Below are 141,500 nucleotides of genomic sequence, written 5' to 3'. Positions count from 1 at the left end.
ACATTTGTGTGCAGGAGTTTGTAAGATGATGTTGTGAAAATGCTGATTAGTAAAATGAGCTGCTCTTTTCCCCACACTGGTGAGATCCAACATCAAACAGACTTGTACTGGAGAGCTGGCAGGTGAAAGAGTCTCTAAGCTTCGATCTGACTGCGCCTGACATTTGCATTCTCAGACAGAAGCCGTGACTATTATTGGCTTCGTACGGTGAATAACAATCCAAACAAGTGCCTAAAACTTCGGCGCAGTTCTGCACACGAGTCCACGCAGAGGCACTCGTAAATTCTCCCACACGTGTATCCCTCGCTCTCGCTTTTATAATATCTATGAGGCTATCTCGCCTCAGATTCGATTCCGAGCCAACGCTTCAGTGCTCAGACTCATCCTCTCCCTCCTCCATCAGCCTCCAGCTTCAGATCCGAGGAATAACTCACTGCCCGCCGGCCCACGGTAATATCGGGCTGCCTATCGATTACACAGCCGGCCACAGACAGATGGACTTCTTCAACAACAGGCAGACACAGAGGAGGCAGAGCGACACTGCAGCGTGAAGCAAACGAAGCACAGAAATGATGTGAACACAGTCCTGCCTCCGTGCTGCAGTGTTAAACATGCAGGATCACCTGGAAGCTTGTTCGCATGTCATCTCTGAGCTCCTGAGGCTTCGTCGACCTCAGTGGGCGAACAAAGACAAATCAATGGAGGCTGTCATCATTTGCATCACATGACCCAGAAATTAGAACCAGAGTCAAGCGATTGCTTTCAGGGTGGAAGCGCATTCACACTTCAGGCGTCCTCCACGTGCCACTTCACCTTGTTTCCATTTGATCCTGCGACACCACAAAGGCAAAATTAATTCAATTAAGCCCGAGATGTCCTGATGGATCAGCGACCTCCACTTTGTCTTTGTGCACACATAAATATATACACACTCCTCACATTCATTACAAACACACACACCCTCTCTGTGAATTAAATCAAGCTCCACTCCGATCATTAGCCTAACCGGCTGAAACCGGAGTGACGGGAATAGCAACAGGCTGTTTTTCACGAACCGTCGAACTCGCTAGCTGCTTGTTAGCCTTCAGCTGTATTTACTCTGAGCTGTGTGAGGTCTGCTGTTGCTGGTGAGAAAATGAGACGGGGGGGAAATCAATCTTTCCATCGTGGCGTGACTTTTGATCGAAAGTCGAGAAACATGAAAAAGGATGCTGCAATAACCGGCGTCCTACATCGAGAGGAGTGCGTGATGAATTTAAAGTTTAGGCCTCTAAACAACTCGAGAAGCGTAACAGAAAAGTTAAATATTTGTAAAAGCACATAGAAATAAAGATACAATAACAATTTGTTTTTTCAGTCTAATGACGTCCTGCTTCACTTACATCGAAATCTATTTGGACCTCAGACTCAGAGCTCCAGGAAAGATGCAAATAAGCCTCAACTCCTCATCTTTAATGTGCTTAATCAGAGAATAATGAGGGAACAGACCTCACCCGACCATTAGACAGTCTGCTGTCTGTGAACAGAACCACTGTGCATGGAAATGGCTGTACATCCTAAACAGACAGTCTAATGCTTTTGTTAAATCCCTTAAATTGAAGCTGAAAATCTGAACTTCAGTCACATCTCGAGTCTTTGATCTAAAGTCTCCTGTGGTGGTGTACAGAGACAAAGTTAGAAAATATATACATCACCATCCAAACTCTGTAAATAACTTCTGTGTTGGTTTGGGTCCAATGCAATAAACGCAGCTCATTTCCACGTCCTGCAGAAACATCATTAATTTGCAGGCTTGTTTGCTTCCACGTAAAGAATTAGTGTCATTTTCACCCTTTCTCTGTTTTTGGATTCTGCCCAAACTCCTGAGGGAAATATTCAGCTCTTTAGCTGTTAAATGATCTCCCATGTTCACCTGCTCATTTCTCTGTCTTCAGTTTGCTGCTAAGCAGGGAGTGAACAGAAGCCCTTTAGAAGCTTTTCTTTGAAAACAGCTGCCTGCTGCCAGAGTGAGACATTTAAATTAACCCCATAAGGCCTTTTCTTTTCTTCCACCTGAAAAATATCCTTAAATCTGGTCAGAAACACCTCCGTGGCTGTTGGGCTGAATTTGATAACCTTGGGCTCTATATGGATAAAAGACTTTTGATGTAAAGGAGCGGTCCCCAACCCCTGGGGCTCGTGAGTCGTTTGGTACCGGGCAGCGAGAGTTGAGGCTCAGGTGTGAAATGTATAGTTTTCAGGGTTTTTATCGGTTTTCAGTGTTATTTTGTTATCGTTATTTTGTTATTTATTGTTAACTCAGTTTTCCTGGGTCTTTTCACGTGTGTCATGAATAAATCTTCTTTTTTTTTGGTACCGGTACTAGTTTTATTTTGTTGTATTTATCCGCGACACCTTAAAGGCCGGTCCATGAAAATATTGTCGGGCATAAACCGGTCCATGGCGCAAAAAAGGTTGGAGACCGCTGATGTAAAGTAACTGATGTAACAACAGAGGAACATTTAGCACGTTAAAGAATCATAGCTAGTGATTCACAGCTCACCCATTATTCCAATGCTTCCTTATTTCCTGTCATGTTTCTCCTGTTTCTGTGGTTGATGGTCGTAATAAACATGACCATCCATTCAAATATTGAGGTCAGTGTAAAGCTCACACTTCAAACTGCTCTGAAGACTTTCACAAAGTTATTTCTACTATGGGTTGCTTACGATTAGAATAGAATTTCCCTATAATGGTTATTTTAGGCACAGAAGCCCCGCCCACCTTACGCTTAGTTGGCTAAAGTGGGAGGAGCTAAAAGGCAGACAGTATGAACTGAGGGGTTCTACCAATGCCCTGTACAAGACAAAGATGGATTATGTTGAGCTGTAAAGTGTCAGGATCTGGAGACTCGACTGGAAAATTCCATCAGGCACCATCAGTTCCTTGGTCTCCGCCCCTGGGCGGAGCCATCATCCCTGCTGCAGTCCTGCACACCTGAGACTGATTCAGGACAATCAGGTTGAGGATTTAAGGCCCCCTCAGACTCTCCTTCACCGCCAGTTCATCAACGACCTCACGTTGGTATTGACTCTATGGCTTTTTACGCTCTTGCCACTTTTTCCTTGTAAACTTTGGTTTCATGCGCTTCAGATTCCCTGGACCTTCTTTGCTATCACCCTCAACCTCAGCTCTCCGTGGATCATCTTCATATCCAGGAAAAATACAAGGACCCTCACCTGCCTGCCCTCCAGCCTCACTCACCACCTTGGACACAGCGGGACTCAGGTCTGCCAGCCTCTCCACTCCTCCCCTGGACTATCGCTGCCTCTCCCTCAAAGCGAGGTTCACGCTGGTCACCAGTAAGCGCTATCAGTCAGTTTCACCTCTGCGTGGATACCCTGCACCTGCCGCCTTCTTAACCCTGTTCTCTTTTCTTCCCAGACGCAACCGCTCCGTTCCCGTCACAACCTGCTAGACCCCCGTTCACCCCCGCTGTCACACGGTTACATCATTAGCGACACCCTGCCACATATTCACTTGTTGACTAAATAATAAACTCTGCAAAACGTTGAGCCGTCTCTGTTGTGGTTATCTGCAATCGAGTCCGATCTAGCTATCAGCCCGTGGCCATTGTGACAGTAAAGCATGCAAAGCTACTTTAATAGAGTCCCAGAATAAAATGATGGAGCTGGAAACGATCAGAATGAGAAACTTTCCTGGAAATCACGACTGAATTACGAGCAGGGCTGCTAACAGGAGAACCAATCTGATTTCAGCAAGTCAACAAGTGATGAACAAAGACAGATTCTCACATAGAGGAACCAAGGAGAGGCCGACAGGATTCAGAGAGTAAAGAAGGAAAGTCATTAAAGGATCTGAGGTAGTGATTGTGTGTTTGTGCCTTTTCTTACATCCAAACATTTGTGCTCCGTAAGCTGTTGAGCTGTAAGCTTTACAGCCTCCAACGCACATTACTGGAGTATCTGAAAAACAAAAGATTACAGCTGACAGCAGTGAAAGTGTCCCAGAGAGGCTGCTTTACACCAGTCACTACGTTTAAATAAACACACAAAAAAGCATAAATGCTGACAGTTTAACACTTCTTAGCGCTTTAAAAGAAACAGAAGAAGACGGGCGAAGGCTGTAAACGTGAGACCATCATCACAGGTTCATCCTCTCAGGAGCAGGAAGGTGATCAGTAGATTCAGTATCCCCACAGAAACCCTTATGATCTGGCCATCAGGTGCCCACTCCCAGGACTGTCCCTGGGTGGGGCCACATTAACCTGGGTATAGGTCTTTTGATTGGTCCTCACTAACATGCCTTTGGAGACCCTACCGAGGGCAGATTGACAAATGCCTACATCAAAAAAAGATGAAGGTGATCAGTCGATGTTCCCACCCTGCACTAAGCTGTGGACAGAGACCAAAGGAATAAAACCATTAATGCAAGTCGTGGGAATGATCTTCCTCTGCAGGGTTTCCGGGCTCAGCATTATTTACGCTCACCTTTCTCTGCACTTCAGATTTTTTCAGCTCATCGTGCACTTTTCTGTTTTCATAACCTGAGTCAGGGCTTTGCTGTCATTTCAACGATATATCATACAAAGATACAGACATACAGGAGTAGAAAACTTTGAACAAATAAAAAGAACAAAACTTTCTGTTTCTTTGCTTCCTGGTTTGACTTTGTTATAACTTCAGGATAACGATGCTCAGAAACTAAGAGCCTTAATCAGGACGTTTAATGACTACTTCATGAGACGTCAACAGTTAACCACAACATGTACATGTGCTGTTTTCCACACAACACTCCCCGAAAAACCTCTGAAGGTTTCAGGGTGCAACACCCCAAACACACATGAGCACTAGCACTCTCTACAACAGACTCCACCTGTTCACATTACAAAACTGATCAAGTCATTTTGTCTGGTTAGCTGTTGTTTAGAGTCCTCAACCTCAGGTGTCAGTGTACAGTGGTGTGTAAAAGTGCTTCCCTCTTCCTTATTTTATATAATTTTCTATGTTTGTCACACTTAAACGTTTCAAATCATCAAACAAATTTAAATATTAGACAAAAAATAAGACAAGTAAACACAAAATACATTTCTAAATGAAGGTGTTTATTATTAAGAGGAAAAAATCCAAACCTACAAACCCTGTGTGAATTTAGAGCTTTAGAGATTGGGTGGGGGGGGGGGGGGGGGGGGGGACTCAGTCATCTGGGGGGATCTGCAGCTGACCGTCCACATCAAACGGATTCAAATGAGGTGGTTCAGCATCCGACCAAAATGCCTCGTGGATGGCTCCTTGGTGAGGTGTCTCCCATTACTGTACGATCACTTTAGTCTAGTTTATTATAGATGATGTTCATGTTTTTTCAAGTCCAGCTAAAAAATAAGCCCGTCAATCCTCAAAAATGGTAAATGGCCTGTATTTGTATAGCGCTTTACTCGTCCCTAAGGACCCTAAAGCGCTTTATACATCCAGTCATCCACCCATTCACACACTGGTGATGGCAGCTACATTGTAGCCACAGCCATCCTGGGGCGCACTGACAGAGGCGAGGCTGCCGGACACTGGCGCCACCGGGCGCTCTGACCACCACCAGTAGGAAACGGGTGAAGTGTCTTGCCCAATGACACAACGACCGAGACTGTCCAAGCCGGGGCTCGAACCAGCAACCTTCCGATTCAACACGTTCTCACTCCCAAAACGTAACATTTTACGCTAGGTGACAAATCGTCAACATATTACGTTTTCGGCTACCCACCACGTTCCTAAATGACGACCTTGGAAAAATGAGGAAATATGAGAACCGTATGGATTCAATCTACACGTTCACTCTTTTTCTTCAAATCGCTTAGAAACACGCTATTTAACATCATTAAAGTCTTGGTTAAGCTCAGGGATAAGGTTATGGTTAGGGCTGGAACGTCTATGACCGCGGGAGCATCATTGCACTGGATTTCGGCCATAACCCGCTGCGTACCATAAGAACGCCGAAGGTCTCCTTTCGTGTTCCTCAGGAACGCCACGGGACGTGACAAAACGTCGGCATGTTACGCCTCGGGAGTGAGAACGGGCTCTCCGATTACAAGGCGAACTCCCAACTCTTGAGCCACGATCGCCCCAAAAGGCATGTGACTTTTATAATCGAACTCTCTACCAACATTTCCAGCTTATTTTTTGGTTAACTTCACAGATCGAAGATGAACAGTTACTCCTGTTTTATTTTTCTGACACATCTAAATGTTGATTTGATAAATGCATTATCCTGGAGCTTGTATGAGACGTACTAATGTAAATTTGTGTATCATCAGGATAGTTTAGGGAATCAGAAATGCTGAACATATGTTCATGTACATAAATGTACTTTCCTGACCTGATTCAGATTCACAGAACAGTAAAAGTGATCTGTGGGGAATGAAGCAGCAGGAGACGAGATTTCACTGGAGCAGAACGGGAGGGTGTCGTGACCCAGCGAGGGGTCACAGCAGGGAAAGGTCGACAACCTCCATCAAAGCCTTCATGACTGACACGAATCCCAGCATCTCTGACGTCCACGTGGGAACCCGTCACCACGGCGTGACTCAAGCAGACACGTAACCACCTGCTGGGTGTCTGATTTCCATAAGGTGACAGTCCACACGCTGCTCCTGTGACACCTGAGGAGATTAAAGAAGTGTGTGTAACCATGACAAATATTCTCATTTTTAAGAAGTTTATCTTACAGTGTGTAACAAGGATGTGAAATATGTGATGCTGCAGCAGCCACGTTTTACAGTTGACTTCTTTATGCACCATGACGGGAGGAACGATCTTCAGTATCTGTGTTTTCATGCTGCAACCCTCATAAAGTCCGACTTTACAAGCTGCTGTCATTAATTAAGTAGCTAAAATAGTATCAACCTCTAACGAGAGATAATATGTTGTTGTGACAGCTCAGACTCATGAGTGATTTAGACTTCTGTAGTGAATCCTTGAAAAAACACTTCATAGGTAAGACGCATAATTTTAAAACACAATATGGTGCAACCCCACATCTCTGTTATTATATTTCTTTTGGTCATCTAGCTTCATTTGGACAGCCTGACGGTCAGATTATGTTGCTGCCTCAGATAAAAAAAAAATTGTGTGTGTGTGTGTGTAAAACCATAGGAAGCATCACTGTAGGACCTCTTTCAAGACAAAAGTGTCTGATTCTGTGTTTGCTTTTGAAATGGACATGTACAGGGTCGGGGACTCCAACTAGCTGAGGTGAAGCAGACAGCTAGCAGCTTTAGCCGCCTGTGTCACCATCAGTGTTGGTCAAGTTACTTGAAAAAAGTAATCAGTAACTAATTACTGATTACTTCCCCAAAAAAGTAATCCCATTACTTTACTGATTACTTATTTTCAAAAGTAATTAATTACTTAGTTACTTTTTAAAAGCACGATTTACAACCTGAATAGGTGATAAAGCGATAGATCTTTCAGCCCAATTCTACTTTTTCTGCATAATCATCATACAAAATGTAATCAAATGGAAAAGTCTCTTTTTAAAACTTGTTTTATTAGTTTTAATCTTTTAACTTTATGCATCAAGCAAACATTTAATTATCTGCAACATTCTCTGACTGGAAGAAATTTGTTTAATATTTAAACCTATTTTCTGCACATTCCAGCACATAAAGTAAAATATTTTTTGTGTTTACTCTCAGTCTTTCAAATAGATGCAAGTAAAACACAGCAGAAAATAAATAAAGTCAAAGACTAGCGGTCCTGTTGCTCTATTTTCACCTGTAAAGCAGGAGTGGGGTAGGCGGAGGTTTACCCTGGTGCAGGTGTGCAGCGGTCAGTGGAAGAATCCGCGAGTTTCTCTGTGAGTTTCCCATTACGTCGTAGCTACTCGGTGCTTGTTTGGAAGTTTAGGGTTTTTTTCGCTGTAAAAAGAAGTTTTCTTCCCACGCACAACGGACACTAATGTTTTTGTCACTTTTTATGGAATCAAACTCAAAGTAAGGTCAGTACTTCCACGCTTTAAACGCTGCACGCTCATACTCTCTCTGAACTCGATATATGATCCATTGTTGATCTGCACACAGCTGTTGTCACGAACGTCGCACTCGCTTACGTCACTGTCATGAGACATTCTCGCAAAAAATCACGGTTTTAGTAACGCAGTAACGCAGCGTTCCTACGGGAAAGTAACGGTAATCTAATTACCGTTTTTGCAATAGTAATCCCTTACTTTACTCGTTACTTGAAAAAAGTAATCAGATTACAGTGACGCATTACAAGTAAAGCGTTACTGCCCATCTCTGGTCACCATCCACCTGTCAGTCAAAGAGGCCACGCCTACACAGATATATAATATCACATCAGATGATTGATGACTAATAACAAGACACAGCTGGAGCCTCAAGTGGATTTTAGAGGAACTGCAGGTTCATTTTTTTGCCCATGGAGGTTTCTACTTGGCCTTCACTTCAAGAACCTGAGAGCTATAGCATGAAATCAACATTTTTTCATTGTTGTCCTCTGAATACATGTGATGGTGGAAGCTTTAAGGTGAATTCTTCACCGGGCAGATTAAGCGGATCTGCCTATAAAGTTTCAAAGAACCTGGCTCTTGCATTGGAAGTGTTCTGTGTACAGGTTTGTGCTCTTGTTCTGCTTTTTAGAGGCAACCAGAAAATGTATTCTTCACATGCAGCTGCACCACGTTCACCATGGCTCAGCTCCATGTTGTGCCACAGCAAGCCAGTATGCACAGCCCAAAGACCCTGGAACAGCTCACCTAAAGAGTGCCGCATGGATGGTTTCTTCAGCTAGATCGTCTGCACAATTCAACACAACTACACAACATTCATCCAACAAGTTATAAACAAAGTAGAAAAAACAACAGTTCAAAAAACAGAAGACTTTAGTTCATTTAAAGAAATCAGTGGGTGGCTCCACATGTTGGATTTGGTGTTTGACATGAGTGACCTTTGACTGGAGGCACAGCTCCAACAGAGCAGACGGACACTTTGTCGCACCAAAGAAATAACAAAATAAATAAATAGAAATAAAAATCAACAACCACAGAATAATAAAAGTGGGTGCAGTCGCCCGTTTTATCAGAACTGCCCAGCATGTGATCTGCTTTGACTGATCTCCTGTTTTGGCTTCCCTTCATTGGCTTCCTGTTAAATCCAGAATTGAATTCAAAATCCTGCTCCTCACATACAAGGTCTTAAATAATCAGGCCCCATCTTATCTTAATGACCTTGTAGTACCATATCACCCTATTAGAGCACTTCGCTCCCGCTCTGCAGGCCTACTTGTTGTTCCTAGAGTATTTAAAAGTAGAATGGGAGGGAGAGCCTTCAGTTTTCAGGCCCCTCTTCTGTGGAACCAGCTTCCAGTTTGGATTCAGGAGACAGACACTATCTCTACTTTTAAGATTAGGCTTAAAACTTTCCTTTTTGCTAAAGCATATAGTTAGGGCTGGACCAGGTGACCCTGAATCCTCCCTTAGTTATGCTGCAATAGACGTAGGCTGCCGGGGGATTCCCATGATGCATTGAGTTTTTCCTTTCCAGTCACCTTTCTCACTCACTATGTATTAACAGACCTCTCTGCATTGAATCGTATCTGTTATTAACCTCTGTCTCTCTTCCACAGCATGTCTTTATCCTGTCTTCCTTCTCTCACCCCAACCGGTCGCAGCAGATGGCCGCCCCTCCCTGAGCCTGGTTCTGCCGGAGGTTTCTTCCTGTTAAAAGGGAGTTTTTCCTTCCCACTGTCGCCAAAGTGCTTGCTCATAGGGGGTCATATGATTGTTGGGCTTTTCTCTGTATCTATGAAGCGCCTTGAGGCGACATTTGTTGTGATTTGGCGCTATATAAATAAAATTGAATTGAATTGAATTGAATTGAATCTGGGATCCTGAGTCTTAACTTTTTTGCACTTCTCGTTTCTTATTACATGTTTTGTTTGATTTATGGTTTGTTTAGTTTCATTTCCTTATTTTGTATCTTGACCCTTTGGCTCTGTTTCCTGTATTTCCTACTTTAATGTGGTGGTCCTTATCTCCTGTGCTTGATTTTAGCTTTACTCCCATTGTCCTGGAGTATTTCACCTGTTATTTGTTACCCAGCTGTTTCCACTCCCCTCATCAGCCCTCAGTGTGTATAAACAGCCATGTTTTCATTGTGTTATGTTGCTATGCAACGCCTTTTTGAAATTTTGGTACTTTTTTTTGGGACCTACAGTAAAATAAACTGCTCAGTGAAGCTCGCCTGCGTTTGTGTCCTACCTGTTACCTGTTACGCTCCAGAACACGCCTCGATCTCCTACACAGGATAAACTGGTCCTTTGGTTTTACAGTCTGACCTCTCACCCAGGACCTTGTTGACCTCTGCCACAAAGAGTTGGTGATTCCCCGTCACGCCTCACAGAATCATTCGTCTAACAACTTTTTTGGGGGGTGACTTTGAGATGAGAGAAAAGGCGTAAAACTCATTTCTGTTTTTAAGGACTTATTTGTGCTGCATGCTTTATTTTACCAGCAGGAGGATTTCTGTGACGCTGCAGCTATCTGCCATCACCGATAACGCAGCGCCGTTTTAAACGTTTTATGACACAACAGGGACTTCCTGAACGCACCATTAATTTTACTTCTTGTTTGAATTTCTGCTGACCTGCACGTCCTTGAGCGGTAAGAAATTCAGACACTGAAAGGAGACCGGCGACATTCTCGTTACCGTTGTCGGGTTTCTGCGGCTCGGCGCGGCGTTTCAGCTGATCCTCTGTAATGAAACACCTCCTACTGTCTGGAGATGACGGGCACACACATGCTTCCACACCTCATGGGGAGGGTAATAAAAGGAGATGATTTCTAGGTGAGAGCTCAGGCTGTCCCACACACACACACACACACACACACACACACACACACACACACACACACACACGCACACACACTTGCAGCAGGGAAGCATCTGGTCTCAGTGATGATACAGGTGGTGGAGTGTGTCACTGGCCACCTGTCTCTCTTTAAGTATCCTTTTATAGGTGAAATGAATGACATTATGTCTCCGTGTGTTTGTGTGTTTGTGTGATTTCATCAAAGTCTCACCCTGTGGAGCTTCTTTATTAAAACACCTGTGTGCTTTTGTGAGGAGGATCATGCTTGTCCATCAGTGAAGACACTGATCAAAGCTGCCCGGCTGCAACTGTGGATTCCTCATGGATCTGGTGTGTGTGCGCATGCATGTGTGTACTAAAACTGCATTTATGTTACCTTTTATGAGCACTATGTATTGAGCAATAAGCAGTATACGTGCATTTAGTGATCACCACCTGGAACCCATCATCTCCTCAGTTTGTTCAGTAAATCTCTTTGTGGTTTGAAATTTATGCATAAAATGGACAAAAACAACAGAACACAATTGAAAAACATCAAAAGTTACTCTAGTTACACTAGGATGTTGTTTTATTTAAAAACTGGAAATCGGCCCGGAGGCAGAGAGCGTGTCCAGATTTTGCAAATTGGATGAGATGAAGAAACTGAGGGACAGTGCATTATTCTAAACTTTGTGCTTTAGCATTAGTCATCAGGAAGCCCTGACCTGAAGCATACCCGATTCAAACTTTAATACATTCCCAAATAAACATCATGCTGTGTTCACTAGATTTGGGCACTGTAATCGGATTACTTTTTTCAGGTAACGAGTAAAGTAAGGGATTACTATTGCAAAATCGTAATTAGATTACCGTTACTTTCCCGTAGGAACGCTGCGTTACTGCGTTACTAAAACCGTGATTTTTTTTTTGCGAGAATGTCTCATGACAGTGACGTAAGCGAGTGCGACGTTCGTGACAACAGCTGTGTGCAGATCAACAATGGATCATATATCGAGTTCAGAGAGAGTATGAGCGTGCAGCGTTTAAAGCGTGGAAGTACTGACCTTACTTTGAGTTTGATTCCATAAAAAGTGACAAAAACATTAGTGTCCGTTGTGCGTGGGAAGAAAACTTCTTTTTACAGCGAAAAAACTCCTAAACTTCCAAACAAGCACCGAGTAGCTACGACGTAATGGGAAACTCACAGAGAAACTCGCGGATTCTTCCACTGACCGCTGCACACCTGCACCAGGGTAACCCTCCGCCTACCCCACTCCTGCTTTACAGGTGAAAATAGAGCAACAGGACCGCTAGTCTTTGACTTTATTTATTTTCTGCTGTGTTTTACTTGCATCTATTTGAAAGACTGAGTGTAAACACAAAAAATATTTTATTTTATGTGCTGGAATGTGCAGAAAATAGGTTTAAATGTTAAACTAATTTCTTCCAGTCAGAGAATGTTGCAGATAATTAAATGTTTGCTTGATGCATAAAGTTAAAAGATTAAAACTAATAAAACAAGTTTTAAAAAGAGACTTTTCCATTTGATTACATTTTGTATGATGATTATGTAGAAAAAGTAGAATTGGGCTGAAAGATCTATCGCTTTATCACCTATTCAGGTTGTAAATCGTGTTTTTAAAAAGTAACTAAGTAACTAAGTAATTAATTACTTTTGAAAATAAGTAATCAGTAAAGTAACGGGATTACTTTTTTGGGGAAGTAATCAGTAATTAGTTACTGATTACTTTTTTCAAGTAACTTGACCAACACTGGTGTTCACTGAGGCATTTTTCACCCTGGTCATTGTGGGTCGCTGTTTTACACACGACCAAGAAAGGAAAAGGTAAAACAAATATGTTTTACCTTTATTATGCTCAAATGCTCATTTTTATTTGCAATGCTCCTTTCAAAACACTGCAAATTGTCACGTTTATGAACAAGTAGATTGGGTGAAATTTTGCTAATAAGCATTTGCTTATTACGCCAACCCTTTTGTTAAAAGGGTTGGCGTAATAAGCAAATGCTTCAGCCAATACCTTTTGATTAGCCTTGTCTCATGCTTTCTTGCTTTGTGGTAAATCTTTGTTCTGTCTTCACTGAGATATTTGAATGCTAATCAATAAAAAACATATCAATAAAAAAAAAAAAAATATGTGAGCTAGCAACATGACAGCAATATAGCAACAGGAACTGAAAACATACTGCACAGAGTATATGAACAATAAGAAGCTGATATATAATGAATGCTGGAGCGTCCTCTTTGGCTGTACCAGCCGAGAAAAAGACAAACAAAGCTGCTGCTGGTGTTTATTCCCAGTTAAACCGACATATTTTATTATTTCCATAAGCTAATGTTCAAATTAAAGTCAGTTAGCTAAGCTTTGGCTTTGTGGTTTGCTGGCCTGTCCATTTTTAGTATGACCAGCTGTGTGATGTTGTGTTGGTCCCACATTGATGATAAAACAGCCCTGACCCGTCGAGGCGTGGACTCCACTCAAAGCTGCGCTGTGGTATCTGCACCGAGATGCTGAACACCTCTCACAGCTGCTCAGATTGGCTGCTTCACCCAGATTTGAATAGCAGGATCAGCACGGCCGACCAAACATTTATCTGTGACATCACACAGAGCTAAGAGTAGAAAACAGGAGCTATTGCTGCTAACACTTCCCTCTGTGAGTGTCTGCTGAAGCTCTGATGGAGACAGTTGCAAACTGCTGGACTGCTGCCACGACTGTCGCCCTACATGACTCATCGCGTGCATTTTTAAACCATATGTCTCGGCGCTGGTGGCGCTCTGCGTCAGCGCGCTGTGGCTCGCGGGGCACCCAGGGGTGCTGCTCGTCGGCAGGATAAATGGGTTGTTTTTTTGGAGAGCTGGAGGGTCCAGATGGAGCTCAGAAATGTGGAGAGAAGCCACAAAGTTTTGATTGTGATGATGATGAGGGCAGTGGACCAAAGACGAACACCTGCACGAGTAAACAGCCCAACACGGCCAATCAGATTTAATGAACTCCCAGTTAAAAGGTAAATATTTATCAGTTTAGCAGGAAGTTGCACACATAGTAAGCAAAATGTGTTATGAGGTCTTTTTTTTTTTTTATTGAACACAGGCTGGTCGCACAAATGGTTCAATAGGAGTCAAGAGTCTTTAGCAAGGATGTGTCTCCATGGGAACGATGGAAAATTTGTCTTTTACCCAAGCCACAAAACTTTTCTAAACTTAATGATAATTAATATAAAGATGTAACTAATGCTAACCCTCCAACATCCAAATGTTCATTTTGTGCACAAAGACACCGATCGGCACATGTGAGACCGCTCTGATGGAAAATAGTGTTCAGGACATAAAACAGGATCCTGAGCTGCTGTAAACTGTGTGTGTGTGTTGTTTCACTGATTTCGGTTCATTGTGTGATGTGATGTTGGTGAAACACATTTACAAAATCTTACAGATCCAGACATGAAGACAGGCCTGTGGATGGGCTGCAGTCCCACCGTCTGTGGGTCCCACATGGCCTTCAGGCCGGGGCCAAACACAAAACTCAACGCCACTGCCAACCTCCACCGTCTGCTACGTGTCCGTGACCAGCTTATGAATGTGTGTGTGTGTCTGTGTGTGTTATTGTGTCAATCTTTTTGTGTCTTTTCCTGTGGAGCGATACAATAGTGTTCAGCATGAATTACAGGTGTGTGTGTGTGTGTGTGCGTTTGCATCTGTTATGGTTGGCATCATTGACAGTGGAGGCTCCTCTGTGGGGAGGGAAGAGTTCGTCTCTGAAGTCTCAAATAAAACCAAACTCACTGATGTCTGAGGAAAATCTAACTTTAACAAAATCTTTGGACACATTCGTTTGAAATTAATCGATTTAGTTTCTGATTTTCTGAAGCCGTTCCTGCACAGTGGTGAGGATGCTCAGCTACAAATACTTTGGTCAGCACTGAGGTGATGATTATTTAATGAACCGTCGTACCAGGAGAAACCTCTTTTTAACTGAGAGGAGTTACTTGAACAATTCAGATGGAACAAAAAGACAAATCAGCGTGCACTCAACTAAACCTGACCTGGCCTTGAATCATTGTTTACATTTTACAGTGTTGGGATATTACCAAGATAATTGGGGGGGAAAGCCGTCTTTATTAGCTGATAAAGTCCCAAATTAGGAGAAAACAACCAGGAGTAACTCAAGGCAGGACACAAGGGAACGTCCACAGGAGCGTCGCAACGTGATAAAGAGGAAGGACAGACTATCTAAGGACTGCAGGGAGCAAAGGAGGCACAGGTGCAAGAAATTACCAGAGGTGAGAGCAATCAGGTAATCTAACGCTGTGTCCCAATTCAGGGTCTGCACGCTTGAAGTACGCATTTTAAGTGTGATTACGTCACCGCCAGGCGACGACGGCTGTCCCAATTCGAAGTGTACTCCAAATGCGCCGTCGATTTCCCCAAATATCAAGCGTGGTCCGGTGCACGCTTCGTGGTCCCATATATCCCACAATTTATAGCGCGGCGGTGGGTGTGGATAATTTTGCCGCAAAATACGGCAGAAGGGAGCGGCCGAACTGTCAAAGGTAAGTACTGAATATTATGTCACTTATTTATGTGCAAGTGTTTAATAACGAAGAACATTAAAACATTACTATTGGCCACATGTCGGCAAAGTTATGTGACATTAGTGATGTTCGTACTTTCAGCGTTAACTTGGTTGTATATATATGTGTATGTATGTATGTGTATATATATATATATATATATATATCATAATAATCTGACAATACTATAATATTGGCCATATTATATTTACATTACCACAGTGAGATGATTTTATTCTCGTGACCAACATTAACTAATTATTATTTACTAGCTAATCTTAAATGACTGTTCAGTACAGAAATGAAGCCCAACAATCATGTTTTACAGTCCTGTGGTCTCAGCCTCAGATACTCAACTAATCACAGTGGTGTCATGACAAAAATGATTGACCAACAAAACATTTTTCTCCTTCATTTCTGTCACACAAAGCTGTTGTAACGTGTCTCGCGGTTAGTATCATGGTTGCTAGGCAACCTGAACAGCGCGACGAAGGCTAGACCGTCCCATTTCACAAGCCTCTCACTTCCGCACTTCTCGTTCTCGTACGCACCGTACGTAGTACGCGTAGTGCGCGTACTTCAAGCGTGCGCAAATCTTACGTCACTTCCTCTCTTTGCCAAAATTGCGACATGTGGGGCCTTTCTCAATATGCGTACTTGTGCGTACTTGCGTTCTCGTGTACTCGTGATACGTCATCAGTCGGAGACCAAGTACTGTTCCAATTCGAAGTACGCATCAAGCCGAGAACGCGAAAAAGTCCCGGATGTGTTCTCGCTCCGCCCGTTTTATCGAGCATGCATCGGTGGTGACTTGTGTGGACTTGGTACAGCTAAATATCCCAGAATGCATTTCGTCCAAAACTCAAACGCGGCAATGGCGGACGAGCGGGTCTAAAAACTTTTAAACATTACTCTTTCTGGGTCACAAAATGAACTTTTAAGTTCTTTTCAAGCGAGAATGTAGCTGTGTAAACTTCAAATATCTGCTCAGTTTATCAAGATATCATATATTTCCAAACGAGGTCCGACGTTTTCGGAGACGTCTGTGACCCGCCAGCTCCATAGCAGACAGCGAGGTCGAGGATTATTACAGCCGGCGAGAACAGCCGACTCCCGGCAGATCGTTTTCAACCCCCCCGCGGTCTTTTCGCTACTCAGGTTAAACAAACCCCAAACCCCAGTAGTTGTCTATTGTATTGAGTGTCCACTAAAATAAAAATAAAAGCGTTCTAACATCTCACCTGCTTGTTTTTATTAAGGTATGTACATGTACACTATTTTTATTAATAGAGATTTCACTACTGAGGTTAAACATGATATATAAGTCACTTAGATCACTTCTAAATGTTAATGTTTGGTTTATTTCAGTGTTTTATTTGTTCCTGAGTAGACCGGTTTGGCTGTGATTAAAGTTAAGCTTCATAACATATTACTCACAGTTAAATTAAGAGGGGACGGCAGTAAAAACTCCGGACCTGTGACATCATCAAGTACGCTGGTGTTCCAATTGTACAAATCGCGAGTAAGTGCTCGCGTTCTCGGCGAGTCCGTACTCCCGTGTGTTCTCGGCGAGTACGTACTCACCGAGAACGCGAGTACGTACTCGCGTACTTGAGAATTGAGAAAGGGCCTCAATATATTTGAATGATACGGTTAGCGCCCAGTTAGCTCCTAGCATTTCTCAACAGCCCTGCCTCCTTTTCGACTACCGGGACATTTAAACAATGGATAATCCGTTTACAAACAAATTCATGCTTTTCTCCTCAACAGAGAGCGCCCCCCGATTGAACAACAGCGCCGTAAAATAAGAAGAATGGCGCCTAATTACAGAGTTAATAATACAGACTTTGTAATATCTCACGTGTAGATTCAGCAGCCAGATTAAGTGTTTACTGACAATTGACAGTGTAAACGGACATCACCATCATTATTCCAATCAATCTTCTCCACACAGACAAGCATAAACACACTCGACTATCACTAAATCAAATTTAACACATGTTTGTAATGACGCCAATTCAGTTTACAATTGACTATGTGCACGTTAGCATATGCTACTTCCGGTGCGGAAACTCCTGTGGGGAGCTTTGTTTCCGGTGTCCTATTCGTGCCCTGTTTACGGTCCAAAACAAGTTAAGCAAATGAATGAATCAAGCGGCGATTTACATTTCTATAGATGTCTTGGGCATTTACCCAATATATTTGTAAATGATGTTCATCGACTTGCCGATATTTTTCCCCTGCGCCTCAGAGCAAAAGAGAAAAGGGATTCAAATGTTATATTTCTCAGCTGTCCCTCGTTTATCACGGGTGTTATGTTCTAAAAATAACCAGCGATAGGTGAAATCAAGTAGCCAATTTTATTTTTTGAAGGTGCAAAACGTTTCGTGGACATACAGTACTGCACTTCAGAGTAACACTGCTAACTATCGATGCAGCGATTCTGTACTGTACAGGAGAGACGTCACGGAGGAGATTGTCTGCAGCGATCAGGACGCAGGACACAATGTGATGTAAAAAAAAAAAGCATGCAAACTTGCACTGAAAAATCTGCGAAACAGCGAGGTGAAAGGTGAACCGTGTTATAGTGAGGGACCGCTGTAATTTTGAAGGTAAGTCACAACATACCCTTCGTAAATACTAATGTATAGAAACCCTTACCAGCAATCATTCATTTTTTGTGTGGCTTTTTTCACAGGTTTGTTAACATGCTGTGTAGGTGTGTACTTGACTATACAGAGATGTGCTTCTGAATGTGGACGATGCTGCAGTGATGCAGTTCTGCTTGTGTTGAGTGATGTAAACAACTGATCGATCTAAACTCTTTAAACGTCAAAATTGATCATTAGATTTTTTATGACACAACAGTGGTGAGTGTTCCCACCTCCTGCTCTTTGTAACTTAACGCGATCTTTCCGTTTTCGAGTTTTGGACATGATTTTGGAGTATATCTTCGCAGTAGCGATTGACCGCAAAGTAAAGCTACCGGAAATGTACAACCCCACATCCAGTCTCAAACCAGGAAGTTAGCATTTTCTCGTGCACAGGGTCAATAGGGTTCATTCGCTCAGTCAGCAGGTGGCAGTATCCTCGTACACTTGGGAGTAAACTGCTATTAAACGAACAGAAGAAGAAGAAAACCCCTGCACATGCGCGGTACGGATCGGGTAGACCCGATTTGTACGGTCCGACTTTGCACATGCGCAGTAAGGATCGGGGAGTCCTGATCCGTAACTATCTTTTTATTTTTTGTTTTTGTCTACATTATATTGAAATGCTTCATTATTGGAAACATGTTAAGAGATACTTATTATTCTTAACATCTTAACAGATACTCTGACCCGTAACTATCGTAAAACGCTTCGACCGGAAGAAGACACCTTTCGCGCATGCGGGGTACCGATCGGGTTTCCGGTACGGATCAGGTAGTGACTGTCGCTACCCGATCCGTACCGGAAACCCGATCGGTACCCCGCATGCGCAAATCTTACGTCACTTCCTCTCTTTGCCAACATTGCGACATTCAATATATTTGAATGACACGGTTAGCGGCCAGTTAGCTCTTAGCATTTCTCAACAGCTCTGCCTCCTTTTCGACTACCTGGACATTTAAACTATGGATAATCCGTATACAAACAAATTCATGCTTTTCTCCTCAACAGAGAGCGTTCCCCGATTGAACAACAGCGCTGTAAAATAAGAAGAATGGCGCCTAATTACAGACTTAATTATATTGACTCAGCAATGTGTCACATGAAGATTCAGCAGCCAGATTAAGTGTTTACTGACAATTGACAGTGATAGCGGACATCACCATCACTATTCCAATCAATCCTCTCCACACAGACAAGCATAAACACACTCGACTATCACTAAATCAAATTTAACACACGTTTGTAATGACGCCAATTCAGTTTACAATAGGGTTCATTCGCTCGGTCAGCAGGTGGCAGTATCCTCGTACACTGGGGAGTAAACTGCCATTAAACGAACAGAAGAAGAAGAAAACATCTGCACATGCGCGGTACGGATTGGGTAGACCCGATTTGTACGGTCCGACTTTGCACATGTGCAGTAAGGATCGGGGAGTCCTGATCCGTAACTATCTTTTTATTTTTTGTTTTTGTCTACATTATATTGAAATGCTTCATTATTGGAAACATGTTAAGAGATACTTATTATTCTTAACATCTTAACAGATACTCTGACCCGTAACTATCGTAAAACGCTTCGACCGGAAGAAGACACCTTTCGCGCATGCGGGGTACCGATCGGGTTTCCGGTACGGATCGGGTAGTGACAGTACGTGTCACTGTTTTTTTTTTTTGTTTTTTTTTTAAGCTTTATTTAACAAACAATGAGTATACAACATACAAACAGATGAAGTATACAAAACAGAACATGAACACAAAAAGCCAGGGGTAAAAGAAAAAGGTATGTACGTGTCACGACAGTCTCTTAATTGGGATACAGCCTAAGCTAGCACAAGCTATAGACGGAAACTGAACCTTCAAAGTAAAACAGGAAGTGCCTGAAAGACAAATAATAAAATAGAAGAGGGGTACTATAGAAAGATGAGAGAGAAACACTGAGGGAACTTATCTATAGCTATTTATAATAAAATAATAAAGTCAAGAGTTGAAGAAAAATTGATCAAAAGAATAAAATAAAAACAAGAATTAATTTATGACCACAAATAAAATCAAATCTACTAGATTAGCAAAGAAATCAGACCAGCAGAAAATCCTATAAAGCAAAGAACCCGACAACAACATGAGACCTTAAGACGATGACATAAAGAGACAAAACTGAGCCAACGGGACGAAGGGTGAAAATGGACAAATGGATCGTCACATCAGGTCACCAAAGATTAAGAAAATCCAAGAGTCGGTATTTAGAACAAACCGCAGTGTTAGCATGTTTCCATCACTCAGGTTAGCGTGAAATATTTTTAATTGGATCCATTTTTGCACAAAAATCACTTTTTACTGGAAATCAGTGCCTCCTCCTTCCAGCTAAAAGAAAACACAGTTTGTAAGAATCTTTTAAAATGAAACAGCCATCACCCGCTGAGACTTTATTCAAATTTGTGTCCTTGATTTACTGAAAGGAGCTTTATGGACCTCAGACTGGGATTTCGACTGTTCCCAGTCCACCCAATTTGACGCTGGAAGGGCTCAGCTGCTTCCGTTTGGACTGATTGGACTGAGATAAACCCGACTCTGCAGAAAAGCTCCAAACAAAGCTAACAGGATCACAGGCAGACACATGTCCCTGGAGATGCCGCTCTCTTTAAACTCTCCCACACTCAGACTTCACTGGCAGAGTCAGACGGCTCTGGCTGCAGAATCAGTCACAATGGCACACGAGTCGCAGTCAATCATCCTCATGGCGGCCTCTCTGTATCAACTACAGCATTTTCTCATTAACAAATCATCCTGTAGCTGCTGGAGTGGTGGCGTCTGAGCCTGTGGACCCACACAGACACTGGAAACATGCTTTCAGGTATTTTTTTACAAAGACTGGAAAGAAGAGTGACCGGACCCACAGCTGGGGGAGAATTCACAATGAGGTGAAGAGAAGCAGGCGAGTGCTTCCCAGAGTCGTGTTTTGGTGGTGAGAGGGGTGACAGTGAGCGTGCACGCTGGCGAGTCCTCCTCCTTCTTTCCAGAAATGATTTGCAAAGATTTTTGCATTTAAAGAAGATGCAGAGGAGCTGAGATGAAGGATGAGAAGCCTGACTGGTCACTGCCACTGGGTCTGCATCAGTGTGATGAAGAGTGGATGACTGAGCTGGCACTTCAACACAGGTGATCCAGCAGGAAGTGGTAGGAGGACATGATGGCAGTAAATCTGCCACTCAGAGGGAAAAGAGCCTCTGGAGAGAGAATAAAGCTTGATGTAAGACCTGTGGGGGAAATCTACGTCCTGATTTACGACGTAACCGGAAATCCGTCTCAATCCCACACCACCACCTTCCACTGCGGGCTGCACCGACCCGACGTGTAGTCGTGTCTCTCAGGAGGTCCACAAAGGAGTTTCTGGTTACGTCATAAGATGCGATGTAGATTTTCTAAATCGCACATAACACACCAGCACATACATATAACTATATTAACCTTTTATAGGGGACTCATCAAAATACATGATGTCAGAGGTTTAAGCCCAGTCCTGTCCAGCTGCAGGTGACTGCTTCAGTGTTTATAATCTCCAGTGTAGCTACACATTTATACTTTTCTTTAAAGATTGACGTTCATTAAGTTTGTTTTTACTGAGTTGGTACTTGATGGGCTGAGTGATGGACCAAGCAGTGAAGGAAACTCAGGCACAGGTTAAAGTCCAAAAAAAGTTTTTTTTATTTAACCCCAAAACAAATTTGGTTAAATTATACAAAAAAAATCTAAATCTAAATCTTGGGCCCATAAAAGACGTCAAAGTAAAAGAACTCTACTCAAAAGTTACCAGCAAGCAATACTGATAACTCAAACAAACTGACCTATCCAAACGAGACAAAGAGGAAACTTAAATAGTGGCAGAACGCACAAAAAGAAGATACAGAGGAGCGGAGATGAAGGATAAGATCCAGAGTTACGGTGTGAGCCAATTTGCAGTTCTCCATCTAGGCTTGCTCCGCCCCTTTCCCCACCTCTTATCCCATCAACCAGGGACCGGAGCAGCTGCAACTGAGGTGACTCAGGAAACAAAGAGATTAAATCACACCTAACAGTGCAAACCAAAATGTGCGCACTTGTTTTAAAATGCAGTATGTAAATGAATTCTAACCCAAAACCAGTTATTTATTATCCTGTAAATGAAATCCTATATTTAAAGAAAGAAAATTGTGAGTGTAGTGTCATGTGTAGGCCTCTAAACTAATATTAGGTGGATGTTACCACTGTGTGGCTGCAACTGCAGCCGTTACAGAGACGTGCAGACAGCTGCAGGAGAAATGAGATCACACTTTTAGTCAACATTGAGCCACTTTAAAGGAAACGGCAACAATAGTGTAAAAGTGTATTTGTACTCAAAATAAACTGACATAGAAATGATAAATACGTATATGTAACTATTGGTCGGTACCCTTAAATATGATTCAACCAAAATTAAATAAATGACAAATATTGGAATACTAAATCAATTTTATGAGTAATAAGAAAGATAAGCTGGAATATATGCAGCGTAACCTCCTGAGGTCAAAGCCGTCATGTTGCTAAGCTAACACTAGCCTGAACTCTGCGCTGAACGACTCTACAATCCTACAAATCTAATATTTAAGATGTTTGCATCCATGTTACTGTGCTGTGTTTAAAATGATAAATGCTGTGAGGTCTTTTTGCAGATCTTTGTTTGCCTTTATTGTGGAATTTGGGTCCTCGTTGTTGTCGTCGATGTTTTATGTTTCCATTGTCGGGGGTTTCATCCCCGCAGCAGCAGCAGCAGCGTTATTTACTTTCTTCTCTGTATCCCGGCGCAGGGATACGTGCTGCATATCAGGACCGTCTTAAATCAAAGACAGCGAATCCCTGGCAGGTCAATTACTGTCTGACCTTGTGAGTTCAAATTTAACACAGAGTGAATCACAACACAAAGTCTGCGCTCACAGCTGACACTACGGGCTCACTGCCACCGCTTTAATTTATTAAGCCTGACATTATGCTGTGGCCCCAGCAGCACCGTTCAAATACATTTACCTGTGCAGTGTATTTCCACTGTCTAAGCTCTCGATTCAAAGGTTCAGCTAAATGACATTTAAAAATGAGACTTTCATCGGACACAGAGTGTTTGTGGCTTGCTTCTGTCAGCCGCTGAGAAACGAAAGATTATTTCACTGCCTCCGTTCTGCCGTCTGTCAGCGGCCGAGAGATGCCAGGCTTCCCGTGTTTGTTCAGACTTCGTTATCATTTCAATAAAAACTATTTGTTTAACGGTTTCTGTGCTGTTATCTCTTTCATGAAAAGTTGCAGGAGTACACTGACAAATTCCTGATTAAAACTATAATGACAACACATGTAAAAACAGAGCCATGGGCATAATTGACTCCATTTGCTCGCTTGAACTTCAAAGCGTCTTAAACTTAATTTAGATTTGTCAGCATCAGATCTGGTTTGGGGCTGTTTTTAGGCTGCCAAAGAGCCTCTGTCTCCTGATTTAATCTCAAACTGACTGTACAACGTTGGCATTCAGCTCAGTTCCATTTTAGGATGTTTTCACACCTTAAATCCTTAAAAATCTTCAGTCGAACTCTGATTCATTTTTGCCCTTGGTGCAGTTCACTTCAGTTTTATTTATATAATGTGAAATCATATCAACAGTCGCCTCAAGGCACTTAGATGGGAGCACTAATCGTACTCAGGTGCAGACTCAAACAATGGTACCAACACCGTTTGGTCTTGGTCCGGTTTCAAGGCAAGGCAAGTTTATTTGTATAGGACAAATTCAAAGTGATTCAAAGTGCTTTACAGAGACATTAGAAACAAAAACAAATAAAAAGCATGATTTAAAATTGATTAAAACAAGCAAACAAACTAACTAACTAATTAACAAACAAACAAACAAACAAAACAGTATATAAAATCAAAACAGATAAAATCAAAACAGATAAAATCAAAACAGATAAAATCAAAACAGATCAAATCTGTAGTTAAAATGTAAGTTTTGAAATTTAAGCTTAAGTGCGGATTTGGTGCTTTATTTAAATGCAGCTGAGAACAGGTGAGTCTTCAACCTGGATTTAAATAAACTCAAACACAGAGCCGTTTGTTAATGTTGTGAACGAGAACCAAACCAACTATCAGTATGTAAGTTTAAGCTAAGCACCTTCCTGTAGCCGATACGCAGTGCAAGGCAGCAACTAGCCGTAAAATGAATGTAAAGTCTCCGTGTTATCCACAACACAGCTTCCTATATTTGTTTTTGCATCTGACCAATAAACAGACTAAATGTTCTCACATGGTTAGACGGCCCAAACAGCAGCACATATCCCTGTACTCGGATATCAAAAACCAATTTTGGACTTTTCCCTGTACTTTACAGATTTGCCTGCTCCCACACACCATTCATACTACAAAGTAATTGATAGATAAATACTGGAATGACACGTTGCTGTTTTTACACCACTTACTGTGATTCTTCCTGGATTCTTTTGTTACAATAGTTGCAGTTCACAAAAGGATTTCTTTACAAAGTAACAAAAACTTTGGGTTCTATGGTTACAGGACAGTCTGGACAACGAGCTACCAGAATCATTTCTTATTGCTGATTATTTCTTAGCAGCTTTTCTGTATTGAATATAAAACCAACGCACTTTCTCATTTAAGTCATGACTGCTCTTCTTAAGATATCTCTGGGATTAAAGCTTCTGTGCACTGACAGAGAGGAGAGTTTCACTCATTCAGCCAGCATGAGATTAAAACGGGCTGTATGACTTCCCTGCTCTGGAGCTTCCTCACATTTCCGTGCTCTTCCTGGACATATCATCTGTTCTTTATGTGTAGGATGGTTTTTAAGAGAAAGCACCCCAACAATCACACGATCCCCTACGAACAAGATCTGGTGACACTGGGAAGGAAGAACGCCCTTTTAACAGGAAAGAACCTCCAGCTGAACAGGATCAGGGAGGGGCGGTGGTCTGTCTGACCAGTTGGTGGGTAAGGAGAAAGAGAGCATGGAGAGGCAGGACTAAATATTAAAATAATGATATGACAGCAGTTTGTCTTTACAGGCTCTTCGGGTACGTTAAACACTAAACCTTTGACTGTGGCATTCCAGCAAACGATGATCCCCTGTGTGCAAGCATTTGGCAACTGTGGGACAGAAAAACTCCCTTTTTTCAGCAGGAAGATGGCAAGTGATGCACCAGCAGGGAAGCAATCTGCTGCTGGTGGTCTCATTAGCTTGAAAAGAAGGCGACTCCTTAGCTATGAAAGGCAGGCGGTGTGAATGTGATGACTCGAACAAGAGGATGTAGAGGTTTGTAAATGATACCACAGGTGTCTCTCGTCAGCTGAAGGAAGCTTCTTCAGGTGTTCTGAAAAACTTAAAGAAGTCGAGTCGCCTTCAAAGGCTACGATGACCTGATTAACTGAGAACCTGCACAGACATCTGCTGCTGGTTGGTTCACAAAGATGGCGGGGGGAGTGAACACAAACAGGACAAAACAGAGGCTGCACGGGCTGGTTTAATGTGATGCGTGACATTTTTGTAATGGAAAGTTTGACATTTGCTTTGAGACTAAAGACAAACGTATTTGATAAATGTTGGAGAGGATGGGTCGGGTTTATCAAACTTTAAAGAGCAGATTTTTGGGTTAAAATGTGACGAGTTTCACTGCAACGACCCCGGTTCTCTGATACAGTCAGATATGTTGTGTCTTTTTATATGTTTTCTATTCCTAAACAATAAAACATAAAAAATAAGCTTTGAAGATTTCTATCAAGTCATATTTTCTGGATTAAAAAGGGTTTGAAGCGAGATTTCATGGAGTTTATCTCCAGCCTGACCACAGATGGTCTGTGGCAGGCAGGTAAAGGTGGATGAGGTTATTATGGTGCGGTCACGGCACAATGCCTTCTATCAGGAGCACAGTTAAGGCATTATTAGAAGGAGATGACAAGCCTGTGTGTGTGTGTGAGGCTGCTTAGATGAGAGAATCAAATTGACAAGGGAAATTTTCCGCTTCAGGTGTCTCCTACTTGTTTATCAAAGTGTCTGTAATCAAACTGCCTCCTCGAGAAAATGGAGCCGCCACCGTCTCGGGCTCCTAATCAACCTAACCAGCCTGTCTCTGTGGCCAATTTGGCTTCTGAAGGGTCTCCGCATCCTGCGCATTGTTGTCCTCCAGATTTCCTGCGACAGATACGACATCCCGCTGAAAGACAGCCCGCGACCTGCTGTCACCGAGGCCACTGTAAATGTCAGCACAGCCGTCAAGGGCCAAAGATCCCAGTGGGAAACACATGACATACGCCTTTTCTATTCCCCCTCCTCTCTTTTTTTTTGGCTAGCATTTTAAGGTGTCTGCCGTTGAAAAGAGCCTCCTCGGTGCTCTTGGCCTTCACCGCTCTCATCTGACATTTCTCCTGAGTGTCCTGTGAAAGGCGTCCTGTGTGTTTAGCATTTAGAGACCAGCCTGTCAATTCATAAAACGCTTTGAGGGGAAATTAAAACTGTGAAATCCATGATTACAATCCCAGATTCATCCAGGGTAAGTTTTTCTCAGAGCACTCAGAGAGCCCCAGAGGGCAAAGGCTACACTAACCTTAAAGCATTACAGACTGAAATGGTGATGGTGTTATATCTTTGGCTTCTATAAGCTGCAAAACTTTACATTTTGTGACGACGTATTGAAAAGATAAAGTGTGTTGTACAGCTCCCTCCATGATAAGTTTGTTGATGTGGTTTCTTTTTTCTAGGTCAACTTTGACCTTGGGCGCTAAAAATGACAGTAAAGGTCAAACGCTTAGCCAATAGGCACTCATGTCCCTGAAGGCCTGGCATGTTGTGAGGTTTTAAGAAGAAAATCAATAAAATATTGCCGGTAATAGTGTCACCTTGACCTGATTCCCACCTAAATTAAACCTGTTATCAACCTGCGGAAGCTCAACTTTGCTTCTTTGAAACCTGTAGCTTCAATAATCTGACCTTTTAGTTTTTTCAGCTTCAATTTCCAATAAAAATTAATCTTTTAGTCCTTTAAAGAGCATTTCTTTTTTAAAAAGTCTTTATACTGTTACGTTCTTCGTCTAGGCGTGTATTGAACGCAACAAGAAATTGGCCCCACTCACGCACCACCCAAGAAAGAACACAAACAGTCGTATCTTTTAAAGTGCTAAGCAGCCATTTATTTGCTTCAGCAGTGAGCAGTGCCAAAAGTAACAAACAAAACTCCCTAATGGTCCCTACGCTTTCCTACACAAAATGAAAACCAAACAAAAGACAATTCACTTACCAAACTTTCTAAATGAAAAACAGGAGAAAACTTAATCAACAAAAATGGCTTCTCACGCCTACAACGCTGCTGCAGTGAAGAATATATACAAGGTGAACAAAATACACAATTGCTACTTTATAAATCTTTTTACAGCTATTTACAAAATTAAGATACTAACACCAGACACACACACAGGGTTATACTTGCAAATCACTGGGCACAGACACTCTACACAGCAACGAATCAAAAACACATGCTCTTTGTTGGATGGTGGAGGTTAGTAGAGAGGGGACCAGGTGGCTTTCATCCGGTAGTTAAGTACTGGAGGTGATTAGCCAATTATCCAATCCAAGGACAGGAAGAGACTCCACCCAACTACTCAGCAGGGACGCCCAGGTGTCCACCTCCTAAGAGAGAGAGGAAAAAACCCACAGCCATCCTCCACCTTCTTGAGATCAGCTATCTATTGGTTGTAAAGACATAATGATTTAAGGACTGAAGAAGAATGTTCCATGGAGACCAAACTGGTTTTGTATCAGGATGTAAAATGTTTATTTCTGCTGTAAAGTTTGACATTATAACTTGAGAGTCTATGAAGACTCCCAAGTTAAAGTGAAGCTCACTTTAGGAGCCAGCATCGAGTGGACGTGGAACAAAGTTTTTGGTCATTTTTGGCACCGGCTTTGTTTTTCAGCAGCTTGAGGAACACAAACAATACGATTGTTTAGTTGGAGGACAACAGCAACAGTTTTCAAGCAAAGATACTTAAACTGTAAGATAAACAAAAACATCTGAATATGGATAATAAGGCACAAGTAACTCAATCAAGACAAAAATCAAGTGTCTGAAAAGGAAACGGGGATGAAAGTGAGGACCGAATGCTACATGAGGACCTAACCTGTTTGTTTTGATCCCTTTTAGTTTACTTCCTCTTTTATTTACGTTAGTTTTCTTATATATAGACTGAATGCATATGAGGATTAATAAGGCACAGGTGAAGTCAGTCATGACACGGGAGAGCTGAAGGGTGATTGAAACAAAAAGACTGAGGGGGAACACAAAGTTGCAGTAAAGCAGTAATGTGGCCAACAGGACCCAGGTAAGGTAAAAACACAGATAGCTACATGAAATAAACTGTAAATATTGAACACAGACAGGAAAACATGACTGGCTGCTTCTATATTACCCAGTTGGAGTCATTTAATCAGGTGGAAAAGGTTGGCTAAGGATGAACCGAGCCGACGTGTACAGCATCTCTCACACTCTCGTCTGCTTGTTTTTCACCACTACGATTTATTTGGCCTGGTGGTGAGCCAGCTCCTTTACCAGTTTAAAAATGAAAGTGAGCCATTAGGAAGTCTGATGTGCTGCAACACCTTCTGCTGTTTGTGACTCACATCAGAAAAGTCTGCAGTCTCCAAACAAATTAACAAGATGCTGCCTGATTCCAGCTGTTTCCTGCTTTGTTTCCAAACAAAATCCGTCTTTGTGTTTGTGTGAGTGCAGCGACCTAACGCACACAAACACACACACACACACACACACACACACTAGTTGGCTGAGGAGCCTGGGGCATCTGGGACTTGGATTAGAAGCCATGACAGGGAGATGGAGGAGGGATTACACTGCCTGCCTCATTTCAGCTTTCCTGCCTCCGTTTGTTTGCGTTAGCGTGAAGAAGAAGAAGAAAAAAGATGTAATGAGTCTGAGTGTGCTGGTCTGAGTGGCTGCTCTGCTATTAGAAGAAGACAAGCAAAAAAAGAGAGAAGTGTGTACGATCAGCCAGGGAAACAGCACAGTCTCTGAAGCTCCTGACAGCTGTTGGAAAGTGTTCACAAACCAGAAAGTTTGGATATTGTGTTTTAATTATTCCCTTTATTAGGACACCTTGGAAGTCCCAAGTCAGACCCCCTTTTGAGTCGCCTTAATTATCCGTGGCTCAGATTCAATAAGGTGCTGGAAATGTTCCTCAGAGATTTCGTCCATATTGACATGACAGCATCACTCAGATGGTACAGATCCTTTGATCCTAGAAATGGATGGATGGATGGACGAATGGATGGATGAATGGATGAATGGATGAATGGATGGACGGATGGATGGATGGATGGATGGATGGACGGATGGATGAATGGATGGATGAATGGATGGACGGATGAATGGATGAATGGATGGACGGATGAATGGATGGATGGATGGATGGATGATTGGATGGATGGATGGATGATTGGATGGATGGAAGGATGAATGGACGGACGGATGGATGGATGGATGGATGGATGGACGGATGGATGGATGGCTGGACGGATGGATGGATGGACGGACGGATGGATGGATTGACGGACGGATGGATGGATGGATGGACGAATGGATGGATGAATGGATAGACGGATGGACGGATGGATGGATGGACGGATGGATGGATGGACGGATGGATGGATGGATGGATGGACGGATGGATGGATGGACGAATGGATGGACGGATGGATGGATGGATGGATGGATGGATGGACGGATGGATGGATGGACGGACGGACGGACGGATGGATGGATGGACGGACGGATGGATGGATGGATGGATGGACGAATGGATGGATGGATGGATGGACGGACGGATGGATGGATGGATGGATGGATGGATGGATGGATGGATGGACGGACGGATGGATGGAAGGACGGATGGATGGATGGATGGACGAATGGATGGATGGATGGATGGATGGATGGATGGATGGATGGACGGACGGACGGACGGATGGATGGATGGATGGATGGATGGATGGATGGACGGACGGATGGATGGACGGACGGATGGATGGACGAATGGATGGGTGGATGGATGGACGGATGGACGGATGGACGGATGGATGGATGGACATGATCTCATCCGTCCTTCAGTCAAATGAGCGGATAAAAACAAGAGAAATTGAAAAATACTGTTTTTTGGCCTTGTACTTGGAAATAAAAAATGAGTTAAGGGATCGCCGTTTTGACACGCTGGTTGAGATTTTGTGATTTTACAAGTACAACAGGACACAACAGGTCCATAGACAAGAATCTTAAATTGGAGATAACTCAAATTTAAATAAAGTAAGATATTAGATTTGTTTTCTTCCTGTGGACCTGTTCTCTCAACTTTTTGATCAGACCTTGTATGATACTCTGTGCACATTCAGACAGTTCACTGTAATCCTGAGCTTAACCATCTTACTTCAGTGTGGCGGGAAACTGATTGGGTCTTAATAAGTGAGAAGACTGAAAACTGGCAGATTTCAGATTTCTGACTCCGATGAAACTAAAGTTGTGTGAAAAAACGTTTCACTGGACTTTTTCCAGACAGTCGGCTTGGGGTCTGGACTCCTTGACTCTCTAGATTTTCTGCTGAGCTCAGGATCTTTGTCTTGTTGATGAATCGGTTTGGTTTAAGCTTAAGCTGTAGGACAGACGGCCTGACTGTAGAGCAGTTTGGTATAAAAACAAGTTCAGTGACTCAAGGTGCCCAAATCATTATCCCTCCACCACCGTGCCCACGGCTGGTCTGAGGTGTTTGTGCTGACATGCTGTATTCAGTTTTGTGTGTTATGGACAAACATCTGCACTTTGGTCTCGTCTGTCCAAAGAACAATGTTCAACAAGTCTTGTGCTTTGTTCAGCTTTTTAAACCTGGGTCATGGTGCCATGTTCTTTTTACACGGAAGAGACTTTCTCCTGCAACTCTTCCAAAAAAAACAACCTGCAGTCTTTTTCTAACAGCGCTGTCATGAACTTTAACCGTTAACCTGCTAACTGAGGCCTGTAGAGTCTGAGGCGGAGCGCTCGGCTTCTGCCGTTTTTGCACGCTCTGACCTTGGGCTGAATTTCCTGGGACTCCCGCTCCTGGGAAGACTGTGGGATTGAGTTAACACCTGACAAACTGACAAAATGCCTGCTTTTATAGAGGTGCTCACACTTGTTAAAGGTCACTTGATCATCTGCACAGAGTCGTTCTGTTTTAATTAAACTGTAACAGTTTCTACAAACTCACCTTTGTTTCACCATATTCTCTCATTCCTGCAACTTTCCGACTTTACAAAGTCCTCGACCTGAATCGTTCCCTGCATCATTTTTAACAGCTTAAAATTATTATTTTCAACTATCAGTGGTTTATTCAGAGTCTGATAATCCTTTCTGCTTTGTAGGTTATCTTATTGATCTATTCCATTACTCGGTACGGCATCATCAGGAGGTCAGAAAACATTATAATGTCTGCAGAATCTTTGCACACATTTTTTAAAAATCTCATCTTCAAAAATGCATTTTCACTTTCAGTCTCCTTTCAGCAAATATCGAATGAATCTCATTTCACTCACTTTGTTAGGTTTAATAAAGCCGGCTGTTATTACTGTGTTTCACTGTTTAATCAAGCAGCAGAGATTTCTCTTTTTTTCCTCTAAGAAAACATGAAAGTTAATATTTGCAAATGTTTCATTATAACAGCTACAGTCCTTTAGGATACTTCAGTTCTGCAATTTTGTGAATAATAAATAAAAAAAAGAGGGTGAGGCTGTTTGAATCAGGCTCCTGTTCATCATTTAATTACTTTCCAGTCTGGTGAATAAATATTTTGCCCAGTGCCTACGGGGCGTGAGCGGCTGGGGATGCGTTTCCTGATCAGGAAAGTAGTCATTGTTTTGGAGAACTTGGATTTAGGTTCTTTCTGCAGTTGCTAACATTTCACTTTTATAAATGTTGCTCCAAATATGCCACTTTATTTCACAGGCAGCACATCGAGTCCCTCTGAGTTACCTTTCAGACCAAAATAAAATCAATCAGTTCTTTTATTTTTTATTACAAAAACTGAGGTTGTTCATGTTTCACTGTGGGTTTCATTGTTCAGATGTTATTGCGTCTTTTTGGTGAGAGCTTCCCAGCATAGTAATGTAAAGAAAGCCTGTGAGGGAACACATCGGACGCTTGTATCTGTGAATTCAGACACTGAAGATAACTGTAGATCTGCACCTGCTAAATAATGAAATCAGAGCAGGATTTCTGTGTCTGCAGATGAGACTGGGGAGGCTCTACAAGCAGCAGTAGTAATGGATATGCGGCGTCCTTTCATTTGACACATCTCGTTCAAAATGTTTTACATGACAAGGAACACAAAACTAATACGTGAACGAGTGAATATTTAAATGAATATCTGTTAAAAGAGGGAAAAGAACACCAAAGTGACTTAAACTACAGTGTTTATTAAAATAGTAATAACTGACCACATTTTTAGGGTTAAATGAAACTAGTGGACAGTAACGCGGTGCTGGCCGGACAGTCGGTAGAGTCTTTCATTCGTTTATTGAGCGAAAGCTGTTTCGGTTTGATTCTCACCGAGTGCAGTGAATTTAAATGAACCCTCCTCTGCTGCCTTTGATGCTGTGCAGCGTCTGCTTCTAAAGTGAAAAGACAGCAGAGCGAGAAAGTTCAGGGAAAGAGAAAGACACTCCGGCTCTCAATGGAAGCAGCCTGATTAGAAAAGATCAGAGAAAGGAGTCACTGACATGTAAATGATTAGAGTGGGTGTGGTAGCTCACAAAGTTCAGCTGTTTCAGCAGCGAAGTTTAGAGATCAGCAGAGATGGTTAAGCAGCTGTACCACATTCAGTTTCAACCTAGCATGATTAAAAGCAGGAGCGTGGGTAAAAGCTGGGGTTGAGTGGAGACACTCAACCCCTCTGACATCTAAAGGGTGGCTCTAAAAAGTGTGTTTGCTATCAATGCGATTACGAAATGAAAGTGAGGGACACAGGGTCTGGGCTTTTTGAGGGAAAGTCTGTGACGTGTTATAATATAAATAATGTTGAATTAAACAACAAAATTCAGTTTAAGCTTTTGTGCTAATTATTACAAGGATTATATTGGATAGCCATAGTTTGTCTTTATGTGACATCAGAGCTACTGGGACACTCCCACCTGGAGGGCAAAGCCAGTACTGCTGTCCTTTCCCCTCCAGTCATCCTTTGAACATCTTTTAACTTATTAAAAGGTAAAACCATCACTGCCTGAACATCCTCTGTTTAAACTAAATATGGTGTCCCTCAGGGGCCCGTTCTAGGTCCTCTTTTATTTTCATTGCACTGTTGCTTCACAGCAAGAAGGTCCTGAGTTCAATTCCACCACCCCGTGTTTGCGTGGGTTCCCTCCCGTACTCTGGCTTCCTCCCACAGGGATTGTTACGGTTCAACGTGGGGGACTCAAGCGCAGGACTCCAGAATCAGCTGTACACAAGAATTTATTTACAGAATCCACCAGGTGTATATACAGGAAGTGCAGGGCAGTGCATCAGGGACAACATGAGGGACAGGGCTCCAGGGAAATCCAAAGGGGTAATCACTCGTTCTCCAAACTCACGACCGCAGTTCCACTCTCCACACTTGACACAATGATTCACAGGGAAGGTATCCAGGAGGTCTGTAAGCGTGGAAACGAGAATAAATTACAACGTTCACAATAGACTCTTGACTTAACTTGAGCTGTAGCTTTAACGCGTGGTAGGCAACAATCCAGCGAAGACCAACAGACTCCTCCTGGCTTAAATGCCGATCGCCTTGATGGGCATCAGGTGTGTTCCCCTTCTGTGGGCGTGAACCCACAATGAGTTCCACCTCAGCGACAGAGAGGAGGAGAGAGAGAGAAAGGTAGAAAGGGCCGATCAATGTCCTGCTGATTCCCCAGGCTGTGACAGGCAGAGATGGGCAGTAACGCGTTACGCAGTAGATTACCGTTACTTTCCTGTAGGAACGCTGCGTTACTGCGTTACTAAAACCGTGATTTTTTTGCGAGAATGTCTCATGACAGTGACGTAAGCGAGTGCGACGTTTGTGACAACAGCTGTGTGCAGATCAACAATGGATCATATATCGAGTGCAGAGAGAGTATGAGCGTGCAGCGTTTAAAGCGTGGAAGTACTGACCTTACTTTGAGTTTGATTCCATAAAAAGTGACAAAAACATTAGTGTCCGTTGTGCGTGGGAAGAAAACTTCTTTTTACAGCGAAAAAACCCTAAACTTCCGAGCAAGCACCGAGTAGCTACGACGTAATGGGAAACTCACAGAGAAACTCGCGGATTCTTCCACTGACCGCTGCACACCTGCACCAGGGTAACCCTCCGCCTACCCCACTCCTGCTTTACAGGTGAAAATAGAGCAACAGGACCGCTAGTCTTTGACTTTATTTATTTTCTGCTGTGTTTTACTTGCATCTATTTGAAAGACTGAGTGTAAACACACAAAAATATTTTATTTTATGTGCTGGAATGTGCAGAAAATAGTTTTAAATGTTAAACTAATTTCTTCCAGTCAGAGAATGTTGCAGATAATTAAATTTTTGCTTGATGCATAAAGTTAAAAGATTAAAACTAATAAAACAAGTTTTAAAAAGAGACTTTTCCATTTGATTACATTTTGTATGATGATTATGCAGAAAAAGTAGAATTGGGCTGAAAGATCTATCACTTTATCACCTATTCAGGTTGTAAATCATGTTTTTAAAAAGTAACTAAGTAACTAAGTAATTAATTAATTTGAAAATAAGTAATCAGTACAGTAAAGCGATTACTATTTTGGGTAAGTAATCAGTAATTAGTTACTGATTACTTTTTTCAAGTAACTTGACCAACAGTGATGGTGACACAAGTGGAAGCGAATGAATGGATGTATTATATATTATATTCTACATATTATAGTTTCCTTGGTCAGTCTGACTGTTTTTGATGTCTTGTGATGATGTTTTGCTGCACATGATTCACATATTTGTGTTTATTTGCCCGTACTCTGCTATATTTTTCTTTATTCGTTAGGTCTGTTGTGATTTCTGCTGCTCCCTCTGTGCAGACGACACTCAGCTATTCTAAGTCCCAACATGTGTCTAAATTATAGATATAATGGAAACACGTCTGTCAAAGTGTCCACATCCCCAATTTTAAGCCTCAGCATAATCCAAATTGATGTCTTGTAAAGAAATTCAAACCCCTACAGTTTTAATGAAGGACAAAAAGTAGCAATAGAGACCAAAAATGTTTTCGCGTCAGGTTGTAAACGTGTTTATTCCTGATGTAAATCTGGCATTTTAACATGGGAGTCCATGGGAATGACTCACTGCTGGAGCCTTAAGTGGACATTAGAGGAACTGCAGTTTTCTTGCTTACCAGGGGAACAAAAATCTTAATAAAAAAGATGGTTGTGCGTTTTCTTAACTGTTGATTAGTGACTGACGTGAGGCCGGACTCTAGTCATGAACTTGAAGAGCATCTGATGAGCTGATAATTCAAAAGAAAGCAGAATCAGGGTTACCCAGTTTATTATCCTTCTTCCATTCAGATTTTGCATACACACACGAGGGAGTTGGTAAAGTAACTCATACAGATTAATATCTTCAAATTAAGGGGAGGAGACAGCTCATCACATCCTTCACCCTCAGGGGCCTTGAGAGGTTTACCCTCTAATTTGAATGTTGTCTAAAGCTGCAGACTCTCAGTCTGATGCCTCTGTGGAGGGCGAAGCATCAGAACGGTCACTGCAGAAATAAAACAAAGTGGCAGCCGCCCTTTTTCCTGACTTTAATTTATTCATGCAACGCTTCGCTTGAATTGAACCTTTCAGAAACCCAGCGCACTTTAGGAAAAATGACATCTGTGTCTAATATTACATCCCGCTGCATGGCGTAGACGGCCCTCGCTGCTGACTAATCGACCTCCGGTGCAATGTTCCCGCGCCAGAGTTTATGAGCGTTCATTCTCATCTTTCACTTGCTTTTTTCAGTTAAGTCACACCACGAGCTGTTGAGAAAATTCACCATTGAGCTATATGTAATAAAAGTCTGTTTACTTTATTGGCTAAGGGATCTCTTCTTAAATCCAGAAAATGATGTAAACGGCCCCAGGAGGTCACGTCACCGGGGAAAAATGATGCAATCATCCCGTCTCTTGCAGGACAGGTAAGACTGAAAGCATGCTGGTGTTTTACAGCCAGCCGTTCAAATGCTGCATATATCACCAGTGCACCTCTGAAAAAGCATGTACGACTACACAAACAGGTTTTTGAAGTGCAGATTTTTAGTTTTAATTTTTTATGAAAGAAGAAATTTTGAGTGCGTCATTGAAGCCGATGCAGTTTGAGATACGAGAGACCAACAAGAGCTAACGGGGTATGAAGAGCCAGCACAAGCAGAAGCAGCTGCGTGGGTATGGTGAAAGTTTTATTTGTAGAATTATGAAAATGCTGTTCATATGATCAAAAACAGCTTTGTTGTTATGCTGTGAGGCCACCGGGTTAATGGTAAAGATATGAGAGGACGCAGAAAGGCTAACATCACCGTAGTGCACCTCGACACTGTGAAAGCTACGAGTCCTTTGGAAAACATTTTCCTGAGAGAAGCAGCAACATTTACTGGAAAAAACATCACGCTGAGATTTTTAGGTGGATTTCGTCTTAAAAAGCATCTCTATGGAAGTTATGATGTTGCAGTGCTCATCACTCTGGGGCAGGTTGTCTCAAAATCCACCTGTCCTGTTACAACCGTAAGGTAATCAGGTAAATCAGGTCATATATATAAATGCCCTTCTCGCCCCTGCAGTCTTTATCCTTCAAGCTCGGTCCTCTACCAGAGGCCTGGGAGCTTGAGGGTCCTGCGCAGTATCTCTGCTGTTCCTAGGACTGCGCTCTTCTGGACAGAGATCTCCGATGTTGTTCCCGGGATCTGCTGGATCCACTCGCCTAGCTTGGAAGTCACTGCATAGTGCTCCGATTACCACTGGGACACTGTTACCTTCACCCTCCACATCTTCTCCAGCTTCTCATGTTCCTTCTTCCTGATGTTGCTGTCATTCAGTATGGCTACATATATCACTACGGCCGGCTTCCTCTGCTTGACCATCTGTATCTGGAAGTCCCACAGGATCTTAGCTCGGTCATTCTCCACCACCCTCGGGGGCGTCTCCTATTTTGACCTCGGGGCTTCCAGGCCATGTTCGGCACAGATGTTTCTGGACACTATGCTGGACTTCTTATGGCGTTCCATGTTTGCTAACATCGTGCACTCTGCTGTTACATGCTGGATTGTCTCAGGGGCATCTTTACCATGCATACCATGCAGGGGCCTGTCCTCCCATGATGGTTCCTCCTCTTGCTCCTCCTCATTCTTGGGTTTCTGCTGCCTGAAGTATTCACCGAGCACATGGTCAGCAGGTGCCATCTTCCTGATGCACTCGTATGTTTGTTGTCTCAACCTGGACCATGGTTGTGACACTGGCTACTCCTCTGCCTCCTTCCTTCTGCCTAGCGTACACCCTCAGGGTGCTCTGCTCTACTAAATCCTTTCATTTTCTCCTTTTTTTAAAGCTATGGTAGTTTTTACACTGATACAACCTGCTGGTGTGTAATTGCAGCTTAAAAGCACAAAAAAATCAGAGGGGAGGTTTCCCCCGAGCAAAATCCTTCATGTTCCTGAGTCTTGATTGTTGTTTTCTGCTGTTTTGGATTTCTTTGTTGTTGAACGTTGTTGCTGGTTTTTGTAGTCTCTCCCTTTTCTGAGGATTGTTTTTAATGTCATGTTTCACCGAGTAATTAAAGTACCTTTTTATCCCTTTACCGCCCTGCCAGTCCTTCTGTGTTTCATCTGCACCTGGGTCCACTTTATTTGTTTCACTGCACACGTGACAAAAGCACTAGCATGCCGAGTAAAACGACTGTAACATAATGAAAATGACTACAAAGAGAAACAAAAATACCACAAACGGATGCAAAAGACATATTTGGTCAGGATGCAGAGATGACACGCTCTGCTGCTCGCGTTCAGGTGAGGACTGAAGGCTCGTGGCTGATTTAAGAGGATGCACTCTCCTCAGATGGAGGTGATGCCTCACTCTGACCTCAACATTAAGTCAAGGCCGGCCTGAGAGATGAGCTGTAAAATCAATAGTCACATCGGATTCAGAGAGATTTGTGACGCACGGTAAAATGTGACTGCCTTTCAAATGAGGTGTCAAAGGTCAAAGTGCATTTGCAGCAGCAGAGAGGAAAAGGATAAAGAGGATTTCCTGCTCTGAGCTGGATGAAAATAAGAAGAAGAAAAACAAAAATCACGTTTTATCCTTGCAGATGTCTCAGGAGAAGGTTTCAGTGAGAGCGGTGATTTTCCTTCAGCCACACTGACACCAGTGCAGTGTGTCGCTGACACCATAAGGCATGAAATGTGGTATTGATCTGCAGCTTCTTTGACACTGAATTATATGTAGGACAGCTGAAGAGCTGCAGCCAGTCAATCCACTCATGAACTGATCAAGTGAAGCAAAGCAATAACTCTGTGTGACCACGAATTACAGCATGAAAGTGAGCGCCGGGCTGGAGTTTTTCTTTCCAGCACCTGCTCTCATGTTGTATTCATCAGGTGATTCACTCGCTTCAGCCAGCTGTCAGCGAAGCGAGTGAATCTGGAGTTCACGGCTTTTCTTTGGAGCAAAACAGGAAATCCCAGCTTGTTTGTCTGTTTGATATCGAAACAAACATAAAATCGTTTCAATTAATGCACAATTACGGTGAGCTTAATTATTTCTACAGGTTATTCCTGTGAGATGATTTGGAAATTCTGAACACATTTTAATGACCACCACATAAATCACTGATTTCTGCTTTCCACAATAAGCAGTAAACGCTCCTTTCTGCTCTTTATCGATTTTGAATTTGGGGTTTTTAGAGACCTGGAATCTAAATGTGCGTCTCTTAAAGACACTTTGGGTCAGCTCATGTTTTAAATGTGTTAAATGATAAAACAGTAGAGAATAATATTAACTGGTGGTTCTAAGTTTACTGTGTGCAGGGTCGTCTGTCTCTGTGTTGACCTCTCGCCCTGTGGCAGCTGTAGAGTGTTGGGAAGGTTACTTTTAACATGTATTCCATTACAGATTACAGATTACATGCCCCAAAATGTATTCTGTAACGTATTCCGTTACGTTACTCAATGAGAGTAACGTATTCTGAATACTTTGGATTACTTAATATATTATCATGCTGTTTACAACTACATGAATGTACTATTGCTGTGATTTATTACTGTTACTGAAGGTCCGCGGCTCCGAACCGTAGTAAAGGGACCTCTGGCTAATACGGTGGGTTCTGTGTCGGGCTCGTAGCTGAAAACTAGCTTTACTTTGTTGTCTGGGTCAACTTTGCTAGCAGAGACAGAGAGAGGCGTTGAAAGGCTGCTCCAACGGAACTTATTGTTTCAGAGGAAAACACGAACACGGTGTACAGTCGAGTCTTAATAGCTTACTTACAGCTGGGCTCGTCAGGCTCTCTTCTTGGCTGCAGTGGTTATTATTATATTTACATGCTTCCAGCTCCCGTTTTTGCTCGATGACAGCTCGTACTTTTCCTTTTTCTCCCTCCCTCGCTCACAGACACATAACGTGTATGGCAGTCCATTCTCCCTGCAGCACGGACTACACTGCCCATGATGCTACATTCTTTAGAGCTATACCTGTAGCATTCTGCCTGTTAGCTTAGCACAACAACAACAGGCGCTCTCTCACCCAGGAAACACGCAGAGAGAGAGAGCGTCACCCTGTAACCATGGCAACAGTAACGCTGCCACCTGGAACAACAGAACGTAGCTGTCAAACAAAACCCAAACAGTCCTGACCCGCCACAATATGAAACAGGGAAGTACCGCCGTGTAATCCATTTATTTCAACAAAGTAACTGTATTCTAAATACCACCTTTTTAAACGGTAACTGTAACGGAACACAGTTACTCATATTTTGTATTTTAAATGCGTAACGGCGGTACACGTATTCTGGCTGTACACCAGTCATGACCAGTGTTGGTCAAGTTACTTAAAAATAGTAATTAGTTACTAATTACTGATTACCTCTGCAAGAAAGTAATCCAGTTACTTTACTGATAACATTTAAACCTATTTCCAGCATATAAAATAAAATAATGTTTTGTGTTTACACACTTTCAAATAGATTAAAGTCAAACACAGCAAAAACTAAATAAAACCAAAGATTGAGCAGCACCGAGTCCTGTCAGTCTTAAGTCTATTGTCACCTGTTTAGCAGGAGGAGGTTTTCCCGGTGCTGCAGCGGTCGTGTCAGTGGGGAGATCCGGGGGTTTCTCTGTGAATGTCAAATGTCACGGGAAAGTAATGGTAATCTAATTACTTTTTTTGCAATCTTAATCCCTTACTTTACTCGTTACTTGAAAAAAGTATTTGGATTACATTAACCCATCTGTGGTCATGACTGAAACATTACTGTCATCGGTATATGAGCTACCTGTATGAAAGGACTGTGACCTCTGACCTCTGTGCTGGGTCTGGGGGATTTCCTTCCTCTTGTCTTTGTTTCTTTTGCTGCTCGTTTTTGGTTTCCTGTCGTTATATAAGTTGGCGATGTTGCCACAGCAGAGCATCTCCTTCCAAAACTCATCACTGCTTGTAGTGTTTTCATCTACAGATTTGAGCACCTCGATGCTGCCACGTCATGAGCTCATCAGTGTCTTGGCCGGACGAGATAACAAGTACTCGGTTAAATTTAAGCAGTTTAATGTTTTCTCACTCTGGGACATCAAACCCTGTGTGTCATAACTGCACACAAAGCTCTGAGCTAAGACTTCAGTGTTTACAGCTACACAGTAAACAGAAATACAGAAACTTTAAATGACATTTGGCTATTTAACCAAAAGGCTTTCTGCAGGTTCTTATTTATCTTCTGCTAGAACGGAGAATTTCAGCTACTTTCATAAGCAGCAAAGAGGACACGGAGTCAAAGGAAGTATTATAAGAGCGCTAAAACATTCATTTGTAAGTGCTGCAGTTTATATTTTGTGTTTTAAGTGGCTGACAGCCACCACAGTTGTGTCACCCTTTAATGTTCCTATCACACAGCGTCACCTCCTCTGTTGCCTCCCTGTGTGATCCTTCCCACGTCGTCTCCTGCAGTGAATCAGAATTGAGAGCAACCACAGATTACACACAGTATGTTATAGTACGGGATTACTGAAGCCTCTCTCCGTGGCTCTGATGTAATGCATATGTGGGTCACGGCTCAGAGACCCAGTTACAGCCGAGTTTTAGTGTTTTGTTGCAAACACTTTTGAACTGAAGCCTCTGATGGATTACATTTCAAGGTCCCAAATGTTTAAATTTTAAGTTAGGTGCGAGTTTGGAAAGACTAAAACAGCAATGAGAACACAGAAGACCGTCCTGCACTGTTATACTGCACTGTTGCATGTACTGTATACAGTGTTGGGGAGTAACGGAATACATGTACCGCCGTTACGTATTTAAAATACAAAATATGAGTAACTGTATTCCGTTACAGTTACCGTTTAAAAAGGTGGTATTTAGAATACAGTTACTTTGTTGGAATAAATGGATTACACGGCGGTACTTCCCTGTTTCATATTGTGGCGGGTCAGGACTGTTTGGGTTTTGTTTGACAGCTACGTTCTGTTGTTCCAGGCGGCAGCGTTACGGTTGCCATGGTTACAGGGTGACGCTCTCTCTCTGCGTGTTTCCTGGGTGAGAGAGGCCTTTTTGTTGTTGTTGTGCTAAGCTAACAGGCAGAATGCTACAAGTATAGCTCTAAAGAATGTAGCATCATGGGCAGTGTAGTCCGTGCTGCAGGGAGAATGGACTGCCATACCCGTTATGTGTCTGTGAGCGAGGGAGGGAGAAAAAGGAAAAGTACGAGCTGTCATCGAGCAGAAACGGGAGCTGGAAGCATGTAAATATAATAATAACCACTGCAGCCAAGAAGAGAGCCTGACGAGCCCAGTTGTAAGTAAGCTATTAAGACTCGACTGTACACCGTGTTTGTGTTTTCCTCTGAAACAATAAGTTCTGTTGGAGCAGCCTTTCAACGCCTCTCTCTGTCTCTGCTAGCAAAGTTGACCCAGACAACAAAGTAAAGCTAGTTTTCAGCTATGAGCCGACACAGAACCCACCGTATTAGCCAGAGGTCCCTTTACTACGGTTCGGAGCCGCGGACCTTCAGTAACAGTAATAAATCACAGCAATAGTACATTCATGTAGTTGTAAACAGCATGATAATATATTAAGTAATCCAAAGTATTCAGAATACGTTACTCTCATTGAGTAACGTAACGGAATACGTTACAGAATACATTTTGGGGCATGTAATCTGTAATCTGTAATGGAATACATTTTAAAAGTAACCTTCCCAACACTGTGTATGACATATATGTTACACAGCAGCAGCATTTGTACAGTTTACACACTGTTTACATGAATAGTATAATGAAGCTGATGCATGGTGTGTAGCTCAGTAACAGCTGGCAGGTTCACTTCTTCTTGCTTTATGTTGTGCTAGAAGACGGTTGTTGGGTGACGTTCGTAATGAGAGGATTTTCTATTTTTAATTCTATTTTTAAGCTAAGCTTGTGTTGCTCAATAAAAGAGACATTTCTCAGGAACTCTGTCAAAGGTAAAATCATAAAAACATGTCAATCAAAAGTAAATTATATTATATTATCATTACAAGCTGGACAAATCAGAACTTTTCAAATAGCAAAATTAAGATTGCATTCAATTAAAATTGTTACAAAAATTCTGAAGAAACAAATATATTAATAAAATAAAATAGAAGTCTATCAAATTAAAATACCGAACACAATATAAAGCAAATATATAACTACGAAGACTGACCCTGATCAAGACTTCAGTACACATCAGTCTGTTCTGCTTGTTTAATTGCTCCTAAGATTAAATGTTTTATGGTTTTACCTGCAACAGGGTGCCTGGTGGAAAAGCCTCAGAGCCTCTTTTATCTTTATGGAACCAGCTTCCAGTTTGGATTCAGGAGACAGACACTAGCTCTACTTTCAAGATTAGGCTTCAAACTTTCCTTTTTGCTAAAGCATATAGTTAGGGCTGGACCAGGTGACCCTGAATTCTCCCTTAGTTATGCTGCAATAGATGTAGGCTGCCGGGGGATTCCCATGATGCATTGGGTGTTTCTTCTTCACTCACTATGTGTTAACAGACCTCTCTGCATTGAATCATATCTGTTATTAACCTCTGTCTCTCTTCCACAGCATGTCTTTATCCTGTCTTCCTTCTCTCACCCCAACCAATCACAGCAGATGGCCCCGCCCCTCCCTGAGCCTGGTTCTGTTGGAGGTTTCTTCCTGTTAAAAGGGAGTTTTTCCTTCCCACTGTCGCCAAAGTGCTGCTCATAGGGGCTCATATGATTGTTGGGTTTTCTCTGTATCTACTGTACAATATAAAGCACCTTGAGGCGACTGTTGTTGTGATTTCACGCTGTATAAATAAAATTTAATTGAATTAAATCGTTTATTTGTTTGCTCCTGTTGGATGCTGGGAGTGAGCGCGGACAAGACATCTTTTAGATTTTAGCAGAAAATGCTCTTTTAGAAATCAGTCTAAAGGCTGTTGGAGGCAACTGAGGTTTGAAAAACACTTAAATTCTTTTAAAGTCCTTTTAAACATCAGACTTGAAAAGTATGTAAAATATATATTTTACAAAGTTACTTAACACATATTTAAGCATTTACTTGTCCGACCCAAACAGTTTTCTCTGCAGGGCATCACAAGCAGGTTTGAGATCCACACTCGACACGAAGGTTGGAGTTCTCTGCACCACATAAAGCTGCCATGATGCTGTTCACTCAGAAGCAAGGCAGAGATAGACGCCAACAGGTAATAAGGGAGAAAACAACCCAAACGATCACACTGTCACGTTCTGAAAGCTGCTCTTTGAAAACAAAGCATAAAGATTTTCTTTGACTGCTGTGTGGCGACAGCTGAGATAACAGCCTTATCTGAGCTAACGTGTAAACATATTTTAAATTACCAGCAAGAACCCATCTTACTGGCAGTTCTTTGTTTCGCATGTTTGTGCTGTTGTCGGGTAAACATGCACATATTAACATACGTATGCTACCATCAGTATCATAATTAGCAGTTCCTGCATATTTCCTGAAATGTTGCTAAAGTTCATGGTTTCCTGTCTTCCAGCTGCTTCCCAGCCCACGCAGTGTCGGCTCTGTGACCTCAGCTCCTTGTTGCTCCTCCCACTGTGGAAAACTCAAAGAACTTTCTCCGTCCTCGTCATTTGTACCATTGTGTCATTTTACAACAAAACAGCTTCTAATGTCCACATGAAACGTTTAAACCCCAAAAAGACTGTCTCTGTACAGTCCATGCATACATCGCAGGCTTGCGTGCAGAACCGTCCCATAATGCATTGTGTTAGTGACGTCACAATTAGCGGTTCTATTCAAACTTCACTGATTCTTCGCTTTAAGACTATTACAGGAAATCTACTGTCACGCAGTTAAGACCAAACTTTATTCTGAGCTTTGCTCCTCGGATCAAACGAACCTCGTTTCTGAAGAAGTCCACAGCAGAACTCTCAGCTGAATGCAATAAGTGAGTTTATTTGCAGGTTATACAATGCAGCAATAGGTACAAACCAGTAAGCATGTTTGTACAATAAGCAAGCAGAGTGCAGACACAGGAAGGCTTGAATAAGGCAGAATTATCTTGATGATTTGGGGGGTTAGACTTTTGTGTCCAATTGTTGATGATATTTTAGCAAAATGTATCTTCAAACCTGATCTTAACCTGTGCAGAACAGGTTAGGCACAGACGTGGGCTGATACTCGGAGTTGCTCCGGATCTGGAACCAGGAATTTTAGGAGGATTCTTTGATTCTTTATCAATGCAAGAAAGGACAGTCGTCATCAATAGAAAATAAAAAGTGGAAGGTGTTGTTGTGATGTTCTCAAAGACAAAAACTGATCTAGATCCAGGTATCCTTCTGGATCTCCAGATTCTGCTTTCAGGTGAGTTTTTAAAAATAATCTACACAAAGAAAACCTCAACCAGGTCAGGGGTCATCAGGTCAGGTCAGGTGTTCTTTTATAATGTGTTTAAAAACACTTTTTGTTCTTTAGGCACCAGAATAACACGTGAAGAAGCAGCTAGCTGGTCATTTATTAGCGTTTTCTTTTAATTTGACATGTGAGCTCTGCTTGGCTTTGAGGAAATTAGAAAACTGACAGGTATAATGGAGGTGAGCAGAAAGCTCCAGGCCGAGGGCTCCGGGGACTCTAAAGAGGTTAACACTTGGTAGAACCTGGGACCATTTCGTGGCCTTTGCGTTTTTTAATTCCACGCCATTTCCACTGTGTTTAATGGAATATAGCCAAATTTTCAAACAGGTTTCTTTTTTTCATTTTATTTTAAAATTTCAGTCTGAGTTTCTTAAATGAGCTTAAATGGCTGAGCTAAAGGCATACATCCACTATCGAACCTCGTGGCCGATTTCTGTCCCTTTGAAACCCATTATAAACGCTATTTTTCATACCACCATTATTTTTACAACGGTTAATGTAATTGTCTCAGTTATGGTGCCATTTTGGAGTCCGGACCTTAAACTTGTAATTTTTTCATTTGTCCATCAGATGGCGCCCTTTTCTCATATTTCAAGCAATGAACGCACTTCAGCCAAAATTAAAGATTTTGAGCGTGTCGTTCTGCAACAAAAAGTGAAAGAATTGGTGTTGTGTGTCACTATCAGTGTTGAATAATGATGTTAGATAATAGTAACTGTGCTTTTTTAAAAATATAAAGGCCTTTATGTCTAAAAAAAGAAAAAAAGACACACAAACACACTTTTTCTTTCAAAAGTATTTTCTCTCAGACGGCCACACAGCAATGTAAACAAATTAAATAAAAGCAAGGACCAAAACCAAATTACTTAAATAAAATTAATTATTTTTTACCTTGAAATACAATTTTTTAAAACTGCTGCGGTTAAATCACCTATGACCCGGAAGTAGTTACTGACGGGAAGCCATTTGGTGCGTTTGTAAACAAACAAACATGTGTCCAGAGAGAGACACATGTGGGAGAGACGCGGTTTTTTTCCTCTTTTTATTTATTCAACGGTCACAAATCGGTTAGCGACACAACCACCTGCAAATTGTGAGCGAAGCGGAGATCCGAGGGAACCGTCACGGTGGAATTTCGAAAAACTTACGGACAATGGCGAGGCTGGCCGCCGTTATCGGCGCGCACAGGTAGCCATTTGGTGGCTACCTGTGCGCTACCAAATCTTTGGGATAAACACCCTGATCGCAGTCGGGACTACGAAAAATGCTGATCTTTTCGTGAGAAGTTAAACGTAAGTATTGTTACATTATTATTACGGAAAATTATTAATTTTTAAATGTTACGATGGCCGTGAAGTCCTTCCGATGGGATTTCTTTGTTTACTATGGATGTAAACAAATAAAAATCCTCTAGTTTTATTGTGGATCCTCTTGTTTTATTGTCTACGCAGCAAATTACTTCTAAACGTTGGTGATAAGGCTGCGCTTGTGATCTTGGGCACACGACCCAGACCCCGGCCGTCCGGCTGCCCGTATCCCGTGTAGTCTCCACGGTGGCGGGCGCGCAGCGCGGGTCTGGCCGCTACTCAACGTGGCCGCATAACAGAGAAGCGCCATTCGTGGGTGAAGCATAAGGAACTTTTTAACACATTAAATTGCGTGTTGTACACTACGTGTTGAACTGTGCATGTGACAAAAAATAATCTTGAATCTTACTATTCACATGTGCTATGTCGTGCCAAATTAGACAGCGCAGGTTTAGGCTGCGCGAAGAAGTGTCTTTGTTTCGCGAGAAGCAAAAAGAGTGAAAAATTAGTATCGTTACATTCAGTTTGGGGCTACGACAAAAAAAAAAATGTTTTCACGTGGTGTCGGACGTGTTGTGCTGGGGACACTGACACCAAGACCCAGACCCCATCTCCTGGCAGCGGGCAATGGTGCTGCTCGTGACGCGCAAAGGTGCACCTAGTGGACCGCTGGAGGTGTTGCAACGTCCCGCGGACACACAACTTTCTCTGATTCCCAGTAACATAAATGTTCATGTTCATCCTTCTAAAATAAATGTTTTTCTGATTCAAAGTGATCTTGTATTGTTATTTAGACAATTTCTATTTTATTTTAGAACAAAACAAGGTAATAAGCTTTTGGTGTATGCAAAAAATGATAAACCTGATATGGCACTATATGACATTTAGTGTGCTCCTGCACAAAAAATAATAATGGATCAAAATGAATGTTGGTGCCAATGTTTGGACCATCCAAAGGCCTAATTATAATAACAATCAAATATTACTTCAAATGTATTTTATGAAAAATATTTAAGTTTTTGGTTTTATTCTGTTAAAAAAAAAACCAGGGCGCTCATGTACCCAAACTGGTATTTAAAGGGTTAAAACAATGAAAATATAATTAAAACTTGATATGGATATTTTAAGCAGAAGTAGTTTTAAAAGACTGACTCATTTAAAGTGGAAAAAAATATTGATATAAAACCTTTTAGAGCACTTTTTGGGGCGGGACCATTTTTGGTCCCTAGGACCACGAAAGGATGGATTTTTTTAAAATGTGCTCCTGCACAAAAAATAATAATGGATCAAAATGAATGTTGGTGCCAATCTTTGGACCATCTAAAGGCCTAATTATAATAACAATCAAATATTACTTCAAATGCATTTTATGAAAAATATTTAAGTTTTTATTTTTTTTCTGTTAAAAAACAGGGCGCTCATGTACCCAAACTGGTATTTAAAGGGTTAAAACAATGAAAATATAATTAAAACTTGATATGGATATTTTAAGCAGAAGTAGTTTTAAAAGACTGACTCATTTAAAGTGGAAAAAAATATTGATATATAACCTTTTAGAGCACTTTTTGGGGCGGGACCATTTTTGGTCCCGAGGACCACGAAAGGATGGATTTTTTTTAAAATGTGCTCCTGCACAAAAAATAATAATTGATCAAAATGAATGTTGGTGCTAATGTTTGGACCATCTAAAGGCCTAATTATAATAACAATCAAATATTACTTCAAATGCATTTTATGAAAAATATTTAAGTTTTTATTTTTTTTCTGTTAAAAAACAGGGCGCTCATGTACCCAAACTGGGATTTAAAGGGTTAAAACAATGAAAATATAATTAAAACTTGATATGGATATTTTAAGTAGAAGTAGTTTTAAAAGACTGACTCATTTAAAGTGGAAAAAAATATTGATATATAACCTTTTAGAGCACTTTTTGGGGCGGGACCATTTTTGGTCCCGAGGACCACGAAAGGATGGATTTTTTTTAAAATGTGCTCCTGCACAAAAAATAATAATTGATCAAAATGAATGTTGGTGCTAATGTTTGGACCATCTAAAGGCCTAATTATAATAACAATCAAATATTACTTCAAATGTATTTTATGAAAAATATTTAAGTTTTTATTTTTTTTCTGTTAAAAAACAGGGCGCTCATGTACCCAAACTGGGATTTAAAGGGTTAAAACAATGAAAATATAATTAAAACTTGATATGGATATTTTAAGTAGAAGTAGTTTTAAAAGACTGACTCATTTAAAGTTGAAAAAAATATTGATATATAACCTTTTAGAGCACTTTTTGGGGCGGGACCATTTTGGTCCCGAGGACCACTAAAGGATGGATTCTTTAAAATGTGCTCCTGCACAAAAAATAATAATGGATCAAAATGAATGTTGGTGCTAATGTTTGGACCATCTAAAGGCCTAATTATAATAACAATCAAATATTACTTTAAATGTATTTTATGGAAAATATAAATTTTTTTATTTTTTTCCCTGTTAAAAAACAGGGCGCTCATGTACCCAAACTGGTATTTAAAGGGTTAAAACAATGAAAATATAATTAAAACTTAATGTGGATATTTTAAGCAGAAGTAGTTTTAAAAGACTGACTAATTTAAAGTGGAAAAAAATATTGATATATAACATTTTTAAAGCACTTTTTGGGGCGGGACAATTTTTGGTCCCGAGGACAAACGAAAGGGTAGGACTTTGAAGTTCTACAGAGTGTTAATACACCCACGCAGGTGAGATCTCACCTGATGATAAAGATGATGAAGAGGTTCTGAATAAAATAACATTTAAAACTCAGTGCATAGAGCACATTTGTTTCGTTTCTCTGTCGACTATTTGCATTGATTAGCGAATATTTCTGAATTTTCAAATGAGAGTGAGAGATGTTAGATCTCCCTATAAAAGCTGAGCTATGCAGAAGCTCGTAATGTTGTAAAGCCTGCTAAAAAGAATAGATTAGCTTCAGACACAAACAGCCTGAGAAGCAAACGTCAGAGAGGAAAAGCCTCGTCGTAGCCGTCCGGTTAGGACGAGGCGGGGGCCTTTTTCCTCATCACCCGCCTCTGCTTGACGACTGGAGCCACACCAGCGCCAGTGTTGGGGTTGGTGCTGGTGTTGGGGTTCGGGTTGGTGTTGGCGCTGGAGCTGGTTGCGTGGCTGGTTTTGACCTCATCGATAAACGTTTCTATGGCGGTGAACTTATCGGTCAGATCGCCCAGACGAGTCTTGAGGGCGTTGAACTCTTTGAAGAGGTCGTCTAAGGCCTCAGACAGCGGCTGGATCCTGAACACGGGGCGAGTGAAGACAACATAAATCAAACACACACGCAAAGCTTTAGTTTCTTCTTCATCCTGTGCTCGTAGAGATTGTTCGCCACACACATAACTGTCACTAAAAGTCTTTTTTGGCAGCACACGTGTGATCCTGGCTGCAGTTACTGCTCCCTGCTCTAGTTTAAAAGTCTTTTTCTTGCAGGTTTTACATGACATCTGTAATTTATGTTCATGTCTAGTTACCCAGAAATATAGGCTACAAAATCTTTCTTTATACTCGTGTTGCAAACTGCACACTCTCTCGTCTCTCATTGTGAGTGGGTGTGTTCTTAATGTAGACATTTATAAAGCAAACCATGTATGAAAGCGACCAACAGTCCGAGATCTAAAAGAAAAGAACTAAAAGACTTTATGTAAGAAAAGGAGAATTTGAGGGAGAAGCATGTCTGCAGCTGTGCTTATGTAACTTCTGGACCGCAGCGATGTCTCGTCTGCTGACCTGCGGTGAGCGGCAGGAAGCTGCAGAGTTCCCCTCTGGAAAACCGGAGCTCCTTTCAGGCAGTTTCTATTTTGATGCTTAAATTGCCGTTTCAGCTGCAGCTTCCTGTGACGACATCGGCCGCAGAGCGTACCCAGTAAACCCCCCGACTTCATTTTCAGCCCCACGGCTAAGCCGCATTCCTGCGGTGCCTCTCAGAGACTGTTTCACCTCAGTCACAGGGAACAGTTTGTTCGTTTACACTCTTCTGTTACTGTCATGGATTTATGCAGTGAGAAAAGACCTAAATATATGCTTTCTATTTCAGCCTCTGTTTGTCTTGATGACAGCTTTGCACACAGTTGTCAGTGTACCGGCCAGCTTCATGAGCTCGTGCTGGATTTCTTTGTGCACCGATCAGCTGTGCAAACGGCAAAATTCAGCAACTGCATTAGTCGCATCATGGCAGGAACAGTCAGCTAAAAGAACACAGTAGATCTGAACTGTGAGGCACGTCAGAGGTTTGTGTGCCGTGGGATTTTGTGGCGTCATAAACGAATAAATGAGACCCTCTCTGGTACCTGGCGTAGTCCGGCAGGAGAGACTGGTGGTCATTCTGCAGGAGCCCCTTTATCTGGTTGATGATGTCGAACCGCCAGTTGTCCAGAACCTCGGTCAGGTTGGCCACATTGCGCATGTTCACCCTGTCAGCTGGGACAGAAAGTCACAGCACTGTTAATCTTCAGCCATCTTCACTTTGTAACGATTAGTGAGAACCAGTGTTGGTCAAGTTACTTGAAAAAAGTAATCAGTAACTAATTACTGATTACTTCCCCCCCAAAGGTAATCCCGTTACTTTACTGATTACTTATTTTCAAAAGTAATTAATTACTTAGTTACTTAGTTACTTTTTAACAACAGGATTTACAACCTGAATAGGTGATAAAGTGATAGATCTTTCAGCCCAATTCTACTTTTTCTACATAATCATCATACAAAATGTAATCAAATGGAAAAGTCTCTTTTTAAAACTTGTTTTATTAGTTTTAATCTTTTAACTTTATGCATCAAGCAAAAATTTAATTATCTGCAACATTCTCTGACTGGAAGAAATTAGTTTAACATTTAAACCTATTTTCTGCACATTCCAGCACATAAAATAAAATATTTTTTGTGTGTTTACACTCAGTCTTTCAAATAGATGCAAGTAAAACACAGCAGAAAATAAATAAAGTCAAAGACTAGCGGTCCTGTTGCTCTATTTTCACCTGTAAAGCAGGAGTGGGGTAGGCGGAGGGTTACCCTGGTGCAGGTGTGCAGCGGTCAGTGGAAGAATCCGCGAGTTTCTCTGTGAGTTTCCCATTACGTCGTAGCTACTCGGTGCTTGCTCGGAAGTTTAGGGGTTTTTTCGCCGTAAAAAGAAGTTTTCTTCCCACGCACAACGGACACTAATGTTTTTGTCACTTTTTATGGAATCAAACTCAAAGTAAGGTCAGTACTTCCACGCTTTAAACGCTGCACGCTCATACTCTCTCTGCACTCGATATATGATCCATTGTTGATCTGCACACAGCTGTTGTCACGAACGTCGCACTCGCTTACGTCACTGTCATGAGACATTCTCGCAAAAAAATCACACTTTTAGTAACGCAGTAACGCAGCGTTCCTACAGGAAAGTAACGGTAATCTAATTACCGTTTTTGCAATAGTAATCCCTTACTTTACTCGTTACTTGAAAAAAGTAATCGGATTACAGTGAGAACACACCATAATAAGCCCCAGAGGTCCTGTTTACTTCAAAATAAACTCAGATTCAAGGAAGCTCCTCTGTGAGCCTCTTAAAGGAGTATTTCATATTTTAAGACACAAACTTGGAACCTGCATGTACAGGTTTCTCTGAGCAGTGTGATCTTTCACCTCTACCTTTGACCTCATCATGATGGACCCTGAACTTGACCCTTGACCCAGAGTAAACAGAGAGTAATCTGGGTGCTCACAGCCTTCCTTGAAGTTCCATTCGTCGGTGGCTTTGGACGCCGGGCGTCGCCTCTGGGCCAGCGCCGTCAAGGTGGAGATGGTCAGTACCAGCAGCAGCACGCTCAGCTTGGAGGCCATGATCGCACTCGCACCTGCAGGCAGAAGCAGCAGATGATCTGATGATGAGGAAGAGTGATTTCAATCCATCTGAGCCCCACTTTGATGCCTCAGTTTTAACATTACCACCTGTAAAATCGATGAATAACTGTAGTCCAGCCCAGCACAGAGGTTGAAACATATTTAACCCAAAACATGATGGTTACATAAATCCAACCAACAGATCTCAACCTTCTGTAGTCTCATCAGTGTTGGCATCTTTAGAAGCATCCTGTGACAGAGACTAGCACACTGATCTGTTACTGCGAGTGTGGTCTCTTTACAATCACGCCATGAAAAGTCTTCAGTTTTACGTATTAGCTTCTCTCTCAATAAGTGAATTTAAAGTCCTTCTGCAACACAGCGTCTCAAATAATCAGGCCCCGTTGCTCTTAAACGCCTCGTTGTCTTATCCTAACAGAGCACTAAGCTGAACTGCAGCCAGAGCCTCCAGCTGGGTGAAATGTCTGATCACACAGTTCTGATAAACATGCTGGTTGTCTTGTGCGAACTTGTTTTTATCATCTGTTGAACACCTCAGTTATTCATCAGTCCTCTGCCTGAGCACATCCTCTCTTATAAACAGTGTAGGAAGCGACTGTGAGGCTTCTCACAGGTCCTCTCAGAGGTCCCACTGTGACACTGTCCTCTTTACAACAGCTCTACATAAAGTTTAGGGTTCAATTTAAAAATCGGAGTTATTGATGACCAGAACTTCAGCCATAAATAAGCACTGGATCTCTGAGGTGAGCTGATCAGTGCTGGTTAAGGACAAAAGGAGACGTGCGTTTGAGGTTGTGGAACAGTTATTACAGTTATTACACTTTCAGAAAAACACTTTTAGTTTTTTAACCTTTTTTTTATCTCATAAAACATTTTGTGACTTTTACTCTTGTAAAAAGTTTATTTACATATAAACTTTAAACGTTTGGGTCCAGCAGACAGACTTTTAAGATTGGACTTTTTTGATCAAGCATACAGTTAGAGCTGGATCACGTAACCCTGACTTTGCCCTAATTATGTTTTTCATGTCCCTCTAGCATGTTTTTTTCTACAGATATGTAGACATATGAAAAGTTACTGTTTATCATTAACTGACTGGAGCCTTTCTCTGTGGCGTTGTTGTTGCCTGCACGCTTTCACAATCAGAATACTTTATTGATCCCAGAGGAAATTATGCTTTTTATGGTTCCTGCCCAGTCCAAAGACATCCTTGTTAGGGTTAACTGGTGGATCTAAGCTAGCTGTTAGTGTGAGTAAGAGTGTGAATGATTACCTGTCTCTCTGAGTTGGCCCTGTGATAGATTGGCGACTTGTCCCAGCTGCTCTCTGTTGCTATAAAGCTTTAAATGCCACTCTGTTCCTCTAGAATAAACTGCTGCATTACTTGTCATTAGTTCCTAACATATAAATACACTGCTCAAATAGAGGATTCAGTATCCTCTAAACATTCACTTTCAGAGAGTTACCACCTACTTTGACCCCTGTATATTGCCTTAGAGGGTTTTTTTGTTTGTTTGTTTGTTTTACACTTATAGTTCGTTTACTCTGGTCTGAATCAGCTGACAAGTTTGTAAACTTTTCCGTGATTTGATTTCTTTTCACACAGAAAAATCTGAGCGAACTCCAAACGAGCCAAAAGGAATCAGTGCAAACCACGTCAGAATCTTCAGTCTGCTGATTGGCCAGATGTGTTTGAGGCGGGAGCAACAAAAGTAAATACAGGAAGAAGATGCTGCACTCTCAAATGTTGGAGAACACAGAGAATTAACGTTCATTTCACGGATAGTTGCAGACCTTTCACCTCGCTGTACGCCAGAATACAAAGCATACACTGCTACTTATTTATTTATTTATTTATTTATTTATTTTGCTCAAAATTGCAACGTACTCCTGCTCGGAGTCAGAAGTCAGATCACTTCCACATGGTAAATGAACCATCTCCTCCAAAGCATTTCAGTGCAGTTGCTTTGCTCCGCACCCAAGTGTGATTACTGCGATTACAACTGTACAAATGAACAGGTGTGAACAGGATAACCACCGCAGCTCTACCTCAGAACAGAAGCCCCGCCCACATTCTGTTGATGAGGGGCAGCTAATCAGAAGAAAGCTGTGCTAAAGGTGGAGGAGCCCCAGTATGAGACAAAGAAGGATTATTTTGAACTGTGACTCATGCAAAGCTGCTCTAAAAATTGAAAATGAGAAGAACGGGTCCTTTCAAATCTTCCCCTTGTGTTTCTTTGTCTTATTTAAGTCATTTAAATGTTGTCTCTTTTAATCCTTGTTTATTCTGCTCTGCTTTGCTTATTTGCTGGCTTTACATGCAGACGCAGCTTTTCTTTTGACACCTCATTTTTTTATTGAGCACTTTAAATCATTTTGCTGTGTGAATATTGATTATTTGACTGGGTGATTGATTCATTTAGAAATAATTGGCAACAACGGTTTAACGAAGGCACTCTAGCAATTTAATTGAATCACCAGCAAACCACCAACGGCTCAGCATCACACCCAAACGACTCAGACATGTCGATAAGTTTGGTTGTTTGCATGACATTAAAATAATTGAATCGTATATTCAAGCTGCTTCTTTGTGCTCAGCCTTATGAAATGCAGATTGCCTCCTGCTGAACTGCACAATATCTGTCTGGAAACATTGCTCTGTACGGCTGAAGCGAGTTTGCTCTAGAGATTTGATTATTCCTCAGCACTGTGTAAGGCCTTGTGTGGCTTTACTACCACCGTGGCTATCAATCCTAATAAAGCAGAGAAAGGAAATCTAACTACTGGGTGTACAAACTTCTAAGTCTTCCAGGCTTGTCAGGAGTGGAACACAGGAAGAAGCGATAAACTCTCAGCTCCTGCAGTCAGCTCGCATTAAAGAGCGAGTCCGAGCCCGAGCCAGAGCGCCGATGCACAAACCAGACCTGACAGAGCGACTTAGAGGAGAGCTGCAGAGGCACGCCGAGTGCAGTCGACCTCAGCAGCTTCGTGTTTGTTCCGCACATGCCTGCAAAAATACACAGAGGCAGCAGCAGACTATACAGCCGGCCTTCCTGCACACGTGTGTTTAAACAGAAATAAACCTGCCGTTAAGCTCAAAGTGAAGCAGACGGGGTTTGAAGCCATTTCAGGGATAATTCTGGTTCATTTCAACCAGCGATGTTTTCCATTGGCTCTGTCTGAGAAGGAAAGTTTTTTGTTTTACAGCTGTAGTCGTCTTTTTAGAATACATGTCTGTACTTATCATTTGAGTCTCTTTTGAATCATTCATAAACATAGCATCCTGGGGAGTTTCCACTATCTATCTAACTATCCAGCCAGTTTAAAATCACTCGTTTTTGGACTGTCGAAGGAAAACAGAGGCCCTGGAGTAACTCCACACAAACTCCAAATAAAGGCAGCACACTGTGCACATATTATACATAATCATAAAAATCACCAGCAGGACTCATAATTAATGGCCTGGTGTTGAGCGATGCCAAAATATGCTTTCCAAAACCTTTATTGATTTTTGTATTTGCACAGCGATCACAAGAGGAACTGCACCTTTAAATAAACTGTCATCAGGGGGAAAAAACACTTATGTAACCAATGTTTTTATTAACTATGACCCCGTCTTTCTCCATCTTTGAGCTGCCTAATCATAGCCACACAGGCTGAGTGCCTTCAGTAAAACAGTTCCTTAAGTTACCTTGATTTTCTCTGAAGGTCTACCAGATTATTTTCATGCAAACCCATCACTTACTTAGGACTCAAACATATCCTTAAACCAATGGAACACACTTGACCACCCGTAGTGAAAGTATACACACTCCCACAGGATCCAAAGAAGATAACCACACACACAAACAAACACATCTTTTTGCCTTCGTCTCTGCTGCAGTTTTTCTCCTCAACATCATTTTAAGCCACCAAAATCATCATCAGCTCCAACCAGTCTCAATCTGGGAACCATGAAATAAGTTTGGCCTCGCGGTGAAGAAAGTCACATGGAAACATTCCCAAGAGTTTTTCAATATTACAACGGCAGATGCCAGATTCATGTACATGCTCTGCATTAATAAAGAACCTCATTCAGGTGCATCTCAAGCATGCATTATGGAGCTCGAGCTTTCATGCAGCACAAATACAATAAGTGTTTTCTTGCAAAGCAAAGTAGCAATGCAACAGTTTTTAACAAAATAACACAAAACAAGAAGAAAATATAAAGAAAATGTAAAAATAATACAGTTAAAAAAAACAGAGCCCTCTGATAGTGCTTCTCTCCCTTTTCTGAACCAGCCTGCTATAAATAAATGTGAGTTAATGATGGATATTTCACATACCTGCTAATGTTAATATGTACCTGTTGTTTTGCAGCTCCTCTGCTGCAGATCTTTTCACTCGTCCCAACAGAAGTGAGTGACAGGCGTGCAAGAAGTGCAGAAAGTACCAGAAGGAGAGAACGCAAGCATAAAACACACCCCTCCTACACACAAGCATGCATGCACATGCATATAAACACTAAAAAAAAAAAACACTTCACGTTCTGAAACTCTCTCACACAGACTCAGCATCAAACATTTCCTCCGTCATTATGGAGGCCCGGTGGTCAGCACACTGTGGTTTGGGTTTGAGGCGACACTCCAGGTTTCATCTGTTTTAGCCACTGTTTGGTGAGTATATTTCCTTCTCCTGAATCCTTCAGATATGAGATCATCTGTGGATTTTACCAGCCTGTGCTTGTGCTTTGCTGAAGGATAAGAAGAGAAGAACAGAGAGACTTTAAGAGAGACAAAACTAGAGACATTAAGTTATAAACGTGTAGAAGAACAGCCCTACAAAGCACAGGCCCAGGAGCACAAAGGAACAGAGATCCCTGGTCAGTGATGATTGTCAGTATTTCTTGCTGATAAGTAAATCAAACAATCACAAAGAGACACAAAACACCAACAGATAGACAGAAGATTTAAAAGAGAAGCAATTTTTTTTTTTTAAAGTTATAAAACAAAAGTTACAAAACCAAGTTAAACAAAGAACAAAGACACTCAAAATTCTTTAAAAGAGATTTAAAGAAATTGATAAAGAGAAAAAAGTAAATAAAGAAAAACACACAAATAACACACAAAAATACACATGCAAAACCAATGCAAGTGGGAAGACAATGACGGCAAATTCACACTAAAGACCACAACGAGGCTCAAAACTACTAACGATTTGTAAAACTGCCAAAAGGCGACGCAATATATGAGACAAGTTAAAGCATAACCAGTACAACTAGAAACTAGAAGGACACTTAATATAAGACATTCTTTGTCAAACCAAAGGGGGGAGCTGCAAATGAATTTAAACACTATAAAAATGCCACAGAAAAAAGAAATAAACTTAAAGACAGTAGGAAAGTTTTATATTTTCTACGGGACGGTGATTTTATTTGTCCAACAAGTAAATAAAGGTTCTAGAAAAAAAATACGTTCAAACTGTAAGGTGATTGGCTGTTACACACGCCAGGCAAACGTCCCTTTCCGCTCTCCTCCGTTGCTAAGTAACAGCTCCTATGCTCTCCGTGCTTCGCCAAGCAGAAGCTAGCTAAATGCTACGACCCAGATTATGGGAAAACCCGAAGCCACAAGTAGTGTCTGTTTGATGAGAGTGCAGATTTGAAGCAATGACTGCTATAAAAGACGGAGAGTACACGGCTACGATCTACAAACTGGTGAGAATACGCCAATTAGTTAGGGTTCTTAGCTTGTTGAGCTAGCAGCTACACAGCGTGAACCAAACTCCATTCACAAATCGTTTATTTTAGTGTTTCATTCTTAATGAAGTACTTATCCAAGACGAATGATACTTTTCTGGAATTGAGATGCACTTTCCGTAAATTCGGCTTATGTTTAAACTTATAACAAACATAGAGAAAATGTAAACTGCAGTGTTTGTAGGTTTGTACCGGTGGTTAATCTTTGAAGTTCTTATCGCTCCAGTCCTTGTAGTTTACTACAAGTGATTGGATAAAGAGAGCGAGTGTTAATCAGTCTACATACTCAAGCTTTTCCCAATAAATATGTGTCTGCGTTGTAGATTAAAGATGGTCAGTATGTGGATGCCATTCACATCCTGAACGGCCAGCTCCAAAAACACACCAAGGTAAGTCTGCCAATCTTCAAGGGGGGAAAGGAGATATGCAACCCGCGATATAAGACTTAAAGAAACAGTAATCCTCTCTCTCTTCCTGTCTCTACTCAACAGTGCACACAGAGAGCTCTGAAACATTACAACTTGATTTTCTTGTTTGTTTGTTACATGGGCTTTTTTTGGTGTGGAAAGCTATTACATACATGTTTGTCCAAATACAGCAATTAATGGGGCTCATTTTCAAGACTTCTTCATTGGATCCATAAGATTAATTTTATTATAGTGTCTTGTCATTGATCTGAATTGCTTCACTGTTACTGTGATGAAACTATATTACTGTGGGTAGTAAATTATTCGCTCCCTCATCTGAGTCACTCATTTTTTTCACTTCTAATTTGCTCTGCTCTCAGTACGTTACTTTGATTATGACTGAAATAAACTGGCTACATCTTTCTTTTTAAATTAGCACATTGTAAGTGCATTTTTGCATATTGCACCTCAGTAAATCTGGCGCACTTTCAGTTGTAGGGATTACTGCACTGCTGCAAGACATTGTTTTCAGCTTTGTTCTTCCTTAATTTTTATTTATTGAGATCTTAAAATGGAAACGGTTTTTAAAATACAGAAAAGAAAATCTTAAAATGCAGCAGGAACCCTGGTGGGCTGAAGATGTCTGCATTTTGTGCTCAGACATCCTCAGGTGAGCTGTGTTTTTCTCTACAGATGTGCCTCAGCTGGTCACTCTCTCTTCCTTTCACCTGTGTCTCAGTCCAGGGCGGCGCTGTCTCTGCTTGGTTTCTGCTACTATCACATCCAGGACTTCACCAACGCCGCCGAGTGCTACGAGCAGCTCACGCAGCTGCACCCGGAGGTGGAGGAGTACAAAGTGTACTACGCCCAGTCCCTGTACAAAGCTGGTGCTTATCCCGAGGCCACCAAGGCTTCATTTGCACTCGACAACCCCAGCAGCCAAACCAAGGTACAACACACACACACACACTGAGCCCAGCTGTGTGTGCATGTGTGTGTCATTTAAATAAATAAACAAAGAGCTGGAAGTGTTGTGGTCCAGGTGTTTCATCATTGCATCAAATTTGTCAGTTTATGAACAATTCCACTTTATTTGTACAGAAGTTTTTTTAACACCATCTGTTAGACGATCTCCATCACGAGGAGCATTTGTTCACCAGACGTGTTCTAGCGACTGCATATGGCCCATAAATGCACAATAAATGAACAAAGGCAAACAAAAATGTTTGTAATTCAGCAACAAGGGCCACACTTTTTATCAAAGTTACAACAAGGCGGCCTGTGCATCGGAGTCAACCCTCTGAACCCCCGAACCAGGAAAAGTGTCATATTTTTACAAAAAAATCACCAAAATAACACCATCCATCAGAGCCAGAAGGTGTAAAAACAGATGCAACAAGAAGCACTCGGAGCGCACAAACCTGCGTCAAGGCAGCTCACTCTGGGTGATATTTACTCTGAAGATACATTTTGTATTCTTTGTTCTTTTAAATCTACTTTAAGAACTTAAAGACTTTAGGAAGTTTGTAGTGCAGTAAAAACTAGATCCAGGTATCATGAAAGACTTTGATTACACAAAAGGACTCTGTAATGAATTATAGGTACAGATTTGTAAGTACCTGAAATTAATTACTTAAGCTTATTGTGTAATATTACTACAGTAATCTAACTCTGTGTTCCTAACAGCTCATTCTCTTTCTCCTGACAATACTTTATTTAAAGATATATCGCGTTTGGGGTCAATTTGAAAGAAACGCAGATGTGAAATGTAAAAGTGAGTCAGAGTAGCTGTGACATGATATTTGGATGCAAACTCTAATGTGATATTTAGAATCCCCGTACACCAGAATCATTTCCTAACTGTTACCAATACAAACAAAGGAAGTAGAATTTTAAGCATAATTCTGAACATAAAAGAGATTTGACAAGTTTGACCATGAAAATGAGGTCAGAGGTCGAAAGTAACGTGATATTTAGAATCCCCACAAATGTCTTTCTGTTGTCAGTACGAACAATGGCAATGAGAAACATGGAAGCACTCTGACTTTCGGATCAAACTGTTAACCTTGAAGAAAAGGTCAGAGGTCAGATGATATTATTAGATATTAGACCAATAAATCATGAAGTTGACCTTGACAACCTCAGTGGGTGTAAGCCAAATTTTAATGGATTGTTAACATGACTCCACTTTACACCCGTACAAAGTTTTATTAGAATTTATTCAAAAGCTATCGTGTTTACAGACGCATGCAAATGCTACCAAAACATGACCTCCTTGGCTATTCCGTCATCGATTTTTAGCTTTCCAAAGGTCTAATTGAGGGAAAATTGACATCTAATTAAATCAAATTCAAAATTTGGTCTAAAGAGATAGTTAGCATGCTCCCTCCATCTTCCTCCAGGAGATATTTGAAGCGTCAGTGATAAAGCAGGTTCTGAAAATCACCAAAGATATAAATCACAAGAGTCGACGCCCTCATTGTGCCTTCAGTGGCTCTAATACGCTGTTGAAAAGGTGCAGGTAACAACTTGTAAGTTAATCAGTGCAAATTTTCTTTAGCACCATTATAAATCATTGAATGATAATAAGTCGAGCTTGTGTGTATGAATTTAAAACAGCATCATAAACACTGTTTTATGTGGCGCGTCTCTCTCACTTGTCCAAGAGAAACTTCTGCCAAAGCAGAGAATGAAGTCTAATCTATAATCTATGCCTAATAATGTGGCATTTTATGAAAATTAATTTAGTCAGCGTGTCACTTTTAAAGCAAAAATACATTGTTTTCGCTAAACAGTCCTGAGAAGCTAAGACCGAGTCGGCTAGGAGCCGTAGTCACGTTACGACAATTCAGCCGTTTGTTGGGGATGAATCTGTTTTTTTATTCGCACACATACTCCCAAATATATTTTACAGACACAGAAATTTCAAGTTTAAATTTGTAAATTTGCAAGAAAAAATCTCCTGATCTCCTATTTATAAAAAACTAAAACTATAAGAAAAGAAATGGAAACATTTCTGATGAAAGCTGGTGACAAATTTTCATACATTTAACTGTAACTGGGTTAAATTTCTCTTGTAAATTTACAAATTTACAACAAAACTTTTTGCCGTCCTGTTATGTGAATTATTTTTATTCTGATGACCCACTCTATCCTCCCTTCCTTTATACCTGCCCGTGGCCGGTTTGTGACATTATACCTTCAGTGGAGCTAAAAATTAGACCAGAGTAAAAGTATCATCTAGAGGCTTTCTGGGGTTCAGAGGGTTCAGCTTGTTTTGTCCTTGTGATAATATCAAGAAGAAAAGTTCAGAGGTTTTGGAGAAAAGGTCCAAATGTGGGAAAAGAAGCTCATAAAAATGGTTATGGATGACAGCATTACAGATTACACTTTGTACTGCCTCTTTATATATTAAATATATTAAAATTAGCACTTGGCTGCTGTTGCCGTGTCCCTGTTTTACCTTCAGTTTATTGTCTCTCTCTGGCACAGATGGTCAAGCTGCAGGCCTGCATTAAATATTGTGAGGAAGATTATTCCGCTGCCAAGGTGAGGAGCTTTAACACGTCATCTGTTAACACGATACCATTTCTGTTCAGTATAGCATCAGATTAATCCTTATTATGCACAGCCAGACACGCCTTCATTAGCGTCACTTTCTGCTGTGTTTTTGTAGTCGCTGTTGGAGCAGCTGCCGCCGGACGACCCGGACTACGTCTACAATATGGGCTGTTTGCTTTACCAGGACGGCAAGTATGAGGAGGCCTGCAGGAAGTTCATGTCCGCCATGCAAGTGCTGGGATACGTGCCAGGTGATCAGTTAAAAACATTCAGTGAGCTGTTCTCTGTGCACTGACCTGAAATCAAAATACAATTTATTTACTGTCACTGGAGTGTTTCTGGAAACCCAAAAATATTCACCCGTCTGTCTAACCGCTGGAAGGACGGTCCAGTAACATATCTTCATCTGCTCCATCTCTATAAAAAAGCAACGTTGACCCAAACAGCTCCTCCTGCAGAAATAATCTTGTCCTTCGTTTCTTATAGTTGGTGGCGGTGGGAGAATCCACAGTCTGTGGGAGAATCCACAGTCTGTGGGAGAATATCAGCTGTCTGTGGGGTTTTTGTAATCAACTCCGCACTACTTCTTACAGTGGAAAGGGTTTATTTTTCAGGTTAACCGAAAACATTTGCAGATGAGATGAGTTTCTATTTCTGTTCAATTCAATTTTATTTATATAGCGCCAAATCTCAACAAAAGTCGCCTCAAGGCGCTTCATAGATACGCCTATGAACAATCATATGACCCCCTATGAGCAGCACTTTGGCGACAGTGGGAAGGAAAAACTCCCTTTTAACAGGAAGAAACCTCCAGCAGAACCAGGCTCAGGGAGGGGCGGGGCCATCTGCTGTGATTGGTTGGGGTTTCTGTTAAACAAAAAGAACAAAAACTGGACATGACTTGAATTCATCCTAAATTTAAATAAAATTGTTTAAGATAAAATGTTTGTACACGACAAGTGCACCTCTGGGTTTTTATGTCATTTTTTTCTCTTATTTTCAGCGTTGTCCTACAACATCGCCCTGACTTATTACAGCCTGAAGAACCACAATCAGGCCCTCAAGTATATCGGAGAGATCATAGACCGTGGAATCAAGGAACATCCAGGTAAAAATAGCTGTGATTTGTCTTCTTTTAGATATTTATTATTTTTAGATCATGTTTTTGATCAGTATGAGGGTTGTTTCTTTTTTCTGCGTACCAGAGCTGAGTGTCGGGATGACGACCGAAGGCATCGACATCCACAGCGTGGGAAACACGCTGGTCCTGCATCAGTCGGCCCTGATCGAAGCCTTTAACCTCAAAGCTGCGATCAATTACGAGCTGAAGAACTGTAAGAACCTCCATCTGTTTCCAACACTTAGAGAGGTAGTGAGGTGGCAGACGAGCCCGCGTAAAAAAACAGTATTGATGACAACTGTGGCTGTAAAGTGAACCACAGTCAGTATTCAGACACCAACCACACAAGAGCTCAGGAACATCACAAACCTACCCATGCTGTGGCCAATCATAGCTATCTAAATCCTCTGTGAAGACACATGGGTGTGCTGAGAGCTGGTCTTTAGTTTGTGACTAACCTGACATTAGCGGCTGTTTCTCACTGTTTACATTATAAAGGATGGATGTGGGTCCTGGGTCTGATAAGAAAAGCCACAGTAAAAGCTCCTTAAACCTTCCCCCCAACCTCAGTAAACACTTTCCTGGTGGATTAATCGCTGGTTTTAGGTCACAATGAAGAGAACAACAAGCCGACGTTAGCTAGCTATCGCAACGTTTTGCTCAGTCACATAGAAAGTTAATAATAACTGTAGTAAATAATGAATAAATGATTAATGTCTTGAACCATCCCCCATTACTTTATATTTTGATTCAAATGAGCCAGACTTGTATTTTTTAAGTCCTCTTGAACAATAGTTCTCCAGCTTTCTGAAGGTCTTTCAAAGTTCTTATTTGGACAAGAAACAAGAAATGCAGCAAAGATAAATGTCTGATTGGCAAAGCAGTAAAAGCATAAATGGATAGAAACCATCAGTCATGGATTGGCCTCCCCAGAGCCCGAAACTCAACATTATTGATGCAGAGAATGAAACAAAGACGAGCTTTGAATGTCCTTCAAAAGCCCAGGAGAACCCTTCCTGAACACCAAGAGAAGAAACTACAGAAGGTTTCCTAAGAGAGTTCAGACTTCCAAGCTCTTCAGAGGTGTACAAACTCTGTTTTTGCCGTAAACACTCGATTTCTGTGTTTGTCTGCATGTCTTTCAATAAATCGTTGCATCTACTTCCCATTTTGTTTGCAACATATAAAAAAATGAGGGGTGGCTCAAAACCTTTGCACGTTACTGTAACTTAGTTTACATTTGGATAAAAAGAACGTTCTTACATGAAAACGTTCCCTAAAGCTGGAGTTTGTAGAGCGTCGGTGTTTTACGGGAGCTGGATGCCTCGACGATATTCAGAGTCACTGCTTCCAGCAGCCATTCATGGTGTAGCAACAAATATTTACCCTGTAGCCTAAAAATATTTTTGCATAGGCCCCAATTATCAAGAAGAGGCCTGTAAAACTGTTCACGCTCGTTGTGGTTTCACGCGTGTAAAACCTCACCAGTGCAGAGAAAACAGCGTCCACGACAAGAAACAAATCCAGAAGTTTCCACTGAGGTGAGTCTGGTGACCACTGCTCCTTAATATTTTAGATCTTAAGAAATTTTATGAAAGACGCAACATGTCAACATTCATCAAAAAATACTCTGCAAAGCAATGAATAAATGACCATGGACACGACAACTGCACGCCATATTCTCCTATTCAGAGGATGTGTGATAACATTAACAAAGCTCAAAGTGCAGTTTCAGTCTGTCTGATAAGCATCAGGTACTTTAAGCAAGCTAAAGCTGAACCAGGTCACAGCCATAAACTTTTCCCTGTTCATAAGAGGAACAGAAACCGATAGAAAGAGATGAAAATTGGCTGCAAGAGAACTTGCAAAGCTTCCTTTAATCTTCAAAAGCAGGGTTGTCGTCCTTTCTTTCTCCACCCTCTGACACATTATCAGACTAAAGCTTTAAAGAACAGTGATCAGAGGACGACATGCAGGAAGGAAGCCCACATCAAACGGCCGGCTCTGTCAGACGGACGGAGAGTCGCGTCACCTGCTGCATGAAAAGGATGGAAAGATGTGCTGAACCCAGCCTGCAGGCATGAGCTCAGAAAAGTTTTTAGGGGACATCCTGAGCACGTTTTGGCTATTGGACATTTCTTATTAACCTCATCAACACCATTAGTGGTGATTTGATCTCAGGCTTCTGCTGTCTGCGTGTTGAAGTGTGCTTCAGGAAGATATGAACCCCAAATAAGGTCACCGGAAAACCACTGTGAGAGAGGGCTAGGGTTAGTCTGAACACTCCTAGTTTCAGAAACTAGACGTTACTTGTCAGCCTTACAGGTTTTTGTTCAAAGATTTCCAGCTGGGAGTGCCAAACAGGAGAAACTCCTTTTAAAGGGGTAGGTAGAACCTAACAATAAGCCCTCTGGAGGTCAAAAGGCATCACTGGTTATGACTTAGATCTCAGAGGATTAAAAGTAAAGCAGACTGAACGTTTCATGTTTTATGAACAAACGCTTTATGGCATAGAAATCATTGGCTCGCCTGGATTCAGACCCGACGTTATGAAAGAGTCCAACGCCCTCGACCTCTGCACGTCTCAGGTCACCTGATGGGAGGCAACAGTTGCAGTCAAGCTGAGAATGACTGTCAGACAGACTTGTGAAGCTTTGCCAGCAGTTTCTGACTGATTGCCGACATGTTTCAATCAATATGAGTCCGTCTGCACGGATGAGCGTAAATGATCTGTGACTCGTCCCTTTGAGTCCCCTGTCTCAAAGGGACGAGCTGGTTGTAGCCTGGTTATATGAAAGCATGGATGGAGACTGCCTCTGACTTGCATGCAGCGACTACGTCACTATTGGTGGAGGAAGTTAGTTTCATATCTATGAGGTTCAGGCTGGACTCTGAATGTAAGCAGTCAATGTGAATTTCTGTGTTAACGATACATGTTTGTGATATTTGCTGATTTATCACAGTTAATTACCATATTGTCACAAACAGATTGTAAGTAATTGCCACCCGGACCCCCATTCAGTCACAGACTGGTAGCACTGGCGCCGTCTTATTGCCGCTTTATCACCAAACTTGCTTTGAAGTAGCCAACAGCCTGCGAGTGGTCAAAGACCTGTCTGTTCAGGTTTGCAGGGTCAATAATTATGATCAGTCTCCAGCCACTGTTTTATCTAGTGTGACTGCAGGAAAGCATGTTGTATGCATGTTTGGGGGGGTTTATGTTTGGGGGTTACTTATGGACATTTGTGGATAATTCAGACTAAAGTTTCTGTGACGCTCCGATGTAGACGGTGGTCTGGAGAGCTCTGCAGAGGACCAGTGGGATACTTTTAGTCCAGTAAGAAGTGATCAGAACTTTGTTTTCCAGAAAAACTTTTTGTAGAAAAAATGTGTTACAGTTTTGATTTGATTAGATATTGAGCGTTAAATGACAGGTAGGTAGGGAGAGAGAGTGAGGATGAAAATCAGCTTTGCTCATGTTTGAGGAATTGACTCAGTACATCTGAAAACGGTTCCACGGGGCTCCTGCAGATGATGATTATCGATTTTCCTTATGAGGTTTTCAAGTCTCTGCTCTGTTTAAGTTTCCCAGGTTCATAAAGTTCATCTCTCAAAGAGAAATTTCTCAGAAAAACTCCTCTATGTGCACCGAAACGACCTGTTTTCTTCTCCGTTGTGTTCCATGTGGATTTCTGCAGTGAAAACAGCTCAGGAGGCTCTGACGGACATGCCCCCGAGATCAGATGAGGTAAGGACCTGAAACTGTTTGCACAATCACGTTTGGAGGCCGCCATAAACGCAAATCCATTACTGTTAGGGTGAAGACTTCAGTCGAAAGGAAGGAAGGAAATGAATGATTCTGTGTTGTTATTCAGTAGTTGTCTGAATGAAGGCTGCTGAGCCTGACAGCCTGTAGATAACAGAGATTAATTCAAGATTAGAATGGAGACGTAGGTGTGAAGGCTTACATGGAGGTAATGATGGTATTTTTATTATCCTAAGATGAGTTCATTAAAATTAATGTACAGATGGGACACTGTCCTTGGTCCAGCCTGTCACTGCCTCTGAGTCATGGCTTATGAACAACTAGTGCCCCCTAGTGGCAATCCATGCAAAGTGCACTGAGTCAGAAATACTAGGAAGTGAAGTTTTACCTAAATTTTTTACAGCCTGAAATTAATGGGACCACAGCAGCAACACTCAAATGAAATGGATCCAGAGTGTAAAAAATACACTCTTATTCTAGTCATTTATATGATTTAAAGTGTTTGTTTTTTGTGAATTAAATAATCGGTAGAACAACACCATCGTTTTACTGTTTATCACTATAGACCAGCGGTCTCCAACCTTTTTTGCGCCACGGACCGGTTTATGCCCGACAATATTTTCATGGATCGGGATTTAAGGTGTCGTGGATAAATGCAACAAAATAAAACTAGTACCGGTACCGAAAAAAAGAAGATTTATTCATAACACACGTGAAAAGACCCAGGAAAACCGAGTTAACGATAAAAACGATAAAAACGATAACAACGATAACAAAATAACGCTGAAAACGGATAAAAACCCTGAAAACTATACATTTCACACCTTAGCCTCAACTCTCGTGGCCCGGTACCAAATGACTCACGGACCGGTACCGGTCCGAGGCCCAGGGGTTGGGGACCGCTGCTATAGACAACCACTCATTGGGCGGGGGGGCTTTTTTCTCTAACCTGTGCCTCCTTGTCTCCTCTGTCCTCCTGACTGTGACCTGCAGCTCAGTCTCAGTGTGCCAGTTTAAAGGGTGACTCTGTTCCTAATATGACAAAGGGAGCATCAGGGTGCTCGTCCTCCTTAGTCCCTCCCACGTGAGATGTGAGCAGAGGAGTTGAGGAGGAGATACGAGGAGAGAGGAGACGAGACAAACACCGTCTAACAGAATGAGCCATCCTCGACTCTGAGCATCATTTTAAATGATGTCAATTAAATATGATGTTTGACGTCATTGTAAACTGTTCTGTTGTAGCCTCAGCAGTTTTTCATGATCTCAGGTGTAACGGTGCTCGTGACATTTTTATAGTCTCGGCCACTTTTAATTAAATTCACCACGAGGAGCAAAGTGACCGTTTCCAGACCTGGTGTTTTTGTTCATACACAGAAACAGTGAAGGAGAAAAAGCTTCTTCATCTTTAGAAACTGAAACGAGGATTTAAACAGGCTGTTCAAAGAGTCCTTCTCCCTGCAGCTCTGCCTCTTTTACACACTAACGATAAAAAAGAACAAAATGAGCAAATGAAAACTCACAAACGATCAAAGTTTGTATTTCTGTTGAAGTCTGTACAACTTGTTTTATCTGGTTCATTATAAAAGCAATCAGCTTCAGTTTGAAAAAGTGAAGTTGTTCTTGTACACTCAGTGCAGTATTATGTACTTCATCTCCTATATTATGTGTATTTTTACAGGAACTGGACCCAGTGACGCTCCACAACCAGGCTCTGCTGAACATGGACACGAAGCCGTCGGAGGGCTTCGAGAAGCTGGCCTTCCTCCTGCAGCAGCCCTCCTTCCCCCCCGTCACCTTTGGAAACCTGCTGCTGCTCTACTGCAAACACGAGGTACGCAGCAGTATTTTATCTGAAGGAGACCAACTACAGCAGCAAAGACTCCCACTGACCTGCTAAACCTCAGGTCAAAGATGCTTTTCTTGGTTTTCTGTCGTGTATCTCATGTTCCAGCGGTGGATGTTCATATTAAACATAAGCAAAGTTTCTGATAAAGTCAGTGTAGCGTATGTACAAGTGCTCCCTGTGGGCCAGAAGCTCAGGCTGCTTCAAACACTCAGTTTTTGTTTCTACTCTCGGCCCTGCATGACGCCTGTGACAGTATATTTCCTTACTGTGATCACATGCAGCTGCTCTTATAACCTGGTGTTTCTGAGGTCAGTCAATCAGAAGCAGGTTGTCTTAAATGGCACTAAAACCAGCTTGTTTCAGAGAGATGATGAGCTAAGAGGCTCAGGAAAAAGTACATTTAAATAAAAGCAAAAATATGTGCATGGAAATTAGAACAATAGGATCCTGGTAATTTCATTTCATTTCTTTATTGATTTATTTCACACATGGTTCAACAGTGTTTCTTTTCCTACATACAGAACCTCCTTCCCATTAATATGACACTGCACCCATGGGTGAAAAGGAGCAGGAAGAAGAATAAATTCTTGTTAGCCCCCTATCTGCAATCCAAATATTCTTACAAGAGGGCGCCAATACCCCCCAAAAAACCCTCTAACATGTATCTTTATGTAACAATGCAAAACTAAACAACAAATCAATATAATCAGCAATATACAGCATTAAATGGCAATGAAAAAAAAATTTTCTTCCACATTTAGCTCAAATTACTTTCATGTTCTTCATACTGATTTATCCTTTTAAGTGTGTAACACATTTTAAAACGGTGCATGTTTGAGAACTCTTGAGATTATCTTCAAGAGAATTCCATATTCTTATACCTTTAACTGTCGGACACATTTGCCTTTGTGTGGTCTTAGCAAACTTATGCTTAAAGTCAAACTTCCTTCTACTGTCCCCACTTCCTGAACACAATACAAACAAACTTTGTAACTTAAGAGGTAATGTGTTATTTTTTGCCTTGCACATAAATAATAATGTCTGTAATTTCACTAAGTCTTCAAATTTCAACAATTTCGATTTTATAAAGAAATTATTTGTATGTTCTCTATATTTAACATTATGAACCATTCGTACCACTTTCTTCTGTAGCAAGTATAGAGGATGTATATAAGTCGCATATGTATTCCCTCACACTTCAGCACAATAACTGAGATAGGGGAAAATTAGTGAGAAATATAAAATACGCATTGCATTATAATCTAGTCTCTGACATTACCCAGAATATAAATATTTTTAACCATCTTTTTTCTAACATGTTCAATATGAGATTTCCATTTTAATCTATCATCCAATACTACCCCCAAAAAACGGAGACAACGGTAATTGTTCCTGTTGCTGTAGCAAACCTGCTGAAGACTTTTATTCTGCTATAGAAACACATTAATATGAAATGTGCTGAACTCAGCGCTATTTGGACTTTCAGACAGGCTCTTGCTGTGATCCAGCAAACAGTGTGGAAAATAATTTGTCCCACTCCAGCTTTAAAGGCTCGTAACAGCTCAGATTAGTTCAGGTAATTAGGGAACAGAAACAAGCAGTTTTATCTTACAAAGGTTCAGAAAAAAACATTTTAAAAAAACATCCACGTGGCCAAACAACACAGGAATCACAGAAACACAACGGAGCACGAGGAGGGAAACCAGGTGAGAAGAAGAAGACACAGCTGAAATTTATCAGGGTGTGGCAGAAAATTACAGAGGCGACAGGAAGTAGCTGCTGCAGATTACCAAAATAAGACAGAAGTAAAAACAGAGATAAAGAAAAGTAGACGCTGAACCATAAAAGACACAAACATAAATCTCACAAGAAATTAATGAAGAAAACATCTTTCACAAAAGCCACCGTGCCAGTTTAAATAAGACAGGTAAAGAATTTCTGACTTTAAGCATCAATATTCAGATCTACTGCTCCAAAAACACAGTTTTACAATTAATTTCTATGTTTTTTCTTTGCTTTTTCCTCAGTAATTTAAAAATTTCCATTCAGTTCGTTTTAATTGGCAGCCCTATAAACTCTGAACAGCTCCTCTCCCTGACAGCGCTCACGCTGACCTCGTTATTCAGAGATTTATCGCCGTTCTCCGTAAACACCGCGACGCCTCTCTGTGGCATGCCAGCAGTTTCCACCAGTGAGCATCCACGCAGGGAGTAACACTGTTTGCAAAGGGATTTGGACTCATGTGGTGTGAGTTCCAGTGGAAAGAGCTGAAAACAAAGAGCTGCAAGTCTTTCATTAAGATGGCATTAACTTCTCTGCTGGACTTCTCACAGTACTTTGACCTGGCAGCTGATGTCCTGGCAGAAAACGCACATCTCACCTACAAGTTCCTCTCGCCGGTGAGTAACGAGCATCGTCAAGAGACCAGCCAGTTGATTTTATTCTAATTAGCACATCTGGTGTAGTGTCGTCTGCACAAATATGACTAGTAATAACAAAAACAATCATCATCTGTTTCTTCTTTAGTACATGTACGAGTTTCTTGATGCTTTGTTGACCTGCCAGACGGCACCAGAGGAGGTACGGTACAAAACACCTGACACCTTATTAACAGTAGGAAGCTATTTTTAATGATCTGTATAAAATCAACCAAATGTCCACATGATATGAAAGTTTCACAGCTGAAAAATATATTTAAGCTCTGTTAAAACTGTTCTCATTGAAATGTCGACTTCCAGCTTGGACTTGGATTCATGTCTCTTTGTAAAGACTGTAAATGATCATTTTAGTGAAGTGGTTGAAATAAGAATTAGTACCTTTACACCTGAGCTGGAAACAAAGAGAGTGCAGACTCCAGGACGGGGAAGGAGTTTCAGTTATGTGAGGGTGTTCACGAGTGAGACGAGAGGTCAGAGAGGAGACTGACAGACGGACCAATGAGGACGTTGTAGCGGTCCGTTGTGGTAAAGAGGAACTCTTTATGGCTCAGTCGACGTTTCCTCACCGCGAGCTCTGCGTTTTGACTGAAAGCAGCACTGAAGACACATCCGCTTCCTCTGAGGCGTTTCTCGACTCAGCCATAGATTGGATGAGGATCTCAGTCATTCAGTTGAGCTGCTGCTCCACATCGAAAGGAGTCAGTCAAGGTGATTCAGGCCTCTGACTAGGATGACTCCTGGACCCTCTCTAGGTGCTTCAGGGATATCTAGGGAGGAGACCCCAGAGCAGAAGCAGGACACTCTAGAGAGGTTTTGTAATTTGTCTTGCTTAGGAACACTTAACCAGCCTCCTAGAAGAACTGGAGGAGATGTCTGGGAGGGGGAGGTCTTAACACCTATGCTTAGACTGCTGCTGCCACAATCCAGACCTGGACAATCGGCAGAGGGTGTATAGAAGGATGAAATTACAAAATAATACTCGTTAGTGTGAGTGCTAGAAACATGAACCATAAATGACCACGAGAGAGACGATTTCTCAAGGTTATCTGTTATTAACCTCTGTCTCTCTTCCACAGCATGTCTTTATCCTGTCTTCCTTCTCTCACCCCAACCAATCACAGCAGATGGCCCCGCCCCTCCCTGAGCCTGGTTCTGCTGGAGGTTTCTTCCTGTTAAAAGGGAGTTTTTCCTTCCCACTGTCGCCAAAGTGCTGCTCATAGGGGGTCATATGATTGTTGGGCTTTTTCTGTATCTATGAAGCGCCTTGAGGCGACTTTTGTTGTGATTTGGCGCTATATAAATAAAACTGAATTGAATTGAATTGAATTGAATTGAATCTGGAAAGAGTAGGTTAACCTGCTGAGCTAACCAGCCAACACTGTGAATGAAACCCAACTAATGCTGTGGATGACAGTTTGATGGTTCAGCATCAGATTTGTTTTTGTGTCTTTCGTATCCGTCATGTTTCATTACCTGCGTTCTTTTTTCAGGCTTTCAGGAAGTTTGAAGAGATGAACGGAAAACTGGCGGAACAGCTGCGCAAGCTAACAAAGCAGGTTGTTTACCTCACGCTGCTCTTTCTGCCTTACTGCATTTTCACACTGCCTGTGTTTTATTTTGTGGGGTTATATATCCGACATGCTTTTGTTACAGGAGTGGCGTTGTGGGTTAACTCAGAACTATAAAACGTGGTTTGGAGGCTGGTTGCAAAGGGGCTTGCAGTTGAACTTGCCGATTTCTTGCAGGACAGGATTGAATACAAATAAAATGTCTGTGTGAATCACTCATCTTCTTCAAGGTGCAGGAAAACAGGCTGACTCGAGATGAGGAGCTGCAGAAGAAACCTGTGCAGGATTTCGAACTGATGCAGGAAAAGTGAGGACACGCAAACATAAACACGCTGAGCCGTGTTTTTATTTCCTCAATGGAAACAATGCAAATTCAGTAACAGAGGATTACTTTCTGATTGGCCGCGTCTCTTCACAGGTACATCGTCGTCCTCATGGCTCAGGCTAAGATCTACTGGAACCGCGAGAACTTCCAGATGGTGGAGAAGATTTTTCGCAAGTCGGTGGAGTACTGCAACGATAACGACACCTGGAAGCTGAACGTGGCTCACGTGCTCTTCATGCAGAACAAGTACAAGGAGGCTATCGGCTTCTACGAGCCCATCGTCAAGAAGCACTACGACAACGTGAGTTCGGGGCGGATTATTACCCGCCTGTTCAACTGTGGGCACCAAATGATGACAGTGTGACGTCAGCTGTAAAAGCTGACAGTGTGCCTTTTTGTCCAGGTGGAGCAGTGTAACATACAAGAGTGTCCCTGCAAGTGCAAACCATCGGTAAACAAAAAACAGACCAAACACCTGTTTCTCTGCCTCTGCAGCTTCTATCTGTGCATGAATCCGCTGTTTAGTGTGATGGTTTGCAGTGTTTCTGATGTCGTACAACTTCAGATGGTCACATGGCTGAAGGTCTGGAGTGTTTAACAGAGCACACTAACACTGGACCATAAAGAGTTTTTAGGGTGTTTTCACACCTGTGGGTTTTAGTCTGTTCAATTCAAACTCTGGTTCGTTTCGGTGCGGTTGGTTTGTGCAGGTGTGAGCGCAGTAACGCACCAGTGTTGAACAAAGAGCATTTTTTATGGCGTGAATGTGATCCACCCTCGATCTGAGCCAAAGCCAGCCGTACGTTGTAGGTTTTAGCTAAAATATTCTCCATGCTCAGTGCAGTAGTGCAGAACAAAGCACCTTCTTCCTGTATTTACTTTTGTTTCTCTCACCTCAGACACATCTGGCCAATCAGTAGACTGAACATGACACAAGAAAAGAAACCAAACCCTGAGAAAAAGCTACAAGTTTACCAACCCAGCTGATTCGCACCAGAGTAAACAGACTATAGCTGCAGTTTTCTTATATGTTCCAGTTCAGATTTAACCTCACATCAGTGGGATCATTTAAAGGTTCTGCTGCTGACTGAAAAGATTTCCTGTGAAATCATTGGTCAAGCCTCTGATCCATGTTGGCGTTTGCTTCTGTAGATCCTGAACGTGAGCGCAGTGGTCTTAGCCAACCTGTGCGTGTCCTACATCATGACGAGCCAAAACGAAGAGGTAACGTACAGACGCGGTCACTGTCAGCCCAAAGGTGTTTCTATTTGGTTTGTATCCAGAAGGACACGTTTATAACACACATGAACGTAATGAAACTCATGAAAAGCACTGCTTTAAAAAACAGAGACACACCAGAAGTCAACGAAATAAATGAATTACCCTATTCCAGTATAATATATATCCTTGTAGAGAAAAACGATGAAGCGGCATTTATATCCTGATAGAAGATTAGATTAATGTCCACTGGGATGTCGTCCTACAGAGAGGATATCTGTTCAGACTCATGCACACATGTGGTTATTGTACTCTGTGCGATGGCCACTGTCACTGTTGATTCTTTGTTATGCAGTAAAGCCACAGCAGGCACTACTTTATCTCCACACTGAAAGTTCAGACAGCTAGCTCCAGCCTTTCCCCGCTGGGAGTCTGATCAGGTCCCTGTGTGATACTTTCATCCAAACTTGAGCTCCACTGTCCAGGATGGATGGCGTTTTTGGGGGGAGCTTTTAGCCTTTGTTGTGTCTGAGAGTAGAAAGGAAAGGTGAGAAAGAGCAGCAAAGCCCAGAATCGAGCCTCTGCAATAACAGGACAGCATAACTTCTCTGACTGATGATCTCTGCGTGTCGTCCCGGTTTAACAGGCTGAAGAGCTGATGAGGAAGATCGAGAAAGAAGAGGAGCAGATCTCCTACGACGACCCCGACAAAAAGGTCTTTCACCTCTGCATCGTCAACCTGGTCATCGGGTGAGTCGCACACTCGGATCCTGATTACACAGGAAGAGCTTTATGGGGACAGTCAGCAGGTATTTACTGTAAAGGGAGTAACCATGCAATCAGAAATCAGTCAAAGGATTTTATTTTGTATCATTTCTGATGTGAAGGTTAGAGAGGAAGAAGAAAAAAGTCCTGCTGTCATCAGTAAGATCTGTGAAACCTTGTGTTTTGTCTTTCAGGACGCTGTACTGTGCAAAGGGAAACTACGACTTTGGCATCTCCCGTGTCATCAAGAGCCTGGAGCCTTACAACAAGAAGGTCAGACATTTTTCCACCAATTGTATCAGAATTGTATCAAAAGATCACAGAGACCTTCGGGTCACCAAGGCTGACCACAACATCGTCTCCTACTGCCCAGTTTAATGCCCGTGATGTTTGACTGGCTCCCAGTGCCCACAGCTAAGAAAAGAAAACCAAGCAGGTCACCCTGGTGATCCTCAAACTGGGAACAACACTCAGAAGATTTTGATTCCAGCTTTAGTGAGAGAAGACTGTGCTTCCACTCAGGAACACTTTAGGTCTCCCTCCGCAGTCCTGCTTCTTGGACTGCAGCTGATTGGCCATCTGTTGGGAGAGTGAGCCTCCAATCAGAGCCTGGTGTTGGTGTAAGTGGTGTAAGGGCCGGGGCTGAATGCTCAGCACCGACGGGCTCGTCCGAGTAAATCAGTGCTGGATGGCATCGTTCTTACAGATGGATGAAAAATGAAAACTCAAATCTTGTTTCTTTAATTTGAAGGGCTCGTACAGACCACGTACTTCTGTGTCATTTAACACTGGAAGGACACACAGCATAACAATGCAAGCCTTTAATGGCTTTGATGGAAAAACACAGCCACAGTGAGGATGCTTGGTGGCCCAAACCAGCCCCACCAGCTGCAGGAGCAGCAGGAGGCACAGGAACAAACAAGCTTCATGGAGTTTTTTAATATGCTTAACACCCGGACACTTCCATGTCCACGTTCGTGGTTATAGATTAGAGACTCGTGCATGTAGTTTTAGATTAAGAACCATGCACATGGACAGTTCACATCCTTCATGGTTTAGTTTTATTCATAAATCTGCAGTTTCTGTGCAATCTGACTCCACTTACAGCTTGTTGTACAGTCTGATGAAATCTAATCATGCTTTAGCTTAATTTAATATTAAATGGAGGTAATCCCACTCGCAGTGTTCGGACTTTGTGTCCAAGGATTAAAAAATATCTGAACAACAAATACAGTCCTGCAGGAGCAACTTCTCCAGGGCCGAGCTGCTCTTTTCGGGAACCTTTTGATCCCGTTTGGTCACAACATCAGCTGAGTCCACTAAAATCCAGCTGAGAACACACGACATCATCCTGAGCATCTCGCCTGTCATCCCCTCCAACAATCACCATCCAGTCGCATCCGCAGTGAAAGCAGCGAGCACGACAGGAATGTGAAACCTGGCGAGATGCACGCATCACACAAGCGTCTCTGGTTACTTCAGATCATTTCATACAGGAAACCGTCCTGTGTGGTTAAACTGTCACGACGACAGCTCACAATGTTCACAAAACAAACCCCGCTGGCAGGCGCTGAGGCGTTCAGTCTGGTTATATGTTGTTAATCTGTTCTGTTTGTGTGTAGCTGGGGACGGACACATGGTTCTACGCCAAGCGCTGTTTCCTGTCCCTGCTGGAGAACATGTCCAAACACATGGTCATGCTGAGGGACACCGTGGTGCAGGAGTGCATTCAGTTCCTGGAGCACTGCGAGGGTGAGCAGCCGTCACAAACACGCCTGCAGAAATATCTGGAGAACGCACCGGCGTGACGACACGATTAATGGGGTTATTGTTTCTTCAGATTAAAATGTTCGTGTACGGGTCCCAGGTTTAGTGATTGTTAACGTTTTGGTGATAGTGTCGCATCTTTAGTCTCTTCACACAGTTGGAAACCGCTGTAAGAGACACTGACCACAGCTCCAGTCTCCTTCAGCTCTGAGAAACCAACATGGTGGCAACTTAAACAGCTAATGTTGATGTTTAGAGTTATGATAAGTCCAGAAGTCAGAAACCAGTGAAGCACCTGCTGATATGAGCCTCTGAAGCTTATCCAAACACTCTTTTTGAAGTTTTCTCGAGTGAATTATCAGGAAACGATCAAACATTCAGGGTGTTACTGCCTGTTTCTGGTCTGCTGCACATTATTGTGATCAGTCCATCACAGTCACGCTGGGACTTTAGGTTGTTTAGCTGGAGTGTAAAATTGTTTGCAGTGTTTCCACTGTTCTTGTTGATGCCTCCTGTACTGCGGTAAACAGGAATGTTGTACTCCGACTGTTTTCTTTGCTTTCCTGCAGTTTATGGGAAGGAGGTGCCGGCCATCATCGAGCAGCCTCTGGAGGAGGTCCGCATTCACATCGGCAAGAACACCGTCACCTACGAGGCTCGGCTTCTCAAGGCCCTGTTCTACGAGGTGATTGGCTGGAACAAGTGACATCACAAAGGTGTTACCGGCTGAGTTATGACAGTTTAATAAGTTCCACAGAAACTCGGTTTAAAGACGGTCAGAGCACAGTGACGTGTTTCTGCGGAGCTTTCGTCCGGCTTCTTCTTCTGGCTGAAGGACGTGATCTCAGCGAGCAGATCTGATGTAATCACAGTTAACGGGCTGCATTTATCATCACTATGAACACAACGGTTTGTAGAACAGACTTTAGTTTTATTGGTTATGTTTATTTCACTAACAAAAACATACACGATGATAGTAATGTACGTTTATCTCCATGCATTCGGTTCATGCAGATCCTCTGCAGCCGCTGCTCACGACTGTTTGTCGATTAAATACGTGTGAAAAACAATATGATTTAAAGTAAATAAAGATATTTTTAGAACTTAACTCAAGGTTTTCACCAGGAAAAAAACCTGGGTGGATTCTGATGTTTTTTCCAAAGTAAATATGTGTTTTAAATAGAGATGCTCCAATCAGCGTCTTCAGCTTTATATAAACTTTAAAAATAAATCCTGCAGAATCGTCGAGTCTCTGACCACATCACGCTGTGTCCTCTGTGTTTTTCTCACTGTGGTGTTCACACAAAGGTAACCCCACCCCCCTCCAGCTCCAGCTGATCTCTTGTTCACTCATTGCAACTACAAATTTCTCCTAAAGAGGCTACATCAAAGAAAAAACACTGTTTTGTGGACACAATGTCGCCGATGCACAGGGGTTAGAGTGGGATTGGGCTGGTGGGGGGTGGGTATATTTCCTGGGTCTTTACCGTACAATATAAATCGCCTCGAGGTGACTCTTATTGAGCCCTATAAATTTATATAAAACTGACTTGAATTAAATTCACTCAGAGCAGCACTTTCTGTGGACTCCTGTAGTGATGGCTAAACGCTAACGTATTAAGATTCCAGTCTTATTGTGAGCATGAACTCTGACACGAATGGAAGGATTGAAGGCTCAGAGTGCGCATGCAGCCGTGTGTCACCTTCTGATTGGTTGAGGTGGGAGCAGCTGGAAACAAAGCCGAGCTGCAATAAAAATGACCTCTTAATATTAAAAGCTGCCGATCAAATGTAATCACTCATTAACTGGAGGTGGCTTCAGCGTCACCGTGGCCCACTTTAACCCCTGGAGCCAGAAAAAATCTCGTGATGACCTCGAAAAGTTGAATTAATCCAAGTCTCATCCTCCAAAACACCCATTTACATTTTACCATGGTCCTACTTATCCTTTGTTACGGTTGGAGCATCACTACTTTCAAACATCTTGTTTAAGTTTGATAATAATGGTAAAAAAATCAGCTTTATTGTTATAGTAACAAAACATGACTGAAAATAAAGCTTTAGCCTCCACATCCCAGCTTTGCATTAGGCGTTTTCATCATGTTAACACTACGTTCTTAAAGCGACATGTGGTGTGGAGAGTCTGCCTCGTTTCACCGATGATAAAAGTCTCTACCTGATGATCTACAGTGTTTTTTTTCTCGTGGGAACGCCCCTCAGGAGAGCGGCCTCTTTGTGATGTCCTGCTCTGTCAGGTAGTAGTTCAGGTATCCTCCCAGAGCACCGACCGCCACCGCCGTCATGTGACTGGAACAGCCGTCTGGCAGATGAAAGAAAACAGTTTATTAGACAATAACAAAAACCCCAAACTAAATCAGATGAAGTACTTAAGCTTCACACATAACAAGAAATTATCAGCATATGAGCTCCAGTAGCTCTGCATCCAACTGCATTTTTAACGTGACCTCCGCTGGCTTCACAACACCAACGTTCTTCAGATTTCCTCCAAACCTACAAACGTAACGAGCTTCTTTAGCCACAGTGGCTGCAGATCAGCTGATGTGATTGTTACGATCTTGTCGTGGTTCTGGGTCATTTGATCCAGCTCTGAGTTTATTGTGTTTTTGTGATTCCTGAGATGTTGTGATGGAGTTTTCTATCATTCAGTATTGAGTTTAGTCTTTTCCATGTCACTGAGTTATTGGTCATTTCTGGTCTGTTCGGTCCCTTTTGTGCCTTTGTCGTCGTGTCTCCTGTGAGACTTTGTCTTGTCGTCTGTGTTTGTGTTTCGGTGTCATCGCTCCATCACCCTCTGTGTGTGTCTTAGTCGGGTCGTTGTTTTGCGTCTCCCTTCTGTGTCCACACGTTCCCCTCCTTGTGTTTCCACAGTCACTCATGTCTGTCCATGTGTGTTCTCCCTCCATGTCTCGCCTCTGTAACTGTTTCCATTCCATTGTCTCTCCAGTCTGTCTTTGTCCCGTGTGCTTTCCTTCCTCCCGGCTCCTGTATCATGCTGCGTGTTTTAGTCTGTGTCTTAGTGTGTTTCCTGTTTTATTTTGACAGTCTGCCATCCTGTGTTCAGTGTGTTTGCTTCCTCCCTGTCTCGTCACGCCTAATTCGTCCCAGCTGTGTTCCCCGTGTGTTTCTGCTTTACCTAATCACCCTCGTGTGTGTGTGTGTGTGTGTGTGTGTGCGCATATATATTGTGTCAGGTTCCTCTTGTCCCTTGTCCAGTTATTGTTTTTCTCTCTCCATGTCCAAGTTCTTAGTTTCATTTTTGTGATTCATGTTCTACCTAGTTTAGTTCTATCTCCATTCGCCATTTGCTTCTGTTTTTGTGCAGCCTATGAATAAAGCAGCTCGTTTTTTGTTAAGTCTGCATTTGGGACCGCCTCATCATCACTTCACACATTCTGCAGCTGCAGACCGTGACAGATGAGAAAAATGTCAACGGACCTGGAAGTATCTTCTCCCTCCTCTTCACTCTCCTGTGAGGCTGCAGCTGTTCCAGCAGCTCGTCTCCAATGATCTGTGAGATGATGCTCTCTGAGGAGAACAACAGAGAATGAACGGCCCAGAAATGAGTCATTTAATACAGATAAATACAGATAACTGATTCTTGTGTAATCCACATCAGTAATTAGATTTTTTTTGTTTAAAACTAATTGCTTTCAAAATACATCAAATGGGTTAATACATCAGTACAGTGCATATAAAAGTCTGTTCCATGGCTGATTTTATTATTTATTGTATTCAAATAGATATTTAAATCTATTTATTAAATATCTTACTACAGGATCCAAAACATGAACATTGCAGGAATGCAATAATAATTGTGACGAAAAGCTCCCAAAAACCTCAGATTTTCTGAACAGCCCAAAGATTTTCCATCCCTCTAGTTAAATTTGTAACTCGGGTGATTTAGTGTCAACGACATTTGTTGTTGAAATTATGTTCTTCAAGGACGTTTCAGGCTCCTAACCTGTTTCCATTATACATCCTGCCTTTGGCCAACATGAAGAATTCCCAGAGTTTAAAATGCTACAACTTAACTAAAGAATACTTTTATTAGCGTGTATGTGCAGATATAGAACTTTGGCAGCGATTTGAGATGGAAGGACTCTTAATCACTATTCTCATTATCGTTTTTTTCTACTCAAAAGTTAAAAATTGAAGTAAAAAGTGATTTAATGGTTCAGGGCAGCTGATGTTAAATATGGTGTTCCTCAAGGAAGTATTCTAGGTCCTCTTCAGCTTTTATTATCCACACTTGGGCAGCATTATTATTCACCAGCATGTAAAAATGCCATAAAATCCCAGATCCTTGACGACTACTTCAAACATTTATTCTTATTAAAAGTTTTCACAATAAATAATCAGGAAATTCTGTTTGCAGTCTTTGTTTGCTGGTCTGTCCAAAGAAATCAAGAAATAAATCATAAAAAGTTTAGAAACTGTAGGTAATTCAGATCCCGTGCAGAGATCTGATCGCCACGTTACTTGTACGAATGCTCTTTGTGTTTTATTTGCCTAACACATAAAAAACCTGCACATTCTTGCATCAGTGGCCATCTTTGTTTCATTAAGACCTCTAAAATACACTGTTGCTATATTTCTGAGGTTTGACATATTTGGTATTTTGGACTAAGAACATATATTTCAGCAGGTTTGTGATACTCACTGTCTCTCCCAAAGCAGCCCACCTCCTCGTCCTGCAGCCTCAGAATGTGCTGCAGCCAGTCGGCTTTGTGGAAGTCGGAGAATCCAGACAATCCACAAATCAGGACTGCCAACATAGAGAGGAAACTCAGAAACTAATTTATTTACAGTTCAGACATTTTTACAGTTGACTGCTCATCCAAATCCCCCCTGTACACTTTTCAATTTAACCTAAAATTAAATTAAAAGTCTTAAAAAGTCCTAAAACAAGAAAAAACTTTCTTTGTTACATGAATTCTCTGAAGGCGAGCCTCAGTGTCTCCTGAAAAGACAACATTAAAATCCCCAAATTCTACAACCAAATTCAGATTTTGTTGTGATCTCTTTTATTCCATAATTTTCTTTTATATTGAAATGGTGATGCAGTCATCATAAAGACGTTTTTAGTTTATCTCATTCAAAAGGACACATCAATATTTGACACTATGGTTTTCCCATTCCAGTCAATCATTTTTATGAGTTTATCCTTGCGTTTATCATAATTAGTGGTTTATATTTATAAATTAATTCATTTTTAAGCTTTTTTGCATGAAAATATTAAAATATGAGTAAGAACATTTTTTTTAAATATGGGAATTAATTTAGCATCAAACCGGAAAAACACCGGATCAGGAAAATGTCGCCACTCACTGTTTTCGATGAAGATGTCGACCATCTGCTCGCTCAGACCGTCTTTGATGTCCTGGTTGGTCTTCATCATGTTGGAGCAGAAGATCCTCTGGTAGTTCTGTTCGGTCATGTTTGCTCTGGACGCTCGTGTGTCACCTTTCAGCAGATTAGTGCAGCCTTTCTGAAATGGAAATACAAACTGTGAAGCTCATAAATTCCCCTCGTACTGAAATCTGTAATGGTCCTCGCTACTTTAATCAAATATTTCTAACAGTAGTTTTGCCACCTGCGGTGTTCCCCAAGGCTCTGTCTTTGGCTCTGTACTGCTCTCCCTTTAAGACAGCTTTTTATTGATTGGCTGCACATTATAAACAGAATGTCTTGGAGAGCGGGTGGGCGGGGCTTCTGTGCTCACAGTTATGGCTCTACAGCCAAGTGTTTAGAGTGTTTACAGCCTGAGCTTTTGGCTCAGTATTTTACTGGGAAAAACATACAAATGTAAAGACTCTTAATAAAAAGTCTTACCAGGAAGTAAAAGATTTAAAATTCAGCTCGGGCTGAGATGGGCAGCATTAATCTGGTATTTTGATTTAAACCGGAGGTTCTGGGCCGATATGCAAACTCCACACAGGTTATATCTGGTTTGGAGCCCCTCAACTGTGAGGCTTCCTAAAATCAGGTGGTTTCTTTCTCCAACATGCTTGTTAGTGTCACACACATCTGTGGGTCTTTGAGTGGTTTTACGTGTTGTTTCCATCTTTGTTCGCTCACCATTTTTCCGATCATGAAGTAGAGAAGCTGGTGGGACAGAGAGTAGTGTGGACACCCAAAACGAGTCATGGTGTCCCGGCAGGGCTTGGTGACGATGCACGGCGTCCCGTTCATCTTCCTGTCCGAACACACACACACGACTCGGGCAGGTGAGTGTCCTCACCACTTACACTTACAATGAGATAAAGAACTTTCTTTTTAGTGTAAATCGGCATTTTTAAAGTTAAAAACAGGCTGCGGCTGGTGAATAATTTGCACAGTCCAACAATCCACATGTAGAGGAACCAGCACAGTAAAGAGCCTCTGAAGCTGGACTCTTTGGTTGGTGTGGGTTCCTACCAGGTTCCCAGCAGCAGGGTCAGACATTTGTCACTGAGCTGCTCGTCGTAGCACTCAGTGGTCATGGTGGAGGGATAAACCAGGCTGGGATCTGTGGTGTACCACTCCTGAGGAATCAGCCAGAAACTCCACGACAACAGCGGCTCGAACTCTTGAGAGGAGGATGCAAGAAACGCACAAGTGTTAAAATCTGCCAGGATCTCAACAAACCTCACCTGCACGTCTGTGCAACACCTGCCTGCTCGTTTCTCTCAAGTCAGATATTTAAATTATATAATTAAACCTTAATCAATACGTCGCGACGATTAAAAACATAATTAAATACAAATTTAACTCAAAAACAGCCCCTATAAGTTCAAACAGTCTTTAAATAAGCTCCTCCTTTTTCAGGAAACACCTGCAGAAGACGTCACAGCAGTGAAACTGAAATTTGTCTCTTAGCTTTCTGACTGTTGTCTGTTCTCGATGTTGTGTTCACATCACTGACACGTTTACCTTCATAAGTATAAATATCTGAGATGCTCTGAGCCTTTTCATGTGTTAATATCTTCCACATAAAAACCATAACAGCTCCAAGAATGAACCACTAAATGGATCAGCACTGTACCTGCAGACTTTGGGGACATGGAGTCTGAAAGTCTCACCTCTGTAGTATTTTGGGTCGTCCTGTTCCAGTGCAGCGTTAGCCTTCTCCAGACTTTGGTCGAGACGTCTGACCAGAGCGACGGCGGTGGTTCTCTGAGCCCAGCTGACCGGGTCGGTGTGAGGCCACGTCCGGACCGCCTCCTTCAGCTCAGCTGAGACACAAAAACAGGAAGAAAGAGTTCATTCGTAAAATAAAAGGATATAAGTAAACTTGCTTTATGGTTTTAATTTCCTCTGCCTGTGTCCTCCTGTGGATGGACCCTCTTTCAGTTTATTTCCTGTTTTATTTTGAAAGGTAGGCCCTCAGTTGGTTTTCTGATCTGTTACTTTCTTCCTTTGTTCTTTTTCATGCCCTCGCTTTTGTCTTTGTGTTTTCCCTCTGTTGGATTACTTCCTGTTTTATTTCAAAGGTGAGCTCTTCAGTGTTTTTACTTCAGCCTCAGTCACACAGACCTGCAGACCAGCCAGCAGCCGTCTGGTCTCCATATTGCCTGACCGGCTGGCTGATGAAAGCAGCTGCATATGCCAAGAGGTCAGCTGCACAGAAAGCCTTCGTGTGGCTGCTTTGGTTGCCAACAGGTTTGCACATGTAGCTCCTGAGTGGCATCATGTCCGTCTCTCTAAATCAGGAGCAAGCTGAGTTTGTAAATGCTGACTTACATCCACCGAGGTCTTCAAGGTCAGCTTCATGAATGATTGGTAGGAAATTGACAAAAAGCCTTCTAACTTAGAAAGTGTGATTCTCTCTCTGCTGGACAAACGGAGCTCTGTGTGCAAACACGGCCTCGCATTAAAGTCAGTTTGTTTTCCTGGTGAGAAAAAATTGCCACGCAGGAAGAACCTCTCCGCGCAACAGGCTTTGGCCTTGCTGCAGGAAATGGACGAAGCAGATTCTGATGGAGGAGAGGTTTCATTTGTCCAGCAGGCCACTGATACCAGAAGAATCTGAAAAGGATTCTTCTGAGGAGGTATCAGTGGCCACATGTGTGTGTGTGTGTGTGTGTGTGTGTCATTGCATTGCATTGTCATTTTGCAAAGACAATGCAATGCAAAAAAGTGGACAGTGCAAGACAAAAGCAGCTAAATAAAAACTGAACAAAGAGGTATAGAAAGTGCACTATACAAACAATATGGAAACATAAATATGGACACGTGTATTCACGCAAATTTGCGCAGGCTAGTAAATCTAGTAGTAGGGACTGCACCAGGGAAAAAAGGCTCAGTAATTCTAGTGTTAAGAAGCTGCGGCCACAAAATCAAAGTTTTTTAGGGGGGGGGGGGGGGGGGGGGGAGATACACTTTTTATTCTGGAAATGTTCAGCATTTGTTTTTGGACGGAAGGGGTTAAAACAATAGATTTACTTTATTTTTAGATTACTTTGGGGTTTCCATTGTCATAAAATCAAATGTCAGAGCAGTAGCTGTGCTGGCAGCGCTGTTCTTTACTGTATTTTACTATAAAACAAAACAGATCAGTGAAAAGTCTGAGAGTGAAGCAGAAAATGTTTCACTTTCAGTCGACACTGAGGTTAAAAGCATTTCACTTTAAAAGCTTTCGCATGTTTGTATAACCTGCTCGATCTGCAAATCAGTGAGTTTCACCAAAACAAGCAAACAATAAACAGCTGTTATTCTCCAGATGTTTCCCTGCAGCTGGTAAACAGTCCTACCCTGCAGTATGACGAACCCCACCACTCCGTCCAGGTTGATGTGCTCGTGCTGCCGCTCCAGGAAGGACACTCCGCGGGAGAGGCTGCTCAGGATGTCATCGATCACCTCCGCCCGAGAGCCGCACACTGCGGCAAACAGAGCCAGCGCTGCGGCCAGCCGGAGCACCGAAATCCGCATCATCCGCTCTGAGGTCCAGGACAGCTTCAGTCTAGCAGGGAGACCGAGAGAGGCGGAGGAGGACAGCCTGTCTCCGCTTTAACACGGGGGGAGCAAAGTCAAGGGCTCAGCATGGGGGGAGGAAATATCCATGACGTCAGAGGGGCTATCATCACGAAATTACATTTTATTTTTACTGCGTTTAATTTGAATTAATATTAGAATAAAATAATACACCAAGAAAAGCTCACCTTACCTCCTGAGAGGATTTAAAGTGATGTGCAGTGAAAACATTTACACGTTTATTTAACCGAAACCAAAAAACAAAATTACATTTAAAAAAAAAGGTCAGTCAGTGGCCTGAAAGCTGCAACGCATGGAAGACAAAAGCTGTTCAAAAAGTGGAAAATGTACACAGAATTAATATCATATTTCCCTGCAGTTTCCCACAGCGAGGTGAGGTTTATGTATGCGGGATTTTCCAGTGGGGCGGCGCAGGGAGCCAGAATATTTGACCACAAAAGGTTCGTTTAGAAGATCAGTCTGGTTTTAAAATTATTTACTATATATATATATATATATATATATATATATATATATATATATATATATATATATTACATATATATATTACATATTTTATATGACTATTTCATCAGAAAAATACAGTGTGGACAGCACGAGTACAATTTTCAGGCTTTGTTGATGAATATGTATATGTTATTATTTAGATTTTTTTTTTAAACTATTTTGTTTATAGTATATTAATGCATAAATTTTATGAGTATATTTTCTGGAAGGCACTGGAAAACATCCTATGTTACATATTAATGTCACACATTCTTATACATGTATATGTGTATAATATAATTTCCTCAGGGATTAAGAAAGTATTGCACTTACTGCTCTTGCACTTCTGATTAGATGCAAACTGTATTTCGTTACACTGTATTTATACATGCGTAATGACAGTAAAGTATAATCCTGAATCCTATTTTGATTCTGACGTGTATATATTATATCCTTCTGTTTCTAAATGAAGAATAGAACCGAAAATATCCTAAAGGGAGACTGGTTAATACAAAGTAGATTTTCACATTTGAAAACCACAAAACTTCAGAACAAATGTTTAGTTGTGTAAATATATTCACAAAAATCTGCTCAGGCAAACTTTTTATTCTTTGTTCCAAAATGTTTGTGAAAAGATGTTTCTGAGATTTTTCTTTTTAAAAAAAAAAAAATGTAAATGTGCTACCAAAGCCCTACTTTTTAATTTTTTCTTTGTGGATTTTTTAATAGAATCATTTGATAACAATAGAAGTTAACGCACGCTTTGACGGCTGAGACTGAAAGTTCCTGGTTTGCACTTGAACGCGTCACGATATGATGCGCGGTTCCTTTAAACATCAAGCCCCGCCCATTTGTGATGAGCCGCGTCATCACAAATCTCAAACAAACATGGCGCCGCGCTGCTCCTGCCCGGCTCTGCTGGCAGTTTCCCTGATGGTTTTGGCGCTTTTAGCGGGACTTTTTGCGCCACACTCGGCTGTGAGTTGGCCCGCGGTGTCTCTGGCGGTCGCTGCCGCGCTGCTGCCGCTGTGGGGCCGCAGCCTACGGCGGCGGGACGACGGGACCTCCCGGCGGGTCTGCGTGCTGGTGCTGGGGGACATCGGGCGCAGTCCTCGGATGCAGTATCACGCTTTATCCCTGAGTAAACACGGGTACCATGTGACCTTCGTGGGGTTTTCAGGTGAGACTGAAGCTTCCTGTGACACATTCATTCACCTGTTTCCCACCTGCCGCTGAGATCAAACAGTCAGCTTCTTTCACTTCTCGTACCGACATGTTCAGGTAGGTACCGATTCCAGCGTATCCTCGTACCAGTATGAGGACAGAGAGACAGTGGGGAGGTGGGTTTAAGGTGGAGGTGAGACTACATCAGGGCCCTGAGCCCACTCTGGTCAGCAGACAGATGGACAGTCAAGTCAGTCAATCTCAGAGTCAGAGAGGCTGAGGTGTGCAGAGGAGGGAGGGTAGATATATTGGATGTACACAGGAGGAGAAGAGGACGACCTCTGAGGATATTTAATGATGTAGTGAAGGAGGGCTGGAGTGACAGAGGAGGTCCATACCTCACCTAATGTTTGGAGGTTTGGGGGAAACAAACACGAAGCATCTACATCCTATTGGAGCTGTTGAAGCTGTATAGTGAGGTGGTTCACTGTGCAAGTTTATTTTAAACAGCATTTGTTCCTGAAACATGTGCTGCAACTTCTACACCTCCATCAATACTGCAGCGCTCTGCCTGTAGGCTTTATAAGGAGTGGTATTTTAAAGAAGCAGTGTTTACATGTTGTTACTCATAAACGTTCCAAATCAAAAATCTAAAGAAAAGAATATTTGATCCAAATATAAAACTGGTGCTTTCAGCAGGTTGAGATAAATCAAACTTTAGATAAAGAAAAAGACGTGACTGTAAAGTATATGCAGAAAAAAGGAGAATGCAAAATGACCACAGACAGAAAACACCTCAAAGCAGGTCGCTGTAAGTGATCCGAGATGGAGCCGATCCTCTTTGTAAGGGTGGTGTTTTAAAGAAGTAATATCATGTACTCTTCTAAAATTACTAAACTCGGTGCAGCACCTCCAGGTTAATTGAGCCGAGTTAATTTCAGCTGTGCGTTATAAACATGATCTGATAGTAGGGCTGCCACAAGCGATTATTTTGATAGTCAACTAGTCACCGATTATTTTTGTGATTAGTCGACTAATCAGATCATCATCCATTGGACATAAAACTACAGCTTATTGCACCAGCAGCATCTGCTCTTATATAACTATCATTAGCTTACAGCTTTAAGTGTTTAAGGTATGTGCTAACTAAAAATAAAGACAAGATGATAGTTTATTACATTTTAATGAAATTTACAGATTGTTTCGGTGAAGTTTAATAAACTCCTTGCTATCTAAAATATAACAGGACACCGGAGTAAATTCTCCAGCATCTCACACTTCTGATAATCAGCTGTCTGCTTGATGTTTATTCAGCTGTGTAAAAACTATAACTTTAATCTCAGCCAAACCGATTTACTCAGGAACAAATAAAATACTAAAAAAAGCCAAACAATAACATTTTAAGTTATCTAAGTGACTTATATATCATGTTTAACCTGAGTAGCGAAAGACGGCGGTGGGTTTGAAAACGATTTGCCGGGAGTCCGGTGTTCTCACGGCTCTAGTGAGCCTAGCCCGCGGCTAGCTATCGAGCCTAGCCCCCGGCTAGCTATCGAGCCTAGCCCCCGGCTAGCTATCGAGCTAGTGGCTAACAGACGTCTCCGAAAACGTCGGAGCACTTTTGAAAATATGTGGTGTCTTGATAAACTGAGCACATATTTGAGGTTTACACAGCTACATTCTCGCCTGAAAATATGTTAAACGTTTATTTTGTGACCCAGAAAGAATAATAAGAGTAATATTAAAACTAACTAGCTGCCGCCATTGTTGGAAACTGAGCTGGGACACAGTTTCTTCTTCTTCGGGGTTTAACGGCAGCTGGCGTTCTTGTACATGCAGTGCTGCCATCTTCTGTTTCAGTCTGTTATTACACTCTTAAATCCTACTACTTATTCCTGCGTCTTTTGTGATCTTACAAAGCTTCAAACGACACGTCGACTATTAAATCAGTCGTCGACGATTTTGATAGTCGACGTAATCGTGACTAGTCGACTAATCGTGGCAGGCCTATCTGATAGAAAATAAATACCTTTTGTTTCTACAGCACTGAAAACCAAAAGAGTTTCAGACGAACAGTCGGTCAGTCTGAGAAACAAAAAATTAAATGTGAGCTTTGGACTAAAAACAATCAGGAAGTTGTTTCATCGAGCCTGAAAAATTCCCGTGTCGTCTGTGAAGGTGAAGAATTTGTGCTGTGATTGTTTTTCAGAAACCAAACCTCATCAAGACGTGCTGAGCGAGGAGAAAATCACCATAGTGCCCATCGCAGAGGTGAAAGGTGTCCGAGGTACGTTTACATCTGCGCTTAAAAAACAAACAGGATGTGATTTTTTTTTTACGGTTTGTTTTTTAATGAACCCGTTTCCTTTGCAGTCGGACGGAAAGTGGTCTCGTATGTGACGAAGGTGATGGTTCAGTCCCTGCAGCTGCTCCGTGTCCTGCTGACGATGGAGCTGCAGGCGCATGTTCTGATGCAGGTGTGTCACCTGTGTGACTCTCAGAGGGGAACAATAACTCACGTACAGACGTAAACATCACACTGGTTCATCCATTTGTCTTTTTTATTTGTTTAAATTAAGACAAAAATCCTCATTTTGACTCAAAAACTTTTATTTTGAGAGTTAAATGAACTCTAGAGGAAAATCCTCATGAAAGAGTCCAAAGCAGGCACGATAAAGAACTCTGTTATAAATACTTTGCTCGCAGACGTCACTCTGTTAACATCAACGACTGCCTTTGTTTCCCAGAATCCTCCTGGGCTGCCCAGCATCGCAGTGACCTGGTTCGTGTGTTTGCTGCGTGGCAGCAGATTCATCGTCGACTGGCACAACTACGGCTACACCATCATGGCGCTGAGCCACGGCCCGGCGCATCCCACGGTCCGACTGGCCAAGTGGTGAGTACCGCTGAGAGGCTGAAGGTGGCGCTCTGCGGGCTTTTAGGTGTCCTGATCCTCAGGACTGTGATAAAAATACTTAATGTTAAATCCTGATCCGAGGTGTTTCTGTCTCTGTCGTCTCTGACGGGCGCTTTCATTCTCGTCGTTCAGGTACGAGCGCTTCTTCGGCCCTCTGGCGTCTCACAACTTGTGCGTCACCAACGCCATGAAGGACGACTTGCAGAAAAACTGGGGCATCAAGTATGACTTCCTCTTTCTATTATCTGGGTGCTTTTCATTCACTGACGAATGCTCGTGGCAGAAAGTCTGAGAGATGTTTGAAATTTAAGATTCTCACAACACACCAATAAAAACACGCAGACGTGTCACTTTACAGTAAAGTTGATGAAGAAAAGACAGAGACTGAAACAAAGGTCAGATGTCTCACTAGCGGCCTCTGGAGGCCGTGATGTTTATGACACCTGAGGAGACGCCGCTCCAGGTCTCGGCTCTGCTGTGGGCGGTCCTGTGATCCGTCCTCTGTGAGGCTCCTGATGTTCACGTTTGTGTTTCACTGCAGGGCCGAGTTTTTAACGCAGTTAATAAAACCAGTAAACTAACCGCAGAGACTCTGTTCTCACTCTGGATCGCAGCGCGACATTTTACTGTTTGACGTTTGCAGGGCGACGACTCTGTACGACCGGCCGGCCTCCATCTTCAGAGAGACTCCGCTGAAGCTGCAGCACGAGCTCTTCGTGAGGCTCGCCGCCGTTTATCCTCAGTTCAGACACGCGGGGTGAGTGATGACGCCGTCGGGGGGCAGTTCCTGTGAAACACTGATGATCGCCCACAAAACAGGAAGTTTGTGTAATGTGTGCAATCGTAGAGCTGCAGAGTTTTACTGTCGGCGTTTCCTCAGTTGTTCAGTTTATTGTTATAGAGAAAAACACATCAGCCCTGTGTGCTCACCTGCTCTCTCAGGTCTGAGGCGGAGACGACCATCTTCTCAGTTCGTGACCCCGCTGACGGCACTGTGACCCCGAGGGCGGAGCGACCAGCGCTGCTGCTCAGCAGCACCAGCTGGACAGGTCGGAGGAAGAGACGCTTCCCCTGATTTAAGAACGAAAACCACGGCGAGCTCTCGGTGTTTTCTGATTGGAAACCGATTTTTTGTTTTGCGTTTTCTGTTCGAACATTTCCGCTGAAGTCGTTCGTCTCAGGAGTTCAAAAATTCTTTTGTTTTTAATTTCATAAGCTTTTACTTTCCTTCAGCGGCTCACACACAGACAGCTTCACTGCAGGGTTTTTACTCATATTTCAATGATCAGGAAGAAACAGAAACAAAACAGAAGTTACTGCTTGGAGGTCGTGACCTCCGCTTCAGCGGCGTCCTCGGCCCGTTCAGGGTTTACAGGAAAGGATTTTGGGAGCGACGGTTTAGCTTTAAGTCCTGCTGTGAATCTCGGGGTAAAGAGGTCGTGATCTCAGTGCGAAAATAAAGGTAATAAATAGGGGTGCAACGATACACAAAATTCACGGTTCGGTTCGATATTTTTTCGATACAAAAACAATGTTCATGCCTTTTTAATTTGTCATTTATTAAAATTATAAATATATATTTTAACTCAAAGGTACAGTTTTTAAATTTAATGTTGCTGAAACAACAAAATAAAATAATAAATCTATCTGATGGAGAAATCCCTCATCTTTGGAAAAGAGAGTTTATTACAGAGAAATGTCTCTTTCCAAAATAAAAGCTCTACTATACGCTTCTTCTGGGCTATATTCTCAGCAGCATATTAAACATATCAGGTCCCCATAAGGAGAATCATGTGCTAACGGCTGTCTAAATGACTCGGCTAAAGTTTGTAGCTGCTTGTTGTTTTTGTCTGCTTCCACTTGTCTTTGCACTAGGATGATGTCGGAGTAAATGTGCTGTCATATTCGTTGTGTTCCCACTAGTGCTGTCAGCGTTAATCTGAAATGACGTTAACGCCACAACACGGCAAATCTCCGTTAACGAGCTACCGCGGATCGCCCCGTGCGTGGGGCTGGACGACCAACACGTTAACGAGCTAACTGCGCTAACACACTAGTTCCCACCAATGTAATTGAGCATTGCGTGGCACATCCAACATACTGTTTTACTTTAGTCCATGACGCGCTTACCTTCAGGGTCATACGTCACATGAAGACCAAAATAGTTCCAAAGGCCAGATCTGAATGAGGGTTGGGGAGGTTCAATTTGCCATGTTGCAACGAGAGCTTAGCTTCTTAACTGTTCGATACATATGCGTACCGAACCAAAAGTACTGTATCGAACGGTTCAATATTGATACGAGTATCGTTGCAACTCTAGTAATAACAATAAATCCTGCTGTCAAAGCTGTCAAAGTTTTTTCGTGGAAAAGGGGAATTAAACTCCCGGCGTTCCTCATCATCGACGTAAACATGGGGAATGTCGGGATGCTCGAGGACGCTCACTGAAGGTTTCTGGCTGCAGCTTCTATTGTAAACAGAAAGTAAAATTTTCCAAATTCAGCCAGTTTCACTTTATTTTGCACCTCGTGTTTCATCTCAGCTGCAAACTCTGATTCAGGACATTTTTCTCTGCAGAGGACGAAGATTTCTCCATCCTGCTGACGGCCCTCGAAGGTGCGACCTGCTGTTCCACAAACGAACGTTTAAATAATCCGTGAAACGTGTTTCCTCACCTGTCGCCTGTTTGTTCCCACCAGAGTACGAAGGTTTCATTAAGGGCGGAGCTTCCTTACCACCTTTGCTCTGCGTGATCACAGGTAGTCCAGCTCGCTTGCAGATTAGACCTCCAGTAATTTTGGGTTTTCCTTTATTCAGAACATGTTTCCACTTTGTGTGTTTTTGTGCGTTTGTGCAGGTAAGGGTCCTCAGAAGGAACACTACATGAAGCTCATCGACTCCCTGCACCTGGAGCACGTGGAGATCTGCACCCCCTGGCTGGAGGCAGAAGATTACCCTCTGCTTTTAGGTATTTTAGTATTTATTTAGTCTCACTGGTGTTTGCGCACAAAGGTTCCTGCAGGTCGTTGCAGGAGTTTCCTTCTGTGTCGTCCAGGCTCAGCAGACCTCGGTGTTTGTCTCCACAAGTCGTCCAGCGGTCTGGATCTGCCCATGAAGGTGGTGGACATGTTCGGCTGCTGCCTCCCCGTCTGCGCCGTCCACTTCAACTGGTGAGCCGACCTCTTAACCCTGCATTCTTTCTAGTGGCCAGGAGGGGGCGACTGCGCTGGTTGCAAAGTAAAATGCTCATCAGTGACCTCTGTAAATACTTCCCTCTCTGTGTTGATCCACCTATTTAAACTGGAGCTGAGAATGTGCTTCCAGTAAGCTCATGAACGTGAATTAAATCTGACTCGGATGTATTTTTATTCCCAGCTTGGATGAGCTGGTGAAGCACGAGGAGAACGGGCTGATCTTCAAAGACTCTGCAGAGCTCGCCGAGCAGCTGAAGGTGAGAGATGCCTGTGAACCAGTCACATGATCAGGAGAAAGGTTCGGGCAGACCCTGATATGGACGCTAATATCTACCAACATTTATTCTTCTCTGAAAATACCGTACAACACGATTCAAGCATAGACTGTATATAAAAGATGGTTTTGTGGGTTCTGAGTGAAGTGGCCACATCTGTGATGAGAGGGTGACACGGGCGGCTGTAGCAGCGCCTCAGCTAACTGAAGTCCCTGAACTGGACCTCTGGACCGTGTTTGTGCTGTTGGAGCTTTTTTAATAACATCATGTGACCAAAAACATGGCTGCTGTGAGGTGACTGTACTAACAGACTGTCCAAGAAGACGGAGCCACAGTTTTGGGGGTGAAATTCTAGGATTTTAATTGGATGTTACAGATAAACAGTTAATAGCTAATTATTTATATAGCATGGTAGCTAGCTAGCATTAGCTGATACCTTAGCTTCTCTTCTATTCTCAAAAAAACAAACAAGGCGATCGACACGAGTCTCTGATTAGGAGTCGCCACCTTTCAGAAATTGAACTTTCTCTCTTTTGACTTCTTTCAAATAATGCTGAACGTTTATGATTCCAGACTCTCCTGTCAGACTTTCCCAGTTCAGACGGCAAACTGGGAACCTTCAGGAGGAACCTCCGCTCCAGCAGGGGGCAGTGCTGGGATGACAACTGGGACCAGAATGTCCTGCCTCTAATCACTGCTCCGAGATAACCTTGGCTCTATTTAGAGAGCGAGACAGCGCTGCTGTTTTATAACCATTTCTTTTATTCATGAAAGTCTCGCTTTGTAAGCCCTACTGGGCACGTGCAGTAGACATCACCATGGAAACAAGCCTTTTTTTCCTTTTGTGCCTGGTGAGCACTTCATGGAATAAAGTAGGCTCAGCCTTTGAGTCCAGTATCCAGTGAGGATGATATGAGCACCAGTTACAGCAGAGTGAGAGCGTAAAGGACCAAAACTGTTTGTTTTCTGATAAATTTAAAATTTAAATGGATCAGTGGCTGAAAAGACGACGTCTTCTGAGGTCTTTTTTTATTCCTGCCGTTTTTCTTTCTTCACTTGAATGTATAAAGGAAGTTGTCATGACGATGAAGATGTACATTTGTAAATAAAATCTTTATCATGCTCCCCTCGTGTCACCTGCTCAGTTTGATGAGCTCTATAGTCGACCGTCTGTTATAAGGAAACACACGGCTGACGGGTGCTGGGATCACTTCATGGCCGACTCCTCCAGTTTCTGCCAAAACAAACAAACAATGACTTCGTTCAAACCAAAGTGCTGCACTGAGAACATCCTGATCTCTATAAAATCATCTTCATAATTCCCCAAGCACGCCTCAAAAACTATTATTATTTATTCCCACTGCAACCAGGAAGTATCCAGGATCAAATCTGGCCAGATTTCTCTCTGCAGTCTCGTTTTGTCGACACTGGAACGTCTGAGTGTTTACTGTGAGCTGTCTCCAGGTCCTTTTTGCTTCATCATAATAATAATAATAATAAATTTTATTTATGAGCGCCTTTCAAGTCATCCAAGGACACTTTACAATAGGATAAAACACTTAGTAAAACAATGGCAAACAGCAGATTCACAGTGAATATGCAGATTTGAACAGATGAGTTTTGAGTTGGGATTTAAACTGAGAACCAATGTTTCTTATTTCTGGGGGCAGAGCAGCTGAAAGCTCTGCTTCCCATGGTGGTGAGGCGGAAGGAAGGTACAGCAAGCTGGATAGAAGAAGAAGAACGAAGTGAGCGGGCAGAACTGGTGGTGGTTAACAGGTCAGAAAGGTCATTCTGAATTTCATAAATTGTGGACACTGTGCACAGCTGGTTAAAGAACTACTTACTACAGCAAACCACAGTATTTTCACAGTGTTATATGTTTACTGTTCACTTCAGGCAGGAAACGCGTTTTTGTGCGCGAGGCTGATGAAACTCAGACTCGAGCATGAGGTCGATCACGTGACGTTAGCATGAGCCAAAGAGGCACAGCAGAACGTCAGGTTTAAGTAAACCAGACTCTGATCAGGTTTAAGTCTGAATTAATCTGAACCATCTTCACCACAGCCTCCTCCTCCTCAGCGCCGTCTTACCAAGCTGCTGTTTAAAGCCGCCGTACGTCTCCAGGTTCCTTATCGTGGAGCAGATGAAGACCTGCGGGAGAACCTCGGCAGACGAACGCCTCAGGACGATGGACAGCAGCTTCGCCAGACTTCCTGCGATGTCGGGGTCGTACACCACGTCTGCACCACGACAAACAACACGAATCTGCTTTAGCTACAAATCTGAGAAAGATTATCAAGAGCTCCACAAAATCCAGAACAGACTGAGGTGTGTGAATGTGTGTCCTCGCCACCTCCAAAAATCTGACCTGCGGCGATGATGACATCAGCTCCGATCTCCCTCAGCGCTTCCTCTGAGATCGCCGTCCAGTCCAGCTTCTCCACGCTGACCGCTGGGGTCGTCTGCTCGCTCAGCCCGTTCAGCCGGACGTTGTCTCTGAGTTTCTGCAGCACCGTGGAGTGACAGTCGCTGAAGATGAATCGCTTCGGGCTGCACGACCGACAGACGGCGATACCCGTCAACCCCGCGCCGCTGCCCAGCTCCAGCACCGTCCTGAAGGAGGAGGAGCAAATGTAAAAGCTGCAGAAGCTCCACCTGCAGGGCGACGACCCGCAGATCCGCTTACCTGCCTGCAAAGACCTGCTGATTCTCCAGAGCCCACTCCGCCAGGTAAAGAGCCGCCTCCCACGTCACCAGCCCGGTGGTCCCCTCTGAGATCAGAGCAATGTTCTCCATCAAGCTCACAGCGCCACCAGCAGGCTGCAGGACACAAACATCGCTGCACTTCAAATTAAGACTCCTGCAAGCAACAGCTGGCAAAAGTAGGGCCGGACGATTCAGACCAAAAATCAGATCTTGATATTTTTATGACACAAAACAAATTATTTGCTATAATGATAACAGTGACACTGAGGGTTTTCTGTGTGCGGTACCAGCAGGTAGCTCTTGTAGCACTCCGTGGTCTCCTCAGCACCCACCACCTCAGCCAGAGCATCATACAGCTCATCCAGAGGTTCACAGCCTGAAGCTTCCAGCTGTGGAGGAAGGAACCAGGAAGCACACAGCCAGGTTTGACTCTGATCGAGTATTTCAACATCTTTCTGCCCAGAGAAAAAAGCTCAACTAATAATCTGAGGTAACCTCTCCTCACCCGTCTGATGAGCTGGGAGAGAAACAGCCTCCTGTATCTGACTGAAGGTGGAAACTTCCGGCTCAGGGGATGAAGGCACGTCTGTAAAAACACGTGACTGTTCATTACACTGAAGCTGTTTTATGATTGCAGCACGATGGAGGAACACTCACCTGTTTCAGCACCTGAGACACGAGCTCTGATGAGCCGCTGCTCTGAAGGTCTTTTTCTACAAACTGTAAGCAGATAAAAAGTTAAACCTCTGTAAAAGTCACGTTTAATTCAAGTCATTCACATTGCGCCAAATCACAACACTCGCCTCAAGGCGCTTAGATTGTAAGGTAGACCCACCATAACCCCAACAATCGTAGCACTGAGCGACAGAGGAAATGAAAACATGTCCTTTAAGAGCAGCGGTCTCCAACCTTTTTTGCCTCACGGACCAGTTTATGCCCGACAATATTTTCATGGACCGGCCTTTAAGGTGTCGCGGATAAATACGACAAAATAAAACTAGTACCGGTACCGAAAAAAAGAAGATTTATTCATAACACACGTGAAAAGACCCAGGAAAACCGAGTAAACGATAAAAACGATAACAAAATAACGCTGAAAACCGATAAAAACCCTGAAAACTATACATTTCACACCTGAGCCTCAACTCTCGCGGCCCGGTACCAAACGACTCACGGACCGGTACCGGTCCGAGGCCCGGGGGTTGGGGACCGCTGCTTTAAGAGGAAGAAATCTCCGGCAGAAGCAGGCTCAGAGAGCCCGTGGCCAATTTGAAAACATAAAAACAAATTAAAAGAAAGAATAAAGATTATCTTCATGAACTGAGACCAAAATTATTCCGGGAGGTCCTTTGACTGATTACAAGCATTGCTTTACTCATGTTTCACAGGCAGAGGCTGCCGGACAGCTTTGGTGCTAAAATGCGGAGATTTCTGAATGAAGTTCGGTCAGACTCGTACTCACAGTCCAGGGAAACGAAGGGAGCCGAGTCATAGCGAAAAACGACACCTGGAACTCCCTTAAAACCTCTTTAACTGACCCCTGAACCGAGGACCGCTCTGAAAGCGCCATCTTACACGTGTATTTGTTTACTTCCTGTTTACCCATAATCCTGCGCGACCGTCTCTCGCCAGAGCCTCTGGGTAGTGGAGTTTATCTGTAGGTTTGAGCATAGGCTGCCTTTTTTAAAGCTACAGACAGCTAAGTGCATGTGTTTAATACATACATACAGTCTTCTTTTTAATGATTATATATTTTATTAGTGGACATTTATTATTTAAATGTGATGTTTTGTATTAATTAGAACTTAACGTCATTTTGAACCAGAGTTCTGGGCTTTCCTGAACCTTTTTATACAGTTTCTGTTGCTCTCTGTGTGTTTTCCTTTTAGTTTGGAGGGTCTTCAGACATCAGCTGCTGGAGAGTTCTGATTATGGTCTCATCATATTTTATCTAAAAGGTTCAGGATTCAAGTCCAACAAATATGTTTTTCTACTTCTAAGGTCAAAATTAAAAGTTGCCACTCCTGTGGCTCTCCTCTGTATCATGAGATCAAACCTCCAGATGACCCACTTCTCCAGCAGGTGGTCTTATGCTTTAAAGATCTTCTGTGTAAGTTTTCTGAATTAAAATCGTGTATACTTTTGTTTTAAGGAGGTTTTGTCTGTTTCGTTCGTGTGCATGTTTTGTAACCTCAGAGTAAATTTCTGATCCATCAGAGCTGCTGGAGAGCTCGGCTGCTTCTGTCTGTCAGTGGATTTAAACACCGAGGCTCAAGGTTCAAGTCCAGCTGCAGTTTTTATTGAATTTTATACCTGAATCCAGCAGCGTGTTGAAACCTTCCCTTTATGCCAGCTTCAGCAGCTCGGTGAGATGAATAAAAGGTTACTGTGGTATAAATCAAAGGGCTGAGCCACACTCGTGTTCATTTAGGAACCTGTGATATCTGCTGATATCTGTGAAGCTTCAGTCAGATCTGCTGCTGTGGCCTTGAATCCTGCCCGCTCACAAACGTCGCTTCGTCCAGAAGGTTTCTGATATTTCTTTTTCCTCGCGCTCTTTTCTTGCCGTGTCACTGCAGCCGGAGATAAAATCTCTTCAGTTGGACCAACTGTGCATTCAGCAGCAGCAGCTCCAGCACACTGAGCATTTACTGGTGAGTATGAGCTGATTATTGTAAAACATCAGTTTGATCATTTCACTTGGTTTTCTTAACAGAAAAGAAGAACCTAAGACAAACTAACGATTTTGATTATTTGTGGATTTTTTTAATCTCAATGTTGGCTCCATAAAGTTTTTGGTCCAGCTAAATTATAAATGTTGTTATAATATTATAATATCTTATTATTATTTAAAAAGGACCGCATGAAGACAATGAATATAGAATGTTTTTCATAGAGGAAATAACCGTATAAATTAATTAAAAAGGATTAGCAGAAACACAGTCCTTTATAATGCCAACACAAATGACTGTTGTCAAAATCAGAGGAGTGTCTTGTGGCCAATGCTGAACGTGGTAAAATTCAATTTTAAAGCAAACGTAATAAATTCAGTGTAAACTGGAATTATGAGTAAGGAGAACTACATGTTGACTTTAACTGCTTATTTTATTGTTCTGTGATGTTTTGGTTTGAAACGTTTCCCCTTAAGGATCAATACCTTCATTCAGACATTACAATTCAGAAAATCCTGATCAAACTATTAGCATAACAAGAAAACAACAAGGAATGTAAACTAATATAGTGACTTTTCAAAATAACATTATTAATATTCTCTATTGAAAGAGTTCCCTTTCAAATAAAAAAAAACTTTGGTAAAAAAACAAATATATGTGAGACTTTTAATTCTTTCAAAAACTGAAATCTAATCGCAGTAAGAGGAACACAGCACAGTCATTAACGCGTGTTTCTCTCCGGAGCGTTTTATCGCACGGACTGTCAACAACGAAGATGGCGCCGACGGTTTGCACGTAGCTGCAGAGGGAAGGTGAACTCTTGTTGTCGTGTTAAACAAGGTAAAAGTTGCATTTTTAACACTCATGTCTCGTCTCCGCAGTGATGTTAGACACTTTGATCTTTCCGTTGTTTGTTCGAGCTTCAGTTCATTGATTTTAAAACACTTTTAACGAAAAATAATGAAAAATGCGAAGAACTTTGAGGTGGTTGTCAGGTGGGGGACGTAATAAACCAGCAGGTTGGGGTGTCACTCTTCTCTTTGACGTGTTGGGTAATTTCTTTATGTTCCCGCGGTTACTCTGTAATAACACTGCAGATAAAACTGCAGCTGACCGGCTTCGTGGTCTCGGAAATCAATGTCATCCCTGCCCCGGGGCTTCGTGTTGTGCTCCAATCGGGTTTCTGATTGAAGGGCAAAAAATGAGGACAGCCGTCTCTAACCTTGTTACATTCTGTTGCCGAACAAAAAATGGAAAATTGAGTGGTTTTCCTGCCGTAGCACTTAAATGGAAACGCGGGGATATTTTCATTAATAAGGACTTCTTTGTCCCCTCGGCGGGTATTTCGTACCTGGTTACTGTTACTCTTGTGTGTATATATACACACACATGCAGTCTGTTTCGTACACATGGATTAGACCTGTTCCTAAATGAGGAGAAGTATTCCGTGAACGTGTCCCACTGAAAACAGGTCCAGGCTTAATCCATGTCTGGGAAACTGAGCCTTGAAGCCATGCTGGGTTTCATGTCAGGAAAGCACCAGTAGAATAGAGGTTAGAGAGAAGAGGCTTTAAAACCTTTTTAAGACACTGGCTGAAATTTTTTTAAGGCTTTTCCTCAACGCTTTACTTTTACCGCCATCTTTGCTGTTGTAAAATGTTCACATACATTTTATTTCAGGATTCTTTGATTTCCAAGTTTGACTTTTGTGGCAGTGAGTTTTCCAGGGTTAGACGAGTGTCTCAAACCAAGGTGTGGACACCAATGAGGGACCTGCACGCGCTAATCAGCACGCGTATCTGTGATGAAGGATTTCTCCGTCAGGGCGGTGACTGTAAGCTTGTAACTGAAGTTAAAGTTTACTTCTGCTTGTTTTATTTCCCTCAGATCATCAGAGCTGCTGGACTCTGAGCCACAGTGCAGTCATGGTGCTGAAGATTTTCTTCCCACAGTGCTGTAACCGGGCGGAGAGCGGGCTGCTGGTGGGCCGCTGGATCTCTGGTCATGACTCAGCCGTGGTGCTGGCGGTCATTCACTACCCCTTCATCCCCGGGCAGGTCAAACACTACATCCAGCAGGTTGGTGATTATAAAGGAGCTGAGTCTTTGTAGAGCACAAGTTGTCCAACAGGTGTCACCTTTGACTTTTGAATTAAACACAATGCAGAGGAAAACTTTTAGTCAGGTTGCAGATGATCAGATTGATCCATTCAGCGACGTGACCAGACGTCAGTCCCTCAGCCGTCCTCTGTTTCGTCTCTAAGATGCAGGCCCAGAGCGGCGTGGAGCTGACGGTACTCGGCTCCTGGAGTTTGCCTAAAGAGGGTCAGGAGAGCATGGAGAGCTTCCTCAGGGACCTCAGCACCATCTTCCCCCAGCAGCGCTGGCTCCAGGTCAGTCGCCAAATGGGAAAGATGGGCTTCATCTGTGAGGTCGTCAACCGGAACCAAAGTAAGATCCTGAGACTGGAATCTGCTTCCTCCTTGGCTTTTCTTTTCCATACTTTGTTTTTTATTCTGGACTGTGCTAGAGTAGCTTTGCATGATTCTCAGCTCAACATAATCCTCATTTATCTTAAACAGGGCATCGGTGCAGCCTAGCAGTTGCTGCTTTAGCTCCTCCCCTTCTTTTAAGCCTGCTGACCCTGAAATGATAGTTCTCCTTTTTCACAGCTGCCTTTCATTTTTTTATCTGACAGTTTGTTTCTGTTTTTAAATGTCCAATAAAATGTCCTTCGTTTAATTTGAAAGTTTCTCTGCTCTGATTTAAATAACTTTCAGATGGGCAAGAAACTCAGCAGGAAGCAAAAAAGCAAATTGATGATGATGATGATGAGGAGGAGAAGGTGATCTTTGTCCACTATGAGCAGAGGAAGGTGATGCTGTCGCAGCTCCACCCCACTGAGAGTGGAGATCCCGACCTCAACACCGAGCCGCCGTCTGAGCTGAAACAGGTAGAGAGGAGAAAAAACTGTGACGTCTCCGAGCTGGTGCGAAGCTCTCAAATCAGCTCCTCCCCCAACATGCGTCCAATCCCTGACGTGGGCAGCTGGTGATCTCTCACATGCTCCTCCTCTTCCTGTTGCAGGTGTTCCAGACGGTAGCGCGCAGCCAGCCTCTGTTCTTCCTGGATCGCTACGACGACGGGCCGCTGAAGTCGACGCACTGGCAGTCTGAAGGCCGGGAGGCCAGCATCATCGTGGAGCTGCTCAAACAGGCCTCAGTGCCGCTGTGCGTGCTCGTCAGCTGGCTGCTCGCCTTGTGGACGTGGCTCTGCAGCATCCGGTAAGAGGAAGACAGCTACAGCTGAGAGATCATTTTATATACTGATCAATGCGCTGGTTGCTTTATCGCTGGTTGTCCTCCCCCGGCTGGAAACGGCACAAAACATCCAGTTAATTCATGATGAATAAACCACAAACTATGATCCTGCCGTGCCTTCTTTCACCGTTTGAGTTTCTGCACGAGAAGATTCTTGTTCAGTGTTTTTAACACTTTGCGTGTTTTAATTTCAGTGAGTTTATTCATTTTAAAAAATGAAATAAAAAACACTCATTTCAAGCAATCTGCTCAAGTCCTGTTTGTGCAAAAGACTAAAATCCTCTAAAAAAATCAAAGCACGGATTAAGTTCGAGGTAGTTACACTTTATTAAATCTCAGCGTTTGGGTGTTTTTAATCTGTTAATAAAGACTGATAGAAAAGCTTAAAAAGCTGTATAGTAGATAGATGCACAGCCTCCCTCTCCGCCTCCTCTAACACTTCTGTGAGGAGCTTTAAGATCCTTCCAAGCTAGCAGAGAAGGATAACTTATCAAGCAGCTTCTGGCTCTGCTGCAGGACCTCACCCACTTTGATATGCCCGAAATGCCTCAGCTTTGAGGCAGGAGGCATCGAGTCAGCTGCACAACCCCAGCTGGAGGTGCAGCATCATTACGCTCATTTCTGCTGGTGGTATCCTCAGACTCACTCTGTTGGTCTCATTTGCATTACTCCACTGACTTGGAGTAATGCAAAGCTGGATAAAAATAATTTTTTGAATTGAAAAGCGACGTACTTTTGCTGCTTCCTTCTTTGTTTTGCTCGACCGCGGCTGTAAAGCTCTAAGCTGTCTCTTCTGTTTCATGCAGGATCTTCAGTCTTTACCCGCTGCGCTTCCTGTCCAGTAAACTGTCCACATGTGTCCAGATCAGCTACAGGACCGAACACACGAGGACGCTGAGCTCGCCCAAACCAGCCGTCGAGCATAAGCAGTTCATGAGGTGGGCGTCCGGTGAAGAAATGGAGCTTCACCTGGTTTGTACTGAAACTGTTGCTGAAACCGAGCCGACTGTAACGCCGCATCTCCGCTTTGGTGTCTGTCGGCAGGAAAGGCAACATCCTGGTGTCGTTCCTGGTGGACGTGGGGCTCGGCGTCCTGCTCATGTCGTGGCTCTACAGAGACGACCACATCGCCACGCTGGCTAACATGCTGATGCCTGCAGCTGATGTAAGTTATTGCTCTGTGGAGGGACCAAACTTCAGGAGCCGAATGAAGGTCCCTGATTCGCAGACTGGTCTTTGTTTTACAGGTTCATGGTCGTGTCTTTGATGTAGAATCGCCATCATGACATATGAGCTTGGTTTTGTTTTTGCAGTTCACTTTTGGAAAAAGCAGCTCTGCATGATCCATGTGTACCTCACACTGGCCTTCATGCAGCCCTCCTGTCTCACACAAGCTGTTTGAGTTCGTGTCTCTTTAAAACACCAACTTTATTTTGATTGGCCGACTTCCAGAATCCTGCTGAGGGGCACAGCCCAATGACCTGTGCTGCCAGCAAGAGACGATCGAAGGAGCAAAATCAGACATTACTGCTGCTTCATCCAGGAGATGAGAAGCAGTTTCGAGGATGCTGCGCGCCAGAAAAACGTGAAAAAGTTTAGCTTTAATAACTTTATAGAAACTCCAGGTTTGAAAACAAAAACATCTCTTGATAAGTGAACAAATGATGCTCAGATTGGATCATGTTGTGGAAACAGCCTGAAGGTACAAAAACTCTTCATGTTATAAACTTAGAGACTTCAGCGCCCTGCGCTGCGCCGACACGCCTCATTAAGTCGCTAATAACCGTCTGGATTTGGCGTAATTTCAGCTTCTGTTCTTCTGTCATTAAACTCCTGCGGTTCCTCCTCAGCATGTGGCTAAAGAGCTGGAGCAGCTGCTGCAGTGGCTGATGGGAGCTCCAGCCGGGCTGAAGATGAACCGGGCCCTGGACCAGGTTCTGGGCCGCTTCTTCCTGTACCACATACACCTGTGGATCAGTGAGTGTCGGGTTTTCTGCAGCGTTGAGATTTCCTTTAATTTAAATCTTTTTCACGCTAAAGTGACACAGACGCTTGTGCCGACTCTCACTGTGATACTTGGTCTCTCCATCCAGGCTACATCCACCTCCTGTCTCCATTCATCGAGGGGATCCTGTGGTACGGAGGTCTGTCGGCCTGCCTCGGCCTGACCTTTGCCCTCTCGCTGCTGTCAGACATGGTGGCCCTGCTCACCTTCCACATCTACTGCTTCTACGTCTACGGAGCCAGGTATGTCTCAGAAACGCCCAGCGTTTACTCCGCTATGAAGCAAAGCTCATTCTGATCGGTAAAGGCAACAAGGCCATGAGGCCGACAGATGTGCGCAGCATCTGTGTGAAGGTGAAGCTGCTGATTTCTTCAAGCTGTGAGGAGAGAATGAGGTTGTGGGTGGAAACGAGTGTCAGGGTTAGAGAGCGAGGATGGTGAGGAAGTGAAACTGATGCTCCTGGTGTTAATGGGAGGAAGCCCTGGGACAGACGCAGGACTCTCCGGAGAGATTAGTCTTCTCTGCTGGGTTTGAGGACGAGTGGACCTGGATGAGACTGTTTAGGACTTGTTTTAGTTTTCATCTCACCACATTATTAAATAAGCACGCGGCAAAGCTTTGTGAGAGGAGGTACTTCTGATAACCTGCAGGGGGCAGTGCTTTCAAATCTTTTCCTTCCTCTGTGCATCCAGAAAAAACTGAGAATGTTCTAGAAACTAGAATTTATTAATAATGAAATAATCGCCTTTATGACTGGACTGAGGTGATGGAGGCCAAATTGGTGGGTTTTAAGATCATATTTGGGACGTTTGCTGAAAGCAGTTCATTCAAACAGAAACGATTTAAAATACACATAAAAACTTTTACACAGGCGGTAAATTTACTATAAAATAGCTTTTGGACAATAGTGAAAACTGGAAGATGAAGATGAAGATGAGAGCATCATAATTCATTTCTGCAGCCACTCACAAAAGAACCAAATCTGACTTGCAGGATGTTTTGTTTGACGTCACGGTTACATAACAGGGTTGGACATTTGGAAGCTGGTGCACGCTCTGCTCTGCAGGCCTGTTTGCTTTAGATGTTCACACTGTGCTGCTGAACAGAGTCATTGTTGACTGTGAGAAGATGGTGAAGATCCAGAGGAGGGTCCAAAGCACGAGAGAGAGACGAAGGTGAAACGTGACCCTTCAGAACGAATGTGCCATCAGAAATGGTCTCAAGAAGCCATTGCCAAGGAAAACTGTGAGGAAAGGCTGAAAATCTAAACGGGGCATCAGTGATGGACATGTGGCTGCAGGTGAACCAGCGGTGTCGACGATTATGAACTGACAGTGACCAACACACCTGTGGGACACCGTCAGTCGTGGATCCGCCTCCTCAGAGCCGGAGCTCAGATTTACCGAAGCAGCCTGAGATCATCCTGATGGAGAACAGAACGAGAGGCAGAAACATCCAAAGAGCTTTGAACGTCCTCCACGAAGGCTGGAGAATTATTCCTGAAGATACTCCTCAGAGTTCAGGCTGTGATGAAGATTAAAGGTGGTCATAATAATAAATATTAATTATTCTGTTTAATTTTCTACTGGATTTCTTTGCGTTTGCACACGTTTCAGGTCATCCCTGCAACTGTTTCACATTTTACTAACAAATATAAAGAAATGAGGGTGCCTTAAGATGTTTGCACAACACTTTGATGCAAAATATTCTAATATAATCAATTAATTGGTTTTCAGATGAATTTATTGTCTTTGAACAAAGTACGATGAAAGGAAGCGAGAATAAGGAATACAAATGTATTAAAATATGAATATATAAATATATATAGAGCAGAGAAGAACAAAGGAAAGTTAAATGAATTATCAGGGACGAGTTGGTGGTTCTGTTGGTTCTTATCAGGCAGCGGTGCCGCCAAATGTCCTCCAGGATGGGTGGTGGGAACCTGGTGATGGTTTCTGTGGTGCTGATGGAGCAGCAGTGGGAGGACGGGCTGATTTGTTTGAGAACCCTGAAGAAGTAGAGCCTCTGCTGGGCCTTCTTCATGCGTGTGGGTGCTGAGGGCCCCTTCCATGCAGGATCACGCATGGATCAGATTTGGGGCATTTTTACTTTCATGATGAGTTTTTTGCTTCTGGAAGATTTTAGGGTCAAGTTAAATTCGAGGCACCACGCTGGCAGCCTTTCTTTAGCACTTCTTACCATTTAAGTGACAGCATGCTTGCATCCCTGTGACAGCACACTGCAGGTGAACCGATGACTCTGTCAGGCTGCTGCTGTCAAACTCACACTAAGCAAACATCTGGTTTGGGGATGACTCATGTTTACAATATTTTGTGCACAAGTGTGTAAAACTGAAACTTGTGCAGCAGGAAATGTTGCTGCCTTCAGTAGGTTAGTCAGTAACTGCAGAGCATCACAGGACTGATGAGCATTTCTTCTTCATCTTTAACCTGAAGACGTGTTCAGCTGCAGAAACAACATCGCTGCTAAATCCTGTTTGAGGATTCAAAGATGAGCTCGATGACATTTAAATCTTCATTTTCTTAAATCTGGGTTCTGTCAGCTCTCAGGTCCACTCGCCTGTTAGTGTGCCGTGTGGTGTGACGGGAGTCTGAGTGCTGTCGTGAAGATTGACTAAATTATGTATTTGCTCTAAAGATAGCAGTGCCTCGCCCCGTGGTGCTCAGTAAATTACCCATTTTGCTCCTCACATATTTCTGCTCCGCCGGCTCTTCGCTTCGAGAGCTTTTTGTCTGAGTTTTTTCTCTTATTATTAAATCTGCGCCCGGGTCTAAAAATATCTCCTGCCGTGAACACAGCTCGGCTCTGCAGAGGATAAAAGCCGAAGAAGCTTCGCTGTGCTTCAAACGGAAAGCTTCTGTCTCTCTTAGTCATTATCAGACAGACTGAGTGTGTCATTAACGACTATTACAGCTCGTCGTGCTTTTTCTGTGACTACACTTGGAATGATTTGTCATAAAGCTGGTGGTTTACCAGCTGAACAGGCCTCTGCAGAGCTGTCAGATATCTACCTGTTCCTTTAAGCAGTCACTCATCACCTGTTTGTCTGTCAGGCTGTACTGTCTGAAGATCTATGGGCTCTCGTCGCTCTGGAGGCTCTTCAGAGGGAAGAAGTGGAACGTCCTGCGGCAGAGAGTGGACTCCTGCTCCTACGACGTGGACCAGGTAACCCACAAACACCTGTGAGAATAAACAGGTAGAGATCCATGAATTCAACATCTAGAGTCTCTACAAATGTAGATAAGAGTCAAATCTTATTTAAAAACTGCTTAAAAAATGGTACATTTATCCCAAAATGAGGATTCGGAAGCTTTTTTCCTCACTACATGTATATCTGAGCACCACTGATATCAGTTTGATTTATACAGCTCCGTTTCACAACAACACTTTAGAAGATAAAGAACCTTAAATATCGGTGAGAAGACGCCGTCAATCAGACGATCCCCTGTGAGAGGCTCTTGGCGAGGGTGGGGAGGAAAAACTCCCTTTTAACAGGAAGAACCTCCAGCAGAACCAGGATCAGGGAGGCAAAGAAATCAAAGAAAGATGTTTGTTACGCGTCGAGAACGGTGAATGCATCGTCCTCCACTCAGCTTTAGGAGCTGCAAATGAGCTCTGCAGCATGATTGGCTCATATGGTTCCAGGCTCAGCTGCTGATTGGCTCTTTCATAGAGTTCTACTGAGCAGTCTGTAAATGTTGTGTCTTTGGGAGCATCACATCTGGGTTTCTTGCATTTATTCCTGGTTTTGCCTGTTCTGTGCTCGACTCTGGTGTAAAATGTTCTGAATAAACAAACGTAATTTGATTTATTTGGTTTATTAATTCATTTCCTGCTGTGAGGAGGAGACACGCCCCCTTTTAGAGGGACGTTTGTCAGCGATTGGATGCTGAGACTGATCTGAAACCTCATCACAGGAGCTTTAATACCAAGATTTTTACATTTATTTAAAAAATGAATTATCACGAGGAAGAGGAGGCATCGAGAGCCTCAGACTCTCACCAGAATCTTCATCAATTCTTAGAGATGCAGAGAATTTTCTCTGAGTGTTGTTGTGTTTGTGCTTCTTCCAGCTCTTCATCGGGACGCTGCTCTTCACCATCCTGCTGTTCCTGCTGCCCACCACCGCCCTCTACTACCTGGTCTTCACTCTGGTACGCCTTCACTTCTCCTACCGCCTACTGGTGTTGGCCAGAGGGGCCGATGGCGCGATATGGCAGCCTCGCCTTTTTGTTTCAGCTTCCTGTGAAATGAAAGTGTGATGCTCACCTGTGAACTGGGAACGCATCCAAAATATTAATTACCAGATGAAAGTCGTCCTTTTCATCCAGTCTGATGAGTCCGTGCTCAGATTTTACCCCCCTCCCCAAAACAAAAAAACCTGCAGTAGGGTGCGTTTGTTTTTAACTCCCGGGTCTCGTTGTGTCGTGCAGCTCCGGCTCGTGGTGGTGCTGTTCCAGGGCGTCCTCCACCTCAGCGTGGACTTCATCAACTCCTTCCCGCTGTTTGCCGTGGGCCTCCGCGTCTTCAGACCCTACAGACTGGCAGGTACGCTTTACTGAAACGCCTTTAAATAACTGCGTGGGGGAGGTGTGCAGGTTTTCATCGTGAGGCTTTGTGCACGTTTTCAGAAGGCGTAAAGTTCCAGGTGCTGTGTGAGGAGCCGGGCACCGCCCTTCACCTGCTGATGGAGGTAAGAGGTCACACAGGTCTTCGTTGTCTCACCACGCAGATTTAAACATGGAGGCACCTCATTGGCTGCTACAAGGAAGCCTCGTCGTGTTCGAATCATCACAGCTGGATGAAATTTACACGATTATCCAGCTGTTTGCTTGTTTTAAATGCTAAATACTTAGTTTGTTACATTTGATGCCAAAATATTTTTCTTGACTGCACAGAAACTTTATTATTGGTCACATTAAAAATTCACCCAAAGGCTCCAGCAGGACACAATCTGGTAAAACTTCAGGTAAACTACTGACTTCCTCTAAAAACAGGAAGAGGAAGACGGGCTATAAACACACATGACAGGTGAGAACAATCTGGGCGAGGCGGACGATCAGAAAAAAAAAGGAAGTAAAATTAACACAAGACACTGAAAGAAAAATGTAAAACAGGAAATAACCATAAGCCAGCAACACTGGAGAAAACTCTAACATGATGGAGCTGCAGAGGGAAACAGAAAAGGGTGGAGGCGGGACCTCGCTGGAGGGCGAGCAGCAGCAGAGCCGGACGGATGGTCCTGAGGAGACGTCTGACAGGTTTGGTGCAGGAACAGATGCTGAGGTCACAGCTGGTGGTTGAGGAACAGGAAAACTCAGACTTGGCACGCCGCTGTGATCCAGGAACTCAGGAGGGGAAATATCAGATGAAGCTCAATAAAAAAACAAAAGAACCAAAAACTTAAAGACTTCAACACTTAGTGAATAAAACTGACATTTAATGAGACGGTTTACGTGTTTTTATCTGCTGTAAAGTTTAACGTGGGACCGACTCACTGCTGACGCCTCTAGTGGACTTTATAGGAACTGCAGGTGTATTTGTTTTTTCTTATTTGTACCTTACTTCCTACTGCAGCTTGCTAATAATGTGTCATCAGTGTGTGCTCCTCCTGACAGTAAGCCATTATTTTGATGCTTTCTTCCTCAGATAAACCCTCTGAAGTGCAGCACTGTGGTGCAGCTGTACCGCACCCCGACATACAGCTGCTACCCCAGAGACTCGTGGGCCGCTCTGGTCAAGAAGCTGTTTGTCGGGGAGCTGATTTATCCCTGGAGACACAAAAGCACCAAGGTTGACTGAGGGAGAGGCAGAAACGCGATGGAGGAAGAGGAAAGACGAGGGAGCGGAGGAAAGGGAAGAGACTGAATAAATAAAGAGATGGAAACGGACAGGAAACGGACGGACGACCTTCGGGAGATGCTTTTATATTTGATGGAAAGAGCGTCACAGAGAACATCGCCTGAAGCTGCCGAGTCATCGCGTCTACAGCTTTCTGCTCAGCCTGAAAGTGGATGATGAATATTTGAGCTCACGCAGATACCAGAAACAGGACAACCAGCAAATAGCCACGTCCTGCTGGTGTTGGTTTAAGAGCTGTGGGCATAAAAACACAGAGGAAGCTCTTTCACTCTTTCAGAGTAAAATTCAACTAAACTGATCGTTCCTTTAACTTTACAGATTTACATTTTTATTTGTCGTTATAAAAGACTTTATGTTTAAGGAAGAACAACAAAACTGGACCAAAACGACTCCTGTACGAGCTGTGATCAACCATAAAAAGTAACAAACGCGTCTGATTCTCTGTTTGATTTTTATACAGTCATTTAAAATAAAGTACCCCCTCCAAACTGTAGAACCACTTTAGAAGCAACTAAACTTGAAGAAACTTAAATGAAAGGTGTTCTTTCATCAGTCTCACGTCACTGTGGAGGACTTTTGGACAGATGTGCGCCACAGCTGCTCTGGTTAATCCACCAGCAAGCACCAAGTCTTTAATCAAAGTCATGTTTTTAATGAGAAAATCTAAATATTGTTTTCTTGTGTTTATGGTGAGTGGTACATTTGTAAAGCACCTTAAAGGAGCTTTTTAAGAATGACCTGATCTTGTTGTTTTGTGTTAACGTGAGTAAAACTGTGGAGCCGTAAACTGTTCGCCTTCAGTGCCGACACACAAACTCGATCAAATGACTCTTTACATTAACCAACTGCACTGAATATGTGAATAGCTGGAATCTTTAATCCTTAACTAATTGTAACCAGAAATTATGCTTTTTTTAATTTTAATGTCTTTACATGTCTGTTTTTAACCTGAGAGAGATTTAGTCTAAATGAAATAATGAATGTTCTTCTTCCACTCACTGATTCTGCACGTCTGTTACAGTCGATCATTTTAAATGTAATGTGCCTGTTTTATTATGTCTGATCAAACCTTTTGACTAAATTCAGCTTTTCATTAAACGTTGGGGAAAATCCAGGATTCTGAGCACGTTCTTCCTCCTCTGGTGTTCATGCTGAGTCAGCTGGAACATCACAACATATTTTTATTGTTTTCAAACAATAAACAATGGAAAGTTTTAGAAATATAAGGTGACACAAATTATTATATCATTACATACAGTATATATGAGTGGCAACCAAACAGCAGAGAGACTTTATACTAATGAATGTTAATTCAGCTGACATAATGTGGCACGTACTGATGATGTCATCACTGCTGCTGTCTTTGTGCTTAAATACAAAAAAAAGACATTTCTCGTGACTGTTGAGGTAAAGAGAGTTTTTTTAAAATGTCATTTCCATTAAGACAATTATGCTGAAGTTTGACGTGGATACACACATGCTGGTTATTTTCTATCAGGTCCTCGGGGAAAACACCCTGTAAGTGACCGTAAGCTTTTCAGAATAAAAGCACAAACAAACAATTAAATAATGATGATGATGATGCTAATGATGATAAGCATAATAATAATAACATTCAAAAAGAAGTAAGAAGAAGCATTAGCTTAATTAATCATGTCCCTTTTCACTTTTTCTTCCTGTGTATTCCCCATCATATCATAAATACTAGCTTACAATTTGCATTTGGTTTTAGAACCCCACTAACATGCCAATAGTTATACATATTTACAGATACATATACATATACAGACTTATACACACATCCTTGTGCTTTACAAAAATCATATTTTTCAACAGATTCAACAGCAACAGCAGAGTGATTCGGGGACGTTGCTTCGGTGCATCACTCAGCGTGTTTCACAGCTTCAGTTCACACACGGAGGCAAAAACCTTTCTGCTGTTGCACAGATACAGGGATGTCTCAAATGTAGAATATTGGGTTTGTACGATCTCCGTATCCAGTATTATGCATTATCATTATGATGTTCATTTTGTAAACTTTGGCCCCATTAGAGTAAACAAGCATGATAAAGCAGGGTATCCTGTAGCATTTATGGGGGAAAACACCCTGTAAATGACCATAAGCTTTTCAGAATAAAAGCACAGCTGTTGAAGACGCATAAAAGACTGTTCAGTCAGTGTTTATTTCCACTGCATGAAAAGTATAAATATGATCCATCCCAGATGTAAATACACTTTAATCTCTATTTTATCTTAGATTGCCTCATTCAAGCTGTTGCTGCCAGAACACTTCATTAATTGTGCGTGTAGGTGTTCTTCCTCAGGAGGCTGAGGCAAGAGATGAGTCATGGTGCTATAAAAACAGGCCTGACACACATAATCAAACACACTCTCAGCCCACTACTGTACATCACATTTCATAATATTATTCCTACCGTGGTTACACAACATGAATTATATTCTGGGAAATGGTCCAAATGTATTTTGCTCCCCTACAACAGTGAAAACTGAAAAATGATCAGTAACAGGGCAGATTATGACACTCTCCACAAACATCTCCCTTTCAGCTGTTATTGTTTTAGATACTCTTTGTTTATAGGAAATTTAAAAAACTGCATGTTTTATGAACAGTCCAGCATTTAATCTGAGTTTAGCCTGTTTTGTCCATAATCAGAGATTAAACTGAGCCGATTGTCTGTTTTCATACAGACTGCGAGAAGGCAAACGGGATTTCCCCAAATCCCCCCATAAAAATGATCTTACACAAATATACGGAGTCCCTAAAGTGCCAATCAAATACCTAATGAATAAAAAAACAGAAAAGGATGTGAATTTTGGTGCATAGACCCAGCAACACATGATGGTGGCAGAATTACAACACATGTTATTAAATGCAGCAAGATGAACATTAACTATAAGTTACTGGATTAATTTTCCTATTTATTTACTTTGGTGTTTTTCTATTTGACCCCATTCATTTATTTGATTTTCTATTCTAAGTAACAAAACACAATAAATACACAATAAATAATATAATACTTTAAATATCTAGTGGTAGTGTCTGTTCTTATCAGACACATTTCACTGTGTGTTGTACTTGTATGACTATGCATGTGACAAATAAAGAATCTTGAATCTATATAATATTCCACCTTCCACTTTGTAAACAAAAAATTACTTTCTATTAAAAATATCTTATATATCTTCTCTTTATAGTTTTGCTGAACTGAATAAACAAAGAAATAAGTGGTGGAATGAAGAGAAAATATTAATACATAAATAAATAAGTGGTATGGTGTTATTTATGCATTCATATATTTGTTTATATAATTTTTTACTCTTTAACCTAATTTCGATCATATTCATTTTCCTATCGATTTATTTTTCACACTGCAGTCTGCACGCACTGAAAAGAATACAGATGTATACCATTTATGCATGTATTTATTTCTCGTCCTTTCCCCTCTGCTTGTTTCCTCGGTTATTTTTCTGTTTTTCTCACTGGCAGCTTTGATTTGATCCAGTTTATCCCACGTGATGAGAATTTTCTGCCTTTGTTCTGTTTACACTCGCAGAGAAATGAATCATCTTTGTTGTGCACATTCTCCCTCAGCGCCATCTGCGCGGCGTTGACAGCACGCTTTGATGGGTATTTCCATTGTCCAATGGAAGCCGCGGCTCGTGTCGGCGCGGACCCAATGGGCGGGGCGATGTTGTAGGTGGGCGGGGACAGCAGAGAGCACGGATCTGTCAGCGCTGAACTCGGTCAGTCGTCGCTGTATCCGCCGAGCAGCACTGAGGGGCTTCATGTGTGGTTATGACTGAGGATAATGGAGAAAAATGGAAACAGCACGGACTGAGATCACTCACAGAGATTTGGACTGGACGTAGATGCTCCGCGGCCTTTTGATTCCGCCACAGATGTGGGAATTTTCTGGATTACAGTGAAGTTACTGGAATCTTTGTCATCTCGGTCTGAAGAAAGCCATCCAGGCGGCCTGAAATCACTCAGACTCCAGCTGAAGCCCAGCCGCGGTTAGCTGCCTGTTACAAAGCAATATCGTTGTTTTATTCTGTAGAAAGTTATTCAATAAGCTAAACCTGTGCATGGCTAAAATTAGCGTTTTGGTGTCGTTACATGATTAGTGTTTTAGCAGTCTGGCATAGCAGCAGCAGGATAATAGCTAACCTAGCTAGCGGGGCTGGGGCTAGCCTGTTGTTAGCCGGAAAGCTGCGCTGAAATGACAACAAAAAGACACCCTCCAGGTTTGGGAGTTTGATGTGTCACAAAAAAGATCTGCTTTAAAAATAAGCAACAGCTGCTAGACTTAGTTTAAAGTAAGTGCAGACAGTAATCATATTTTCTTGCAACTACAACAATCATCCCACAGCTGCAGTTACACTTTAAATATGTGCTTTAATCTTTAATCTCGCAAAGAAAAGTCTTTTGTTCTTTTTTTAACATAATTTTAAGTTGTCAGTGCCAGTTTTTCCTCCCTCCCAAAACTATTATTGACCTTATCTTTAACAATGTTTTACTTTCCACAACCACATTTTTGGCAGCCAAACAGGACATTCCTCTGAGACTGTGACCCCCTTTTTCCTATTTTTTTTCTTTGCCTGAAATTAAACTACCTACAGTTTAGAAGACTGTTAACAGGCAAAACAAAGACTCCCAGACCCGCATGCGGGACATTCATGGCATAACAGACTGTGTATCAGGGAATAGCAACGCGTAAGGGTGCTGTTTGGTTTCCCCTTCAGCTTCTTGGAGACTACTCCCTCGACCTCCATGTGAGACAGGATGGGCAGCCAGGGCAGCCCAGTGAAAAGCTACGACTACCTGCTGAAGTTCCTCCTGGTAGGAGACAGCGACGTGGGCAAAGGCGAGATCCTGGACAGCCTGCAGGATGGATCTGCAGAGTCCCCTTACGCTTACAGTAGTGGTGAGTCACTCCCACCTCAGCTGATCGGGCTCCTGCTGGCTCATCACTGAAGTCCTGAACATACAAGCTGCGCACGCCGCCACCGCTGCTGCTGTGGAGAGCGTACAATGACACATTCACATACACTGAACTTCACAACACAGCAGTGAGTCAGGCGGTCATGGATGTGTGTGTGCATTGTTGTTGCACATAGTGGATAAACAATGCTTTCTCTGATGTCAGTGTAAAAACAGGTTATTATTCAGTGAGCGTAGTTCCTCTTCTTATTCCTAAACACCTTCAGCGGCGGCCAACTGTGGGGGGAAAAACAGAGCCGGTCGTGTTTTAGTTTAACAACATCAGCTGTTTTTGAGCTGCTATGTAGGTACAGATGGAGGTCAGAAGGTCTCACCTTCAGTGTAGGAGTTCAGTGAGGTGTAACTGAAATAAAAGTCTCTCTAATAGATCTCTGATCAACTAACTGCAGCTCCAGAAGTGTGAAACAGACTAAACACGAACATTTTTATGACTCATTCATCACCAATAGCATACATGCAAATTCCCGACACAGTGGGAAGCATTTTCAGCTGGAACTTTGCTGCACAGCTTCATCCGATGGCATTAGTAAAATATAACTGAACAGGTTTCGTGTATAAAATGTATGTATAGAGTATACTGTCAGACGAGTCAGTGGAAACCAGGAGTCTTTAAACAGAAACTCGCAGAACGTAACCTGGGATGAAGTTAAGGTCATGACAGTGGCGCCTGTTATACTCACCTTTTTCATCCTTGTCACTGCCACAAGGCACTCTTTGGTGTCATTTTGGCCATTCGTGCACCTTTTATGTTTTGTACCCTTCGACGCATGCTTCGTGTGGTGAAGACAGGCATGTTTACAAGTGTGGGGTTTTTGCCGTGACTTTAATCATATTAAATAACAGAAGCAAGGATCATACAGAGGTGGATGTTGCAATAGACGAGACTTTTTTGGGGGGGAAACTGTGATTTCTTTGCAACTGGTTTCGACTTCTTCTACGTATAGCAGCAGTGATGTCAAGGTTTTGTCTGAGTGGCAATGATCAAGAGAATAGTGCAGCTAGAGCAGGGCGATATGGCCAAAGATATATATCACGATATATATTTGAAAATTTGTGATAACGATATAACTGACGATATAATTGATGCGAGACAAAATACAACTCCACAACTTTACTAGCGCAAAAAACCATCCATTTATTTTCACTTAAACAAGCACCTGTTTTTTATGTGCATTAAAGTTATATAAAAATTTAACAGTGCAAATGCAAATTCTTTGCTGACAGTTTAACCAAAAGGCATTTCCAGTAGAAATGTGCTGACATATCCTGAGCATAACCATGTATAATATCCACTGAAGTTAAAAAGAGTTTGCAACATTAAACTGCAGTGTTCCAAATAAAAATCAAATACGTATTTTTCGGACCATAAGGTGCACGAGATTATAAGGCACATTAAGCAAAACAAAGCAGTCAGATAAATCAAACTTTATTCAACTCATTCGTCTTGCTTCCTCCACTTCTGTACCATTGATTCATTAATGCTGTATTCTATCACAGCTGCTCTGTTCCCATGTTGTTGCAGTATATTAATGACTAACCTCGTATTGTGGATGGATTATCTCAGTTGTTCTCCTGACTGAAGTTTAGTCCGTTTACAGCATCCTGCCATGCAATTGTATTTGTCTCTAACCGTCGGGAACCTTCACGTTAACTTTTATCGAGTGGAAAAAAGTTAGCGTTCATCCTCCAGCTTCACTGTTTATGTTATGCTAACATAGCTGTGTAGCTAGCGATCATGTAGCACATCATTATATACCAGCTAGCCCAACTTCAGTAACCCTACAAACGTCACTGCTGTTTAGTTTTCTGTCTTCATTTATGTTGGAAGTGACAGCAGAGGTGTACGTTTGAATTTTTTCCTAAATCTCTCAGTCAGAACATGCTATATCATGTTTAGCTAACTAGCGAAACTAGCGAGCTAACTTCCGCTAACGTCTAACTCCGTTAAATGTAATAAATTCTGTTTTCATGGATGCCTGGATGTTAAACTTAATAGTTACACCTGGTAAAGCAGCAACACTGATCATTTTATTACAGATGAAAGAATTTAGACAGTTTGTAACTCTCAGTGATGCCGCAGTGTTCGTTTGACTTTGGGACCTGAATCAGACGGTGACCGTGCGCGTGCCTGGCTGTTATTTGTAGCCACGCAGACTTTCACCAACTATTCACGTGACCCAACCGGTGGTCTTTACGACGTATAACGGGAAGGAGCGCTCAGCTGTCGGGTCTCCAGCTGCCCGTCTGTAATCAAGGTATAATGCTTTTTGTGGACATGGTCAGCTGAGGGCTGAGCAGTCATTCCTGTTATCCTTCTTTGAAGAGCGCCACCTGGGGCGTATGCATAGTTGGTGCACTGATCCAATTTATTCTGTTTCCGATACAATGCCAGTGGCTTTGATTCAGTATCTGCAGACACCAATTCAATACCAGGGTACATTCAATATGCTGGTATTTCACAGTCAGAAGAAGAAGAAAAGTCATGTTTTTTTCATTAGAGTCAACTTGATGTTTATTAATGAAATAAATGATAACAAGTAAAGTGAAAAATGCACTCATCTCAGTGTGAGAGTATCCCTGTGGTTATTTTTGGCCTCATTAGTTTCACTGCTCTCAGTCTCACTGCGAGTGCACCTCCTCGCACACAGAGTGGAGCAGATGGAGACTGGAGGAGTAAACTAGTATGAATCCAGCTGAAGACAGCGTGTTCTGTTAACATAGGTGCTAGAAAAGCTTTAAACCACCTTTAAAAAAACAGACAAAGTGACAAACTTTTACATTTTAAAAAATCACGACCATCAAAATGCTTTAAAGCTTCATATGGAAATGAACATTAATTATGACTAATTACCCGGTGAGAGTGCGTCTGTGTCAGTCTGTTAGCTTCAACTTTTCATTTACCTTCCAGTTCTTTGTTCCTCGCACTAAACCCGCCGTCACTTTAGAAGATAAGGAGGAAGAGAATGAGCCGGCCTGCAAGCTGCAGCGGTGATGCTGTCAAGTGAGCCAGTCCATCATAATAACAACACAATGGAGGGCTGAGCTTGGTCGAGTCCTTGGGGGATTTTTCATTGTTGTGCACTGAAATAAGAAAGGTTTAAGAGCCTCATTTGTCTAACTGATGCACTGAGATGTCTTTTCAGCTTTTTTTAATTGTCTTCTCTGCTAAAGCCTGCTGTTATCAGATGGCTGCCATGAAGCATATCTCAGATCAGGGGAAATAATTTGAAATCCTCTTAGAAATTATTAATGCACAGCAGCTGTGCCGCTAACTAGAGCTAACGTCAGCCATGTTTTGCTTCTCTTTATCGCCTCAAAGTGAAATCATTTTAAAATGTCGTTAATTACCCGACACGGCTCGAGCCTGCAAAGCAGACTCTCTGAGACCGTGTTCCAGCAGTCTGATCATCAGGTTAACTCGTCTCGCTGCTTTTGAGGCTCCTAAACGCTGGAACAGCCTCCTCCTTCTGGCTTAAACGCAGTTCTTCCAGCATCACTGGGATATAGTTCAAAGAAATTAGACTAATGACATCCAGCAAGGATGGAAGTCGTTTTGATGAATAAAAAGATTTACTTCATTTATCCCCAGATGTTTGGAAATTCCCAGATCTGGTTTTAATGTGCTCGTCACTGTTGTGACCTTCTGTCTTCTGCTTTGTTTGAACGAGAATAAGTTTAAAAAAAGGTTAAACCCTAATTCCTTATTATTCCTTGTTCTCATTCAGTTCATGAGGATTGTTTGTAGAGACCCGCGGCATGACCACATGCATAGATTTGTGAACTCCAGTTACCCTCACCAGAGAAGGTTGAGGTATGGATGAAACGTGGGTTTAAGTGTTCGATCTGTAATCAGTTTGATAATGAAAACAGTCGCCGCCTTCTCGAGCATCGCAGACATGTCTTTGTATCTTCTGTGCCGTTGATGGACGTCTGATTTGTGATCGATAAAGCACACAAACTAATGACAGAGCAGGAAATGTGACAGACCGGTTTATCCAGCTGGCACCCCCAAACCCGACAGCCAGCTAATCACAGCCTGAGGACAGCGTTATCCAATCAAAATCTGTCCTTCTGTCCTAATTTTCCCTTCTGAAATATTCAGGGTCCTCGCAGGCACTCTAGCCTGCCTTTGCCAGAGGGATGGAAATCAATAGCAGCGCTTCCGTCGGCACAAACATCCCCATCGAAGCTGCGATCCACTCTGCACTCCATATTTAATGAAGCTCTTTGAATTCTTTTGATCTTCCTCTCATCAAATGGGGCTGCTTCCTCTTTTACAGACTGTTTAGGAGCTGGCCTGACAGCAGGGCAGCAACAAACATTTCATCTATCATCTGATCAGCAACAGTCCTGAGTGGATTTCTTTTGTTGTTTTTGTTTAATGCAAAAACTGCTTCCTTCTCTAAGAAGTTGGTCTGAAACCTCAAAGCTGTTTCCTCTCTGATGGTAGAAACAGTTATGATATATACCAGCGTAGGCGTCTGTTCTTCAGTGCGTGCTGCTGGCCTGGTGGTCCTCCGTGTTAATTAGTTCCCGGTCCTGTAATAGGACGGGCATCGACTGCAGCTGGCGAGGGCAGTTCTGATCTGTAAGATGGAGAGAATCTCCAACTAGCAGGTGGAGAAGTGGTTTATGTGCTGCTACACCGAGCTCCCACTGAGCCAGCAGAGCAGACTCCACCAGCTTCAGTCCACAGTGGACTTTTTGTATGCTCACTGTTGTTGTTTCTGGGAAACGTCTGCTTTTCAAACTGGCTGGAAGTGAAGGGATCAAGTGGAGGAGAGGATCCCCGTCACAGCCAGCGTTTTATCACCTACAGCTGTTGCCGTGAAACATTTAATTTGGCTTAGAGAGGCTGAAGTGTACCCATCTCCAAACACACACACGAACTGAGGGAGGGTCTCTGTGATGCTGCTGAGCGCCAACAGGCAGCTTCGTCCTGTGGCACGATTCCTCAGATGACGGCTGGAGGGAACGGGTCCCTGCTGGCAGATGCAGTATTTATGATCACTCTGTGATGGTGTAAAAAGGAAGAAGGTTCAGGTGAAAGCAGCTGATGAACTGCGCAGCTGGTCCATCAGTGTTTTTCCTGCAGTACGGTCGGTGCTGGTAATGCGATATGTCTGCAGGCGGTTTTCTAAATGACAGATGGAAGTGCGCATTACACTGAAATATGATGCATCAAACTGCATTTTCATTGTGCTGGACTTGGGAATGAGACAGGAGCAGTCTGTGCAGCATGTTGTGTTTAGTTTCTGGTGGAAAGAGTTTAACTGCGCGGCGCTTTTAGATGAGGCGCTCTAATTTGCGACCGTGTCGAAGCCTCTTCGACGCGGTCTGAGCAAAAGCTGAAAGCCTGAAGCTTCACACGTCTCTCCCACAAAGCGAGTCCGTTCCCAGAATAGAAGCAGTTTTCAGCTGAGACATTAGAGAAGCTATTGATTATCTGGGATGTCCTGAGTGCGCCCTGGATATGAGGGGAAAGGAAGCGCTCGCTACGAAGCCCTGCACTCGCTCCGATTCAATTAGGCCAGGCTGAGCTCAGCACTTTAGCCCGGCAGCAGCTTGATGTTGCCAGGAAAATTGGAAGATCTTAGTAACGTGGTCCTGCTAACCGCCGGAGGCTGACACAGTAACATTTGATGGAGCTATTGTCTCTTTCATTAGTGTTAATAATGGCTGTGGATTGAAGATTCGCTGAGCTTCGCCTTAAAGGGCAGCGAGGAAAAGTGAAACTGTGGGAACGTAACGCAGGACTCGTCTGTGTGAATACTTTTTACATGTTTCTGTGGTGCAGTGAATGAGTTTCAAAGAGTTTTACTGAGAAACAGAGTCCTTATTTACAGTGTTCACCCTTCTTATCAGAGCTCCACCCGTTTGTGTGCTTCTGCTTTTTAAAGGCTGAACATACCAAACACAAATAACTTCTTCCAGGACAGGTTTGGTGGCTGTCTCTGAAGTGAGAACTGTCATTATCAAATAAACCTTATAGATCCACAGTCAGGAAACATCCCTGATCCCAGTCCACAGTCTGTGGTCAGTCTTTAGTCAGGCTTATTTTAAACTGTGAATCATGCAAAGCTAATTAGACTCCAGGATAAAACCACAAAAACCATTTAGTGACACGAGAACCTGTTGAGCGAAAAGATAAACATCTTATCAGAGGTGAGAATCGGATTATTCAGAGGCTCACCTGTGAGGCCTCAGGTGGAAGCAGGCTCGGTGCAAACCTCAGGAACGTGTCCAGACGTGGCGCGGTGGGGCGGCAGGTGTAGCGGTCTGACAGGTTTGTCAGAGCAGAGCTAACGAGCTGTTAGCTGTGTGTGGCGCCACGCCACAGTCCGCCTCCATCACAATGGCTAAACGGTAAACGCGGCGTGTAATGGCTCGTTACAGGTCACACGCAAAAGTTTGTCACGGCATTTTGTGATGGACGGATGAAGGTGTAACGTAAACTCAGCTGAAGGATCAGGTGAAGCTTTCAGTCCCAACGTTAATGGTTTTAATGACTTTTTTGATCCTCTCGGCAGCTCAGCAAAGCGTTAAACTGCCACCTGATTAGGGCTGGGCTATATCATACCGTTCACGGTAATACCGGTGTAATTTTGGACAACTATAGGAAAATGAAATATCGCGATAGAATATTGGTAAAATGCGCATGCGCACTGCCTATGTTTACATACGCACATGGCGGCGACGCAGAATGAGAAGAGCGAAAGAGGATCGTTAAATTTAAAAACGGATGAACCAGAACTGGTTTGTAAAAATGCTGCAGCTTCAGTGGTGGAACTGGTTTAGCTTTGTCCGTCAGATACACAACAAAGCACTATTTTTTGGTAGCACATGCTAGCGGGCCGTCGTTATTACCGTGTTGTTTGGAAAATACGGCGCACTTAAAATCAATCCTTTGATTTTTCTGAAAGTCGACAGAGCCCCTTATAATCCCGTGTGCCTTATGTATGAACTCTGGTTGTGTTTACTGACCTCGAAACGATTTTATGTGCACGGCGCTCGAAAATCTGTCAGATGTTTCAGTACGACTTTGCTAAACTACGAAGCCGCACCGCTTGATGGATTGCTGGAGCATTACGGCTCCGACAGTACGTATCACTCCGCGAGGTGATACGTACTGTGCTTCAACATAATATTACCGTATTGTGTGTGTATAACCTCTTTTTAAGTTTTGGGATATTATACATGGTTATGCTGAGGATATGGCGGCCAGTTTCCACTGGAAATGCCTTTTGGTTAAACTGTCAGCAAAGAATTTGCACTGTTACATTTTTATGTAACTTTAATGCACATACAAAAAACAGCTGCTTGTTTAAGTTGTGGAGTTGTAAAGTATTTTGTGTCGTGTCAATTATATCGTCAGTTATATCGTTATTGCAAATTTTCAAATGTATATCGTGATAAATACTTTTGGTCATATCGCCCTGCCCTACACCTGATTATATTATTATTATAATGACTCATTTAGGAGTTGATATTTTCTGTTATGCAGCTGAAGCCATATGAAATACACTGTTTAGATTTACAATGAGAGCAATGAAAGAGCGGCGTTGTGTTTGTTTTCATTCCTAAACACGTGGTTGGGACATTTTTAAAGAACGTCACGGTCGTCTGCGTCGTGTTTCAAGTGTTCATGGTGATGATGAGTCACTTCCTCCAGCCTCTCTCTGACTGAGTTTAGTACTTGATTGATTTTTATCATTTTCTGTGCTTCCATCTCCCTAATGTCCATCTCTCGCTCTCTTCTTGTCCAGGTATCGACTACAAAACCACCACTATTCTCCTGGACGGCAGGAGAGTGAAGCTGGAGCTGTGGTAAGGACAAGGTTTTATTTTTGTGTTTTTTCTTGCATCCACTCTAAAATCCTGCAGTATGTGTCTGTGGCCTGAAGCCAGAGTTTGGTCACATTAAAGCAGAAATGGGGCATGCCTCTGGTTTAGTGAGGAATGGGAAAAGTTTTTATTGATAGCAGGTTTTTTTTCTGTTTTCTGTGTTTGGAAAAACAGTTTTATTATCTCTAAGTCTGAACACAGAGTTGGAGGGAATAAAGAGAAGAAGTGAGGCATGTGACTCAGTTACTGTTTATGTAGCACGTTTAAAAGCAACAGATGAGGCAAAGTGAGGCGAGCAAAGGCAGATTAACATTTAAGGGAATGTTTTTAAATTCTTAAAAAATGAACAAATAGAAGAAGAATATATTAAACAGATTAAGTTTAAACTGGAGTAAAAACAGACTTTAATGATGGTCTGAAAGTAAAGACTCTAAACTTACAACAGCAGGGACGAGGCCAAAACATCATCTGTACACACTGTGAGTCATCTGTGGTGCTCCACACCATGCAAAGCATCACACGCTGTGTGGCTAGCATCATCACACCTGTACAGAGAGTGGGTCAGTAATAAGTGGACTGGATTAGAGCTGCCACAAACGATTATTTTGATAGTCGACTAATCAGATCATCATCCATTGGATGTAAAACTACAGCTTATTGCACCAGCAGCATCTGCTCTTATATAACTATCATTAGCTTACAGCTTTAAGTGTTTAAGGTATGTGCTAACTAAAAATAAAGACAAGATGATAGTTTATTAAATTTTAATGAAATTTACAGATTGTTTCAGTGAAGTTTAATAAACTCCTTGCTATCTAAAATATAACAGGACACCGGAGTAAATTCTCGAGCATCTCACACTTCTGATAATCAGCTGTCTGCTTGACGTTTATTCAGCTGTGTAAAAACTATAACTTTAATCTCAGCCAAACCGATTTACTCAGGAACAAATAAAATACTGAAAAAAAGCCAAACAATAACATTTTTAAGTTATCTAAGTGACTTATATATCATGTTTAACCTGAGTAGCGAAAGACGGCGGTGGGTTTGAAAATGATTTGCCGGGAGTCCGGTGTTCTCACGGCTCTAGTTAGCCTAGCCCCCGGCTAGCTATCGAGCTAGTGGGTAACAGACGTCTCCGAAAACGTCGGAGCGCTTTTGAAAATATGTGGTGTCTTGATAAACTGAGCAGATATTTGAGGTTTACACAGCTACATTCTCGCCTGAAAATATGTTAAACGTTTATTTTGTGACCCAGAAAGAATAATAAGAGTAATATTAAAACTAACTAGCTGCCGCCATTGTTGGAAACTGAGCTGGGCTGCGCTATGAATTCTGGGACACAGCTTCTTCTTCTTCGGGGTTTAACGGCAGCTGGCATCCTTGTACATGCAGTGCTGCCATCTTCTGTTTCAGTCCGTTATTACACTCTTAAATCCTACTACTTATTCCTGCGTCTTTTGGGATCTTACAAAGCTTCAAACGACGCGTCGACTATTAAATCAGTCGTTGACGATTTTGATAGTCGACTAATCGTGGCAGCCCTAGACTGGATTACAGCCTCTGTGTCAAAGTACTGCAGAACCGTCTTCCACCTCGCTTTGTTTACAACAGCACAGAAACAGAGAACGGGTGAACGGGCGCTAAGGTGAAGCTGCACAATCAAACCAAAGCCAATGAATAGCTAGCAGCCTCCAGGAGAGAAGCAGTTCAGGAGGAAACCAGCTCGTATCAACTCCCATACAGGTGAAGTCATTTCCTTAGAAGGAGGAAGTAAACAGCACCTCCACCTGCCAGTAGATGTTTCTGAAGATAAAGAGGAATCTCACTGCGATGAAGACAGCCTTTACTGGCATCACAGTCAGATCTGTTTCCCACGCTGAGTTTTTTCTTATCATCTTCCGTGTCTCAGCCCTTCTGTCACGTGCCCGTACTTTCAGCTCACAGCTTTCATAACTGCCGTGATTTTAAAGCTGCGAGGTGCACGTGCACGGTCTCTTTGCACGCTGTCGTGTCGGTGAAGTAATCCTGTATCTGTGGAGTCGCAGCAGATTCACGTATTTGTCTGCAGTGCTAGGCGAGGCCTGTTTGGTGGAAGTAGGGCAAGGAATTCGACTCCTGAGGGAGGAAGACGCCTCGTCTTCTGTGTGAAGAAAGAAGTTTGAAGGCAGCTGCGTGATGCAGGATCTTTATTTTGCTGCCTCAGTCTCGCCTCCTCTCCTCGCTGTTTTACAGTGTCAATATCCCCCTCTTCCTCTTCCTCTCGCTCTTTTTTTTTTTTCCTTCATCCTCTGCTTCCTTTTTTTTCTGTGTGGTGACTCAGGCTCCTCTGAGTCTCTGGGTTGGAAAACAGCAGATACTGAAACCTTCTGGGAGTATTATTACCATCAAATCCACGATAAGACCAAAAGGACAACATGAAATAGTTTCACCAGTTTGTTATTCTGAGCCACGAGGCTCCATGTTGTCCATTGTTTACATGTCCCCTCATTAGTTTACTGTGACTCGAGCCCACATACGCCGTCCTGGTGCCACGAATGCTCACCGGAGCACCAGACGTGGATTAATCTGCTGCTGAAAATAGTCCCCAACAAGCACAGGGACTATTTTCCTTGAGAAAACCATCAGCATGCAGCTGTTTTATAAACATTTGGGATTTTTTAGAAGCACTTCAGTAAGGATGCGGTTCGTGAAGTTGGAGGTGTGCAGGCGTAAAGAAGCCAGAACATGTTTGTCTTTTCTGGTCCGCTGCACAACAGATGATCCTCTCAGACGGCAGCGCCTGTAGATGGATGATGCTGCTTGGAAAAGCGGAGCAGCTGCTTTTTAAACCTGAAAAAAGAGATTTTATTCTCCTTTCGTGTGTCGATCCGGTTTGCATAAATCTGTCCCTCATGAGTCCTCTGGTGTGTACAGCTCTCTGTGACACTGAGGCTGAGCTCACGTCTGACCTGCAGAGTATCTGAATAAATAAGTTACTGTGTTGGAGAATAAACCAGGCAGAACTATAACGTGATTCTGATTTTGAGCCAAACCCACAGCCTGCACTGATTATATGTCATTTAAACTGCCTTGAGTCTATTGTTGTCTTGTGCCCACGGCTCAGACGGCCTTAGATTTACCATATTTTAAGTCTGCATGCAGTCGTAGGAATGTGCCGTCCTGCTGCCGCTCGCTGTAGTAGGAGCTACCTCACAGACACTTTTCACACAGTGGTGGGTTGGAAATGCAACGTGTGAGAGACAGTGAACTTCACAGGTTTAGATGCAAACAAAGACCCAGTTTGACCACAGACACTGAAGCCCCCACCATCATCGTCGTCACCATCTTGCTGTCTTTTATTTATATATTGAACCCATGTTTAGTAGAGGTGGGAATCACCATACATCCCACGATACGATATTATCACAATACTTAACGCACGATACGATATTATTGCAATTTTTAAAAATATTTTGCGATATTCAGATTCTGTACATAAAGGTAAACTTTATCAATATTCATTTTCTCTAATATCAAAGTCTCACACTCAGTCTTTCTCTCATTTCAGTTTGATTGTTGACAAACTGAACGGTTTGTATTACAGTCTAGTCCAACTTAACTGAATCAACCATCTGGTACAATTATAGCTATTCTGAACTATGCAGTTTATGAAAACTATGCAGCCCCTTCAGCAACTGAAGAATTTGAAAGTAAATTAAAACAAAATATAATTTTACATTAAATAAAAAAGTTTTAAACTTAATTCAAATAAAACATGTCTTAAATTAAAATAAGTAAACTGTCATGTTTATTGCTGCTAAAAACAAGTTAAACACATTTGGACAGTGAAGGAATGTCAGGATTCTTGCTCAGAAAAAGGATCAACATGCTCTGAAGTCAGAGCACAAAAACCTTTTTGTAACAAAATATCGATTTCTGCTGTCCCTGTATCGATACATTATTAGCAAACAAAATATCACCATGCTACACAGTATCCATTTTTTCCCCCACCCCTAATGTTTAGATGACAGGGAGCCGTAAATGCACTGATAGTTTTATTATGCTTTCTACTTTTACTGCTTCTGCACTACAAGAGCTCAAACACACCTTAATGCAACACTTTCTTCCCTGCTTGCTGCTCCCAGCCTGTTCTGTGTCACTCACACTTCAAATCGGTGCATCAGGAGCAATTTAGGATTGATCGTCTTGCCCGGAGACGCGTCTGTACGAGGACTGAGAGAGCTGGAGGTCGGAGCTGACCTTCCTGCCGGCATCGGCTCGTTGAGCAGTCTGTTAGCGCAGTACAGCCGTGTTGTTTGTTAGATAATGAGTATAGTTTAACCAGGTGGATTCATCCCCAGTGTAGTTGTTATTGAAGCGTTAAATCTGCTTCTGATTTCCAGCTGAAGTTTGGGAGCTGTTTTATAATGCGTCCCTGTGGAAGTTTTGTTGGCCACGCTCTCCATTCTGGGGTTTGTGTCATAACAGTAACTCCTTTCTAACATCAGGTGAAAGAGGAGAAAAATGCCGGCGCGTCGATGTATAACTCGTGCTTGTGGAGGGGAAGGGTCTGGGCGTGAAACAATGGGAAAGACATTTTCCCCCAGAGTAATCTCCAGGCAGAGAACTTGGAGTGGATGTCATCATCCTGGAATGCAGAGTGAAGGGAAAACTCAAATCTTCACAAAACTTAAAGTGCAATCGTGAAAAAGCCTGAGAGATATCCAAACACCTGTTCCCTCAGAGCTCTGTGAGCTCTGTTACCAGGAAACCATCAAAGTAGGCGGGGCCTTTCACTCTTTAAGATGGTTTCAAAATCACTTCAGTGGTGGGAAAAAGTGCCGTCATTTACTCGTTTTATAAAAAATACTTAAAGCGACTCATTACGAAGACCAAAGCACTCTTATCTTTGATCAAGTCGCACGTTTTGATATAAATTTGTGGCATTTGCGACAGATCATGGAGGGTTTGGGTCAGAGCGCGAGCAGGCTGAAAGTGTTGTAGATAGATGGATGAAGGGGATTGAGTTGCATGTTTTTGCCTCAGTTCGGAGGACCATCGCTGGCTCTGCTGAATCTGAAACCCCCAAAAAGAAGTCTGCTCAGATTTCCGTCCTGTTAGCTGAAGCCCGCTGCTTTCGTGCCGTTTACCTCGAAAGCAGAAGAAGGATTTATCTGCTTGCAGCTGCACAGACCTGAGTGTTTAATGTGCTGCCTTTCCTCAGGGACACCTCGGGACAGGGGAGGTTCTGCACCATCTTTCGCTCGTACTCCCGCGGAGCTCAGGTGAGGAGCAAACAGCTGCATTCATTTAAATGCTGCTCGAGTTTGCACGCTGACATCGTTTGTCTCGCTTCAGGGGATCCTGCTGGTGTATGACATCACCAACAGGTGGTCCTTCGACGGCATCGACAGGTGGATCAGAGAGATCGATGAGGTGAGTGTTTGAGAGTTGGTCCAGTCTGCCCATGTGACCCACATTAGCATAAAGAGTTTGCACACTCTTTGAGCCTGGTTTCTTTTCTACATCATGTCCTGCTGTGATTAAAATGATTATTTAGTTTAATTTATGCTCTTACTTTGATTTCAGATGTAAACAGATGAGTTATAAAAACATTCTCCTCCTGTACTGTTGTTAAGAAGGAGAAATTATCTGTCGAGACAAAACCGTTTCTGTGTCAGGCTGTAAACATGTTTATTTCTGTCGGGAGTCTCTGGGGACGACTAACTGCTGGAGCCTCTGCTGGACGTTAGAGGAACTGCAGCTTTTCTTGGACTCTAGAAACGAGTCCTTTATAGAGATTTAGAAACAAGCCGTAACACAAACCAGTGAACATCAGAGGAAAAAGGATAAAAAAATAATATATGAACATCTAAACGTATATTCAGACAAATCTGGTGCAACATTTGTTGCAGAAAATTGGTGATCAAATATTTGAATGTAATCAGTTTACAGCCAGCAAACTGTCATCAGTTTTCATCTGTTTATGTTTCGCCTTCCAGAGATTCTTGAGTCGACCATCTCGTTTTTATTTCTGTCCTTAAAAGCGTTTGATTCTGTGGAGGTGGAGCAGGAAAGGCCAAACGGGAACACACATTCCAAAGGCCAAAAATACCAACACACACACACAGACAAAGAGGACATCCTCTTTGTTTCCGAATCATCAGGAAGGACACACACATACAAAGGCTGTTTTAAGTAACTCACTGCTTACTCGTATATGTTTTCTCAGCATTGAAGTTTAAGTGTAAGATTAAACTAATCTAAGATAATCCCTGCAAGATGAAAGATAAAATATAAAGCTGCGGGAACAAAAGAGGAAAGAAAAAACTGTAACACAGCAAAGTGTGCAGGGATGATGATGCAGGAGCTCCCTAATGATAGACGTTCAGCTTTAAAAAGAAGTATTCAGATATTCTGAAAGTCTGCAGTGCGTCTAATGCAAGTCCTGAAATCCCCAAATCTGTGATGCCTACAGCTACCAGAGTAGTTAAAATAACATTGTAGACCAATCAGCTCCTGTGCTGTGTGGATTTGCAACTTCTGGGTAGAGGTGGGAATCACCATACATCCCATGATACGATATTATCACAATACTTAACCCACGATACGATATTATTGCAATTTTTTAAAATATTTTGCGATATTCAGATTCTGTACATAAAGGTAAACTTTATCAATATTCATTTTATCTAATATCAAAGTCTCACACTCAGTCTTTCTCTCATTTCAGTTTGATTGTTGACAAACTGAACGGTTTGTATTACAGTCTAGTCCAACTTAACTGAATCAACCATCTGGTACAATTATAGCTATTCTGAACTATGCAGTTTATGAAAACTATGCAGCCCCTTCAGCAACTGAAGAATTTGAAAGTAAATTAAAACAAAATATAATTTTACATTAAATACAAAAGTTTTAAACTTAATTAAAATAAAACATGTCTTAAATTAAAATAAGTAAACTGTCATGTTTATTGCTAAAAAACAAGTTAAACACATTTGGACAGTGAAGGAATGTCAGGATTCTTGCTCAGAAAAAGGATCAACATGCTCTGAAGTCAGAGCACAAAAACCTTTTTGTAACAAAGTATCGATTTCTGCTGTTTCTGTATCGATACATTATTAGCAAACAAAATATCACGATGCTACACAGTATCAATTTTTACCCCCACCCCTACTTCTGGGTATAGAAAACAAAAACTAGCTTCTATTCTGGCTCAGTCAGTCAGCATTTCCTGAAGCTTTAAATACTTCTATACATAAATCAGTACATATTAAAGACAGGAAATACTTTTAACAGTTCATTTGAGGGCCGTTTGAGTCTTATTGGCACCAAAAAGCTCCGGGTCTAATGAAAAGTCACAGCCTTTAACTTCTGGCCGTGACCACATTCTTGCACAGATGCTGCCACATAATCAAACAGTCTAAACATGTTTTTTCTGAATCCTCTGCTGTGTTTCTGTCTCCTTACAACAGTTGTGTCATTTCATCTCATTTTTCCTTTTTTAAAAACTGATCTCAGATTAGACGTAATAATAACTCACATTTCTGTCCTTCTTCTCCTGTTAATTAATGAGAACCGTTCTAGTCAAATAACCTCATCTATGAAATTTAAATCCTGCTGCTGTGTGACTGCTGTGAGGATTTACTAAATTGCACACATCATGATTTGCACAGCCAGCAGAAAATCTGTGAATTACATTCAGCCGCGAGACGAGACACGATCAGCCTGCGAGGATGAATCCGATGCATCTGTCACTAAATGTGGTTAAATGTGGGTGACTGTGGCTCAGGGAGTTGGGAAGCATATCTGTAACCGGAAGGTCGCCGGTTCGTTCCCCGGGGTCTCTGTCCTGGTCGTTGTGTCCTTGGGCAAGACACTTCACCTACCGCCTACTGGTGTTGGCCAGAGGGGCCGATGGCGCGATATGGCAGCTTCGCTTCTGTCAGTCTGCCCCAGGGCAGCTGTGGCTACAACCGTGGCTTGCCTCCACCAGTGTGTGAATGTGAGAGTGAATGAATAGTGGAACTGTAAAGCGCTTTGGGTGCCTTGAAAAGTGCTATATAAATCCAATCCATTATTATTATTATTAAAGAGCGGAGAAAAAGAGCTGGCGAGTCGGCGCAGTGGCAGGATGTCTGCTGTGTCGCCTGGGATTACTCCTCATCCCCTACCCACCCCCGTGGCTTGTTATGTCTTCATAATGTTGTGCTGTGAACATTCATGTGCTTTTTTTGTGCAGAGGAGTTTTTTTGTTTCCTGTTCTCGTGCTGTCCTACCATGGAAGCACAGCATGAGTAGGGGTCTCTTTTTTTCCTCTTGTACCTTCCCATTGTGTGTACATTTCAGTGTTTTTTCCGTAACTGCCGATCTCCGACTTGTAACCCCAATGTAATGTCTGTGTTATATGTGTAAGGTCGGGGGGGGGGTCTCATTTTACTGCAGGGCAACCTGTATGTGACAAATAAATTCTGATTCTGATTCTGATTCTGAGAAAAGTCCCAGAAGGTTTCAATTTGATTGTATTTGCAACGATAGGGAAAAATGAGATAATCTCACAACAAAGAGTCCTAAGATGGTTATCACTCCTGAGTCAGTTTGATTGTAAAATTTTCAAGCATAATGTTTTGAGCTGTCCAGCTGAACCAATCACCTTCTTCCTCTTTTTCTCTGTAGTAGTGTTCTTTATTTTAACAGGTCAGTTTTGAGATCTAATTTTAAGGGACACCGACACTTAAGAAAAGGATGTGCAAAGGGGGAAAGACAAATACATGTTCTAGTGTTTTTGTTGCTCACTTATAGGTTTGCAAAGTATTTAAATCCAGTTTTCAGTGTGAGTAAAACGTCCAACTAATGTTAGAAGTGTCCTGTGTCCTGTCCAGTTATTATATTTAAACGCAACAGCAGGGGCTCAGATGTAAGATGAAGTTAGTCTTATAAATAAACATCATGCAGTGCTGCTAAGCAGGACCATCTGGCTTCTTCATATACAGTACAGTAATAATATCACCATCAGAGAAATTTGTAGGTTGCAAATTTATCGTGCGGGATTATTGGAAGAGCCAGTGACATATGAGACGGTGTTTCTAATAGTGGAAAACACCCAAAGACGATGGCGACAGGATGTGCCAAACATGAATACAAACATCATCGCCACAATCGAGTCCAGATAAATTTTAGATTGTGGAATGATCTTAGAAGCTCAAAAAAGGGGAAAAGATGTATTTCTTTAGCAAAATCCAATTTAATCTTCAGTTTTCTTCTGGTCTATATATATCTGGTATCGACTCTGAGTCCGAGGTCTTTACACCAATCAAATTTTACATTTTAATACCATGAAGGGTTTGAGTATAGACCAAATTATGGTTTTTAGTGACCTCACCAATAACATGTGATTAGTTTTATTGTAGTTTAGAACATATTTACATTTGCTGAATTATTTCTGTAATGTATCAGCAGGCTGTAGGTTTGCAGTCATCAGGATAAGGGAAGATCCAGTGGTATATAACGTAGTGTCATCTGCGTAAAAATGTGCATTAGTTTTTGAGTCAAAGATGTAAAAGAGTAAATAAAAGAGGTCCAAGAATAGATCCCTGTGGAACACCTGTACTAATGACATCCATCCAGAGTCTGAAATAGTTACAGAAGTTTTATATACGTGAATAGCTGAGTACTTTTAAATAATATGGTAAATAAAAGAGGACCAAGAATGGATCCCTGTGGAACACCTGTACCAATGCCAAAGGGAGATGACGTCATTGGAGGTTGTCTGAGTGAGAAAAGTGAACAGAAACTCTGAGAAGAAACAGATCAGTGATGACGGTCACTGCAGTCATGTTTCATTCAGTTTGCAGAACAGACTGGGGTGAATTAGAGAGATGTACGCGCTGCATGCTGACGCCCTGTGCTTAACTCGCAAAACCCCTTTTTACTTTCAGGGACTTAAAGTTGCAAAAAGCACCAATAATCCAATTCAAACATCATCTCACAGCAGTAGGTAACTGTCTTTTTTTTTTCTCCCAGCATGCCCCAGGCGTGCCTCGGATCCTCGTGGGTAACCGTTTACATCTGGCTTTCAAGCGGCAAGTTCCCACCGAGCAGGCGAGGGCGTACGCCGAGAAGAATGGCATGACCTTCTTTGAAGTGAGCCCGCTGTGCAACTTCAACGTCATCGAGTCGTTCACGGAGTTGTCGCGCATCGTCCTCATGAGGCACGGCATGGAGAAGTTCTGGAGGCCCAACAGAGGTGGGTGGATGTGGAGCTGGGGTCATCAAAGTGAGGAAAGATGGGTTGTTAAACTGCACTCTGCTGGATTTTCACGACCGCCGAGAGCAAGAGAAAATGAGTCTGTGAAGCACTGTGGAGCCCGTCAGCAGACGGATGTCATATCGCCACACAAGCTCTCTCAAACTAATTAATTTGAGCTCATTCCTGTCATCGCTCTGTCTCCTTCGTGTGTAATTACAGTATAAAGCAGTGGGAAGTGATGTCCTGCACGTCCTTTGAGACTTTATAGAGAAGAGTCGGGCTCAGTGTGCTGGAACTCTTTCAGTCTGAGCTTCCTCCTGTGTGTCAGAGAAGCAGCTCGAGCTGTCTGAGCTGTGCTCCTCCAAGCAGCTTCATCTCCTGCTTTACTGCTTTTCTTTATTATCAGCTTTATTCAGAGGAACGTTCTGTTCCTGTCAGGTTAAAGCAGATGGAGTCACAGCATCACTAAGCTTACAGCAACTCCTGTAACCTCAGCAAACTGCTGCTATGAGGAAGAGTCACTCAAGTCCTTCACATAGAAATCAGTCCTCAGTTTATTCGAGGCAATAAGAGTCGAAAGAGGTTTAATTTCTTTGGTTTTGTTACAATCTGTTCATAAATTGGTAATAAAAAGCATTTGAAACCTGACATTAACATTTGTCCTCTGTCCCCTCCCTCTCTGCAGTCTTCAGCCTGCAGGACCTCTGCTGCAGAGCCATCGTGTCCTGCACGCCGGTCCACCTCATCGATAAGCTCCCGCTCCCCGTCGCAATCAAGTCCCACCTCAAGTCCTTCTCCATGGCCAACGGAATGAACGCCGTCATGATGCACGGACGCTCCTACTCGCTGGCCAACCCCGCCGGCGGCTCCAAAGGCAACAGCCTGAAGCGCTCAAAGTCTATCCGTCCGCCGCAGAGCCCGCCGCAGAACTGCACCCGCAGCAACTGTAAGATCTCCTAACAAGCGCCGCTCCCTGGATACAGCTCGGAGCGGGCGTGGGATCAGAGACAGACGTGCAGGGTGTCGTTAGCTGGGGGAAATCCCTGAACCCGAAGAGCAGGAACGATGGATAAAGGGATGCATGAGCGCTACCTCCCACCTACACGAGGTCATGTTTCAAGTGTTTAATGTTCTTTGGGGGAGGGGGAGGGGGAGGGCTTCGAATGGTGCCTCAGGAAATTTAGAGAGTGACTACAAACGTTTTGATCTTATTTACACTAAAACAAGAGGAAAAGACTCCAGAAACTCCTCCCTGCTGGAGAGGCTACTACATGAACAGAGATCCCTCGTTACTCTACATGATGCACGCCGCTCAGTGTCCGTGCATCGCCGCAGCCTTCACTTTCACACCTTTCCTGTTTCCTTTTTCTGTCCACACCTCCGTTATTTTTTGTTCTGACTGATAAGCTAACCATCAAAACACTAGAAATGAGTCGCTTTTTGTCAGCACACGTGTTTTAAAGTGATTTTATATTATAAATCACAGAGGTTTAGAGGCCCCACCCCCCAAAAAACCCCCGGAGGACCCGGCCCGAGCCGAGTCCAGACTTGTTAGTGTGCCTTGAGCCGAAGTGAACGAGCATGCAGCAGATAGATCGCTAAAAGCACAACAGTAACCATGAATTAGAAAATCCTTCATCGTCTGATCTTCTGATCGACTCCATTTGTCACTTAAATGCAGCCAAATGTGATGAATTATACTGAGGACTTTATTTTAAACACGCTTTTATATACATTTTTTTTTAAGGAAAATGTGTTTGTTGTTCGATATTTCACATGTGACAGTCAGCCAATCAAATGTACAAACACAAGCTGAACTTTTCAGGGTGGAAATGTGCTTGGGACTATTTTCAGTGGAGGAGTGATCCACATTTGGTGTTCTAGTGTGGAGTGTGGTTCCGTGTCAGTGGTGCATCTGTTTTCTTTTTCACCCGACAGCTTCAGCGACTTGATTCCCCCCCCCCCCCCCCCACTCCTTCCTGTCATCACGCTTTTCAGATTTCACGCCTCACCTGTCGCGTCACACCTTTCTAACTCAGCAGAGTCTCGTCTGCGCTCACCTGCTGCTTCTCTGACAACGCGCCGCCGATCCAGACTCGCCTTGAAGCGATGCTCCACCCAAACTCTCTGAATGAGCGTGTTGGTAACGGAGCAGCGACGCTGCTGCAGTCCATTAATCCACGTGTTGGTTTCACTGAAAACAGCAACGTACGATAACTTCAGCAACATTATACATGTGTCTCCTCACACGCTTAGAGTTTAAAACCGATTAGTTTGCATTTTTTAACAGCTTCAACATCTTTTTAAGCCCTGGAAGTTTCACATGGATGTCTGTCAGCTGTGAGGGATCAAAAAATGCAGAATAACTGCAAATTTGGACCCTTTCCCATATAATTAGAGGGCCTGTAACTCTGAAGATATTCATGTGTGATGGTCAAATTTTGCTTGGCTTCATTAAATAAACTAAAGTTATTGAACATAAAAAATCCAGCTGATTCTGAGAGACTCAGAGACGATGGACCGAGTGATTTTCATTAAATAATGCTGCTTTTCTGGGGTTTTATTGCATTTAAACAGATTATTTGTAGTTTTTCGCTCTTTTATGACTCAATCGTCAGCCGAAGCTCTAAATTGAGCACAAAGAACATAAAGCAGTTCATTAGATCGTTAGCAGAAGTGAAGCAAATGTATGGTGTCACCCTAATGGCTGCAGTGTCACAGCTGATCACTGATTAATAAAACCCAAATCACACTAACTTTGCTGAAAGATGTTCCTGTCGTTGAATTTCTCTGATTTTCACTGCAAAAAGTTCAAATTGAATTAACTTAAAGTCAAAGACGACAAAGAAAACCGGCCAATCGTGCAGATTTGAAAACTGCAAACTGTTAATTAGGAGCCAGAAGTAGCACAGAGGAAATCTCCACGGTGTTTGTGCTCAGATCTGAACGCGTGGGCAGAGCGCCTCAGCACGCAGCTTTTCTTTGGCCTGAAATACAGTTTGAAGTTTTCCACGTGCACACGGTTTCCCAGCACGGCGCTGAAGCATCGGCGTGCTGTTTCCGATTAAAATGATCATGTCTGTCTGCTGCAGTGAAGCTGAAACGGTCCTGAAGCTCTGCTGCGACATAATTGGCTCACATGTTTCTGTTTTGGTTGCTGATTGGTGATTTTGGTGGATCGGCGAGTGTCCCGCCCGCTCTTTGTGTAACATGTTTGGTTTTATTTTCACCGTTTTCACGAGTTTAACCCGAGCACAGCTGCTGCTCTTCATTGGGTGGCGAGTTCTTTAACCCACACAGTCCCCTCAGCTGTTAGCTGCGCTCCTGTGACTCTGCTGCACCTGCAGGCGTCCCACACGTCTGTCTGCTGAGGCGTTTCCATACGTTTGTTTCAGCTTCAGTCTTTGCTGAGCTCTCGTGGGGAGGCAGCGACGCCGAGACTTTCTGAAGCTGTTGATGATGTGACAGTTGAAGGTCTGATGAGGGCAAACAGGAAACCAGTCACAGCGGCTGGTCAGGCTCGTGTTGAAGTGGAAACTTTCCAGTATTGATAGTAAACAGTGACCCGTGTTTATCGGAGCGCTCTGATGTCACTCGCTGTCTTTCATAACCTACTTCTCTTTGATGCACCAACTGTCAGAGCAAAACGTCTCACAGACCAGAACATTAATCAGGAGATGTTAAAAAAGTCTTTCTCTCAGTGGAAGCATAAATAGTTTCACTTCACTTCAGGATGCTTAACTTCCTTTTTTATGCTGTTTGGAATTTTTAATCTGTGATTTTCATCACATTTCAGAGAAAATCAATAATGTGTTTCAGATAATCTGCGACCAAATCAGTTTTCCGCCCACTCAGAGTCTCAATCTGTGTCTCAATCTGAAGATAAAATCTCGCCTTCATTTCCGTCACAACCATCAGCTCCTGTCACGAGTGACAGAAACTACATTAGTTAATGATTTAGACCCAGAAAGAGTCGGAGTTAGAAGACGACCGCGGTGGCGTGGCCGCGTATCCCACACGTGACAGTTGGGATAACTTTCTAACTTTGCACGCCGTCATTAAATAAACCGTTCAGCAGAAATCAGCTGACTCTGAGGGGGTCAGGGGTCAGGTGGGAGCGAGCTGCAGGTCCTTTCAGAGGACTGAAGCACAGACGTGTGTTCAGGATGTCTGCTGCTGGTTTTCCTGATGTTTGGAATAAAAACAGCAGACTGCGTTTAAACGTGAGCTCTGGATAATTGAATTAAGCTGCGACCACGAGGATGTTTGCGTGTTTGCTGTCCATGTTCCTGCCCTGCTCGTTCTGTCGGCGCGGCGTCGGCCTCCGCGTGCGAGCGGCCGCTCGTGTAGAAACGAGCCGGAACACGTGAAGTCTTCCGAGTCGCTGCGTTTCAAACTCCTCCGACTGGATCTCCCACGGGAACCAAAGCAGCAGGTCTTCTTCTCTCTCTGCCTCTGATCTGCACCGCCGCCTCCGCGCGCTGTCCCATGATTCATAGCTGCTGAATAATAGATGCTCCTTTCATAGATCTCTGAAGAGCTTCATCTCCGTCTCTTTCTTCCTCTCTGCTCGCTGCGTGGTTTGTTTCCTCCTCAGTTTCTGCTTCGGCCTTCTTTTCCTTCGCCTTAAAATCCTGCAGATCGTTTTTTCTCTGCGCTTCGTTCCAGGTTTTGTGGCGTCTCTTCAGGCGGTCGGTTTTGTTTTGTCTCCTTTCTCACCTTTAATGATGCCCGCCACTGAGTCAGATTATTCCTCCACCACACACATTAGCCAGCTGCACCCTCAGGACCAGCTAATGTTCTCTAAGAATAGCCAAACCATGAGATTAGTCTTGTTTACGGTGGTTTAATGTTCACTGATCTCAGCACAGTAAACAGCATCTGTGCTCGGCCTCTCACTCAAAGTGTTTTAGTGCAAAGCTTCTAAAAATAGAAGCTCGATCGGGCCGAATGCTGTTCATCTAAAATAACGCACAAGTCACCTGAAAGGTCAAATAAAGAAGATTCTGAGTTTAAGTTCTCAATAAGCTGCAGAGATACGAGTCGCTGATTTACAGCTGACCCGTTCAGCTCGTTTCCAGCTCCCTCAGAGCAGCTTTGCATGATTCACAGTTCATAATAACCCTTCTTTATCTGAAACCAGCCTCTGTGCAGCCCCTCAGCTCATCCTCTGCCTGAAACACAGTAATTTAGCTCCTCCCCGTTTAAACCAGCTTTCTTCTGATTGGCTACCACATGCAATCAGATGGTCTGAGATACAATATTAGGCATGTCCACTCTCTGCGACATCATTTTACCAACTTTAATGTGAATTAAGACGATTCATTTTAAATGTTTTTGTGTTTTCACTCCTAAAAATGTCGACGTACCCCTCATTTCATGCAGGATTGTAAACTACACTTAAAGCACTCTGCATGTTTCTGTTATGATGCCAGACTTCTATATCAAACATGTCTATTGGTTCTAATAATGAGGCAACAATATGTAAATGTAGCCCCGTTAAGCCAAAGTTCAGCCTGTTTTTGCTCTGATTAAGGTTTAGAGAAGCAGATTTCTTCATCCCATCCTTTCTGCAGACAGCACAGCTCACAGATACTTAAAACTGCCCCTCAGCAGTCGTCCACCCACCTTCCACCCAGGAAGGTGGATGCCTTTAAGCAACGGGAGGAAAGTCAGCTTGTTTGACAGAAAGGCCGGGCGGCGATAAATAAGGTCATTCCTGATCTGCAAGTCATGCGGCGCTGCTCTGATGGAGTCCCAGGATGAGATAAGATACCTTTATTAAATTTCATGTTAAGGCTGCCGACCTTTTGCACGCAATGGAAAATACATGTAAATAATTGGAGGAACTTTTACGTTTGAAGCACAGCTGAATAAAAGGAAATCAGCAGTGATGATCACATGGTTTTTAGTAAATGTGCAGAAACTCGTAGTCACAACAACAGCAGGAAGTGAAGAAACTGTCCTGATGAGGAGCCTGTGAGCGTGGTTCAGCAGTTTTCTTTTCCTGCGGTTTTCACATGTATTAAACGTTTGTTACAGAAGTTCATGAATGGAAAAACACTCTCACACCATCAGGTTTCATCTGTTTGCCAACATTTTTAGGTTTTTAGCTTCTCCCACTCTGAGGCTTTTATTTTCTCGACATCAGCACAACAAACCTCGTGTGTTGTTGTGTTTGTTCATCCAACCACAGTTTTTTATTTGAATAACCACAAAAATGTTCACAGAGAATTGTGGGAATGTTTGTAACAATAAGAAGAAAAATGACCAGTAAAACACTACTCCTGTCTTTGTCTTTTTGGCTGAAGCTGCTGAGCGTGTGTGTGTGTGTGTGTGTGTGTGTGTGTGTGTGTGTGTGTGTGTGTGTGTGAGTGTGAGTGTGAGTGTGAGCGAGAGGTAATGATCTTTAAACATCAAGCTGAACATTTTTCTTTCTTGTTTTTAAATTATTGATTGTACAGTTTAAGGCGATGTGTATGAAGATTTTTCACAATAAAAGTATTGAATGTTGACGTCAACCTGTCTCATGATTTTGTTTATTTTACAGCCCAAAAGATAAACACCTCAAAAAAAAAAAAAAAATATATATATATATATATATATATAATAATCATTTCATGTACATAAAACATGAGCACAGTCCGTGAATCAGTGTTTTATTAGAGAAGGCTGCCATCTAGTGGATGGTTGTGTTGCTTTAGTTTGAAAAGAAGTCCAACCGGAAGTATTTAGACTGCAGTTGGAAGTTATGTTCAGAGGCGATTCAGAATTATTTCAGAATAAAGTAGATAAAACGTCTCAGTTTACTATATAAAAGTCTGTGGTCTAAAAATCAAGTACAATCTTCCAAAATCTAGTATTTACTTTTTGGGTTAATTAAAATGTGTTTTTCATATAGGAATCTACTTTTTAATTTAGTTTTAGTTCACTAAGTGGTGTGTGTGTGTGTATATACACACACACACACATATACATACATATATATATATATATATATATATATATATATATATATATATATATATATATATATATATGTATATATGTATATATATATATATATATATATATATATATATATATATATATATATATGTGTGTGTGTATATATATACACACACACACACACGCACACATATATATATATGTGTGTGTGTGTGTGTATATATATATACACACACACACACACACACACACACATATATATATATATATATATATATATGTGTGTGTGTGTATATATACACACACACACACACACACACACACACACACATATATATATATATATATATATGTGTGTGTGTGTGTGTGTGTGTGTGTGTGTATATATATATATACACACACACACACACACACACATATATATATATATATATGTGTGTGTGTGTGTGTGTGTATATATATATATACACACACACACACACACATATATATATATATATATATATATATATATATATATATATATACATATATATATATATATATATATATATATATATATATATATATATGCGCATGCATTAGAGCAGGGGTGGGCAACTCCAGGCCTCGAGGGCCGGTGTTCTGCAGGTCTTAGATCTCACCCTGAGTCAACACACTGAATCAAATGATTAGTTCGTTACCAGGCCTCTGGAGAACTTCACGACATGTTGAGGAGCTAATTTAGCCATTTAAATCAGCTGTGTTGGATCAAGGACACATCTAAAACCTGTAGGACACCGGCCCTCGAGGCCTGGAGTTCCCCCACGCCTGCATGAGAGC

General features: G+C 42.5%; 8 protein-coding genes and 2 long non-coding RNA genes across 17 annotated transcripts in view; 6 read left to right on the top strand and 4 right to left on the bottom strand.

Moving 5' to 3' along the window:
• Positions 1-44,809: 44,809 nt before the first annotated feature.
• On the bottom strand, positions 44,810-45,515 carry LOC146519445 (uncharacterized). Its single transcript, XR_014873732.1, has 2 exons — positions 45,079-45,515; positions 44,810-45,047 (listed from the first exon to the last, which is right to left on the bottom strand). It is a non-coding gene; the product is annotated as an uncharacterized LOC146519445 (long non-coding RNA).
• On the top strand, positions 45,506-47,993 carry LOC146519444 (uncharacterized). The gene is made up of 2 exons (XR_014873733.1): positions 45,506-46,580; positions 46,740-47,993. It is a non-coding gene; the product is annotated as an uncharacterized LOC146519444 (long non-coding RNA).
• A 1,332-nt stretch (positions 47,994-49,325) lies between these two features.
• On the bottom strand, positions 49,326-56,964 carry LOC146519443 (uncharacterized). Of its 3 annotated transcripts, none has more exons than XM_085157154.1 (4): positions 56,838-56,964; positions 52,354-52,485; positions 50,938-51,067; positions 49,326-49,888 (listed from the first exon to the last, which is right to left on the bottom strand). In XM_085157154.1, the coding sequence occupies exons 2-4, from the start codon at positions 52,469-52,471 to the stop codon at positions 49,630-49,632; spliced, it is 507 nt and encodes a 168-aa protein (XP_085013280.1). In that variant the 5' UTR covers positions 52,472-52,485; positions 56,838-56,964; the 3' UTR covers positions 49,326-49,629. The 3 variants fall into 3 exon arrangements, with proteins under 3 accessions (XP_085013280.1, XP_085013278.1, XP_085013279.1); XM_085157152.1 differs by having other exon boundaries at positions 52,354-52,509; positions 56,818-56,953; XM_085157153.1 differs by having other exon boundaries at positions 56,818-56,952.
• Positions 56,965-57,989: 1,025 nt separating this feature from the next.
• On the top strand, positions 57,990-78,118 carry ift70 (intraflagellar transport 70). 2 transcript variants are annotated; one of them, XM_085157149.1, is made up of 20 exons: positions 57,990-58,187; positions 58,553-58,618; positions 59,376-59,585; positions 62,129-62,185; positions 62,313-62,448; positions 63,201-63,305; positions 63,403-63,531; positions 67,016-67,065; positions 68,762-68,914; positions 71,263-71,328; positions 71,456-71,509; positions 72,858-72,923; positions 73,166-73,242; positions 73,354-73,561; positions 73,664-73,711; positions 74,413-74,484; positions 75,125-75,228; positions 75,438-75,516; positions 76,866-76,995; positions 77,580-78,118. In XM_085157149.1, exons 1-20 carry the CDS (start codon positions 58,140-58,142, stop codon positions 77,714-77,716), a joined length of 1,995 nt encoding a protein of 664 aa, XP_085013275.1. In that variant the 5' UTR covers positions 57,990-58,139; the 3' UTR covers positions 77,717-78,118. The 2 variants fall into 2 exon arrangements, with proteins under 2 accessions (XP_085013275.1, XP_085013276.1); XM_085157150.1 differs by lacking the exon at positions 73,664-73,711.
• c4h16orf89 (chromosome 4 C16orf89 homolog) lies at positions 77,921-86,070 on the bottom strand. The gene is made up of 8 exons (XM_085157151.1): positions 85,764-86,070; positions 84,093-84,245; positions 83,449-83,599; positions 83,110-83,227; positions 82,360-82,519; positions 81,692-81,796; positions 80,467-80,556; positions 77,921-79,330 (listed from the first exon to the last, which is right to left on the bottom strand). Exons 1-8 carry the CDS (start codon positions 85,942-85,944, stop codon positions 79,227-79,229), a joined length of 1,062 nt encoding a protein of 353 aa, XP_085013277.1. The 5' UTR covers positions 85,945-86,070; the 3' UTR covers positions 77,921-79,226.
• A 1,269-nt stretch (positions 86,071-87,339) lies between these two features.
• alg1 (ALG1 chitobiosyldiphosphodolichol beta-mannosyltransferase) lies at positions 87,340-95,165 on the top strand. The gene is made up of 13 exons (XM_085156967.1): positions 87,340-87,670; positions 89,864-89,941; positions 90,028-90,131; positions 90,402-90,550; positions 90,704-90,793; positions 91,215-91,328; positions 91,514-91,620; positions 93,149-93,187; positions 93,271-93,330; positions 93,429-93,539; positions 93,627-93,741; positions 93,947-94,022; positions 94,614-95,165. The coding sequence occupies exons 1-13, from the start codon at positions 87,379-87,381 to the stop codon at positions 94,746-94,748; spliced, it is 1,470 nt and encodes a 489-aa protein (XP_085013093.1). The 5' UTR covers positions 87,340-87,378; the 3' UTR covers positions 94,749-95,165.
• Positions 93,625-98,388, bottom strand: eef2kmt (eukaryotic elongation factor 2 lysine methyltransferase). Its single transcript, XM_085156968.1, has 8 exons — positions 98,212-98,388; positions 97,407-97,469; positions 97,255-97,335; positions 97,037-97,138; positions 96,730-96,863; positions 96,412-96,656; positions 96,134-96,283; positions 93,625-95,274 (listed from the first exon to the last, which is right to left on the bottom strand). Exons 1-8 carry the CDS (start codon positions 98,353-98,355, stop codon positions 95,174-95,176), a joined length of 1,020 nt encoding a protein of 339 aa, XP_085013094.1. The 5' UTR covers positions 98,356-98,388; the 3' UTR covers positions 93,625-95,173.
• A 946-nt stretch (positions 98,389-99,334) lies between these two features.
• Positions 99,335-111,969, top strand: pigq (phosphatidylinositol glycan anchor biosynthesis, class Q). Of its 2 annotated transcripts, none has more exons than XM_085156966.1 (14): positions 99,335-99,403; positions 101,309-101,499; positions 101,685-101,871; positions 102,201-102,373; positions 102,508-102,704; positions 103,547-103,678; positions 103,785-103,905; positions 104,591-104,717; positions 104,834-104,987; positions 107,820-107,931; positions 108,840-108,920; positions 109,200-109,314; positions 109,398-109,459; positions 110,416-111,969. In XM_085156966.1, exons 2-14 carry the CDS (start codon positions 101,347-101,349, stop codon positions 110,566-110,568), a joined length of 1,767 nt encoding a protein of 588 aa, XP_085013092.1. In that variant the 5' UTR covers positions 99,335-99,403; positions 101,309-101,346; the 3' UTR covers positions 110,569-111,969. The 2 variants fall into 2 exon arrangements, with proteins under 2 accessions (XP_085013092.1, XP_085013091.1); XM_085156965.1 differs by lacking the exon at positions 99,335-99,403 and adding an exon at positions 100,128-100,261 and having other exon boundaries at positions 110,416-111,968.
• Positions 111,970-114,374: 2,405 nt separating this feature from the next.
• LOC146519437 (ras-related protein Rab-40C) lies at positions 114,375-140,251 on the top strand. 3 transcript variants are annotated; one of them, XM_085156970.1, is made up of 7 exons: positions 114,375-114,663; positions 115,393-115,574; positions 123,418-123,478; positions 128,703-128,763; positions 128,837-128,914; positions 133,505-133,727; positions 134,416-140,251. In XM_085156970.1, exons 2-7 carry the CDS (start codon positions 115,433-115,435, stop codon positions 134,688-134,690), a joined length of 840 nt encoding a protein of 279 aa, XP_085013096.1. In that variant the 5' UTR covers positions 114,375-114,663; positions 115,393-115,432; the 3' UTR covers positions 134,691-140,251. The 3 variants fall into 3 exon arrangements, 2 of the variants coding, with proteins under 2 accessions (XP_085013096.1, XP_085013095.1); XR_014873713.1 differs by lacking the exon at positions 114,375-114,663 and having other exon boundaries at positions 115,421-115,574; positions 134,416-137,012; positions 137,126-140,251; XM_085156969.1 differs by having other exon boundaries at positions 114,375-115,574.
• Positions 140,252-141,286: 1,035 nt separating this feature from the next.
• Positions 141,287-141,500, top strand: part of LOC146519436 (uncharacterized) — an 8,834-nt gene continuing 8,620 nt past the window's right edge. For both annotated transcript variants that reach the window (XM_085155997.1, XM_085155996.1), the window contains exon 1: positions 141,287-141,500. This exon is cut by the window's right edge and continues 102 nt beyond it. The gene's annotated coding sequence lies outside the window, so the exon portion shown is untranslated.

The sequence above is a fragment of the Neolamprologus multifasciatus genome, chromosome 4, assembly GCF_963576455.1.
Source record: "Neolamprologus multifasciatus chromosome 4, fNeoMul1.2, whole genome shotgun sequence".
Lineage (NCBI taxonomy): Eukaryota > Metazoa > Chordata > Actinopteri > Cichliformes > Cichlidae > Neolamprologus > Neolamprologus multifasciatus.
The sequence above is the reverse complement of the archived record's forward strand: the minus strand, read 5'-3'. Positions and strand labels throughout refer to the sequence as shown.

What these genes read in the sequence shown, in the direction of transcription:
- LOC146519443 (XM_085157154.1), bottom strand. Translation starts at nt 52,471, where the DNA reads ATGGCCTCCAAGCTGAGCGTGCTGCTGCTGGTACTGACCATCTCCACC. An exon ending in ATGGAACTTCAAGGAAGGCT is followed by an intron (nt 51,068 to 52,353) that starts GTGAGCACCCAG and finishes TTTCTGTCCCAG; the next exon opens with CTGACAGGGTGAACATGCGC. An exon ending in CTCCTGCCGGACTACGCCAG is followed by an intron (nt 49,889 to 50,937) that starts GTACCAGAGAGG and finishes CCCCGTGTTCAG; the next exon opens with GATCCAGCCGCTGTCTGAGG.
- ift70 (XM_085157149.1), top strand. Translation starts at nt 58,140, where the DNA reads ATGACTGCTATAAAAGACGGAGAGTACACGGCTACGATCTACAAACTG. An exon ending in AGCTCCAAAAACACACCAAG is followed by an intron (nt 58,619 to 59,375) that starts GTAAGTCTGCCA and finishes CCTGTGTCTCAG; the next exon opens with TCCAGGGCGGCGCTGTCTCT. An exon ending in CAATTACGAGCTGAAGAACT is followed by an intron (nt 63,532 to 67,015) that starts GTAAGAACCTCC and finishes GGATTTCTGCAG; the next exon opens with TGAAAACAGCTCAGGAGGCT.
- c4h16orf89 (XM_085157151.1), bottom strand. Translation starts at nt 85,944, where the DNA reads ATGATGCGGATTTCGGTGCTCCGGCTGGCCGCAGCGCTGGCTCTGTTT. An exon ending in GGGGTTCGTCATACTGCAGG is followed by an intron (nt 84,246 to 85,763) that starts GTAGGACTGTTT and finishes TTTGTGTCTCAG; the next exon opens with CTGAGCTGAAGGAGGCGGTC. An exon ending in CGACATCTTCATCGAAAACA is followed by an intron (nt 81,797 to 82,359) that starts GTGAGTGGCGAC and finishes CTATGTTGGCAG; the next exon opens with TCCTGATTTGTGGATTGTCT.
- alg1 (XM_085156967.1), top strand. Translation starts at nt 87,379, where the DNA reads ATGGCGCCGCGCTGCTCCTGCCCGGCTCTGCTGGCAGTTTCCCTGATG. An exon ending in CCTCAGTTCAGACACGCGGG is followed by an intron (nt 91,329 to 91,513) that starts GTGAGTGATGAC and finishes CTGCTCTCTCAG; the next exon opens with GTCTGAGGCGGAGACGACCA. An exon ending in AGCTCGCCGAGCAGCTGAAG is followed by an intron (nt 94,023 to 94,613) that starts GTGAGAGATGCC and finishes TTATGATTCCAG; the next exon opens with ACTCTCCTGTCAGACTTTCC.
- eef2kmt (XM_085156968.1), bottom strand. Translation starts at nt 98,355, where the DNA reads ATGGGTAAACAGGAAGTAAACAAATACACGTGTAAGATGGCGCTTTCA. An exon ending in TCCCTTCGTTTCCCTGGACT is followed by an intron (nt 97,470 to 98,211) that starts GTGAGTACGAGT and finishes ATCTGCTTACAG; the next exon opens with TTTGTAGAAAAAGACCTTCA. An exon ending in CGGCTTTAAACAGCAGCTTG is followed by an intron (nt 95,275 to 96,133) that starts GTAAGACGGCGC and finishes TTGTTTTGGCAG; the next exon opens with AAACTGGAGGAGTCGGCCAT.
- pigq (XM_085156966.1), top strand. Translation starts at nt 101,347, where the DNA reads ATGGTGCTGAAGATTTTCTTCCCACAGTGCTGTAACCGGGCGGAGAGC. An exon ending in GGTCGTCAACCGGAACCAAA is followed by an intron (nt 101,872 to 102,200) that starts GTAAGATCCTGA and finishes AATAACTTTCAG; the next exon opens with ATGGGCAAGAAACTCAGCAG. An exon ending in CGCCGTCTGAGCTGAAACAG is followed by an intron (nt 102,374 to 102,507) that starts GTAGAGAGGAGA and finishes TTCCTGTTGCAG; the next exon opens with GTGTTCCAGACGGTAGCGCG.
- LOC146519437 (XM_085156970.1), top strand. Translation starts at nt 115,433, where the DNA reads ATGGGCAGCCAGGGCAGCCCAGTGAAAAGCTACGACTACCTGCTGAAG. An exon ending in AGAGTGAAGCTGGAGCTGTG is followed by an intron (nt 123,479 to 128,702) that starts GTAAGGACAAGG and finishes GCCTTTCCTCAG; the next exon opens with GGACACCTCGGGACAGGGGA. An exon ending in CGTACTCCCGCGGAGCTCAG is followed by an intron (nt 128,764 to 128,836) that starts GTGAGGAGCAAA and finishes GTCTCGCTTCAG; the next exon opens with GGGATCCTGCTGGTGTATGA.